Genomic DNA, 121,896 nt, shown 5'->3' on the forward strand with positions numbered 1-121,896 from the left:
GGTCCGAGCTGGCAGAGGAAGTGCCGAGCAGCGGTGATGTGGAGGTCGAAGTTTGACCATTGAGAGTCAACCCCGAGGCGGATGTTGACCAGCCACGTGTCGAGCTGTGATTGGCTATTCGGATCGATGTGGATTTTCCCACAAACATTGGTTTCCCAACATTCATTTGTATAATGCAGAGTTATAATTAGCCCCTGTTTCAAACTTTTATTAGTTTTAGCCCATCCGTATAATGCAAGGAGAGAATCTCACTCAAGCTTTGCCCGAAAGAAAAATGGAGAATCTCACTCAAGTGATGCAATTTGTTTGCACTCTAAATTTGCAGGAAGCAAAATACAGACAGAAAATAACTATAAATTTTAAAAGATTTTCTTTCATCATGTGTCTTCCACTTTTAATAGAGAAAGGTAAAAATAAAAGAGGTCATGAGCCCTCTCCAAGCGTCTTTATCTGCTCGAGCCTTGAGCCTAAAGAAAGAAGAAAATTGAAACATCCAAGGTTCTCTTAGTCTGGTGTTTTTGCTTTGCTTGCACTGAGATCACAAACTAAGGTCAAAACCCAGATACCAATAGGCAATAGCAAATGGTCTTTGTAGTTTGTATTTGTACAAACCATTGAAATAGTGGCACAGAAAAACAAAAGGGCAAAATTAGTGATCTTCCACGATTTATTGTTCACCACTTGAGGCATTAGATATGATATATTACTGGGACTTGATCCAAATTCAACCATTTACATGTTTTTTTTTTGGGCCAAGTTACCATCTAGACCCCATATGAGAATTGTCATTATCTCTAGGTTATGTGGTCATTATTGATATGGAGATCACAAATTACTCTTTCCATCAGTTGTTCATCCCTTCTGACTGAATCAATCAGATAAGTGCAATTTGTGAGAGGGAGAGAGGGAGAGAGAGGGAGAGAATAAAATTTAGAAAAAATGGTCAAATGGGTTTTTAACACCAAGATGAAAAAGTTATCTACTACATAAAATTTTCTATGGCATATATATTCATAACATCAATCAATCCAGCAACCCATTTTTATGCAAAACCCTTGATGGATCAGCAAAACAAGCCGAGAAAGACCGAGGCAAGTTATCAGGCTCCATCCATCCCATCCATCGATCAAGATTCTTTGAATATGTTTTGGGATCATAAGAATTAGAAGCCTGAGATGTTGCAACAGCAGCACTAGTACTAGAACTGAAATTTCTCTTCTTCTGATCCCTCTTGAATTTCTTCCAAAATGTTTGCTACCCTGCAGGTTGAGACTTCTTGTTGTAATTAGTGCTTGGCGTGTAGGGCTGTGTTGGTATCTCAGACCAATTAGAGTTGCTAGAAGAGGGATGTGTCAGCAAATTTAAACTTTGTTAAAGGGTCAAAGTGAGACCGCTGAAAGAGTCATTATTTGCAAGCCGCATGCCAACCTTTCTCTCTCTACTCCAACTGTAGATCTCGCTGCCTGGGAAACAGAAACAGAATGCGGTTTAATGTAGTTGATCCCAACAATCATGGAGACATACTCTGATCAAAAGTGGATAATAAACTTGTAATTGTCTCACTGCAAGTTCTAAATTGTGCTCAAAATGGTCCTCTGGCATTCAGTCCTTCAATGATCTTATGTATACATCATGAAAAAAGGGTCAAAAAAGGTGAACCTACCAGATTCTTAAATTGAATAATTTGGACATTCTCGCTTGATGCTTCCGAAGATATTCTCTAGATCTTATATCAGCCTGCATCAATATCAGAAAGAAAAAATGGAGCTTAAATATAACCTCTCCAACATTATACATTACATCAACTAAAGAAATAAAATAGTGATAATAAGTGGTTCTAACTCGAGAAATGTCAACATAGGCTAGATTACCAGCAAAACATTGTAGCAAACATTCTGAATAGAAAAGGCTATGATATCCAAACCTAGTTTCTACACTTGGGTTCAATAATAGGTCCAATATATTACTAAGGGCCATAGTGAATATGAAGACACTAAGCTTTTTAATAGTTCTGGTTTTCAGTTTTCACCTGCCGGATAGGCTCTGGGACACGATACTTGCTAGTCATTGTCACAATTCTGATGGCAGTATCAAGTGATATGCGGTGACCAATTGAAATAAATATAGGCTTCAATGAGCCACCTGTAGATCTCGCTGCCTGGGAAACAGAAACAGAATGCAGTCTCAACGTAGTTGATCCCAACAATCATGGACACATACTCTGATCAAAAGTGACACATAATAAACTTGTAATTGTCTTGCTGCAAGTTATAAATTGTGCTCAAAATAGTTAATTTAAACCTCCTTTAATGGAAACTAAAATCACAATAATCTCAGAGTAGCCTAAGTTGTATGAATCTTTATGTTCCTTATATTACATGCCAACCTTTTAAGATTCCTTTAAAAACCATTCCACATTGAGGTCTCAAAAGATTTAAACAGTTTGAAAGGAGAAATGAAACTTATAAAAATTCTTACTGCTCCCCATATACGCCCAGAGCATCCTGTCAAAGTAATAAAATCTTCAGCAGAATCAGCACAGTCTACTTTCGCTTTAAGAAGTTGCCTCACACCAGATAGCGTTAGACCATCGACATGATGAAGCTGAAATATGGTGGTTTGTCATGTCTTGAATATATATCAAGATCAATTTCTAAAAGTCAGACAAACAGAGAAAGCCCAAATCATGAAAGTTGATGGATGTATGCTGTCAGTATTTACATTTTTTCCAATCCCAATAGTAGGTAGATTTGCCAGAATGCCAAGATGACAAGCCAGGCCAAAACCTACAAAAGAAGCCCCACCTTTTTCAAATATTATCCAGTTGAGTAAGAAATCTAATTTCCTTTAATCAATCACAACTCAATTTAATGACAGAACTCTAAAAGAAGGTATCAACCAAATTATGCAAATTGAACAAACAGGTTCCAAAATGATCTCTTAAGAGTATAGAAGTCTTCCAGTTTGGAAGTGAGCCAAAGATTCAGTAGTCCCAAAAGATAACCAAACCATATTTTCAGCAACTCCAGACCTTCAGTCCAATCATAGACCTCAAATCATAATTAAAAGTAAAGCAAATAAATAAGAAAAAGCTGTATATGAGCTTCCTTTACAAAGGGAAAGCATATATTGCAACGGGATCTGTGTCAAAGGAGTTGCCTCGCGGATGAAGTATTCCATTGCCGTCCACCATTACCAGCTGTTAACATTAAAAATATCCATTGTTAGTTACCCAAGTTGTAAACTAATGGATAGTAGAAAATTCCAAAATACATAGAATAGTTTGTAAGGTACCAACTTTGCATAATATACCTTTCGTAAGTTAAATTTATGTATCTATATGTAAATCTGAAAAACCAAAATCATGTTAAAGCTTAGTAAAGTTTAAGCAATTCTCAATTAACCGTAAGCAGTTCAAATTTCTAACATTGTAACCAATTCATGTAGTAGGAAGTAGGAAGCAATGCAACGTAGATCACCTGTGGGTAGAAAGGAGTGGCATTGGTTTTCATTTTCTCCAAAAGCTCAAGAAGCACTGGGGCCTATATCAACATAGAACAATCAAATACATCAAACAGTTAATCATTTATACCATACACAACATTTGGCATGTAAAATTAGTGACATGAAATTATGGGTTCAAATTATTGGCATACAAAACACAAATACTTGTCTCTTACTTTTTCAGGTCCTGCGACAAAAACATTGCAGAAACATGAATAGATAAACAAAAGAAAAGAAATGGACCTCTCTGAAGGCAAGGAAGCCAGGAACATAAGGGACATGGAGGGTGACAAGAGAGAAATCTTCATAGACAACTTGGAGAGTATGGAGGTCCAAAACTACAAGAACCCCACATGCCATTGATGGGTCTTCCTTTGAATAGCTTATATCAACCCCACCCACATACTTCAACACCTCCTCTTTGTCCATGGCAGTATTAGATGTAGCTATTCTCCATGTGAATTCATTTTCTGCTATAAGTTTCTTCTTCAGCATCTCTTGGGCCCTGAAATTTTTTCATGATGATGTCAAAAATGGCATATAATTATGAAAATGTGTAGAGATTGTGATGGGTTTGCTGTGCTACTCTATCCAAGTTCTGTGTTCTGTTGAAGAAGAAGAAGGTGATGTCTCTGGTGAGGCTTGTTCCCTCTGGTCGTGGGATATGTTATCCATGTTGGGATTATGAATTTGCCTACAACCAAACGGTGGGCTTATGGCTCGCCTGGAGCCGTGCACTGATCAGCTGTGCATCCTGGAATCGAACACCGGTTGGGCATGGGAGTCGGAACATGTACGGAATCTTGGTGCTGACGTAGTAACTGGGCCAGGTGCGTTCTGGGCCTTATCACCTGAATTGAACCCACTTTAAAGATTGGGCCTTTATTACTTAAAGGGTTGTATGGCCCGTTCAAATTAGGCCAATTAGAAATCAGATTATCATAGTATTGATCTTCTCTTTTTTTTTCTTTTTTTTTTTTTCAAAATCATCAGGATTCCTCTAAAAAAAATCGTTTCAAATTCGTAAATGTTTTTTTTATCTATAAATTTTATTTTCATTCATCATTCATGATAAAAATATAAAAAGTCTCTTTTTTTTTTTTTTTATGAAATTACATTTTCTATTACTATTTGATGCAAAAATGGTGATAAGAAATTTCAAATTCCTCATTTTAAACTTATGTATTCAAAATGCCATCTTCTCAATTGAAAGATATACTAGATAGCATTCATAAACACTCAATAGATAGTCAATTTTTCAAAAAATAAATATATAGATCAAGATTTCATTTCTTATGCATTACAATAAGATATGACGTCAGACAACATTATTAATTGCATTTTGTTAAGTATTGTTTAAGAGTGATTTAAAGTTGAAAAAAATAAAGGTAAATTGCATTGTCAATGAAGTTATAAAGTCTCACGTTAATTTCACAAACGATTAGTCAAGGTCTTGTAATTTTTTTTTCTTGAGAGGTGAATATACTTTTTTTAATAAAGATATGATAATAATGCATTAGAGAGCCAAATCAGACATCTTCTATCCAAACTTAAAAAGAGTACCGGGTGCATGTGCAAATAGCAGCACTCCTTGAAAATTAAGATACATAACGGCGTGCTTAACAACTAGGTGTGTTACGTGATTATTTCTAAATACATGCTTTAAACACAATAAAATTAAAACAAGGAAATAGTAGTCAAGGACCAAGGTCTTGTAAATTTAGATAAATGTAATGCATAATTTTATAGCGGAGGCTATTCCGACCACTTTAACATATTTTAGATATATATTTTTTATTTTACCTTTTCTTGTAAAAAATTATGAAATTATCCAAATCCATTCGGCAACATGCTACTAAAATATACAAAGAAGTTTGGCAACTTACGGTCAAGGAATAAAATTTTGGGTTTCGAAGAAATTTCGATTTTTCTTAAATTTCGACAGAAATTAGATGGAAATGACGAAAATTGCTATCAAAATACAGAAATTTTGAATGAAACTTTATCATATGTTTATTTAACACATTATCTACTAAATTAAGAAAAAACATTGAAGAAATCAAATTATATAGTAGGTTTCATGTGATATAAGGTGAATATAATGCGCACTGGAGCAAATACTGTTAAATAAAATTAGTATAATGAATAAACAAAATTAGTATATTCTTTATACTGTATAATTTAATTATACACTAAAATCTAAACCCTAATACTCTATATACCCTAATACTCTTTATACTCTATAATTTATACAGTAAACCCTATATACTCTATATTTTTTAGGATATTAGGTTTTAAGCCATTTAGGATACTTTTAATTATTTTTTTATATAGAAATATATTAAAATTTAAGGTTTAAAATAACTAAAAGAAATTTCAAACTTTTTTTTTTCTTTCCAATTGCCCAAAGGCCCCAAACCCCCCTTATTTTTTTTTCTTTCCTTACTTTTTTTCCCCGTGCCTCTCTCTTCAGTTTTTTTATTTTTTTTTTCTTTCCTTCCTTTTTTCTCGTGTCTCTTATCTAACCAAGTTTTGTCTTCACTAAGTGTAACAACCCAAATTTTGGCTTATGGTAATTTTGTTACTTAAATTTTTCAAATTTGTTTTAAGGTTTGTTTGAAGGAATTAAAAATTTCTTTAAATTTATTTTAACTAACTTAGATCTTTGGTTGTAGTTCTAGAGTTTAGTTGAGTGGAAATAAATTTTAGAAAATGAAAATTCAAGAATTTGACGATTATTATTTTTTTCAAAATTAAATTATAAGAGTAGGATTTTTCATAATTTTTTTGAAAGCAATTTGACTATTTTGAGGTTATAGGAAATTAGTACTCATCAATATGAGTCCGTAGAATTTTTCAGTGAATTATTTGGAGTCTCGAGATATTTTTGGTGAATTTCTGAAGGTGGAGAAAATATAAAATATGAAAATTTCGATAAATTTCAGTAAATTTAGGTAAATTTTGATAAATTTCGGCGAAATCTTCCTAAAAAATTATTAAACATGTGTTTCGATTTCAATACTCAAAAAAATTGAAATTTTCGGCGAAACTTTCAAAATTTAATTCCTTACTTACGATTGAATATAATGATAATATTAAACAGAATATTGTCGAATGCCATTTTTTTATTTTCATACGATGTTTAAATAAATAAATATAAATATATATATGAGTCTAATTTTATTTCTTAAATAAATATATAAAGAAAGTGGTCCCAAAATCGTAAACGGGTCAAATCACGTCCGGTTCAACTAAACGCCGCGGTAGGGTTAGGGTTCCAAAGAGCCGGGTCGGGTATTTCCGGAACATTCCGAATCCACCTTTCTTTTTCGCACTCTTTCTCCTCCGCTATAAAGCCGAACGCACACTGCGCAAGAACGAGTTCGGTTCCCTCTATCATTTTTCTCGCTCTCTCTGCAAAACATCAAAAACCTATAAATACAAACCAATACGTACATACGTATATATAAATACTCGAATAATTCATTTCCAGTTGTAATTCTCTGCGCGATTCTATATATATATATATTTCTCTCTCTCTCTCTCTCTCTCTCTCTCTATCCGACATAGAGCATATGGAGGCAGCAGCCATGGACGACCAGCAAGGCCAAGGCCAAGCGGAGCTGCCAGCTCCTCCTCCACCGCCTCCGCCAGTGCCTGAATCGCAATCTCAAGGAGGCGAGGACGAAGAAGACGATGAGGAAGAAGAGGAGGTGAAGAATGAGGACGACGAATTGGTTGCCAAGGCTCAGAAGCTCATGGAGAAGATCACTTCCTCGCCTGATAACCCTAACCCCACTGTTCTTCACGCCCTTGCCTCCCTTCTTGAAACCCAAGAGTCACGGTACGAAGTGGGTTCTTGTTTCTTTTAAATTTGTTTGAAGCTTTATTGTTTTGTAAATTGATGCGGATTTATTTCAAGGTGTTGTTTGTAATGCTGGGCTCTCTGTTTTGCTCACTTGCATTTGCTTTTCTGAATATTGGGTTTTTTTTTTTTTTGTAAGTTGAGACACAATTAATGACGATAAATTTACAATTTTGAGGTGGTTTTAGATTAATCTATAGGCTGTGGGTTTCAACAACGTGTATAATTTTATATTTGCTGATTGCTGTGTTGAATTGGTGGATAATGTGAACGTTTTTTGGAATACCCGTCGTGAGGTTGTTAGAACTTGAGATGCTGTAATCTCAGTCATTTGCTTGAGTTTCTGTAAACCTCTAAGGCTCTAACTTGGCAGCCCGGGTTCTTACTTTCTGCTCGTGTCGATACTTGCTAATTTGGAAACCAGATATGGAATATGTAAAATAATGCTTCAAAATGTGATGTCATTGTTTAAGGACGGTATTGTTGTTATATCAAGAGGTTAGGGTTTTGCCTTGTCTTTAGGATGCCAATCTATGACATTAAATTATGCCTGGTTGTATGGGAATTGTTCTTTTTAGCGGAGGAAAGACAGTTGGAAATATGGTCATCAGATATATGAACTATCCACTTGGGAAGTAAATTAGGGGTGTTTGAGTGGTTAGCTATGAATTTTGGCGGAAGATGGTGGTAGCTATTTATAGCTGGGCAATAAAATTTCAAAATCAGAAGTTCTAGTATATTTTGGTTTGATTTAATGGATAGGTTATGCATCTGTCCTCATGAAGGGAATTAAGTTTGAAATCAGAGACTGGTATTGATTTTTTTTTTTTTAATAAATATGATAATTATGATATTATGATTATCCTTGTTTCCTTATAATATTTTGGCTAGTTATGTTTGCACTGTATGATGACTTTTCACTGTCTGTTTCATTGCACAAGTCTGCATATCATATATATGGCTATGTGGCTTGTTTTTTTTTTTTTTTTGGTTAATATAATTTCTGAACTTGTCTTTTTGGTAAATAAAATGTAACCTTTAATAAGAGAAAAACGATCATCATTTAACGCAGATACATGGAAGACAATGGTCATTCATCCAGCAGTGGTCGTGCTTCTCACAACATCGGACGACTAGGGAGCTTAGTCCGGGTAATTACTTTTGGCATGTGATTACCTTTGCATTTTTTTGTAAAAAATTATATTCTTGGGATGGGGGTCATCTGGGGAAGTTTTCTATAATAAGCCTTTGGTTATATTGTTTTGGAAAAGCTTTTTGTCCTAATTGTTTCTCTCTTTCTCAGGACAATGATGATTTCTTTGAATTAATATCTTCAAAGTATCTGTCAGAAGCGAGATACCCTGTCTCTGTCCGGGCAGCTGCTGGAAGAGTCCTTCTAAGCTGTTCACTAACTTGGACTGTAAGATTGTTGTTTCTTTCATATAATTGAGTTTCATTTTCTTTTCTTTTCTCATTAAAAAAATAAAAGAGACTTATTCTTGATCGCTATCAATCTGACTAAATGTGATACAGTATGCTCATGTTTTCGAAGAAGTTGTTTTGGAGAAAATAAAAGACTGTGTGATGGATGAGACTTCCAACTTTTCGGTTGAATACCAGAACTGGAAGCATGATTTGGGCGGAAAGGAGGTCTCAGATTTTGAAATGCTGAAGACGTATTCTACAGGACTTCTTGCTGTATGTTTGGCTGGGTATGCTCTTACTGTAGATCTTAATTTTCCCTTCCTCATTTTATTCTTATTGACTAGTTTGTTTCACATATCTTAATTTTTGTCAATGCCAGTGGTGGTCAAGTTGTGGAAGATGTGTTGACATCTGGATTGTCAGCCAAACTTATGCGGTATCTTCGTGTCCGTGTTTTGGGGGAGACGAGCATTAGTCAGAAGGATGCTGGTCATGTAACTGAGAGTAAAAATACCTCGGGTGCTATCTGTGTAAGAGGTAGAGATGAAGGTAGGGGTAGGGTTCGGCAGGTTTTGGAAACACCTCATTTTGATGATTTGAGGATAACAGATGAGAGATGCTTAGATGACCAGAGTGGTGAAGGGGATCAAGACAGAAGTATCAGTAGGCAAGCGTTTGGAGAAGAAGGTTGGGTTGATGATCAAAAACCACCTGATAGCTTGGATGAAGGGGTTGAGATCTATGATGTCGATGCCAGTGATGCTCGTGATTTACGTGATGGAAAGATAAAATCTGGGGATGTGGATGAAAATGGGAGAGATGACTCCTCAAGGCGCAGACCCAACCGTGGATGGGGAAGATCTAGAGGGAAGGGAAGGTCCAATGAAGGGGCTGTGGATAATGAGCAGTTGTTGACCTCACCAGGATCTGGAAGTCGGTTGGGACAGGGGAGGAGCTTAAGAGACAGGAGTTCATTAAAAAGTTCCGATGTGAAAAAAGTACCAGATTTCAGGAAGTGTTTGGGCAGGAATACTTCTGATGTTTTCTCCTCAGAAAGAGAGGATAATGATGACTGCTTCCAGGATTGCAGAGTTGGATGTAAAGATTTTTCAGATCTAGTGAAGAAAGCAGTTAGAGCTGCTGAAGCTGAAGCTAGAGCAGCCAATGCACCTGCAGAAGCCATCAAAGCTGCTGGTGATGCTGCTGCTGAAGTTGTCAAAAGTGCTGCTTTAGAGGTATGAAAAGCTCTCGCTCTCACTCTCTCTAACTACTTTTGTTTAATTTCTCACTACTTAGTTGTATGCCACTTAATTGTGCAGGAATTCAGAACTACAAATAATGAAGAAGCTGCAGTTTTGGCTGCTTCAAGAGCAGCATCTACTGTCATTGATGCTGCCAATTCAATTGAAGTTTCAAGGTAGGTATTTTTGCTTTTTAAATCAACTGACTTCTGTGCGATAAAAAAAAGTATTTAATACAGATACTTGATAAGTGTTCTCAACTTGTAGTTTTTGCTGACTGGTGGAGGGATAGTATGTACTTCTGTAAGTGTAGGTAATAATACTTTCCATGGCTTGGTGGCAGGAGCTCCAGTAGCATCAATGCTGAATCAATGACTTCAAGTAGCACAGAACCGGAAAGCCATGCAGATGTTGAAGAATACTTCAATCTCGATGCTGAATCCCTTGCACAGTTGAGAGAAAAATACTGTATTCAGTGTCTTGAGACTCTTGGAGAATATGTTGAAGTTCTTGGACCTGTACTGCATGAAAAGGGGGTGGATGTATGTCTTGCATTATTGCAACGAAATTCCAGACATAAGGAGGCATCAAAGGTTGCAATGCTTTTGCCTGATGTAATGAAGCTCATCTGTGCTTTGGCTGCTCACAGGAAATTTGCTGCATTGTTTGTGGATAGGGGTGGCATGCAGAAACTGCTTGCTGTTCCTAGAGTTGCTCAAACCTTCTTTGGCCTTTCTTCTTGCCTATTTACTATTGGTTCTCTCCAGGTAATGATATGTATGTGAAGGTTACCTGTTAGAAGTTCTAATTTCACGCGTGCTTTCATCATATGATAATAATATCCATCAAGTCTGTTTATCATCTCGTTTGTGATAACCATAAATATTTTTTGTTTTAGGGAATAATGGAGCGTGTTTGTGCTCTTCCTTCAGACGTGGTCTACCAGGTGGTTGAGTTAGCTCTTCAACTTCTCGAGTGCTCACAGGATCAAGCCAGAAAAAATGCAGCCTTATTTTTTGCTGCTGCATTTGTATTCAGGGCAGTTCTTGATGCTTTTGATGCTCAGGATGGCTTACAGAAATTACTGGGCCTTTTAAATGATGCTGCATCAGTAAGATCTGGAGTAAATTCTGGGGCATTAGGACTCTCTAGTTCAGGATCACTTCGAAATGATAGGTCACCTGCAGAAGTACTGACATCATCAGAGAAACAGATAGCTTATCACACTTGTGTTGCTTTACGGCAGTACTTCAGAGCCCATCTTCTTTTGCTTGTGGATTCTATTCGCCCAAATAAAAACACTCGTAGTGCGGCTCGGAATCTTCCAAGTGTAAGGGCAGCTTACAAGCCACTTGACATCAGTAATGAAGCTATGGATGCAGTATTTCTGCAGTTACAGAAGGATCGGAAGCTGGGTCCTGCATTTGTGAGAACTCGTTGGCTTGCAGTCGAAAAGTTTTTGGCTTCTAATGGACATATTACTATGTTGGAGTTATGCCAGGTATAATACATAAGGTTTAGGTCTCTCTTTCTTTGTGTGTGTGCGTGGAAAGATTCGGGCAAAGGTTATAGTGAATTCCCCCACCCTTGCCGCATGAACTTTCACATATGCTCTCTTGTTTTCACTTGCTGCCTTCTCGAGTCAAACTGAATTTTTCTTTCTGCAGGCCCCACCTGTCGAGCGGTATTTACATGATTTACTTCAATATGCATTGGGTGTGCTGCATATTGTTACATTGGTACCTAGCAGCCGCAAGATGATTGTCAATTCAACATTAAGCAATAATCGTGTTGGTATAGCAGTCATTTTGGATGCAGCAAGTGTTACTGGTAGTTATGTGGACCCTGAGGTAAAGGCATTCTTTCTGGCCTTTATTTCTAACCTTGATGCCGGTCTTGCTTTTCTGATATCGATGCAGTGATTCTAATTATGTATCTGTATCTTTTCAGATCATTCAGCCAGCACTAAATGTGTTAGTCAATCTCGTTTGTCCTCCACCTTCAATCAGCAATAAACCACCTTTACTTGCACAAGGTCAGCAGTCTGTTTCTGCCCAAACCTCAAATGGTCCTGCTTTGGAGACTAGAGATAGAAACACAGAACGTAATGTCTCAGATCGAGCTGGGGAGTCAGCTGGGGTAGGTAGCAATGCACAGACTCCTGCCCCAACAGCAACTTCAGGATTGGTGGGGGACCGCCGAATATCTTTAGGAGCTGGGGCAGGTTGTGCCGGCCTTGCTGCACAATTAGAGCAAGGTTATCGTCAAGCACGAGAGGCTGTTCGTGCCAATAACGGTATAAAGGTTCTCCTGCATCTCCTCCAACCACGCATATATTCACCTCCTGCTGCACTTGACTGTCTACGTGCCCTTGCTTGCCGAGTCCTTCTGGGTTTAGCCAGAGATGATACTATTGCACACATTTTGACAAAGCTCCAGGTAAATGATTTTTATATACAAACTACTGATTGCTTTACATGCATTGAATTTTTATTTTGTATATTCCTCCCTTGGATGTGGACTCTTGTGTCTGTTAGACCTGAAGATAAACCAAGAATCATATATTTGAAAAATGAGTTTCCATCCAAATGCATAATGAATGGGAAGCAGTTCTGACCCCTATCTTTTCTGCTTCGGCTCATTTGGTTTAAATGCTGGTGCAAAGCACCAGATTTATAAAATTAAAGGAAAAAAAAAAAAGAATTGAGTAGTATGAGTACATTCCCCTCCAAAACTTTAAAGATTTTAGAGTGTAATACTTCAAAAGTAAAGCTTTAATATCATTCTGAAATTTAGTAGTCCTAGAGAAGGTGGATTTATCTCTTTGTTTACACAGGTGGGGATATAGTATCAGTTGCAGAGAAGACTGAGAAGTGTTACACTGTATTCTTTTATTTTCTTCCACTGGTTCAATTATAAGGTTGTTTGAACAACTATACTGTTTGCCATAAATGGATCTGTTCCTCAGATATACTTTTGTGTCTTGCTATTTTTTTCTATATTCTGCTTTAGATTTTGCTTTGAACATAGTTTACTGCCTTCTTTTTCACTCTATCCACCAGGTTATTTGCCTTTAAGTTTTTAATCATGGTTTTGTTCTGTCATTTTTTAAAATTAGGACCTTATGTCAGATAAGTAAAATTTTTCCTGTTTACTAAGTGCAACTTGGTGTTCTAGGTTGGAAAGAAACTATCAGAACTAATTCGAGATTCAGGGAGCCAGACAAATGGAACTGAGCAAGGCAGGTGGCAAGCGGAACTTTCACAGGCAGCAATTGAACTAATTGCGGTAAGCATTTCTATTCTTTTAATGTTCCAATAAGGGGTTGCTTATAGATGTTAGTTTATATATCAAAGTCTGTATTAAAAGGATATAGGGATGTGCATCACATTATGATAGCTTTACTTTTTATGGCAAGGATATATTGTTAATCCATACTCTTTTGCCCCCTCCCTCCCTCCCACCCGTTTTTTACTTTTTAGTAATTTATGCCACATTTTTTTTTTGTAGATTGTGACGAATTCAGGACGTGCTAGTACGTTGGCTGCCACTGATGCTGCTATGCCAACTTTGAGGCGCATTGAAAGGGCAGCTATAGCTGCTGCCACTCCTATCACTTACCATTCCAGGTATTGTGTGATTTCTGGTATAATGCCATTATAAGTGTTGATTATGTACTCATTTGAATGGATTGCTTTTGATTTTTTTTTTTTTTTGTAACCTTTATGTGTACATGTGTGCTTGAAATTTCAGGGAACTTTTGCTCCTAATACATGAACACCTACAGGCATCTGGTTTGTCCGCTACAGCTGCTTCACTGCTAAAAGAGGCTCAGTTGATGCCTTTGCCATCCTTGGCTGCCCCCTCATCTCTTGTTCATCAAGCCACACAAGAAGCCCCCTCTGTGCAACTTCAATGGCCCTCCTCTGGTCGCACCCTTAGTGGATTTCTTACCAATAAATCAAAAATTACTGCAAGGGATGAGGAAGCAAGCTTGAAATCTGATTCTACTATGTCTTATTCAAAGAAAAAACCTTTGCTTTTCTCTCCTAATTTTGCTCTGCAGTCGAGGAATACCTCTCAGTCCCATGATTCTCACCCAGCAGCAGCCAGGAAAGTCTTCAGTGCATCGAAACAGTTATCTGCATCTGCAAATGAAACTTCATCAGAATCCTTGCTGAAACCTAATTTTGATACAGAGTCCCAATGTAAGACGCCCATTGTGTTGCCAATGAAAAGAAAATTAACCGAGTTAAAGGATCCTGGGTGTTTGTCATCATCGAAACGTCTCCACACTGGTGACCAAGGACTCCGTTCTCCGGTTTGCCCAACACCCAATAGTGTGCGGAAGAGCGGTCTACTATCTGATGCTGTTGGATTATCTACTCCAATTACTAACCTGAGGGATGAACATGGTCGATCAACACCAGCTTGTTTGCCATCAGATTACCCGGATGATAATCAGTATGGTAATTCTAGTATGGGCCTGGCAACACCATCCTCCCGACTTGGGCTTCAAAGTGACCCTCAACCAAGCAACTCAGAGCGGTTAACCCTAGACTCTGTGGTGGTTCAGTATTTGAAGCACCAGCATCGCCAGTGTCCTGCCCCTATAACAACTCTTCCACCACTCTCTCTGTTACACCCTCATGTTTGTCCTGAACCAAGACGAAGCCTTGATGCCCCATCAAATGTAACAGCGCGGCTTGGTACTCGTGAATTCAAAAGTATATATGGTGGGGTCCACGGAAATCGCAGAGATCGTCAGTTTGTTTACAGTAGATTCCGACCTTGGAGAACTTGTCGGGATGATTCTGGTGCTCCTTTGACATGCATCTCTTTTCTCAGTGATTCCTCTCATATTGCAGTAGGTAGCCATGGTGGAGAGCTCAAAATTTTTGACTCCAACAGCAGCAATGTACTGGAAAGTTGCGCAAGCCACCAGTCTCCTATTACGCTTGTTAAGTCTTATCTTTCTGGTGAGACCCAGCTTGTGCTTTCTTCAAGCTCTCACGACGTGAGGTTGTGGGAAGCATCTTCAGTCTCTGGTGGGCCCATGCATTCATATGAAGGGTGTAAAGCTGCACGATTTAGCAATTCTGGGGATATTTTTGCAGCTCTATCATCAGAGCTGGCCCAGCGAGAAATTCTCCTGTATGATATACAAACTTGCCAGTTGGAATCGAAACTGTCAGATTCATCTGCTAGCTCTACAGGTCGGGGACATGCTTATTCTCTTATACACTTCAACCCTTCAGACACGATGCTGCTTTGGAATGGGGTCCTGTGGGACAGGCGAGTTTCTAGCCCTGTACATCGTTTTGATCAGTTTACGGATTATGGGGGTGGCGGCTTCCATCCTGCTGGGAATGAGGTATGTAGAACCCTATGCCTACCATGATAGGCTCTAATTATATTGTTATTTTTTCTTGTATAAAATTGATTGGTTGTTCATGGCCTCTTACTCTACACCAGTATTTTGCTCAGGCAGGATTAGCAATATTAAAATAAAATATGTTATAGAACTCGTAAAGTATAATCTGGAAAAGGTTACCGTAGTGTTTAAATAGGTGGCTTTTTTCATGATATGTCCATATTTTCTAAGGAGAGAAACCTTTATAAATGATATTCATCATATTCTAACCTTCGAACAAGGGATCTAATTGATAGAACAAGGGAATAAATCAATCCTGTGTAAATGCTTGGCGTGCTTTTGTTGTGTAAAGCAGCTTTTCCTGGATTGCACTTTGATGTCAATTTATTGTGTTCTTATTTCCAAGATGACAGTCATCTGTGTTGTCTCACAAGCTTGTATTCTTCCCCTTGTTTGTTTTGATTATTTTTTCAATAGGTGATTATAAACTCTGAGGTCTGGGATCTCCGGAAATTTAGACTCCTTCGAAGTGTACCTTCACTAGACCAAACAACAATAACTTTTAATGCACACGGTGATGTAATTTATGCAATCCTCCGGAGGAATCTTGAGGATGTAATGTCAGCGGTTCACACCCGTCGTATAAAGCATCCCCTCTTTGCTGCTTTCCGCACGGTGGATGCAGTTAACTACTCTGACATTGCCACTATTCCAGTTGATCGTCGTGTCCTTGACTTTGCAACAGAGCCAACTGATTCTTTTCTTGGGTTGATTACAATGGATGACCAAGATGAGATGTTTGCTTCGGCTAGAATTTATGAAATTGGTCGCCGAAGGCCAACCGATGATGATTCTGATCCTGATGATGCTGAGAGTGAAGAGGATGAGGATGATGATGATGACGATGACGATGCAGATGTGGATCCTATACTGGGTCCGGATCTTGATGGGGATGATGATAGTGACGGTGATGATATGAGCAATGATGATGATGATGATGATAGTGTGAGCGACCTTGATGACGATGATGATGGAGACTTTAATATGGATGATGTAGGAGGTGGAATACTGGAGATTTTAACAGAGGGTGACGAGGATGAAGATGATAGTCAAGTGCTTGAAGATTTTAGCAGTGGTGATGAAGATTTTGCGGGCAATGGTTTTGGTTATTAACTGTAACATAATTTTTTTCTAAATGATTAGATTGTTATTAGTAGTTGACCAGATAATGTAATTAGTGTCTTTGGGTTTTCCCCATGATTTCTTTACCAATGAGAAAGGGCTAGTTTCATAAATTCATACGCAGATTTTGACCCACACCTTTTTTATATGCTTTTTGTGATCACACCATATAATTGTTCTAAAACCTAATGGGAAGGTTAAAATCTGGAGATTTCTTACTCAATGCCATGTGAGTATTTATTTAATAATGTATTTATTCATGATAAAAACTATCTGGGATCACCATTATCAATTGAAAAAAAAAAAAAAAAAAAATTAACAATGTGAAGGAGGGAAAGAAACTAGCCATCATTTTCCTCCATTTGTGATTTGCCCTCCGTTGAACCAAAACGAAAGAAATGGAAGTGCAAATAGAAAGAAGGAAACGGAAGTACTCGTCATGTTAAAGTTCGAACATTTCCTCCATTTAGGGCCCGTCTCCTTTGAAAGAGAGAGAGAGAGAGAGAGAGAGAGAGAGAGAGAGAGAGAATGCTGAGAATATTGAGGTACGACGCACCAAACTAGCACTCGTCAGACCAAAAAAAAAAAACAAAAGCGAGCACTCGTTCATAAGATCCAAAGAACGTGGTACAGGTGGAGCTGATAGCATAGGATTCGTCCAAAAGAAAAAGACATCGTGGCTTGCATTTGTTCTATTATTTTTGCAATTGGTTCATTTGTTGTGCTTGGATCAGGTCTTTCAGCTTGTTCAGTTGTTCGGGAATTAAAAAATACTTGATAAATAATCATATACACATATAAAAAGAAAATCAAAGTGTCTAATAGTAAACAGTTTCGTAGTGCACTTCGTTTATGCCACTCACTTGATCGAAAGAGAAGAAAAAAGTGAGAGACATTCAGGTCTTTCGCTGAACATAAAGCTGCAATGTCCATGAGATGAGCACACTGCTTGCCATATAGATAGGTCGATACATACAATCTTTCCATTCACATCATGAAATGAAACATCAATAGGACCTATCATTAAATCAAAAAGGATTTGCTGCTTGATTTGTAAGTTGTAACATCATTCCAGAAAATCAAGAAACGCTTAGTACCAAATACATATAAGCACCAAGGGAATGACAATGCTAAATCTGAATGTATATGTCTACAGAGCATGGAGGAAACGTATCAAAAATTAAGTATGTTTTCACAATCTCTAAACAAAAAATTCCCCCAAACTGCAATGTAAAAAGTGTGCATTGCTGTTTGACCATATTAAGGGGCAAGCCTAAGTGGATCACGAGGGAACAAAGAAGTCTTGCGTATGTTATTCAACCCGCAGAAGAGCATCACAACACGCTCGAGCCCTACTCCAAATCCGCCATGTGGAGGTGCACCGTATCTGCAAGAGGCATCATAAGATTTATTAAAAGTCTGGGGCAAAGGAACCTAGGTAGCTAAACAAGATTGAGCAGCATAATTCAAGGAATTTCAAGAATCATGTATCCAAGGAAAAGAAGAATGCATGGTGCATAAAAGGATTCTGATCCAGATTAGAGGGAATGCTTCAATTTCAATAATTGCATTACTTTATTCATCAGTGGATTTGGTTATCTGGTTAACCAACTGATGTCACTCGAGGAAATTTTTAAGTGCATACATTAAACTCCATGTCCCTAGGAATCAGCATAAATCATCTGACATAAACTATCCATTATGCTGCCTTCACTGGTTCTAAAAGAAAACTGTTAGGTGAATAATGAAAATTCATGACACAGAAAGTTTACAGATAACAAAAGTGTCTGAGATGCTAACAAATGCATTTGAGATAAATTGTCCAATCGTACATTGAGATTTGAGCATATCTTTCAAAACAGATATTTATGAAAATATGTGTTCGTTTACCAAAGATGCCTATTTTCACCTTCCAATTACTGTACAATTGATGTGTTTTCAGTTGGACATAGCTTTGGTAGGAAGTCAATTTGTACGCCATAATCAACATGTAGGGGAAGTGGCTGCTTTTAACTAGAACATTCTGAAAAAATAACATAGGGAACAAAACATAAGAATACCTGAAAGAATCAATATATGTTGATATTGTCTTCACATCAATTCCACATGCCTGTGCACGTTCCACCAAGAATTCTGGTACATGGACACGTTGTGCTCCTGAAATTATCTCTTCACCTGAGGGATGGAAAATACATAATTAGTTTCAAATTAAGTGCATGATCATCCAGAAAGTTCACTCACAAAAAATTGTCTAGTGTATAATGGAGTCCCCAAATATACATAGCATAACCAGCTCACATAATATGTTATCCATAACATATGTTATTCTTTTATGAAAGGGAGTACCAGCCTAGGTATCAAAATCAAACTAGCAAATTCATACAAGATATAAAAGCAACAATAATACTGATAAAACCATTGATGATTTACCTCGAATAAAAACGTCAAATGAATTACTGTAAGCAGGACTATCATAGCAAGGCATTGTATAGAATGGCCTGACAGCCAAAGGATAGCGGTGGAGTATGTAGAACTCGGTGCCATACCTATGATCAAGTAAAACCTAGTTCAAACATTTATGATAACTACAGAATTTAATTAATAAGAAAGCAAACTAAAAGGGAAGTACAATATAATTAATATAAATAGATGCAAAACAAAAAAAATTAAGATTACTTTTCCAAAACCAGTTGGCCCAATTTCCTTTCAGACTCGGTGTTTAGGTCCCCCATAGGATCTACTTCAACACCAGCATCCTGGACAAGCAAGTCAAACTTAAAATAAAAATAAAGAAAATTCTGCAATTGAAAGCAGGCAGGTCATGCATGTTTTACCATTACTATACATAAGAACCATACATGCTAAAAAAATCCATAGACTAGTTAAAAAAAGAAATAAATATTCAGCTTAATTAATAAAATGCCAAGGAAAATCCTCCACTCCCTCAACCACCACACTGGCCTAGACGAACAAAGCAGTTGCACATCCACTTTCGTGATTTTCATATGTTGCCCAACGTGCAACATACCTCCACACTACCTAGTTTGTTGATTGTTTCCAACAACTCATGGCCCCAGGTTTCTGACTTGGCAGAAATGCCTCCATGATGCTAATGACTCCATCTAAAACCCTCCTAATCCTGACTACAAAATAACTACACCAAATGAAAGATCAAGATGGTATGAATATCCTATCCCCTCTTTAACTTCAAGGCTTCTTAGTAATGATACTGCATCCACAACCATGTGAGACAGCTCTATCAGAGTTTACAACCATCCATACAATTTTCTACTTAATTCAATAGCAAAACAAGAACAAATAGAAAATAAGAAATAAATAAAAATTGCATATTATTCCTAACCTTGAGCATTTTAACACCTTCTTCAAATGTAAGTCGCAGAGTCTCTGGCAAGTACTGCAGATTTAAGAAATGCCAAAAATCAGATTCCAAAAACTATATAAACACAGGACATTTTTATTATATAACTAACAAGAATAGAGATAATTAGTTTAGGCACATGACCATGCAGAACCGAACACGTCACATTCCAAATATTATGTCAATAAAAAATAAATAAGAATCATGACCTTCAATGGTTGGAATGGATATTGTCTCCCAACAGCTTCAAGTTCCTTCTCACAATTCTTGTTCAAACTGTTGAACATTGTAACAAATAAACGGCCAACAATATCCATCACCTGTTCAAACAAGCATATGACTGCTCAGTAAATCACATCCATCATCATAATCGGGTGCTAAGGGAAAAAGGCCTCAAACATTCAAATTCTACCTCAGAATAGTGCTTCTTGATCTCCATTTCAACATCAAGACCAGTAAATTCGCACAAATGTCTATGAGTATAGGAGTCCTCGGCTCTAAAAACAGGACCAATCTCAAAAACACGGCCAAAGTCACCACAGATAGCCATCTGCTTGTGAAGCTGAGGTGACTGGGCAAGGCAGGCAGGTTGCCCCTTGTAGTCGAGTCTAAAAACAGCAGCGCCTCCTTCACTTGAACCAGCAATCAATTTTGGCGTGTGGATTTCAAAAAAATCTTCAGATAACAAGAACTGCCTAAAGATCTGCACAACAACACAAGCAATTTCATACACAATTAAACATTAACAACAAACTTTCACAAACTTTAGAGAGAGAATAAATACAATAAATACACATATGGTACAAAACTTACATTTCCAACTCGACTCTGGATGCGGAATATCCCTTGATTAGCCGGTGTACGAATGTCAAGTACTCTATAATTCAAGCGGGTATCCTGATTAACACGAACAAGTCTTTCTCCAGCCTACACCCAACAAATGGTCCAATAAATATACACATAAAAACCCAAATACTTGACAAAGCTTCTTCAGTAACACAATTCATAAAAGCTCTCATATTACTCTATTAATGGTCATTGTACCTGCAAAGCTTGTTCAATTTCGACTTCACTTCGAGCAGCATCCTCAATGTTGATAGGTAGGACGGAGGCCTTATCTACACAATACAATTTTCTCACCTGAACCTCCACCTGCAACAATTAATTACAACAGCCCAAATTACAATCATTCACTAATTAATCAGTTAGCTCAGGTTTTAACTGAACATTCAAATTTAAAAAAAAAAATTTAAAAATAAATAACCTGTTGTGTAGTGCCTTTTACTGCAACCTCAGGAACAGACACAATGCCTTGAATGTCGACGATGGACTCGCGGCTCAAGCCCGCGACGTACTTCACCATCTGCCGGCTCACCACATCGGGCTGCACCGTAGCAACGCACTGCACAGTGAACCCCGTCTGTCTCACAACCACAAACGCCATGTTCTTTCCCACGGCTCGGATCGTCTGAGCTCGCCCTCGTACTAGCACCGTCTGGTCCTTCAACGCCTCCGTCAGCGCGCCGACCTCCGTCCATAGGCTGACGTCAGAGGCCTCCTTGGATTGGAGCTCATTGAGCGGAACGTCGCCGTAGTTGGCTTTGAGTGGGTCCTCTTCCTCCATGGCGAGGTTGCGAGCCGCGGCAGCTAAGGCTTCTTGCTCTTGGCGGCGGCGGAGCTTCTCTTGCTTGGCGGCTTCTTTCTTCGCGGCCTTCTTGCTCACGGAGGAGTTCGAGTCTTCGCCGCCGTGTGGCGGCTCGGAAGGGGTTTGAGATGCGGACGACATCGTTTGGTTCAGAATCGGAGTGAGAAATAAGAATGCGTTGGTTTTGTGATTTAGGTTTTTGTGAGTTGGACACTTGGACTTTATACACGCTTAAGAAGATAGAGAGTGAGAGTGAAGAGTTTTTTTTGGGTCAGGGAGAAACAGAGAGATAGTATTCGCCTATTCGGTGAGCTTTTCTTGTTGGGCAAGTCTAAAACCAGCAGCTATTGATAAACATAAGCCCAGGTCCATGTTCCAGAATCAGTTAAGGTTGCTGTACCCACAAGTCACCCGTGATTTACTCTCCCAAAACTTACCATAGGTGTGTTTTCTAATACTAAGAGAGAAGATGAATCAAATACTCAAATAGTAAGTGGTATTTGTGTTTATACAATTGGAGAGTTCCCAAATTTAAATGTCAAAAACAAAGGAAGTATAATGAGAGTTCGAAGCTGCCATATCATCTGTTGCATTATTTGGTAATTAAAAATTGGAAGAAAAATTGGCTCTAGTATTACCATTTTCTAAAGAGTATGTCTTAGAACTTATGGACTCAATGAATGGAGTATGATTCGTGAAATTATGGACCACTTTAAAAAGAGGTAGATGAGAAAAAAATTGGAAAAATGATTCTATTGTTATTTCAGAATTACGGCTTGGAATCAATTAACATATGCCATATTTTATCAATCTGCCAAATATCATCAGCAGCCAGATAAGGTGAGTTGAATGAATAACAAGGGGGTAACTTGAGGTTTAGGTGTGTTGCCACTTGCTGACTTGACTCGCTTCACCAAAACATAAATATTGAGTTTGTGTCCATGATATTTGGCTGAAACCAACACTTGCATAAACAAGCATCACTACATCAATTTCTGGAACTGAGACATGATACCATGGTAAAAATACCAAGTTCACATTTTGCATATACAAACACAAGTGTTCCAAAAATTTCCTCTGTAATACAAAATTTGAGGAAAGTCATCTCATGCTGCTTACTGACTTGTACATTACGTTTTTCTTCAGAAGACTTTTAGCTTTCACTGACCTCTTTTGGATCAGTAACTGGAGATGGGTTTTCATGCCCCGACATCCCACTGTTTGCATGTCCCACTGAGTCTTCATCATCAGAGTCTTGTACTACAACAGAATCGAGGGCAGAGTTACGTATGGGTCTTTGTCTCGACCTATTCTTTGAGCTCAAGTCTCTGTTTTCCACAGCTTGATGGCTAGTGCCGCGAGCTAGTCTTGTACTCCAGCGCACACCCATAGGCTTCTGGGCAATACTATCAGTCTGAGCATGGTTCTTGTCTATTTCAGAATTGCCCGAGTCACTATGATCACAGTTATCTTCATCCTTTGTGCCACCCCAATTGTTATCATCATCGTCACTAGGAACTTCTTGGAGCATGTCAGTGTCAGTGTCACTACTCATGGAGTCATCCTTCTTACCAGAATGGTTGGTGTCACTGTTCATGGAATCACTTGTTTTATCCGAGTAGCCTTCTGAGTTTGTGTCTCTCTCTGAGGCATCATTGGTGGCAATGTCATTTCTTCTTCTATGCTTCCCTTCTTGCTTTTTGTCTTCAGTAGTTTTCCTGTTACTGAACCACAAGTAAAATTTACAAATCGGTAAAAGGATTTATATAATGTGGAAAGAAACTAGCAGGCAAAGTCACAAACAGGATCCTATCAACATCAAGAATAAGTTTTGGGGTCACAAGAAGACAAGGAAATTATGAAAAAAAAAATCCTTGCAGGGGGGGGGGGGGGTATCCTTCATATGCTGATGAAAGTCATTTTTCAAGAAAGAAAAATTTACTTGAAACCATGCAATATGCAAATAGGGTCACAAAATCAGAAAATAATGTCTACTAGGACACTTTCGCAATTGGTGCATGCCTGTGCCATTTTCTTTTTTATGGGAAGACAATACAACTTAACAACCTCTCTCTTTATATCCCTTCCTTTCCCTTCCAGTACACCCAACCAGCCCACAAGTCACAAGTCTCACATTCACACAAGTATTTTCATGTGGAGTTAGAAGTAATAACCAACTGCTAATCACAAAAACAACCCCTAAGTGTGTTGAGCTCTGTTCCAGTACAGCTAGCATGAGAACTCAAGTAACCAAATGCTATAAAGCTAAAACACAATCACAAATTGACCAAAGAAATTGTCACCAATACCATCCAACTTATTGGAATAAGTGTCCCAGTTCTGCATCATTCATCAATTATCAGAGGTCTTTCACCCAGTGGGGCATTAAACAACTCCTGATTCAGCAACCATGTGGTCTATATGTGATAATGGGGTGGACCATGAAACATAGAAAATCAAATATAGCATCAAAGAAAGTTATGCTTCTCTTATTCATGTATGTGTTTATGGCGCACCAATTAAATAATACTTAAGGATTATCACAACACATCCTACAGCAGCCATTGAGCAAGAAGGATAATCAAGTATTAATAAGTAAAGGTAGGCATATAGTCAGATAACATAAATCTTACTTTGTTACTTTTATAGCCTCATGAATGGCCCGGTCATACTCATCTGCACATATTTCAAAACAAACCTATATTAGAATGTAAAGGTAAAAAATAAAGAATAAGGAAGTAAGGAGTGGTAGGTACCGGGATACATCCAGAATAAACTTATCATCATTGCTTTTAACATAAAGAAATTAAAATAGTTGTTCTCAAGTTCATAGCTTACCCTGGAACTTCTCTAATTTCCCACACATCATATTAGAAAACGGAGTAGAAAAGTGATCTAATTACTGAATTTTCACATAAATTGCAACTTTACCACTTATGAAGCATTAAGAGACCTTAAACTTCCCAAGAGAAGTGTTTGATGCAATCAGTATTACTGGAACATTTAGATTTATAAGGAGCTTACTAAATTTCAATCATGACCTATGTCACATACTGAGAAGAAGCTAACCAAAAAAAATTTGCATCATACCAAATGTGTAGCTGACAGGCCTACGGTTGCGACAGGAACGAGTAGTTCCTGCACCATAAGAATTTCTAAAATCATTCAGTTGCCTCTCTTGCCTTTGTTTCTTTTTCAGTGCCCTTTCCTTCTTCTGTAGAATACAACAGCTTTTAGTATGAACAACAAACAAACTACGCAAGCATAAGACTGTTACATAAGGTTCACTGCTAACAGTGATGCCCCCAGTCTCAAAATTGGAAGCCACAAAAGCATTGCAAACATTGACCTTCTGAAGATTCTCAAGAACAGGAATAGCATCAGTTTCAACAGTCTTAGCAACCGCAACTTCTGCTCCAACTTTGCTTGATGAGAGTTCATCCTGCAATTACATCAAGGAATAATTAACTATGGATTTTAGTCTCAGGATAAACAAAAATTTTGACTTACAACAACTGTACGAAATTCTTCAAGATTGGTTGCTAGTGTTTCCCACTGGAAACTGATAGTTGGTAGGTTTTGACGTCCTTTTCCCCTAGCTTTTGCCTTTGACTCAAGGACAGTTACTTCCTTGTATAATCTATGACCAGTAATTGTATTTCCATCATACCTGGCATGAATGAGGTAAGTGGTGTAGAAACTGATTGTGCCATCAAAGATATAAAACTCATTGCATATCAAAAGATTACCAATAGGAAGTTCCATTTCCATCTCCTCCTATCTTATCTTTTCGGAAGGAAGAAACTTGAGTTCCTTGTTTCAGAGCATCATTAATATAAGCCACTGTATCATCTTGCTGGAAACAAAAGGAATGTGTTATTTACATCAAAAAAATCACAAACAAGGGAAATAAAAAAAACAGACTCCCGCATATACTTTGAACATATAGTGGCATGTTCAGGTAAAATGACAATGGGTCACAATTGGTAACATACAGTTAGAACATCTGATGGCTAAAAAGCATGCAAACACATGGACATAGAACATAAACTACATGAAAAAAGAAGCAGGACTTCATACATCAGCTCGGAGTTCACAAAGTGCTTTTAAGAGTAGTAAACGTTTTGTTGGATCAAGTCCTTTGTAATGAGATATCTCCTCTCTGCACAAACAGCAGAAATGGCCTAAGTTGATTTCAAAAATGAAATCAGATTAGATACAGTCAAACTAACTCATTGTCAATACCCTTTAGCTGCCTTTAGTGGAATCTCCCCCTCAGCAACCTGCATTAAAGAGAAAATATATCGATGCAGGTTATGCACACACCATATACAAGAAGGGGGTAAAAGGACTCACCCATGGCCACCACATGTCAAGTTTCTTACAAAGCACAGTCACCCATGCATCAGAACCATCCAATGATTTACTTACAGGTGGTATTCCCTGCCAAAAACGCAGGTCACAGAGTTGTGAGACGAAGATGATCATATGCATAAAATGAAAGAAGATAATCATGGTAACATTTTGTCTATATGGATTTCAGAACCAGCTGAAAACAAATCAAATTGTTTCCTTTCTTGACACTTGAAATCAATCTATTCCTACCTAGTCTATGAAGACCATTCTGTTTGTTTCTTAATCCGGAAAAAATCTACACAACTTGTTATAAAAACAGAAGTACAACTCTGTCTTCACTGAAACTGACTATTCAGTGAACCATATATCATAATAAAATAGAGAAAGAATCATCTAAGATTTTTAAACTTAGGTAAACAAAATCAATCAGAACTTTTTTAAACAAATAAAAAATAAAATGGCACAGTTCAACTATTAAATTCTTGGTTCATTTAAGCTTTAGGTAAAACAACATTACTAGACTGAACATATGTAGAAAAATATCAAGTTACTAATTAAATCATATATATATATATATATATTCCATATGGGTATCACATTATACTAATCCATGAATGAATACAAGCCATTGAATGCACAATTTAATCAAACGCACAAATCTTTTTGGACAAATATTATGTAGTAAACAAAGAAAAAGAAACCAATAGACACCATTTCTCACCCTTGTCTTCATATAACACAGTTAACACTATCCAATATATAAGCGGTTATCAAAATGCTCGTTATATGAAAAGACCAAACACCAAACCCGAGGTTCATTCGGTGCCAATGAGCAGTACAAAACAATAAAGTACTTCACCAATAACGCATTAACGTTTACATTAATGCACCAACAATGAACAACTTAAGAAGCAAATAGTGAGATCAAACTAGTAAATACACATATAGTAAAAGAATCACAAACATGCAAAAGGGCAATGTGAATCTGAGCAAGTGAACTGTTGGGGGTTATCAAACCCATCTCTATCTCTTCCGCTGATATTTTTGCAACCTTCCCAATAACCGGCTCAAATACCTACCAAAAAATAATAATAATATTAAGAAATGAAAATAAAAATCAAATTTTTTTTCTCTGAAACCAACAAATTAGGATTTATACCGTCAAGAAGTTGATGACGGAGGCCAGTTCCCATCGTTCACGTAGCTTCGCAACCTCGGCTTTTAGAGGATCTTTTTCTTCTTCTCCTCCTTCCAAAACCACTACTTCATCGTCTTCCTTCACCGACCGCTTTTCTTCTCCGACGACCTCGCTCGCCGCCTGTGCCTCATGTGCTGTACGTGTCCGACGACCTCCGGCCATACCTCAAGGACAAGACAATCTTAGAGAGAGAGAGAGAGAGAGAGGGTACAGGAAACGAAAGGAAAGCTGAAATTCAGTGAGAAATGGAGGGAGTTGCGGGAAATGAAGTTGGGAGTGAATTCTTATTTTGGGGATTTTCCCGCCTAAATCTTTTACCACAGATCGTGGTTAAGGACCTAAGGTTAGATTTCTAGGGTTAATTTCAGGTTCGTCTTATCGACTCTCCCTCTCTCTGTGTCAGGTCTCTGCCTGAGTCGAAACGCTGCGTTTTCAAACTTTTAGATTTTTTCTTAGATCTGTGGAATTTTGAGATTACACTTTGTTATGCTTTCCCAATAAATTTTTTTGCTGAGATAATAATACTGTTATATAGTGTTACTAATTTAGATAATATAATAATGAATAATAGGTTTATTCTTTAGATACAATATAAATTAATAAATATATACATGTTATTATTATAGGGAGAGGCTCTAATAGTGGATTAATTGAGGACACCGCTGAATATTTACAAGGTTAATGTGGATGTGGCAGTTCCGATGGGCAGTGATTTCGTAGAGCTGGTGTCATTGTACGGGACAGTGCGGGTGAGGTTCTTGGCTCCCTTTCGAAGCCTATGACTGGTGTCCATTGGCTCTGCTTGCTGAAGTGAGATTTGCAACTGACCTTGGAATGACAATGTGTGTGTTTTAATCTGATGACCAAGAAGGCAAAAAGTGGTGTTCATTCCATAATTTGGAGCATTCGACATCGAAATATACGATTGTAGAGGAGGTTTAAGCTCTCTTGCATCACTTTAGTTTTGTTTCATTTCAATTTTGGCCTAGGACTAATTATAGGTAGTTCATAAGCTTGCACAATTTTCTTTATTTGTGTGTGATGAACATATATATATGGGTCGAGGAGACTCCCCCTGGATGTATGATGTCCGAGGACAACTCTTTTTATGCTTAAATAAGAGAGCTCAATTCTACTAAAAAAAAAGGTGGATTAGTTATGCCTTCAAATTTGTAAATAAGGATATCTATCTCAAGTTATGTCTTGACCATTCTCAAATCGTATTTTAGATTTTCTTAAGTTGTGCTTTAATACATCTTATACATCAGGCTAAGCAAGCCCAAGTCCGACACGAGCACCACTCTTTTAAAGTCAACTGGGCCTGTCATTAAGTGGGCTAGGACTTGGCTCATACTTATGGGCCAAGTTAGGTTAAGGTTTTATATCATGTTGGGCCGGGCTGGCCCGGCACGAGCTCATTATAAATTGAGCCAGCTCGAAATGAGCCTGTCATGGGTTGGGTCGACTCATTTATATTAATTTCTCAATTATTTTTTAAAAATTTAAAGACTAATATTTAGTTTCATAAATAAAAATATTTCCAAAAAATTAGAATACAATTATATATTCAATTACAAACTTATTTCCTATTAATTGTTTTTTTTTTTTAATTTATATTGACATTATTGATAAATTTTAAAAATTAAGTCTTTGATTTATTAAATAATAATAATAACTTAAAATAATTACAATAATTAATTGCCCTAGCCCGACATGACCCGTCATGGGTTGGGCTGGGTTTAAGATTTAAAATAATTGGATTGATTCAACCTGATTATTAAATGGGCCGGCCCGAACATGGTACGAAGCACAAATGAGTCGCTTTTAAATGGGTTGGCCCAACCCGTTGTACACCTCTACTTAGGACATTATAAGTTGTACATTGAAATATTCAGTTTGTAACTTGAGACGTTTTAATTGTTTAGAGCAAATTATAAGTACCTCAATTATACACTGATTTTCAATTTAGTACCCCAACTTTAAAAATTTGACAAAAAAATACCTTAACTTTCATTTTGTGTCAAAATAATACCTCCGTTAGTTTTTCTGTCAAATAAACCGTTATATACTGACATAGCAGGGGCATTTTCGTCTTTTTACCCACATTTAATAAAAAAATAATATTTTTAAAAACTTTTGAATACAAAAATTCTTTAAAAAATTAAAACTTTTAAAATAAACATTAAAAAAATTAAAACTTTTAATTTTTAATTATTATTTCTTAAAACAAATTAAAATAAAAAATTATTTTTCGCCCTTCCTCTTCCCCAGCCCGCCCCCATTCCTCCCTCATCTCGCAGCCCGACGTCGCACCCCCCCACCCCCAGCCCTATCGCCCCCCCGCCCAGCCCTTCCTCTCCCTCTTCCTTTCCCTCGCCTGCCCCCTTATCCTCCCCCTCTCCCTGCCCGACCACTCTCTTCCCCCCCACTCCAGTCCCGTCGCACCCGGTCCCTCCCCCACCCCTGTCACACCCCCTCCCCTTCCCAGCCATGCCCCACCCCCCACCCAGCCTCAGCCACCCAATCCCAGCCCCGTCCCTTCCCTTTCCCGCCCCCACCTAGCCCACCCCTCCCACCCCATCGTTCCGACCCGCCCCCTCCCACCCATCGTTTCGACCCACCCTCATTCCTCTCCCTGCCCGACCACCTCCCCCTTGTCCCTGCCCGACCCCATCTCCCCCACACCCCAGCCTCGGCGCACCCCCTTCCCCCATCCCCAGCCCCAGCCCCGTCACACCCCCTCCCCCCTCTCCCTGCCGACTCACCCCCTCCCCCCAGCCACCTTACCCAACCCCCCTTCACCCTTCCCCCACCTTTACCCAAAACCCCAACCTAGCCTCCTCACCCCACCAACCCGACCCTCCCAAATTTTTTTTATTTTTAATAGTTTTTTATTTTTTTAAATTAAGTTTATCTGTAAGTTTTTAAGAATTTTTTTTATTCAAAATTTTTAAAAAATATTATTATATTTTAAATGTGGGTAAAAAGATGAAAGTACCTTTGTCACGTCAGCATATAACGGTTATTTGACAGAAAAACTAATAGAGGTACTATTTTGACACAAAATGAAAGTTAAGGTACTTTTTGTCAAAATTTTAAAGTTGGGGTACTAAATTGAAAATCAGTGTATAATTGAGGTACTTACAAATAATTTACTCAATTGTTTATAACTTGATGCAATCCAAATTATTTATAGTTATGAACAATTTCAATCGGGTCTGTACAAAAAAAACAAGACACGCTAGCACTCGCCAACGATGTCGAGTGCTTGGCTATAAAACATGTTTGGTATGTGAATTGATTTATCACAATAAAATAAAACTAAGTAGACATTTTTAACATATCAACTGAATCATTTAAATAAATCTCTTAAAAAATATATACATTAACTGAATTATTTTATTAGTAAATTACTATAAAGTATATTTTATAGCCTTTAATGATAAACAAACCTACTTAAAAGGTTGCAATGAGAAATAGACTCATTTTTTATAAATAAAACTCCAGTTATAACTCTTCTTTGTTTTTTGCATTTTTATGTTATAACACGGGTGGATATAATTTCATAAGCTTGAATTTTGTGTGTTTATGTTAGTTTCATTAGTTTTTACATGTTTATGTAAGAAAAGACACGAGAGATATCAACAAGTATCATTTTTATACAGTGGCAATTGCCAAAAGCTCAGTGAGATTTTTATCGCATTCATTTTATTAAAATAGTCTGGGTTGAGATTTATTGTAGCAAGTGGGCTGGGTTGTCAGCCTTATTGGCGAACCAGATTTTTTTTTTTAAACCCTTATTTTATTAAACCAATATTTATTGTGGAGTGTGGACACATTAATTTTTGACTAATTTATTTAAATGTTTTCTCCTACTAAAATTTACTTGTCAAGTTTCACCCAACGGTAGCATAACCGTAGAAAGACGACGGCGCCCAATTGTTGTCTTGGCGGTTTCTCGTTCTAATTCCTGATTTCCCTTTCTTCATAGCTCGTCAGTTCCAGCCCAGTCAAACATAACCTCGATGTACATTTTCTGTCATTCCTCCGATCTATTTTCCCAAGAAACAAAACAGGCCTATTCAGGTATAGCGTTTTCCATACGCAACCAAATCACCAGTTTCTGACCACTTTCCCGGGAACCAAACACTTGAGCAAGCCTCAGCTACACCGAATCCCCACTCACTGAAATCCAAAATCTCAGGGCAATGGACAAAGAAACCGAAATCCTCTCGCGCCTAGCTGCAAACCACCTGTATCTAGCCCAATTCGAGCCCCTCCGAGCGATTATCATCGCTCTCCGCGCCCGAAACCCAGAGCTCGCTCTCGCTGTGCTCCAAACCATTGTCGCTCAGTCCGGTCGGTTCGAGAACGTTCTCTGGTCGCAATCGTGCCCATCCCCGGCTCTCCTTACTTACTTATCCACCGTCGAACTCTTACAATTCGATAACGCATCGTCCGCATGGAGCTTCGATCCCGAAACCCTGCGATTGCGCGCCGAGTTCTTGTTGTTAGTTCAGAATTTGATCGACCGCGTCTCCGAGAGTATGCGAAAGAGTTTCGATTTAGAGAGCATAGAAAAAGAGAAGGAGAAAGACGGTTTGGTTGAGAGCGAGAGCGAGAGTTTCGAAGAGCGAGCAGAGCTATTGGATAAGAGTGAGGATACAAGCAAGGATTTGAGAGATGCCAGTGGTGAAATGGATAGCTGTGTGAGAGTTTTGGATAGGGTGTTAGAATTGGGGGTGAAGAGGTTGAAGCCAGACTCAGTGGCAGTAGGTACTACTGGTAATGATGATGGGAGTGAAAACCAGGCTGCATCCATTGCTTCAATTGAGGAAGGCGAATTGATTTGTTTGAGGAGCGTGGTTTGGGATTACGCTGATGTTTTTGACTCATTGTGTTGGAATATACAGAGGCAAGTGCGGGGATGGGAGGGATATGATTCTTCGGGTTTAGCGATAACGGTGAGGAGGGATGAAATTGCGAGGGAAATGTCCAAGGAGGAGGATTTGGAGGTTCTTGGTTTGATACAAAAGAGTGTTCAGTTAGCTCACTTGGATGCTATGAAAGAGTGTATCAAGGATTGTGATGTGGATGGAGTGGTCTCGCGTATTCGTTTTCTTCACCTTGATTATGGAGTGGAGGAGACTGAGTATCGGTATGTTTATAAAATTGGAACGAATTATTGTTTGTACCACTTTTGTAGTATTTTATAGATTATTGTTTGTACTTATTTCAATGTCACTTTTGTAGCATTTTATAGATTAATGGTTTGTGGTTGTGTTAAATAGTTCTGGAATTTTTTGCAGATATTAGGGATGCATAAAATTGACATGTATTTCAGGGTTTTAGCTACTGGTTGTTGTTTGGTTTGTTTTGAAAAGAAGAGTACAAGCACCCTGTCAATCCCAAACGGCTTATTTCCTTCTAAACATTTATTTGCATTTACTGTTGATGTTCCTTACAGCATGGTTTTGCAAGATCTCCTTGAGATGGTGTCAATTGGAAAGGAGGGATATGGAGATTCTTGGCGTGATATGCGAGAAAAACTACTGTTAATTTATAGTGCAGCTCTTGCATCAAACTGTGGACATCTTGTCGAAGTGATACAAGTAATGTTTGTCATTTTACTTATAACAGGTTTGAATGGCATAACTCATTGTCAGCAAATTGTTTTCATTATACCAATAGTCTCGCAATTTAATTTCTTATTAGATGATTTCGCTGAAGGATCCTGGTTAGGTCCTTACATGATTGATATCATACCTTGTTAAAGCTAGCTGGGCCAGGATGTTTGGAAAGCTAGAATTCCCAGTTAGAAAGGATATTTGGCTTATTATTATTATTATTATTATTATTATTATTTTTCTCTGTGCGTGGTAGAAGTTGGAAAGCTTTTCTCATATTCAAGTGTTGCTTCAAAACATCTTGAGTTGGAAAACTTACATCAATTTATGTATATGTATGCATAAACTGGTTCAGCCTGAAGTAGGAAGATCAGTTCAGCCAGTTTCACAAGGTTCATTGGCTTTGTGGGATGGAGTTCAATTTTGGCCATCCTTGTGGGATTCGATTTCTTCAAAAAAATTTAATTTAATTTTTTCTTTACTTGCAATTTAAATGTCTTCTTGCTAACTGCTTAGCTTCGCGGTTAGTGGACTCCTTGTCATCTGCAACTTTTTTGTAATTTCAGTAAAAAAATTGTTTATTATACAAAAAAAGTCCGTAGGCTTTCGATCTGAGTATGGTGGCTATTCTGATGTAAGAAGCTAATGGTCTATAATAAATAGAAAATTACTAAACCAATGCTCAATTGCTTCTTTTTTTTTTGTTTAAAAATCCAGAGGTGCATATTTCTTCCTGTGCTGTCCACGTTTAAGTGAGCAAGCCCATCCTTTTCTTTGTCACTGACAACATTGTTACTGTCACTCTGTGACACTACTGTAGTTGAGTGACAAACACATCACAAAATTGGAGTGCTTGTGAATGTTTTTTATTGGACCTGTGTGCATTAATTTCTAGTATTAGTGTATAAATTGTTCACATTCAACAAGTAATAAAAACACATTTGTATAACTATCATATTAACATGAATGCGGGATGTGACTGAGTAATAGCTATAACTCTGTTACTAACTGACAGTAACAATACTGTTAGTGAAGCAAAAAAACAAAAAAAATGCTGCCACTTAAAAGTGTACTGCAAGTAAAAAATTTTAGTGTGCTGGGCTGTCTGGTCTTTGGACATTGTCTTTTGTCCTTACTGAAAAAGCCCTACAATGAATGGCAGGTTATTTTATTTTTAATTTATATAATTGTCACCGGTATTTTTTTCTTTAGAATAATTCTCTTACCATTATATGGAGATAAGTAGTTTGCACATTACCTTTCAGTTGCCTTATATTTTGATCATCCTTTGGCTATTCAATATTGATTACTTTTAAGCAGTGCATATATATTCTTGGAGGGGTATATTGACTGTATAGGTGGCTTTCTGCAGGTTCTTCAAGATGAGTTACTATCAAAAGAGATTGACATGTCCAGATCTCTTGATAACAACCAGCTTCCACCACCTCTTGAACGTCTTCAAAGATATCTTGTAGAATTGCAACCTGATACAGATGTATATGATAAAACTTCTCCCTTAAATTCTGCAGTCGCATTTTGCATGAGAGACATGTACCATTATGCTCGTGTTTCTGGTTTACATGTTCTTGAATGTGTCATCAATACTGCTTTGGCTGCGGTGAAGAGGGAGCAGCTTCAAGAAGCTAGCAATGTATGTGTTGAGTTTTATGTTTAAGTTGAATATGTGAGTATGAAAATGATATTATTGTTATTTTTCTCTGGGACCCGCTTTTCATTATTCGAATTTGGGTTGTAGTTAATACTTTAATTACAAGCCTTCCCATCTATGTGCAGATTCTTTTATTGTTTCCCCGCCTTCAGCCCCTGGTAGCCACCATGGGTTGGGATTTATTATCTGGCAAAACTACGGCACGAAGGAAATTAATGCAACTGCTTTGGAGAAGTAAGTCACAAGTATTACAGCTGGAAGAATCTTCTCTTTATAGTAATCAATCAGATGAGGTACTTGCCCTTAAAGTCTTTTTTCTGTGATCCTTTCTGGTGTGATATCAATATTAATAGTCAAAGGAAATATGTAACTGTATGTGTTATTCATTGGCAGATATCTTGCGTGGAATATCTTTGTGATTCTCTATGTTATCAGCTTGATCTTGCTTCTTTTGTTGCCTGCGTCAATTCTGGGAAATCATGGAATTCAAAATTATCATTGATGTTGTCTGCAAAAGAACAAATTCCATTTAGTAGTGAAGATGCCCAGTTAGACCCTTTTGTTGAAAACTTCGTATTGGAAAGGCTTTCAGTTCAAAGTCCTCTTCGGGTAAGATTGCTTGTATATTTTTGACTTAGAATAAGCTAGGCATTGCAATCCCTCTACCTGAACTGCATTTTTACTTTGGTTGGGTAACCATGTGGTGATTTATTTGTTTATTATATGGGAAATGTAACTTTGTTCTTAAAAAAAGGAAACATAACTTTTATTAAAAAGAAAGATAGAAAAACTACAAGAAGGATGATGGACAAATGGTCCATAAAAATCTGACCTACAATTATGTCATACAAAAATCAGATTACATTCAGTACAAAACCCTCCCAAATCAAGATGAATTACACTAAAAGGAGTAAATTTAAAATGCTTTAGCAACGACGCCCAAAGTGAAGCTAAAATCTAATTATATTGCAAATGAAATCCACTTCCTCTACCTTATCATGAAAAAAACCTATTATTTCTTTACAATCAAAACAATCCACACCATGTGGTGATTTATGAAAATGTCTATGCTAGCATCTTTTTTAAATTAATTTTTATGTGCTATTATGTGAATTTGAATGGACTTACAGTTCTGTTAGCGTTGATACATACTGCATCTGACTATAGTCGTAAGTTCCTTGCAGATTTTGTTGGGATATAAGCTATTGTCTTTAGACCAAAAAAAAGAAAGCTATTGTCTTTTGTTCTCTGAACATATTCATGTTGCCCCTGCCTGAGATGTAGTTTTCACCTTCATTTATGATTTATGTTTAGGGGTTTGCTCAATTGGGTGTTTTCTTTTCCCCTATCAGATAAATATTGATTCATTTCCTTTCATATGAAAAAGGAAAATATATGTTGACTCATAGCTTATCAAAGATTAAATAAAATTTAGAAATTATCCCATAGTATGTTGATGGTTGTGCTGACATTATAAACACTAAATATTGTCTGTATCTGAAGAACAGACAATTAGGTTGGTATTCTAAAAGGTTTTTTTTTTTTGTTTTTTTTTCTAAATAAGAAACAAAATTTATGAAACAACATTATTGTACAATAGACAGAGAAAAAGTTATTGCTAAAAAAGGAAAAAGTAGCGATCACAAAATCTTATGGTGGTACACAAATCTTCCATGACTTGTCCAATTGGTTGGTATTTTAGAAAGCTCCATTAAAAAATCATTGCCCCCCCTTTTTTTCTAATTTTATATCTTTGCAAGTATAAGGATATATTTAGCATTGTAGTAGTACCCTTTTTGAACACTTTTGTTATCCTTGAATATTGGAGTGTGACAGGATGCATTTTCTGTAGGTATTGTTTGATGTTGTTCCAGGCATAAAATATCAGGATGCTATTGAATTGATCAGCATGCAGCCCATTGCTTCTACCTTAGAAGCCTGGAAGAGGTGTGTATTCATATCCTAGCTAATTGGGTACTGATGTTACTTCTTTATGCGTGATTTATTTTGTTGTTATGTAGTATTGGACATACAAATAAAAGGACAAAACAAATCATCTTGTGAATGGGATGTCATTTAAAGTCCATTGATGTTAACAGATTATGACTGCTTGATGTTTGTTGCTGATTGTGTGTGCTTGCTTTCCCCTGTATGTCATGCAAGAATGAAATTTTCCTCCATCAACCATGGTTACATATATGAAGTGTTTCCTGATTCTATGAGTTGGGGTTGTCAACTAACTGGGGGAGGGGTGGGTTGGGGGAACCCCGTGCAAACCAGATGTATACAAAAATTGAGAACTGTAAAGAAACAATACAAGTCTAGAAAAGCAAAAATAAAATGGAAGAAGACCTATTCATCCAAGAGAGAGTCATGGCCTGACCTCAAAAATAGAATGCTCCAGCTGTTAAATTAGATCTTCAAATAATTTATGTACTTCAGTCTGTGTATCTTATATCTTTGTTATTCATTTTTGTTTTCTTTGTTGGGATTTGATATGATTTTCTCTTAATATGTTGATGTTTTCGCCTTTCTCTGTTTGATTTATTATATGGTAGGATGCAGGATATTGAACTTATGCACATGCGGTATGCCCTAGATTCGGCTGTTCTTGCGCTTGGAGTGATGGAAAGGAGTGTGACTGGTGAAAGAGAAAGTCATCAAGTTGCACTTTGCCATTTGAAAGATCTGCAAAACCATTTGGAGGCTGTAAATACTATCCCTCGCAAGGTAGTCTGATTGTGGTTTTCTTTTAGTCTAATAAATTGAAGGGAGACTTAGACTCCAGTCCATTTTATGAGTCTTTCTTAGACTAAGACCAGTAGTGATTTAGAGTTTTTAATCAAGTCCTTTTATTTTTCTTCTTTGATGGCTTTATGTTAGGTTTAAACTCAGGAATTTTGGGCTCCCTCAAAATTCCGGAGTTTAAACCTAACATGTAGCCTTTACAAAGCTCACTCTACACCTCCGCCCAAAATTCCGGAGTTTAAATCTAACATGCAACCTCTACAAAGCCCACTCTACACCCTAAGAGGGAAAATACCGTTCAAATCGGGGGAAATACCCTTCAAATCGGGAGAGGACTTTATTATGAATTAAAAGGATTTTCTTATAAATTAAAAGGACTTTATTATGAATTAAAAAAAATTTCTTATAAATTAAAGGACTTTATTATGAATTAAAATGATTTTCTTATAAATTTTAAAACACCTCCGATTTTCATTTAAAAACTGTTTGTCTAAAGGACCCAAGTCTAATTATCTCTATATTGAATTGTACCTTTCTGTGGTTGTTAAAACTGTTATTTTCTTATGTTTATGCATGACAAGTTCAATTTGCAAGCACATGTCACATATTTCCTTGGAAAATCTGTTGTATGTTTTCTTTGGAAGTTGTTTTCCACAAAATAAAAATCACGGAAAAATGCATGGAAAACAATACTTTATTCATCATGTTCTGACGCTAGAGAATTAGCAATTGCTAAATGGATTTTATTTGGTATTCTGTTCAAATTCACTTGAACCTTCGTGTTTTCTTTGAATTTAAATGCTCTTAATTTGTTTGTATTGTCATCAATTTTCTTATTTTGTTGCATATCTTTTCCTGTTATTCATTTTCATTATTTTCTAATGGTTCTGTCAATGATGCAGATCATGATGGTGAATGTCATAATTTCGCTTTTACATATGGATGATCTTTCTCTCAATTTGGCTCATTGTGCCTCACCAGGGAACAATTCTGAATCACACTACACTTGTGGTTCAGAACAAACCGATCTAACTACATGTGAAGGGGGAAACGAAATGGTTATATCTTTCACAGGAAAACTACGTGATATATTACATCACTGTCTTCCTTCAACTATAACTGAACTAGATCATGCTTTGAGTGATGCCATAAGTAGTGGTGGAAGGCAAGCATTGGAGTGGAGAGTGTCAATTGCTAAGCATTTCATTGAAGAGTGGGAATGGCGGTTGTCAATTTTACAGCGTCTTCTTCCATTATCTGAACGTCAGTGGAGATGGAAGGAGGCATTAACTGTATTACGTGCTGCACCATCCAAGCTACTTAACCTGTGAGTTCTACGAGCTTTTCTTCCCTTCCTTTTTTTTTTTTGTGAATTTATACGGTGATCAATTGATTCTTGTGCATAAATTGCTTTTTGGATTTTGGGTAATAAATCACTGGTTTTCAAATGGTAGTTTATGAAAATACCTATAAAATGATGGTGGCTTATGTCAATTATAAACTATGATGAAAGATCATCGCATTATTCCAAATGATAGAAATCAATGGTGATAGTAAATACTCAGTTAATAGTTTGTAATGTGAGATTGTTGACACCTTATTTTGTAAAGGTGAATATATTTCTGTTCCTTTATTATGCAGTTGCATGCAAAGAGCAAAGTATGACATTGGGGAAGAAGCAGTTCATCGATTTTCATTGTCTGCTGAAGATAAAGCTACCCTTGAATTAGCTGAGTGGGTAGATAGTGCTGTCAGAAGACAATCTGTATGATTCAGATCAAATACCTTGTAACTGCTTATTTTATGCTTTCAACTTGACAATTTTTACCCAATGCATGCTACAATTATATTCCTGAATCATCATTATCTTTGGTTTTGGTTTACTTTCCTTTCTATGTTGACTTTGTATTTGTGTGCTTTTGTTTAGTCTTGGGGAGCCTTCAGCAGTAGTCTCTGACAAGATGGCCTCACTTTTCTGGCTTTTCTAGGTAGAAGATGTAGTCTCTCGTGCTGCAGATGATGGAACTTCTACAGTATATGATCTGGATTTTTCTTCTTTACGCTCCCAGTTAGGTCCTTTGGCTACAGTAAGTGCTTAGAATTTTAAGTCTCTATTCCCCACTGTCTTCAGGTGAGGGAAAATATTTAATTAATTTCCAAGGTTTAGGCTGATATTTTATGTATTTCCTGTCAGATTCTTCTTTGTATGGACGTTGCAGCTACTTCTGCGCGGTCTGCAAAGATGTCCCAGCAGCTTTTGGATCAGGCAATGCTCAAATATACTTGAACTTGAAGATCCTAATTGTGCAGAACCATATAAATTGATATTGTATCTTCTTAAATATGACTGTCTTAGGTTATTTTGTAATTTCCAAATTGTCTAGTTTCCAGAAATAAAGAGGTTCTTTATTTACTGTCTTCTTGATGATATTGATATGGTCTAAATTACCTTGAATTCTAAATATCTTTTAGGATAAATTAATGCAAGAATATTCTGAAAGTTTAATCTTCAGTTTATCTTTTCCTATTTTTCCTGTTTTTTTTTTTTTTTTTTTTTTTTTTTTTGCTTTTGTATACTTTTAATGCCAAACCAACATTGTATTTACTAATAGCGTTAGTGTGGTTGTTATAAACAAAGGCCACCCAATGGTCTTTTTCATGTTCGAGTATTAGTTTGTAAACCTTCTTTTCAAAAAAAAGTATTAGTTTGTAAAACTGGATTTCATGTGCAAGAAATATTATGAGTTCAGAAGAAAGCAAACCTTGCCTTGATTGCTATAATTCACTTCTGGAGAAAAACTGGTTCTGGATGTATCCCAACACCTAGAGCCTTTTTTGTGTTCCTCATATTTGGAAATTCTCTTCTTTTCCTGCATTTTCTTTTTGTTTTTTATAGGTTTAGCTGTAATTATTTTTTTAAGCCACGCATATGGTCTCCAGTAGTTTAGTTTGACAGTAAGCATTGATTTGTTATGTATGCAGGCTCACGTTATGCTGTCTGAGATATATCCAGGAGTTTCTCCAAAGACAGGCTCCAGTTACTGGGATCAGATCCTTGAAGTGGGAGTTATTTTTGTTTTAAAACGAATCCTTAAGCGTTTACATGAGTTCTTGGATCAGGTGAGATGCTGACATTCCTTTGTTGGATTAACAGTTCTTATTGGCCATTAAAAGATGGCACTAATTTATTGTGAAGACTGTGGAGGGTGCACATGTTTTCTCAACTTTGTCTTGTTGGCATTGCAGTTGCTAAGCATTTAAAAAATGCTTTTGTCCAGGGTATTTTCATGTATTGTTTTCTTTCTCTGGTAAAGAATCCAGACAACCTTGTTTTTGTATCCTATAAGATTATTTGGAAGACTGGTGTATCTACTAAAGTACAAATTCTTGCATGGTTATTGTATTGATTTTTAAGCCGATCTTTGTTCTTTGATGTAAATTAGACCTAGAACTAGAGATGACTTGCAACAATTGAAAACAGAAAACCAATCACACGCAGCATACACAAACACAAGAGATTTATACTAGTTCGGCAATAAACTTGTGCCTATCTCCTGAGAGATTCACTGCACTATAGAATAAATTCAGAGATTACAAGGACTTTTTGGAACCCTAGAATCTAAATCCCCTTCTGCAGAATACCCTGAAAAACTCTCAATCACTCGGCTCTCTCTTTGCTGGTGCTTGTGTCGAAGACATTAACTAAAACCTAGGGCTGCTGCAACCTATTTATAACTCATAGGTTGCAGCTAACACTTATGTTTCAGCTGGGATTCCTAATCCTAGTAGAACTAGGTAATTGGCCTAATTAGCTAATTCTAATTCCTTGTACAATTAGAAATACTCAGAACTTCTACCTTAACTAGGAAGACCTTGCACAAGTCTTCTCAGCATTCCTAAAATCTATACCCTACTAGGAATAAACCAAACTGCTACTTTCCAGACTTTTGATGAGCCAAACACAACATATTGGTTGGTGACACATGTGCAAAATACTTGTGATAGAGGCTTCAAAAAAGGAGACCCCATATCTAATTGGAAAAATTTGGGGGAGGGGGCATATCTATGAGATTTAGATCGATGTGCTCGCTGTCCTAAGAAATAAATCCAGGCTTTCTTTTTTATAAAACTAAACAATAAAAACATGAAATTTTAGACAACCACTAGACCCCAAAAGTTTAATCTGTTAAGGAATGAACTAACAATGTATATCAAACTAAGACCACAGCCTCATCCTGCATGTGGAGGGGCAGAGAAATGCAGACAGAGAGAAATAGCCTCACCCTGCACATTACAAACCAACAAAGAAGTGGGGAATTGGAATTAGAGATTTTGAACCTGGGTCCTTATGCAACCAAGGTTCTAATACCATATTAGACAACCACTAGACCTCAAAAACTTAAGTTGTTAGGGATGAGCCAAAAATGTATTAATCAAGTTAACAAGTAGAAGGGGGAAGAAAATGGCTTTTGAAGTACTTCAAAGTAGTTGATTCGCCCTTGTGTGCTAAAGAGTTCTTTTAAATACATGGATTCGCTGACTGGGGCCTCTTCCTCTTTCCGAGAGATGAAAAAAGAACAAAACGCGCTTGAAGCAATTGAAGAAGCTTCAAGCTTCAACTGAATCAAGAACTGAAACAGCCATTATGGGTGATCCTGCAACTTCCAATTCAATGGTGGATAAAGAAACTGCTTCTTGATGTATACTCACTGAGTTTCAAGATATAAACAAACTAATCAGTTTATATTTTATTGTTCTTCAATTGTATACTTGGTTTATGATCTGGCCCTAATACCTTCACTATTCAAAGTGCATGTTTTAAAGCATTATGTAGGAGTTTACTTAGTTATTGATCCTTGCTTCTTGATCTACTGATCCAGGATAATCCTGCAGCCCTTCAGGCCACTTTGTCTGGGGAGATTATGATTTCTTCACCAAAAGAATCCCACCGATTGGGACAACGGGAACGTGCTCTTGCTATGCTACATCATATGATTGAAGATGCTCACAAGGGCAAGCGGCAGTTCCTCAGTGGTATGTTTTTCTGTTTTCCCCCAACCTTTTTTTTGTGGGTGTGGAGGGATGGGGAAATATGTTCTATGGTTGCTCTACTTCATATGGCTTCAACACATCTTTAATCTGTGAAATTATAGGTAAGCTCCATAACCTTGCAAGAGCTGTAGCTGATGAAGAAACAGAGCTAAATTTTTCTAAAGGAGAAGGCCCGTCTGCTGACCAAAAGGTTCTTTCCGATTTTGACAAGGATGGGGTTCTTGGACTTGGGCTAAGAGTTGCCAAACAGATGCCTTCAAGTTCCATAATCCGAGAAACTAGTGTGCAGCCTGTTGGCTATGATGTAAAGGACAGTGGCAAGAGATTGTTTGGTCCATTAAGTACCAAACCCATGACATATCTTTCACAATTTATTCTCCATATTGCTGCAATTGGTGACATAGTTGATGGAACTGATACAACTCATGATTTCAACTTTTTCTCACTCGTGTATGAGTGGCCCAAAGATGTAAGATTATTTTCTTTCTTTTATTGAAGTATCTGTAGGATGTTATTGATGTTCTGTTTCCAATATCATTTTGGTTTTGTTTCAAAGAATGGGATACTCTTGGAAGCATTTAATGTCTTAAATGGAACCATGCAAAATCTTAGAATAAATTTAAAAAGATAACTTGAAACTGTACGATTACAATTATTATATAAAGTATTATGGTATAGTGATTTTTAGGCCTGCACATGCACATGATGGAAATAAATGAGGAACTGATGAATATTTGTCATTGTTTTTGGCTGATGGAATTTATGCAATATTTACTATAATTGTTGCATATGCATGCAATACATGTTTGCTAATGAAGAAGAGGAGAAAATGCAATACAAATGACAGATTTTTTTATCACTCATATTTCTAAAAGTTCAAAATATGCCTACTTGAACAGAATTTTTTTATCAGAACTTACTTAAGTATAATACTTTTCATTTCAATATTTCATGAAGAGCTGATAAGACTTCATAACAGATTTCATTGCCAGAAAATGCATAGTTTTATTGGATGATTAATGTGATGGTAATGGTGATATATGAAGGGTTATTAATATCTCTCTTAGATGCAGACATTGGCCAGACTGTTTATTTTGTTTAATTTGTTACCATTGAAATCCTTGTTGAAGGTCTCTTGGTGCTCCATTATTTGACTTAACTTGAAAGCTAACAAGTTATTGATTTTATGAGTTGGCATATTTTTATATCTTCTGAATAGTGGATATATTAATGTGGCTATTGCATTTTGCAGCTTTTAACTCGTCTTGTCTTTGATCGAGGCAGCACTGATGCAGCTGGTAAGGTAGCTGAGATTATGTGTGCAGATTTTGTTCATGAAGTAATTTCAGCATGTGTACCTCCAGTTTATCCCCCCCGATCTGGTCATGGATGGGCCTGCATTCCGGTCATTCCCACCTTCCCTAAAAGTGGCTCAGAAAATAAAGTATTGTCCCCCTCTTTCAAAGAAGCTAAGCCTAATTGTTACTGCCGTTCCTCATCATTGCCTGGAATCCCTCTATACCCTTTACAGTTAGATATAGTAAAACACTTGGTTAAACTATCCCCAGTGAGGGCGGTCTTAGCATGCGTTTTTGGGAGTAGCATTTTGTACAACAGCAGTGATTCTTCTATATCTAGCTCCTTGGATGGTGGATTGCTGCAGGCACCTGATGTTGATCGGTTGTTTTATGAGTTTGCTCTTGATCAATCTGAGAGGTTACTTCCATACCTGGAAATTATTTCTCTGTATCTCATTACATTATTATTGCCTTGTTTTACTTGTTATTTTGACATACAGGTTCCCAACTTTAAACCGATGGATACAAATGCAAACTAACCTTCATCGAGTTTCAGAGTTTGCTGTAACAGTTAAGCAAACTCCTGATGATGGGGAGGCTAGAGCTGAAGCAAGGGCTGCTATTAAGAGACTACGTGAGCATGACAGTGATACTGAGTCAGAAGTTGATGACATTGTTGGTAGCAGTAATGCTTCAACAGCTTTACCAGACCTCAGTGGCCAAGGTGGTGCAACTCCTGACCCTTGGCATGATTCTTCAAAATCTGATGTTTCTGAGCTTGACACTTCAGTTTTCCTTTCTTTTGATTGGGAAAATGAAGAACCTTATGAGAAAGCTGTACAACGGTATTATAGTTCTTTCTTGTTTCAGCATTTCTTCATATGCACAATTACTTGTTTACTTCTTCAGTTGACTTATATTGTTATCTTCTTCTTGTGTTCTATATAAAATAATGTTTACTACATCCTGGCATGTTCACTTTGAATTCTAAGGTGGGACTGGCATTGCTAAATCAATTTTCAAATAGTATGACCTACTAAAATAGATATCAGAGATCTTCCAGTACAAAGATAGCATGATAAGATGACTGATTCTGGTGCTGGAAAAGCAAAGGACTGAAAAAAAGACTTCTCAAAGATAAAGAAATTATGAGAAATATATGTACATATGTTGGAATAGCATCTTTAGTTTCCTTGAAATTATGCATAAATTATCTGGTTTTAGGGAGCAAATTAATCTGGAACTGCCTTTTTTCCTTGGAGGGAGGGGGTTCTTTTTGGGGGCGATTTGATTGGTTTCAGGACAGTAATGTCAATATACTGACAATTGAAGTTGACATACTATTCCACTCATTGATTGCCTTCATGTAACAGATTGATAGATGAAGGGAAACACATGGATGCTCTTGCACTATCTGATCGGTTTTTACGTAATGGAGCTTCAGATCAATTACTTCAGCTACTCATTGAACGTGGGGAAGAAACCCCGTCAGTCTCTGGACACTCTCAGGGTTATGGAGGCAATAGCATTTGGAGCAATAGTTGGCAGTATTGCCTGCGGTTGAAGGATAAACAAGTGGCTGCTAGACTTGCTCTCAAGTATGTAATGTCCTGGGTGTATAAGTTACCCTGGTGATTGCTAGCTTATATGAATTATACTCTGATAACTCTTTATGGCAGCTATTATCTCTGATCAGATTTCTTGCATTTGTGGAGCAGTGCTTTGTTCTAGTAAAAAAAATTTCCTATTGGATATTTCAGACTTATATATGTGGTCTTTTATTAATATTTCCATAGTCTTTCTCAAGCATCACAAATTTTGTTCCAGGTATATGCATAGATGGGAACTGGATGCTGCTTTGGATGTTCTCACCATGTGCAGCTGTCACCTACCTCAAAGTGATCCCATTAGGAAGGAGGTACTGCTTTTTATTTGGAAATGCTTCATTATATTCTATTAATGTTAAATTCCGACTTGATATTTTACCTGAAGCTTGATGAAGGTCCACTCTGTTGCATTACTTTTACTGGTTGAACTTTCGTTGTCTGATGATGATGTAATCTTTCTGGATGCATAGGTCATGCATGTCAGACAAGCTTTGCAGAGGTACAGCCACGTTCTAAGTGCAGATGAGAATTATAGCAGCTGGCAAGAGGTTATAATTCTGGCCTCTGTAGACTAAAATGAAAAGTAAAAACTGATAGAAATGCCACGGCTTATTTTTGCTTGTTTATGTAGCCTGCATTATCACAGTACTTAGGGTTCTTATTTTTTATTACCCTTGAATTAATTCTTCTCTTTTCCCTCCGTCAATGTCAGGTTGAAGCAGAGTGTAAGGAAGATCCTGAGGGGTTGGCACTTAGATTAGCTGGAAAAGGAGCTGTTTCTGCTGCTTTAGAAGTGGCTGAAAGCGCAGGCTTATCCATAGATTTGCGTAGAGAACTACAGGGCCGGCAACTTGTGAAGCTTTTGACTGCGGATCCTCTCAATGGTGGAGGTCCAGCAGAAGCTTCACGGTTTCTATCTTCACTAAGTGACTCAGATGATGCTCTACCAGTTGCCATGGGTGCAATGCAGCTTTTACCTGATTTGCGATCAAAACAGCTTTTGGTAATCAATTGTCTTTTTGGCAGTTTTGTTCCTAGAAATCTATAATATTAATTTGATCTGATAAACATTTATCCCTTCGTGTGATTTTCTTTTATTTACTTTTGTAAAGGTTCATTTCTTCCTAAAGCAAAGAGAAGGGAATCTTCCGGATGTTGAGGTGTCTCGGCTAAACTCATGGGCCTTAGGTCTTCGTGTTCTGGCTGCCTTGCCATTGCCATGGCAGCAAAGATGTTCTTCCTTGCATGAGCACCCTCATTTGATACTTGAGGTTCTTCTGATGAGGAAACAACTACAGTCTGCTGCTTTGGTTAGATATTCTTAAATGCCTTAAATCACACACGACTGTTTTACATATTTTGTATTCCCACAGATATAAATACCATATGGTCATTTGTTATAACTTAGGACATGAAAGACATAAAATTTGGATTATGGTTCCCCATCCATTGTGGTTTTCAGTGTGTTTGTGCTTCTTTCATGCTATTACTTATTCACATTTGTTATTTGGCAGATCCTCAAAGAATTTCCTTTGTTGAGAGACAATAATCTCATTATTTCCTATGCTGCTAGAGCAATTGCTATCAGTATTAGCTCTCCCCCAAGAGAACATCGAGTATCTGTTTCAGGGACAAGATTAAAGCAGAAAACAAAAACAGGTGCACCTGTGAGGTCTTCTTTCACTAGCAGTCTAAGTAACTTGCAAAAAGAGGCCCGCAGAGCTTTCTCTTGGGCTCCACGAAATACTGGAGACCGGGCCGCTCCCAAAGATGTTTACCGTAAGAGAAAGAGTTCTGGATTGACACCATCAGAAAAAGTAGCTTGGGAGGCCATGGCTGGAATCCAGGAGGATCGTGCTTCAACATATTCTGTTGATGGGCAAGAACGGCTTCCTTCTATTTCAATTTCTGAAGAATGGATGCTAACGGGTGATGCATTGAAGGATGAAGCTGTTCGTGCATCTCACCGATATGAAAGTGCCCCAGACATTACCCTTTTCAAGGTATGCTAGTGAAATACGCATCTTTTGGTTTTTAATTTACTAAACCGCCTGTAGATACATAATAAAGACAGTAAAGCTAAATACGCTTCATGCTTCTATTTGCCTATTCCATATGTAGAATTCATATGCAGTGATTTTGTTTAGGCATGCTGCTGCTGTCTGTTGAAAGTTTATGTTTTCTGTTTGCAGGCACTGCTTTCTCTATGTTCTGATGACTCTGTCTCTGCAAAAAGTGCATTGGATTTGTGTGTTAGTCAGATGAAGAATGTGTTGAGCTCCCAACAATTGCCTGAGAATGCATCTATGGAAACAATTGGTCGAGCATATCGTGCCACAGAGACATTTGTACAGGTATACCTTCACCAAGCATTTAGAAAGCATATAATACAAGTCCATCATAAATTACTTCATGGTTAAAATTCCATAACCAACAAAGGGAATAACATGCATTTTTGCCTTGTAAAGACAGGGTTACGGCATTGTTATCCAATCACCTTTAGGTGCAATTTTGTTTGTGATGCGGATTGGAATATTAGTTTTCATGACATGCTTTTGCAGGGGCTACTTTATGCTAAATCCCTGCTGAGAAAGCTTGTGGGTGGTAGTGATTTTTCGAGTAATTCTGAAAGAGGTAGGGAGGCTGATGATACATCCTCTGATGCTGGTAGCTCTAGTGTGGGTAGTCAGTCCACAGATGAGCTATCTGAAGTTCTATTGCAAGCAGACATTTGGCTAGGACGTGCCGAGCTGCTTCAGAGCCTTCTGGGATCAGGAATTGCTGCTTCTCTAGATGATATTGCCGATAAAGAGTCATCCGCCTGTCTCCGTGATAGGCTGATTGTGGAGGAACGGTACAGCATGGCTGTATATACGTGCAAAAAGTGCAAGGTAATTTTGTAGCTTGAAGTTGTAGTTAATATTGCTGTATTTGGTTAAACTATGTTGAGCTTATGTTTATTTGGGGTTTCTATCAGATTGATGTTTTCCCTGTTTGGAATGCATGGGGACATGCTTTGATTCGGATGGAGCACTATGCGCAAGCTCGTGTGAAGTTCAAGTATGTTAAGTTTATATTTGGTGTAAAAATGTTATGGCTTTATCGGTCAATAAAAATTTTTTTTTTTTCCTTTTTCTAAAACCTCTCTCTCTATCTGGCTCTGGCTCTGGCTCTCTCTCTTGCTCTCTCCCTCTTTATGTTATCTCTCATTGCCCCTGTTTCTTTGCGAGGTACAATACAGGTGCTTAGTAATGTTTTTTTCCCCCTTCTGATATTGTAGGCAAGCTCTTCAACTTTACCAGGGTGATTCCGCACCTGTCATTCTCGAGATCATCAATACAATCGAAGGAGGCCCGCCAGTTGATGTTTCAGCTGTTCGTTCCATGTAAGATGCCATACAGCTTTGAAGTCACTATTTTTATATTTATCTTGTGTCAAATTCTTCTTGGGTTGCTGTGTGATTTTGAGGGTGAGACAACTTTGTTCCAAGATCCCAAGCAGGGAAGGTTTTAGATGGTTTCTATAGGAGTTTAAAAGCTTGTTCTTTTTTCTAAAGGAAATATTTTCCTAGTATGTGCTGCATCACTAATATTTTTTTAAAAAATGTTTAATCAGTACAGGAAAAGTTGTTATCACTAATTACTGGGTTATTTTATCTGAAAAATGACGTAGAGGCACAGACAGAGCTGCTTCTGTATGCTAACATTGTGTACATGGACTTTTAAATCATTAAAGGAAGATACCACTGAAGGTTCTAGAATTTGGTTCCTGGATGGGGATTTGACAACAAGCATGGTAGTTTTCTGTTTCTGTAATCATGATAGAAGTGAGAAGTTACAAGAAACTCAACTCTATTCACAAAAGCCTTAATCAAAACTAACAGTAATAGGCTCCAAGAATCTTTACTCACTTTTGAGCCTGCTTGCCAATGTTTAGAAACATTGGCTGTTTGTTAAACCTCAGAAGAGGTATCTCTTTGTACCCATTTTGGATCATAAATCAATCTTGAGAGGACTTGAATTTTTCCATTCCAGTAAGGGCTAGGATGCGGTAAAACCTCATGTTCTATATTGTTCATGCATGATGCTAATAGGCTTTTTCCTGGAGTGGGAGAAGACATTATTTGGTGCACTTGACACATACATTATATATATGTAATATTCAATCTATTAGTGTATCCCTAGGCTGGAATGAGAGGCACTATAGTGATGCTCGTGTATCAGGTCATAGTTATGTTAGTTGAGTTTCTGAACAAGATACCATCTGACATGCTACTCTAAGGAATTTTAAAATTTATTCTTAATAAATAAATATATGCTCAGAAGACTTTTTCTCCTGTAATGAATGAGGGTATGAGAAAAACAATGCTTTCAGATGCTGGGCCTTACATATATATACTGAAAATGCAACTTATACCGCAGGTATGAACATTTGGCTAAAAGTGCACCGACAATCTTGGATGACTCTCTTTCTGCTGATTCATATCTCAATGTGCTGTACATGCCATCCACATTTCCTCGTTCCGAGAGATCCAGGCGTTCTCAAGAATCTGCAAATAATAATTCCACATATATTTCAGACTTTGAAGATGGACCCCGCAGCAACTTAGACAGTGTTCGGTATGTTGAGTGTGTCAACTATTTACAAGAAGTAAGTTGCAACATTCTTCTATGCTCAAGTTAAGCTTTTAAGTTTTCTACATTGATGGCTAGCATATCTGTTTACAGATTATGAAAGGCAAGAATCTATATATTTAAACTGTGCATGTTGACATTTCATTTCCACTCACATACATCTCAAGTATGAGCTAAGGAATCTTATCACGAGCTAGTTAGTTTTACTCCTCTTAATTATATTTTGTTGGATTTCTCTTTTGTCGGTCCTAACATTGGACTTAATAATCTAAGCTCGCACATTTACCAAATTTCAACTTGATTCGTCATCAGTACCATCCAGTGCATATATCAATTTTCTTTTTTTTCGTATAAAATTTATATCAGATATTGAATCTTCTTGATCGGATGGTTGCCTATAATGGGTTGACTTTAAATTTGGTAAGTATTATGTTCATGATCAGAGCATTTAATCCACCAGTATGATTGACAAAAAATAATTGCTGTGGTGAAAAATTGACTACTTTTCACTTGTATCAATTGATCTTACCATAAACACAGACACAGACACACACATATACATGTACATATACACAAGTGTGTATATTCTCATAAGAAACTTTGTGTTAGTTGTTTTTGTTTGGCAGCAGAGTTATTACCACTTATTGAGGTGGTTTTCTGCATTTTTTTTGTGTCCTAGTGTTATTAATGGCTGTATTCTAGCAATTCCCCTCTCCTATTTATAGATTTTATATTTTTGTTCATACAATCAGTTTCTTGATATGTAACTAGCTTCCAATCCTTTGCAGTATGCACGACAGCATTTGCTCAATTTCATGTTTAGGCATGGTCACTACAATGATGCTTGCATGTTGTACTTTCCTCTAAATGCTGTTCCGCCTCCTTCTCAACCATCATTAGTGGGGGTGGCATCCTCATCTTCATCACCTCAAAGATCAGATCCTTTGGCAACTGATTATGGGACCATTGATGATTTGTGCGATTTGTGTATTGGTTATAGTGCAATGCCTGTTTTGGAAGAAGTGATTTCAACAAGAATGTCATCTACAAACCCACAAGATGTAGCAGTGAACCAGTATACAGCTGCAGCCCTTGCCCGTATTTGCATCTACTGTGAAACTCATAGGCATTTCAACTATTTATACAAGTTTCAGGTAAAGTTTTCACTTGATGGGTTTCACATGTACATGAAATAGGGTAGTATAAGAAAATATGTTGTGTCTTCAGCATATTAATTGTATTTGTTGCATGACGTAAATAGATGTAAATAGAATATACTACAACCCCTCTTACAAAGTAAGTAAAGGACTGATGATACTCCAAACACTATCAGAGCCTATATTTATTAAGGGAAACCTAGGAAAACCCTAAGAAAGGACACAACAATTGGTAAAAGACAACATAATCCTCAAAAGTTGTTATAGCAGAATAGGTGCTAGCCTAAATAATACAAACATTAATGACCCTTAAACAACTCCTTTAGTTACTTTGTAGAATTTCTAGAATATTTAGTAACTCGTTTATATTGTCCCAGACAACTCATTAATTACTTTTGCAACTACCCAAGGCTTCCTTAGACAGTGCTCCCTCAAGTTGACATTTGAATTCATAGGCCTTACTTAAGTACCCTAGATCTCCCCAGCATATAGCCGATGTGTGACTCAGGTGTATCACAGCCTTAGACCATAATTACTACTCATGGGAAGTAGAAAACACTCTTGTACTCCAACTAATTTCCAGACCTTCCTTCTGCATCATTAAATATTTTTTTGTATGATTCTTTCCTCCATGAAGCAAACCCATCCCTAAGGTTTACTACTACTGGTAACTTCTTCACTTCTTGTCCTTGATAATTTTTGAGATTATAAAATCTCAAATTGAGTATTCCGAGCGTTGCTGCAATACATAAGATCCTGGGCCTCTCCCCTCGGTGCCAATTGATTTTGGGTTGGGTGTTGTATTCCAATCCTTACATCACAATATATAAAATTCTGGGCCCCTCCACCATTTATTACCAATTGGTTTTGAGTAGGATGCTATGATCCAAGCCTTGCATCACAATATATAAGTTCTTAGGCCTCTCCACCTATTGCAAATTGGTTTTGGGTTGGATGTTCTAACTTTAAAAATAAGGATACATGTCTCAAACATTGCATGTTCAGTCAATGGCCAAATGTTTTGGAAAGCATACTTCATATGCATTTGTTCCAATCTTCTGGCCCAATTTTCCCCTTGTAACCAATCCCAACCCAAATGCTTGCATCCTTCCATGGTGCGCTATAGGAACAAACAGTGGATTATAAATTCTAGTGTTTTGCAGCTTTCCTTTAGATTCTTGGTCATGTTCTTTCATAAATAGCACATGTGCAACCCCATTAGCTTCAAACTTATTTAAAGTCTTGAGCACCAAAGTAAGTGAGTCCCTCCAATCCGGATTGGGGAAAATCTTCATCCTTCATTTGGTCAAGAACCTCTGTAACTCCACCTTTATAAGAGATGAAGACGTCCTTTTCTACAAGGTGGGCAATCTTGTTATCAAACTGCGATGGTCTTCCTGAAAATAGAGGGCAAGCTTCCAGGTCCACGCATCACACAAGACTGTTGAATTAATTTTCGGAAAAAGGAACAAGGCATTGTTGTATTACCTGACCAACCATATTGATCAGTGTTCTCACTTTAATTTTATCTATTTATTTAATTTGCACTTCAAATTCATCATTGGGAAGTTTTAATCTTACAATAATCCCTGTTAGAAGGCTGCATCTTTCTATTGCTTGAAAGTTCATCATATTGTATTTTTTGTTTTCTTTTAGATGAAATCATAGATTTACTTCATTATTCAGGTTATTAAGAAGGACCATGTTGCTGCTGGACTTTGCTGCATCCAATTGTTTATGAACTCTTCTTTGCAAGAGGAAGCTATAAATAATTTGGAGAATGCCAAGGTATGCTTTTATTTGTTGCTCTTGGACCACCTTAATACTGTATTGAACTATTTGCAAGATGGCTCTTATGCTTTCTGATGGATAATGGTTGGGGAATTTTTGCCTTAAAGTTTGGGATTAGGTTTAAGGTTTACACTTGATTGGGTGAGGGTAAACCATAAGTCCTTGTTTCAATTTTATTGTTCCCATCAAGCCTCACAAAATTATGATGGCATCATACATTCCCTATCAAACTAGGCATTTCCCTAGAAAAGTGGCTTGAGAATTAGATTTAAGTGGTTTGAGAATGTTAAAGATAATGTGAGTCAGTTTGGTTGGATATCCAAAAACGAGTTTTAAAAACTAGGATACAATCCAAATCTAGGTTGTATTTTCAGTATTTTTAATATTCAAAAGCATGTTTGATATTAAACTCACAAACTTTTCGAATTTAAAAACTACAAAAATGCATTTGGCACTAGGAGCTGGTGTCCGAGACTTGAGGATCAGGGTCTGGGCTTGGGGCCTTGTGTTCAAGGCTCGGCATGGCTGTTTTACTCTTTTTCTATAATCAGTGGCGTTGTGAAGAACGAAGAACCGGTTTACTAAGTTACAGTTCTGGCTTGAAGTCCAGGGCTTAGGGCCTGGGGTCTGAGTCCGAGGTCTGAGTCTCCAAGCTTTGAGTTTGGGATAAAGGTTTGAGGCTCGGGGCCTGGGGTTGAGGTCCTAGGGTCAGAGGTTGGGGATTGTGGTCAGGGGCAGTCTCTAGTTCGGGGTTTGGGGATTGAGATTGGGGGTTTGGTTTTTTGCGAGTTTTCGAATACAATCGTGATAATCCCTTTGTGTGTGTGCGCGCCCACACATGTTAGTTACCTAAACATGTTAGTGTTTCAAATTTACTGAATTTGTAGTAGTTGCCTGTATATGTCTCTTTCATGATTTTCATTTATCTTCCTCTTGGTTGTAGATGCACTTTGATGAAGCATTATCGGCACGATACAAAGGTGGGGATTCTACTAAGCTTGTGATGAAGGGTGTTAGGGGAAAAAGTGCTTCTGAAAAGCTCACTGAAGAAGGACTTGTCAAGTTTTCTGCTCGGGTATCAATTCAGGTAATTGAATCAATGAAGTTCATAAATATATTATCTCTTAAAATATTGTGAGAAAATCAATTTTTTGAAAACATATTAAGGTTTAAATGTGAACTAATGTGTCACGGGCTGCCCTTCTTGACTCTTTTGATTAATCCATAGGGGAACCAAATTTCTTAAGATAGACGGTTCCCTTGCTTTTGAAAAACAGAGAGAGATAGAAGGCTTCCTAACTTGAAACTGTATGCATGTTATTTTTCGAGTGAGTGTAAGGAAATGATTAATATTTCGTACACCAGCATTGGATTTTTAAAATGCACAGACCAGTGGGTGTCTAATTGTCATGTGCAATCTCAAAAGCAAAATGGAAACAATATAAAATCAGATTGGATTGGAGTACAATCAACAATTAATGCATCACTAAATGCATTGACCTATGCTTGAGGGCATGCTTCACGTAAACGGACATTTGACCAAGACTTGCATACTACCAAATCTTAGAGGGCTTGTTGTCAAATAGCTGTCCATCTGCTTCTCAACATGCTAGCAAGCAATTGAAATACTGTGAAGTCTCTATCTTATCCTCGTGCACTGAGGTACTGGCCCTGCCTGAGCTATCTAGTGTTATGACAAAAATCCACAGTAATTTAGTACTCTGTTGAACTAAATGGATAGCTGATTTATAAATATGTTTTTATCTATTTGAAACTGAAATCCAAAATCCAAGTTTAATCCTGTGAACATCTTCATTTTTAGTCTCACATATTTCTTGTGGGTTTTATTGTATGGTAGGTCGAAGTTGTGAGATCCTATAATGATTCGGATGGACCTCAGTGGAAACATTCACTTTTTGGAAATCCAAATGACCCTGAAACATTCAGGTTCGAGTCATTTGAATCAATGCTTAGTTTATTATGAGCATCTTTAGGTTTTCTGTTTAATGATATTGAGGAAACGAATTACTTCAATGTCCAATAGCAATATCTTTTGCCTTGTAATTTTCATATATTTGTATTTCTTGCACCGGAAACTTGCATGACTAGAATTCCAAGTTATAAAGAGATGACGTCTTTTGTTTCTACAAGGGTTCATGTTTTAAACACTTTTGTTTTCTGAAATTGCTATTACTGATTGTTAATATTTGTTCCTGTTAACATGTTATTATAATAATTAGAGTAAGAAAAAAATCTTGAGCAGTGTATTGTCAGTCCTTGCCATGCATTCCCTCTTTTAATATTAGTGATCCTTAATGTGAATGTGCACAAATTTGATCCCATCACTACTATACTTCTATTGTGAATGAAGACATTTCGTAATTTTCTGATTTTTTGAAAAATGTTCCTCTTTGTATCGTACCTTTTTTTGGGTCTATCACCATTTCTGGGTGTCATGTGCTTTAAAAATATTCTTCTTCCATGGCATGTAGTACTTTGTGAAATATTTTGATTTGGTGGTGAGGGAATTCATGCCTTTTCCCCTCTTTTTGTAGGAGAAGGTGTAAAATTGCTGAGTCGCTTGTGGAAAAGAATTTTGATTTGGCTTTCCAAGTGATTTATGAATTCAATCTTCCAGGTAGCCATTACATTAATGATTTTATGTTCAATCCTGAATTTCTCGCATGCAGTAATTAGCTTCTGGATTTAATTCATTGTGCTACTTACATTCTATCTTCTCACAACTTTCAGCTGTGGATATATATGCTGGTGTAGCTGCATCACTTGCTGAGAGAAAAAAAGGTAGTCAGCTGACAGAGTTCTTCAGAAACATAAAAGGGACTATTGATGATGATGATTGGGACCAGGTAATGTGATTTATATCTCTTATATATTGTACGTACTGTTTGTGAAATGACAAGAAAATTTATGGTTTAATTGTTTCATGGGTTAGTTTTAGACTTTTAGTTGGCTTAAGAGTTGAAATGATTGTAAAACAGATTGCATTTCAACTTATCAAATTTTTTCATAAACAGAAAAGTATGCAAATTGGAGATCTGAAAAAGAATGTCTCAAAAATTGAAATTGAATGTTTTTATAGTTTGGACAAGTTGTAGTTTATATTTTTTTTTCAATCAAGTTTGATCGTGTGTTGAGGTTTTGAAATGAAAAAGAAAACAGGTGTGATTGTTGGTCACATACTTCGTTTCCTTTCAGTGTTGTAATTGTTATGTCACTCAAGAAAGCCATCCCAACCCAAAGGTAACATGTGACTATTAATCACCACAGTAAATCACAGAAAATGATGAGAATCTCAGCATTTTCACTATTGTTTTAATAACAGGAGAGGAAAAATTTAATGCTAACTGAAATACTTCCCATTTAATTTAACCATTGGCCAAGTTATAATTATACTGATGCTCCATTGAGATACTGGAAGAGGCAGTTCATAGCTGTTTTGATGTTTTTAGCCTAAGATTTATATTCTGCAACTTTCTAGTTGTGAATTAGTTTTAGATTTGGTTTTCTTTGCATCCCAAACACTTCACTCTTCCTGGAAGTTGGATATTTGTTGTATTTTCTGTCTTTGTTTTTAAATCCAATAAATAGGTGTATTTCTCGATTGTTGTAGGTCTTGGGAGCTGCAGTTAATGTATATGCTAACAAACACAAAGAACGCCCTGACCGTCTCATAGACATGTTGACCAGTAGCCACAGGTAATGGTTTATTTCAGTACTCTTAACACTTAAGGTCATTTTTCATTAATATATACAAGTTCTGTGTAGTTTTAAATAGTTTTAAGGACATAAGATTATTACTTTTGGTTAAATTTTATGTGTATTTTTAAATTTATGATCTGTTTATATAAGGAATTTCATAGTATTTGTGGCATGACCTGTCATTAGCCCATTTATTCCCGAGACCTGCTTTTTTTACCTATTAGTCTGTAAAAGTTGCGTGTTAACAAGTGCACATGCACATGCGCACACAAACAGGGAGAGATGACTCCATATCTATGTGACTATGTCACATGCAGTTCTCCATATTGGTGATGTCTAAAAGTTGCTTGGTAGATGAGCATATATGCCTACCCCCTCTTTTGTCGGCTTCTACTCTTGTGCATACTTAAATATGTCCTTTTTTTTACTGCACTCAATAATTACTTTAGTACAAATGTAAAAAATAATTAATACTGTTGTTTTGTGGTATCAGTTTTTGCAAACAATTAATAACGGTATTCTTGAATTAGCTTCTTTAGTTTCACACCATTAGAATATTGGTAACTTGACTTAAGTGAACTTTAGTATTAAATATTTTGTTCCATTATGTCTTTCCTTTTGATACTTACACTCCTTTATAATATTTTTGACTTGTCTCTGCTATGCAGGAAGGTTCTGGCTTGTGTGGTTTGTGGTCGTCTAAAAAGTGCATTCCAAATTGCTTCTCGTAGTGGAAGTGTAGCTGATGTTCAATATGTAGCTCATCAGGTTACCTTCCTTTCCCAAGCAACTTTCCCATACCATCGATCATTTTTATAATGTTTGCATTAACAATTATATATGGTTAGGCCCTTTTTATAGCATTTGCTACTAGATTATTAGATGGAGCAAATTATTCAAAATGATCTAATAATCTCATTTGATTTTATGTCTATCATTCTGGTGATGTCAGCCCAATTCTCATATGTTATGTTCATATCTTTATACCAACATTTTTGCAGGCATTGCATGCAAATGCACTTCCTGTGCTCGATATGTGTAAACAATGGTTGGCCCAGTACATGTGATTTGTTGCTTGAGGAAAATACAGCTGATGCAAATTATCCTTGGCCTGTTTACTTTTAATGCAACTTTGCTGCACTCAGAAAGTTTGAATGGCATGTGAGCCTCATCACAGCTAGCAGTGGCAAAGACATGGTGGGGGCCATTGGGTCTTTCTGAAGAAAGCTCTAGTCAAGCCCATGATAAATTAATAAGTCTCATGCAGAAGATTATGAACATCACAGCAATTAACCATACTTAGAGTTAATCAACTATAGTTAATGTACAGTTATGTGGTTAGGAGTTTGTTAGCCAGCCCGTCATACCTGTTGCGGTTAATGAGAAATCAGAGCACTTTATTTCATTTCGTTATTTTCCTCAATACTACCAATCTCTATAGCTTTTTGGGTTTTTTTTCAAACCCCAAAATGAAAAAAGTCCTGATAGGGCGGACCACTTTTTAAGTGAGCCGAGCATTTGGTTTGGCTCAACGCTTTTTTTTTTTTTTTTTTCCTTTCATATTTTACAATATAGTTACTACCGAATAGTAAAGTACGTGTTTTCCATTTTTTTTCTTTTGTGAAGAGGAGAGATGTAGGGTTGCCGTCTCTTTTGCTAGACTTGAAAATTATCATGTGAAAGTGGTATTATGTACGGAAAGATGTTATTTGTCTCCACTCTGTCTCAATTATTCCTTACCAACTTACATGGTTTTTATATATTATACAAATTATGTCAAATGAATTAATACTGCATAAGTTGGAAAATAGAAATTAGGAAAAAACAGTTGTGAGGAAGCATTTTCCATTATGTACGAGGCTGTTATATGCGTCTAGTTTTCGTAAAGTCATTTATGAAAAACTAATACTCTTGTACTTGGTGAAAAATTAACTTCTCAAAATTTAAAGGTATAAAATTGATCGTATTTCATATTGAATCCAATTTTTAAAATCGTAATTCATTATGTGTTTGACAATTGTTGTGTTGTCTTTATCCGATTTTTATTACGAGATGATAACTCGATAGTCGATACAAATCAGATACAAAATCAATGAATTTGGGTTGGACCATCTTTTTTCGGAATTTGGGTTGGACCATCACTTATCATCAACCCACACATATGAGACAACTATTATTAAATGGATTCCGAAGAATATGTAGACGAATTGGCCATGCATGACATCCCGTCCACGTCCATGCGTTGAAAAAGTAATAGATATCTTAATATTTAGGGAGGGGCTATGCACACCACCCTAATCCACTAAGTTGACCACCCTACTTAAATTTTTACCCCTTTGTGCCCATTTTGCCCCTGCATTAAAAAAAAAAAAACTCAGCCCCTCCAATTTGGCCGGCCACCCCTCCCAGCCCTCTCCGCCGCCGGTGCGACCCACCCAGCCCTCCCCGCCGCCGGCGCGACCCAGCCCTCCCCTTCGCCGGTCGACCCCGCCCACACCCAGCCCTCCCCGCCGCCCGATCTCCCTTCTCTCTCTCTCCCTTCTCTCTCTCTCCCCTCTCTATGCCATCTTCTCTCTCTCCCCTCTGTCTACCATCTTCTCTCTCCAGATCGGGGGTCGCGGCGGGGCTTGAGGTGAGGGGGGGTGCGGGCGGGCTAGGGATGGGTGCGACGGGGGTGCGGGCGGGCTGGGGATGGGTGCGACGGGGGCTGGGCTTGGGTGAGGGGGTGCGACGGCGGCTGGGGATGGGTGCGACGGCGGCGGGGTTTGAGGTGAGGGGGTGCGGGCTGGCTGGGTAGGGGTGGGCTGGCTGGGGGCGGGCTGGGGAGGGGAGGGGATCGGTGGGGGAGTGGTGGCTGGGTGGGGGAGGAGGAGAGGAGGGCAAAATGGGCAAAAATGGGCAAAAAATTAGGGGGGTGGTCAACTCAGCAGAATGGGGTGGTGCGCATAGCCCCCCCCTAATATTTATCCTGTCAAAAAAGTGTTACGAGAGGATCAATGGTTCGTTTGTCGGTGTTATAAAAAAACTTAAATACACTTTCAAATAGTCAAAAATATTTCTATTTGCGTTAGCAAGAGAAATTAAAGTGCTTTTGAAATTCAAAAGTACTTGAAAGCGCTTTTAATAAATATGTTATTAAGTAAAAATACTCTTAATTAAACAGGTCCAAAATCTAAAAAGAAAAGAAACCGAAACTAAAATAACAATAATGCTAGTTGTCCCACATTTTTTTTCCCACATTTGTATCTCACATGATGTGTCATTACTTTACTGGAAGGGTATTTCTTTTTTCTTTTTTAAGTTTTATTTTTTAATTTTTAGTGTCCAATGTATTAATGTCATGTAAGATAGTATGAAATTGTGGTATAAAAATGTGGTAAGTGTAGCATTACTGCTAAAATAATGACCACAAAGGTAATGGTAAAACTATTAATCGCAATACTGATGAGAAAGAGTGAGAAAATAGATTAAGGGGGGTGTCCCTAACTTAGATTTCATTGGATTTTAAAAGTCCAATGAAATCTAGATGTCCTCAACTTAGATTTTAATAGATTCCAATGAACTTTAGGTGTCCCCAACTCAGATTTTTGTGGATTCCAATGAAATCCAAGTGTCCTCAAAAAGTTATGGATTTCATTAAGTGATGGATTTAGATGGATTTAGATGGATTTGAATGCATTTTTTACACATAACAAATTCCATGAGAATTCCACTCAATTCCTTTAGATTTTGATAGATTCTATGAATTTTAAAATCTATTAAACTCCTTTAAAATCTGAGTTGGGGACACCCCCTAAGATTAAGTATGACCAATAATTCGACCTCTAATCAGACTACTAAATTCATACAGATCGAGGTAGTGGGAGAAAACGACTTCAGTGATATCCAAAGATGCACAATATCCATATTCCATAATCTATGGCAAGGTTATAAAGACAGTGCTAATTACCAAATTTTTCATTCAGAAAGATTTGACTTATTTATCAAAAAAAGAAAGATATATTTGACTTAATTGAGGAATGTGATACAATTAATTCCCTGAATCGTCTACAAAACTATTATCAATGTTATCTCTGCGTGATTTGTGCTACCAAACCAAATAATATAAGATATTCTATGAAAGCTCTCTACCACCTTTCCCATATTATTTTAATTACCTCACAGACTTTGCATAAACAATCGGAAGCTACCCTATTATTCTAATCCTAATTAATGAGACCAAATATTCAAATCTAGACTTTGCATATATAAACAAGAGGCAAGACCCTCTCTCTCTCTCTTGAAACTCTTGAACTCTGGTGGTAAACAGTAATGTCGTCGTTTCTGTCCACGGCGTCCCCCCTGCCTCTGCTGTTCCGAAGGCGTTCGAGTGGCGAAATTCGGAACTTGGCCTCAGTCTCAAGCAGCATGTTACCAGCTTTTGGAACTGTAGTGGATGAAAGTCACTTGCAGCTCAAGAAATTTGTCATTGCTCCTTATGATAGAAGATACCGGTGAGTAATTTTTTCTCGTGAACCCGACAATAGTCTCGTGATATTATGTTGTCAAATTGTGAATCAAAATACATATATAAAATATATAGTTCCTTAATTAATTATAAAACATGAGTGAATCGCTAATATTAATTAATAATATTGATGCAGGTGGTGGCAGACGTTTCTAGTGGTATTGGTGGTGTACTCAGCGTGGGCATCACCGTTCGAACTGGCCTTCAGAAAAGTGGCAACAGGGTCTCTCATGCCCCTTGACTTGGTAGTCGATGCCTTCTTCGCCGTTGACATAGTCCTAACTTTCTTTGTGGCTTACTTGGATAAATCAACCTATCTCTTAGTACTTGATCACAACAAAATTGCTTTGAGGTATGATTAATTTCCAAAATTGTTGTTAATTTTTTATTATAATTCACTCCGTCCGTTTCATGTCTCCCGAATTAAGGTTCATGGGCAAAATTGTTGTTCAAGGTAAGACGTTCTTAATAAGAAATAAAAATTAAATCAAGGAAACAATATTTGAACCATTTATATAGAACATGCTATATAAGTTGTCATCTTGAACTTTCATCATTTTAACCGTTTGAATTTTTTTTTTTTGGTATAAAACTTTTGTACTATTTAATTAAAGGAATCAAATATCGGACCTATTCTAATTTTAACTCTTTACCTTATTCGTCTTCATCACTTCAACTGAGCTCCATAACTTCATCTAATAATAGAGCATAATAATCCTGATGAAAAAAATAATAGTGCATAATATTTGTCTTATTAAATATTTGACGTTATTTATTTAAATTATACATGGTAGGCTGAGTTGACATAATAAGGGATAAGGGATTCTTATCAATGTTAGATTGAAATAAAAATATATATATAATAAGGCCAACATTTTTCTTATATAATATTAGTTAAACATTTTTGTTATATCAAAATCTAATTGCTTTAATATCAAATCCTGTCATTTTTAAATTGGTGATAATCTATTGTCAAATATAATTAACCTGCTATTTTCATATTGGAAATAGAATTCCTAACCTAATACTTACTATATATATTATATATTTGTCAGCCTATAGTCTAATACCCATTATTCTTTCATAGACATAGCCGAGCTAAGATTCGATTACATGTGGTCCCATAAGAATCCAAGCAATATTATTGACCTAACGTGTACTATTGCCTTTGATACAATTATTGTGTACAATCATATTTAATGGTGAAAAATGTATATTCTAATAGTGGAAAAGTAAATTTATCAATATTAATTAAGAATGGTGTGAGTTAATTATTTATATCATGCATATATAATTTTTCTTTTTTCATGTTGTGAATGAATGTGGTTTTGACTTTTTGTTGGCCAGGTATGTTACAAGAATATATTTCCCAATGGACATAGCCTCTACTCTACCATTTCAGCTCATATACAGACTCTTCACTGGCGAAATGCACCATGGCGCAGTCTTTGGCTTCCTCAATTTGCTACGCTTGTGGCGTCTTAGGCGCGTTAGTGAACTCTTTAAAAGGTAGAGTCTCACTTCATTAAGAAATTTGATTCAGAAATATAATCCCTCTAACATTATGCACTTTATATATTCTCATGTGTTTCCTTGTGCTACAATAACCGATCATTATCGACCTAATCAAGAGTAATTGATGTCTTCCTGCAGGCTAGAGAAAGACACACGTTTTAGTTACTTTTGGACAAGATACATCAAACTAATTTGTGTAAGTCATTATTCCACTTTCTTAAATATTATATTAATCAAAATTAACAGTCTAACAACATAATAAAATCGTGCTTATATGACAACATATGACTGCAGGTTACATTATTTGCAGTGCACTCGGCAGGTTGCTTCTACTACTGGATGGCCACCCATCACAAAACGGCGTCGGAAACATGGATTGGAGCGCAGATGAATGATTTTGAGAAGAGAAGCATCTGGTTGGGTTACACCTATGCCATTTACTGGGCCACTGTCACTCTCACCACTGTTGGCTATGGAGACTTGCATGCTGTCAACTTTGGGGAGAAGGTTTTTACCTTCTTCTATATGCTCTTCAACATTGGCCTCGTTGCTTATTTGATTGGAAACATGACCAATCTCATCGTCCATAGCGCTGTCCGAACCTTATTCATGGTAACTTCCCCTCCTCTTCTCTTTTAAACAATATAATATGTTATATTTGGAAATCGAATCTTAAACCTATCCCATTACCCCACCTGAAACAACCATTTCCCATGATTAACAGAGGAAATCAAAAAGGAATTTCACCTCGGAAAATCTTTTTCTTGCTTGAGGAGAAGCTTCTGGGAAGCATAAACAACAAAGCCCGACCATTCAGACCACATCACAACTCATTACCTCACTTACCTTCATCACTTGGACTAACCCCAAAGACTTAATAAAGTATGTCCCATTGTCATACAACTAATATAAATTATTGATCATGTAAAATCTTGTTTAGATATATGATTTAAATTGATGAAAAATTATGAACTAGCTTGTGGTCTAGTGGTATTTCTATTCCCAATCTTGAAAGAGTCCCAAGTTCGAATATCCCTCTCACAAAATCAAAAATTGATGAAAAATTATTACATATAATGATTACATATGACGCTCTCATGAGAAGTTCTTCCATGGGGATGTCCTATGGGGCCTCCTCTCACATTCTAAGGGAACTTGCTACAACTTCATTTCATCTTTTACTTTCTATTGTTGGATAATAAATACAGGGCAAAAATTAAAAGACAAGTAGTAATAAATAGATAAAGAAAAAAGTAGAGGATCTAAATCTCCCCATAAGACATAGTCCATACAAAAGTTTTCCCCACTCATATATATGTGGGATCAATATTCATGTTGTTAATGGGATATATAATTCCTTCGTATTGACAATCTGGTAAAAAAATATTATATAATAATATCTATAGAAATATATTTATTGGTTCCAACCGTTGATGTTTATGGGACCCATACCCATCAACAACTGTAAATCATCCACATGAGTGTGGACGACATATTGCTCTAAAATAAATCAAATACAGGGGAAATTACTTAATAACAAGCTAATTTTAGTGATTAAATTTAAGTATATATATGTATATATATTTTGTTGAACTATGGTGTTATATATATATAGAGGGATGCCATCAATGAGATATTCAGATATGCAAGTAAGAATAGACTTCCAGAAGGGTTGAAAGAGCAAATGCTGGCCCACATGCAACTCAAGTTCAAGACAGCAGAGTTACAGCAAGAAGAAGTGCTACAAGACCTTCCCAAAGCAATACGATCCAGCATTGCCCAGCAGCTTTTCCGTAAAACTGTCGAGAAAACCTACCTATTCAAAGGAGTCTCTGAACACCTTACTGTCCAATTGGTATTACAGTATTTTTCTTTCCTCTAAAAATATTCAAAATTCATAGTATGATTTTCTCATCTTTTATTTTTTTCTAGTTTATAAAAGAGCATTGTTGTTACATTACAGGTGTCAGAGATGAAAGCAGAATATTTTCCACCCAAAGTTGATATTGTCTTACAAAACGAAGTTCCAACAGATTTCTACATTTTAGTAACTGGTGCATTGGTACTCTCTCTCTCTCTCTCTCTCTCTCTCTCTCTCTCTCTCTCTCTCTCTCTCTCTCTCCCTCTCTCTCAGCCCAGCCAAAGAATTCTTGCATACAACGGGTCGGGTAGACAATGTCCACTCTCACCAAAACGTGTTAAGTGAGACTAATTGTTGTGAGAAAGACATTGTATACACCAAAGCCGTAGTATTGTATGCAAGAATTTCCCCTCTCTGCATGTTCATCCTATTATTTGCAACGGTAGAAACATAATGGCACGACATATTTGAAACTGCAGGACGTGCTGAAATACAAGAACGGCACAGAACAGGTATCTTTTTAGAAGTGCAGTGTATGTTCCTACGTGGTACTTAACTATGAATTTCTAAACAGGAAGAAGCAATCACTTCTTCTTCAGGTAAACATGAAAGGCTCAAGAGTCGAGAATTATAGTCATACAGTAAAACATGCAAGATAATGGCTATTTTACAGCAAAACAGTACGAGTGGCCAGCTGTGAGTATGAGTGAACAGTAAGGAATATAAGTAAAAATAAAAAAGTGCACCTCTTGGCATTGTAGGATGTCCAAACCAAGAATCAGATTAGCGAGAATCGATAGTCAGATGGCATAAGCATGTACTGAACTAAATTCACAAAAGTAGCATCTCAGACTGCTAACAGCTCCTACTTTATGTCTCTCTCTCTCTCTATACACAAGATGATCATCCTACCCTCAATGAAGAAACCTAACAGCTCCTACTGTAAGCTCCCAACAACAACCTGCAGATCAACGAAAAATTTCAAAAATCAAATGTAAACCATGTCCAGAAAGGGAGAGACTAGTCATAAAAAATGGTTCATCTCAGACTACAGTCATGAATATCAAACAGATGTTATGTAGTCTGGAAATAAGTATAAAGAATTGATATGGGGATGAAATACAGTTATAGTAAAGCAGAAACCATATAATAGGAGACTCCTGACATGCTAAATCAACTAACTGATGACACATGAATCCACTATTATAACAATGTTGTCAGTGAGAAGCAGATGCCCAGAATTCATATCTACATCATGGAACCCAAATTTCAATGTATACTGTTCTGATTGAACTAGCTTGTATTTGTCAGTTTTTTTCAAAACTAGGATCTGCAGACATGGTAGGAGAGATTGGAGTATTTTTCAATACCCCACAACCTTTTACGGTGAGAACAAAAAGGCTTTCTCAGGTTATCCGGATCAGTCATCAACATTTCAAGCAAATGGTACAGCCACAGAATGAAGATGCAAAGATAATTATCAAAAACTTCATTGAGGTCTGTAACATTTATATCTCATTACCTGTCCTCATTATTATTGATACACATCTGAAGATATAGCACTTATCCAAAGAATATAGCATGTGTTGTAACCTGAAGATCCATTGTTTGTAATTCTTTAAGATTTATAACTCGGCCTATCATGTAGGAGGCTTTTCTTTATGCTGACTCTGAATTCCTTCTCAGCACTTCAAGGATTTAAAACAAGAGGTGCTACAAGAAATACCATTTCTAACAGAATTGATGGATGGCCTAAATATAGAGGTACACATCTTCAATTTTAATTGAACACTTTGAATAGAAATCCAAGTCTACTTAACTGGCTTTTAAAGAGAAAGACTTGAATTTTCCATCTTGCAGGTGTATGATATTGAATAGATTGTAAAATTTGTTTGTCATAGTATGCTATATGTTTGATTTTAGACACGTCATATTCCCAACTTTATCCTGATTTGGACTTCTAGTTTCAATATTGTGTAGTTTCAGTTCATTCTAATGATGAATGCATGTTCTTTGCAGCATATAGAATCAAATGAGAATACACCTAATCATGAACCAGTGAATTACCATAGAGATGCAAATATGGCAGGTAAACTCATCCCTCAGTTGAATAAAAAATGTGAAATTAAAATTGAAATTTGTGCACTGGAGCCAGAGAGTTAACATTTTCAAATGAGGATAAGCTAACTGACTAACTATATGGATAAGCTATTGTGCTTTACTAATCATCAACTGAACTCCATTGGCCGAGATTGTCTCTACTAGAGATATCGGCATGTGGCATCTTTCATCAACGTAATTAAATTAATGCCATTTGAGACTGCTATCATTTTATCTTAGTTTGAGATATCGGCATGTGGCATCTTTCATCAAATATTTTTCATCTTAGTTTAAGACTGCTATCATTTTACAGAAACGGACAGAACTTCTACTCTGGGGTCAATCACCATCAGAGTGATAATTCATGGACATCATCCAAATGAAGATGACACAAAAGGAAAACTCATTCATCTGCCTGAGTCGATGGAAGACCTCTTGAAATTAGCAGGTATAACCATATTTAAGGCTTATACCTCCAAAAGATTCTACAACACTAATGCTTCTTTTCTAAAACAACACCAAAAGATTTTCCAAAGTACTAAACTAACTAATTCCAAAATACTGTAAGACGGTCTTGGCAAATAATTAACTAATACAAATTTGAACTAATGAGAATCTAAAATCAGTCAAAGAAGGCCAGGGAGTTCAATGATATGGACAACAATATAGAATATGAGAATCATCTAAGTAATACTAATTGAGTTACCAAACAAAACCATAATTTTCAAACTCGCTCACACTTCAGTCACAAGTTGATAACATATTGGAACTTTTTTTTGTTTTTTTTGTTTTTTTTTTGTGAATGCAGAGAGAAAGTTGGGAAAAAGAGGAAACAGAATCGTCATGGCAGACGGCTCACAGGTCGAAGAATTAAATGCCTTAAGAGACAACGATCACTTGTTTATCTTCTGAAACAAGCACATCATGAATAACACTAAGTTACTCACTAATTGGATTCGGTCATCCTATAAATATAATCTATAATGTAATTCATCGAAAGGATCGAGATTGGAGAGCTTACAGCAAGGCATCTTATAGATTCTAGGCTCTATTGTTGAGCATCTGTAAAACGGCATATGCGGCCTTCTCAACTTGTTCTTTGGATTCCTCTATGCTTCTCTTCTTATCAAGAGCAGCGTCCTTGCACTTCTCTATCTCTTCCGTTATTCCAGCAGAGTTTTCATCAATTTCGCTGAAAACGAATCGTTATTATGCATTCGAACAGTTCCTTCGGCATCTAACCTAACCTAACCTCATCATCTTAAGCATTTGAAAACTCACCTGATCATCTTAAGCATGTTCTCCATTGCTCCTTGGACCTGTTGCGAAATCTCTGCACGATTAAATCAAATTTGCTTTCAGATCAAACAGTTTTTTTCTCGGCGCTCAAAGTTGAATCGGAGTTGATTATTTGGAATCGAAATTTTTTCGATCAGTGAATGCAAATGATAAACGAAGAGAGAGAGCGAGAGAGAGAGAGAGAGAGAGAGAGAGAGAGAGAGAGAGAGAGAGATCATGCGCGATGTAAGAGACGAGTGAGCTGACCGTAGACGAGAGATGAGATCTGAGACTCGGATTCGGGTGGAGGATGGAGTTGAGCATCGGACTGAGATGGTGAAGCCGCCATTCGCAAATTAAAGATTGAATTTGAGCTTTCGCAAGCAAAAATAGGAGAACTGTTATGTTTGTTTGTTCCACACTTCCACTTGAAAGTTGAAACTGAGTGCAAGCGAAATGAAGAGGAAAATTGTTTTCCAAAAATTGAAAAGGAGGGAAAACCGAGAGCTCTGGGCCTAGATAGGCCCAATATTGTTGGGATACATAATCGTTCTTGGGCTTGCAAAAGCTAAGCCCAGAATGGGCTAAGAAATGTGCATTACAGACTAAACCCACCTTAATAATATAATTATTATCGTTAAGATTAGGATGGATATGACTTCATAAACTTGAATTTTAATTTTTATGAGTTTTTTACATATTTATGTAAGAAAAAGATAAAATGTATATTTAAAAATATCATTTATATGAGATTTTTTATAGTCTTACAGTAACAATGTCATTGTTACGGTTAGATAATAACAACCATTGTTATTGCCAGATAATAACAAATAATAATATCAATCATTGTTACTGCTTGACAATAACAAATAATAATATCATTATTATCGTTGAGATTAGGGTGAATATGACTTCATAAACTTGAATTTTAATTTTTATGTTGGTTTTATGAGTTTTTGACATGTTTATGTAAGAAATAAAATAAAATATATATTTAAATATATCATTTATATGAGATTTTGTATAGTTACTGTTGACAATGGTTGTTATTGTCCAATAATAACTATATGGTAAAATAAAAAAATAAAAAATATCAGCTCGCTCATTAAAGTAGACCCTAAGTTAATTGATATAAATTGATTTGTTGTTTTCTAAGTTTGAGAATTGAGTCGGATTCATTATTATTATCACTTGGAATCATGCCATTCAGGAATAGTAGCAAAATCAATAACAATGATTGTTATTGTTAAAATGCGTACCAATCTATTACTATGTTTTGGAAGTGGCCCGACCGATAGACGCTTTTTTATTTTGGCTTAAAAAAAACCCCTTTCATTTAATGTTAAACAAACATATAGGATTCGTAATTGGGCTTAAGTAAGATAATTAGATTAGTACTATTGAGAATATAACTCAACTAAAAGTCATGCACATGGCTAATAAATTAATCAAATAAGTCATAGTCATGCGTTGGTTCCAGAAGTGGAGGATTTTGATTGGCCTTAAGAAATGAAGGATGTTGTAGTATGTATTGAAGAGGCATTGGAAGTTGGACTTTTTTAATTTTTTGTTTGTTGTTGTTTTATGAGCTTTTTAACTTTTATGTCCGTTGTATTATTTGCGCTGATGTGGATTTTATACATTTGGGCCGAATAAGGAAGTAACTTGAACCATTCTAGTCCACCTAATATGCGGTAGCATAGATGTAATAAACCTGATTTTAGGGCCACTTGGTTCACGAAGTTGATTCTTAGAAAATCAATTACTTTTCATTTTCTAAGGGAAAGGAAATGTTAAATTTTATTTCCTATATTTGGTAAGCTTGGAAAAGTAAAATAGAAATTAGAAATGAAAAATGAAAAATGTCAATTATATCCTCATCTATTATTTATTTTGAAATAAATGTTTCCTCAAGAAGGGAAAAACAAAACCCAAACTGTAGCAAAAGTTTTATTTACCCCACAATAAGGGCATCAAATTCTTTTGGATCATGAATTGATTTCCCTACCATATACTTACCAAATATGAAAATGAAATTAATTTTTTATTCTCAGGACTCTAAAACTTAAACCAAACGGACCGTTAATATCTTTTATTTCAATTGTTGATGGTGTTTTAAAAAGTGGACTTGGTTAACATTAACTGCCACACCCAGATTATCAGTCTATTGTTTGTTCTTGCCACAAGAAAAAAAATGCATCTTTTCTTATTGATCTATTAGTTATCTCTCTCTTTTCTTTTTTTACTAAAATTCTAAACTAATGTTTGGTGTTTGTAGATGCGAAGCATGAGATTGCTGATCATATCAACTTTCATTATGTTCTATGCTTTTCTCGTTGATGGCCCAGCTAATTATTCCAAGCAAGGGATCCGGTGGCACTATCATTGGCGGTATTATGGCCCAATGGACAGTGTACGAGAACGTCTAAATCACAAAAATGTGCCAAATCAGTATCTCAACGTTGTACCATCCACGATATATAGCCTTAAGTAAAGGGTGGAAGAACAAAATGGGCCGATTACACAAAAAGCAAAAATGGTCTGGCCCGGCCCCCTCTAAAATATGACTGATATGAGAAAGTAACATCTTTCAAACTCACATGTCAAATAGTAAATGAGTATGATAACTCAATATACATTGGAATTTGAAAAGCAAGAGTATGTATTAACTTTAAAGGATTTTTGGCAGCTGGATGCTAGCTTGAAGGAGGATTTATTGAAGTTCTGGTCATCTTTCGACGCAACAAGAGAGGCAAAAGCATTATGGGAAAACAAATGGTTCAACGACTCCATGAGTAAACCATTCAGTTTTCCCATAATGTTGTTGTCTCTCTTGTTGCGTCGAAAGATGGCCAGAACTTCAATAAATCCTCCTTCAAACTAGCATCCAGCCGCCAAAAATCATTTAAAGTTTATACATACTCTTACTTTTCAACTTATCATACTCATTTACCATTTGACATGTCAATTTGGAAGATATTACCTTCTTATGCCAATCACGTTCTAGAAGGGGCTGAACCGGGTTGTTTTTGCTTTTTGTGTAACTGGCCCTCTTTGTTCTTCCACCCTCTACTCGAGGCCTTGACACATTTTTGTGATTTTGACGATCTCGCACACTATCTATTAGGCCAGAATACCGTGAATGATAGTGTCACTGGATCCCCTTGCTTTGAATAATTAGTCGTGCCTTCAACGAGAAAAGCAGAGAGCATTATCAAAGTTGATATGATCAGCAATCTCATGCTTCCATCTACAAACACCAAACATTAGTTTAGAATTTTAGTAAAAAAAAAAGAGATAACTAATAGATCAAAAAATTTCTTTTCTTTTGGCAAGAACAAACAAAGGATGCATTAATTGCTGAGAAGATGACAAGGCCGATCTGGGCATCACAGAGCTTATGAGTCTTCTTGAACAGCACAGATCTGCCTTTCACAAAGGTCACTTGCCTTGTGGTTTGGTACGTGCTTTCTCGAGAAGAAATGGTATTCTGCCGTTTTCAATGCTCAAATTCCTGATTGGGATCAGAATGAAAAAAACCCCAATAACAATTACTTCTAAGGATAATATATACTACAAATTACACAAAAAGCTAGCATAAAATGGACAAACAAAGTTAGCATAATGAAGTATGCTTGGTTTCTGAGAAAATGGCAAACAAAAACAAGGTCCAAATATTCCTCCACTTTCTCAGCTACCAAACAAATGAAACATGCAGAAAGAGGAAAAGCAAAATTACCCAAAGTCTTTGCGTTTGTTAATTAGTATTTCAACAGCTACTTGAAAGCAAAAATGTCTAAATGGAACCCAAAAAAACAAACCGCAAAGCAAATGTGTGTATGTTTTTTGACAAAAAAAAAAAGCAAATGTGTTCAGCGTCACAGCTACAGAGAGAGTGAGAGAGGAAGGGAGACTGAACGTTCTCTCGCATTTTCTCCCCCTTAAATTTCCCAGCAAACCAAAAGACCCAATTTTTCCGTCCCTTTTTCTCACCAACCAAACACCGTACAACAAAATGCAAGCAAGTCAGAGTAAAACTCACCACAAATTTTCACTTCCTCCGTACTCTGACACTGTGGGTTTGAGCCCAAAACCCTCTTAAGCCCAGCAAAACGAAACAAAGAAAAAATGGGTTTTTCAACGGAGAGAGAGCTCCGCTCAGCAAAGCTTTTCAAAGCAAAATGTCAGTTTTTTTCCAGTGACACAAAAACAAAAATTGGCCTACCGCTTCACTCACTGTGAAAAACTACAAAAACTGATCGTCACTTTCACTCTCCCCCTCTCTCTTCGGAGACTCTGATCAGAGAGTGTGAGATGGTGAGAGTGAGAAATGAGCTTTGCATGAAGATTGAAGAGCAGAAAAGGTGATTGTTTTTTAGGGCTGCTATTTGCACACCCTTTTGCACACCCTTTTTAAAAAAAAAAAAAAAAAAAAAAACTCAAAAGAAAAGACCTTGTACCTCATCCATTTTTCTTTTTGCACACCATTCTTAAACAGAAAAAAAAAACACACACACACCCAAAAATCACACACCTCATCCCTATCTCCCCCCCCCTACACACCCCCTCCCCACCTCTCCTCTCTCCGGCACACACCCATCCCCGAGCAGCCTACCACCACCCTACCCTCTCTTCTTTTTCTTCCCCTTACCCCGACCACCTCCCTTCCTCCAACAAGCTCACCGTCGTGCACCGGAGAAGAAAACTTAAAAAAAAAAATTGGATCAGGTTCGATGGACCAGTACCGAATCCGATGGTTTCGTTCGGTAGATACCCACCGAACAATCCTATTTTATTTGGCGGGTACCTGTCGAACGAAACCACCGGGTTCGACACTGGTCCGCCCCGCTGCAATTTTTTTTTTTTTTATTTGTTTGGCTGTCTGCTTGGGTGAGAGGAGAGAGGGAAGGAAAGATAGAGAGAGAGAGAGAGGAGAAAGGGAGGAGTCGAGGAGGGGCTGCCGGGCTGGTTATGGTGGTTGTTTTGGGTGGTGCTGCGTGCGGTGGTGGTGCTGCGAGGAAGGTGGTGGCGCGCGGTGGTGCTGGTGCGAGGAAGGTGGTGGTGCTGCTGGTGCGAGGAATGTGGTGGTGCTGCTGGTGCGAGGGAAAAAAAATAGAGCAAGGGGGTGTGTACGGGGGGGAGATGGGGATGGGGGTGTGTGGGTGTGGGTGAGGGAAGGGCCAAATGGTCTTTTCTCTTGAATTTTTTTTTTTTTTTTCAAAAAAGGTGTGCAAAAAGAAATTTAGGGGTGTGCAAATAGTAGCCCTCTTGTTTTTTAACTCCTTGAGCCGTATGTGGTTTTGAAATGACCGAAATGAACTCATTGTCCTTTTTTTTTTTTTATGGCAAAAAAAAAAAAAAACAAACCTAAGGACAAAAATGAGAGTTCACAAACACAAATCGATTATGTGTGTCTTTTGCTTAGAATTCAGTGGGGGCATATCCATAATTTCAATAAAAGGGACAAAGTATTGATTTTTCTTTTCTTTGGGTCAATATCGACCTGCGACTCTTAACCATCCTGCCAATTGTCTGCCAAGCCAGCAATTTTGGCATTTCAATACTTGGTCACCTTGGGCCTCGGGGTACCTCACTCCACCCCCATCCCCCCCACTCCCCGCGCGACTAAAATAATTTTGGCAATATTAATATATACTTTTTAAATAACGTATTAAATATTATTTTTGTAAAAAATTAAATTAATTAAAAATTATTTGATTATATAACTGTTATTAATTAAATAAAATAAATAAATAATTTTCAATTGAAAAGTGATTTTTTACTAAATCATTAATTTTTTTTATTTAATCGACAATAATTATATAACCAAATAATTTTCGATTTAGTTAATTTTTTATAGAGAATATCTATAATAGGTGATCTAAAAAGTGAACGATTCCGATCATACGTTGATATTGCCGAAATTAAAATTTGAAAAAGTGGGATGACCTTGAGATTTTCCCAAACGGTGACCCAAATATTGTTCCTTTCGAAATAGAAAAAGCTTTTAGAGTCACGAGCCAAGCATGCTTTCCCAAAACATAAGGAAATCATTAATCACCATTAGATTTTTGAGTCGTATAGCTAGGAGGGCCATTGGCATTGAATTGGATGTCAAACACCATTAGAAACTTAGTTGCCTCCTTTGTTGCACTTGCAGCATATAATTTTCCATCAATTATTTCTAAATCGCAAAAATGGAGTCCTAAAGCCTCCCCTTCTTCTTTGGAATGTTTTTGTTTTTGCCTCCTTAATCCAATCATAGTGAGCTTGCGATCAATGAAATCGAGAGTGAGAAACAACAAGGCTGTAAATATTATTACTTGAAAGATTGTCTTGACCCGGAGTTCTTTTAATCCTAGTCTCCCTTGTAGTCACAACAGTCTTCATATCCCACAACAGTGTATAGTGTCTATGGTCAAAATTATAGACACAACTGCATCCCACTCCATGTTTAATTGTCTGCACACAAATATTAATTCCTTGTCCAATCACCGAATAATCCTCATCATTTGGAGTTTAACAAAAATTAATAAGTGAAAATATATGACATATTTAACACGCTACTATCATTTGGCTAAAAGCCTAAAACAAATGCAGTCCGGGGGTCCTCTAGCCTACAAAGCCCAAATCTAATTCGTGTCCCAAGTAAGCAATATTAGTAGTTGCAAAAGAAATGGGCTTTATGGGCTAGGAGCCATAAAGCCTCGCTTCTAGCCCCTAAAGCAATATTAGCAGGATTATCATTGAGTTGTTTCATTTTCAGGTTTGGGGCCCCATTGTATCCAAAAAAAAAAAAAAAAAAGGATCATTACCCTAACTTTCATTCCCAAACCTAGAGTAAGTGAAGGGGTGAGACTATTTGGACTAAATTAATAGGCTAGTTAAGTTCGGGTACTAGTATAATTTTTGTTATGAAGGGAGACTTACATTTAGATTCTTTAATTTTATAATTTATTGACTAAAGTATTTGACTTTTAAAATTCTAACTAAAGTCCAATAATATTATAATAATTCCATATTACATAATATTGGTCCATTATTTTTTATTTTTTTCATATATACCAAGCACCGAGCAGTCTGCGGCTATTTTCGAGTGTTCGGCAGTGCATTTTTACTTTTTCGTCAAGCTTGTCCGCCCAAAATCTCAGAGTTAAAACCTAACATGCAGTCTTGACAAACCTCATTTTATACCCTAGAAAAGTATGAGGTTAACATGTACCTTATACCCTCAAAAAATAAAAAAATAGTAATATATTTTTTTGACAAAACAATGGTTAAAAAACTTTATTCAGAAAAAATAAGAACTTTATTTAAAAGAAAAAAAAGTCATAAAATTTTTTTCTAAATACAAAATATTAAAAAGATTAAACTGTAATTTTTCCTTTTATATGCTTCCACCTCATTTCATTTGTAGTTCGTTTAAGATTTAGACCCCGTTTGAGATTGCGGTGGAGAACTCAAAAACTGCTGTGGATGACAATTCTCAATCACCTACAGCAGTTTTGGTGTTTGGTAAAAAAATAAAAAATTGCTTTCCCCCACAATTCTAGGAGCTAGTTTGGTATTGCTGTGAGAAAAAACAGCTGTAAAGTAAAACAGCTGTGAAGTAAAGTCAGCTGTAAAGTAAAGCAGTTGAGTGTTTGGTAAATTATGTTTTCAAAAGTGTTGTGAATGCAAAAAACAGTATCAAAGTATTTGGTAAATGTTAATATAAAAATGTTGTGACTGTGTATAATTACTAAAATGGACATGATTCTAAAAATGCATTTCACTTATTTGTTTGGTAAAAATAATATGTTTTTTTTTTGTTTTTGAAATTTTTGAAATTTTTTACTACAAATTTTTATTAGCATTAATTTTTCTAAAAACAACATTATTAAATAAGTATGCCTATTATTTTTTTAGGTATATTATAATTTTAATCCTATAAATAAAATATCATAATTAATTAAAATATAACTAACAATGGACATATTTTTTAATTTAAAATAAACAAATAAAAATCATAGAAATCAATGAGGATATTATGGGTAAAATAAAATACTCATTGTTGCTGTGAGTCACTGCAGCTTTCACAAACATCTAGAAACCTGCTTTCTGTTTTTGTTGTGGGGAGTTGAGAATTATGAGGAAAAACAATTTTTTATTTTTTTACCAAACACCAAAACTGCTGTAGGTAATTGAGAATTGTCATCCACAGCAGCTTTTGGGTCCTTCACCGCAATCCCAAACAGGGCCTAGGTGCTTTTGAAAGCTGCAGTGAATCACAACAACAATGAATATTTTATTTTACCCATAATACACTTATTGATTTCTATAATTTTTATTTATTTATTTTAAATTAAAAAATATGTTCATTGTTAGTTATATTTTATATTGTGATAATTAATTATAATACTTTATTTGTATGATTAAAATTATAATATACCTAAAAAAATAATATGCATACTTATTTAATAATGTTGTTCTTAAAAAAATTAATGCTAATAAAAATTTGTAGCCACAAATTTAAAAATAAGTAAAAAAACATTTTTGTTTTACCAAACAAATAAGTGAAAGGCACTTTCAGCATCATGTTCATTTTAGTAATTATACACAGTTACAATACTTTTACATTAACATTTACCAAACATTTTAATACTGTTTTTTGCACTCAGCACTTTTGAAAACATAGTTTACTAAACACTCAACTGCTTTACTTTACAACTGACTTTACTTCACAGCAATACCAAACTGACCCTTAGTGTTAACATTATTACGATAATCATGAACAAAAATTACCAAAAAGGTCACATGGCCCACGCCAACTAGAGTGCCGACTCACGATGAATTTAGCAAGGTCCGGGCTGGGCCGGGTCAGAAAATCAAGCTTCAAGGCCTGTGGCTCGCTCCATTCTAGCAACATTTGGCCTTTTGGGCACTTTCGCCATTAACAATTTAACATCATAAGAACACCCTCACAAAGTCCACTTAATAGAAAAGATGCCATTCACTTTAAAAGACATGGCGTCCTTCCATTGGCTGTGTTGCTAGTTCATCTCTCAGCGTGATTCCATTGAGCACTGTCACGAAGGCAAATCTGGACCCCCTACACCACGTGGCGCAATAACCTTAGCCATGTGGATCCCACACCGAATCTTTTAAATTGTTAACTAAGAACCCTTTCGGTTGAAAAATTATAAGATATAATAATATATCGTCATGTGATATAACCAATCTAAAGTATAAAAGTATTATTAGACAATGTGTTTATATTAATATGCTATAATATTAATAACATCCGCTCATATTATAATAAATACACTAGTTATACTACATATCAATATATCGGTTATACAGAATAATTTCTCCTTTAAATTTTACCTTGAAAAGATGAAATATCATTGTTTTTCTTTGATTTGTTTTTTTTTTTTAAAGTTTGATAAAGATTATATTATCCGCCAATTTATTTTCAGACATTTTCTTGTGCAATTTTGGTGCCTTTTTTTTGAACCTATTTACATAATTAATTTTACTCTATGTTTTGTCATTTTTCCTTTTATGATCAAATAGAGGTCGGAGATTTTGTCCGCCTTCATAACACAGTGGAAAGATTTAAATTTAAAACCTCTCCTAACATTAATGTTAGGGAGAAATACTACTTTACTAACAATTAGTTGGCAATTCATATATAGTTGGCATGACTTTTTTTTTATGTAAATTCCAAAAATGTTCAGTATCAACGGGCTCATCAAGTATTCAAGTCATGATTTCTCTCACACCCCAATATCCCCTCACTCAATAACAAAATATTAAGTTTAGCTTGTCGATCATATTATACCTGCAAATCTTTAAAGGAGTGATTAATTTGTCTACCAAAAGCATGTCATATATATTATTATAAAAGATTTGCTTTATACTATATATCGCTTTACTATGTACATGGTGTTTGATTTTTTTTTATTTTTTTATACCATGTTTATTACATGTGCGAAATTTACTTCTTTCTTTTTTGTTATTAAAATGAGGTTCAGGTTTGTTGAATGGGGAACACATGGGGTATAATAATCTGATATGGTCACATTAGAGTAACAATTATATACATTTGGTCTTACTTTTTCCAAAATGGCCTTTGATCCTTTGATGTTGGTCCAAGGTAGAAATGTAGAATGCAGTTTATTGTATATATGACTTTTTCAAAGTGCATATATTTGACCCTGAAAGTATATGATTAATCAAAGGAAAATAATATTACCCATAAAAAGATATTTAGATGACATTATTTATTTACATGGCATTAGTTGTTGAGATACTCTAAAATTGATCACTCTTTAATGGAGAAATAATTTTTTGTTCTTGTTCATTTTTTTTTTATTTTTTAATTCATCTTATTCACATAAATTCATGTAAATCACGTGATTCAATTTCAAATGAATTTATTAATAGATGGGATTGATTTAATCTAAATCCAAATTCATTTAGAATCGAATGATTCGAATTGGACTTTCTTTAAATATTAAATTTAATTTATATCCATTTTCTTGTTTGTATAAACTACACTTTTTTTATTTTGGGGGGAAGGTGGTTAAATGTTTTTACTAGGTAAAAAATTCCATAATAAGAACTAGTAAAACAACTTGGTTAACTCGTAGTAAATGACCAATAAATGTCTTGGATCGACTAATTTGTTGTTACGTTCCATTCAAGTGGTTTAGAGCTCTATATTCTTTTCCAGGGCTATATATTCTTTTTCTGAGCTATATATTCTTAGAGCATCTCTAAGAGAAGAAACAAAATTGGCTCTTCAAATTGGACTTTGCTAACCTATGTAACAATTTGAAGAATAATATTTGCTACCTAAAATTTTTTCACTCCAACGGACTCTAAGAACTTCATTATTTTATTAATTTATTGTATATTATACATTTTATTATCAATGTTTTTAATTGTTCCAAGGCAGCACCTTTAATATTTTAATAGCAAAATAATATTTAAAGAGTGAAGTTCACTCGGCAAATTTGACAAATTGACTTTGGGTCCCTATTTTGAAGAGCTCATTAGGAGAGACTGTTAGAGATGATTTATCTAACGTGGCACAGCTAATTGAGCAGTCAAAGACTTTCACTGAATCTGTTGGAGATGCTCTTAAAACAAATTAAGAACAAAAGACAAAAATAATGTGGTTTAGAGCTATTTTTCTTTTTTATTTAACACCATATATATGTGGCATCATTTCAAGAGGTTATTAAAAAAAAAAGAATTACATGCATGTTTGCTACGTATACAATGGAACTTTTTTTTTGGAGAAATATATACAATAGACTTTAAAAAGAGGTAGTTTAATAAAGAAATGCTTGGGTACTCAACTTTGAGTATCAACCTTGTACTTATCACTAATCACATGAGCTTATGATGTGGTTCACCATGAGAGAAAAGATGATAGACCCTATCATATATTCATGTGATTGGTGATGAGTACAAACTGTAGTTGTAGACAATATTACTTATGTTGCTTACCAACTGCATTGCATATATATATATATATATTAGATTATATTTCAGTACGTGTTTATAAATTTTATATTAATACGAAAATATTATTTTGTCAAAGAACTTGGTGCCATGATATGTTTATGTGACCATAATATATATGAACCTAGACAATTGATCAGATTGATTTTGTCTCGCAGGGCCGGTTTTGAAGATTGGCAAACTGAGTAATTGTTTTGAACCCCAAATTTTATAGAACATTTATATCCTTATATATTATATTAAATTTTAATAATGTACGTAAGAAGTCGAATACTTTATTTTTATAATTCACTTTAGGTTTTCAAAATTTTAAAGTTGGCTCTTTATTTAAATGTGTGGTATAAATTTATAATTTATCAATATAAACATTTTATATTATCAAACTATCTAATAAGGATCATAGGTTAATTAAAATTCAAACAATTCCACATGTAGTAACTATCTTCAATATGTGAATGTTTATATATATATATATTTATATATAGAGAAAATTACAGATTTGGTCTATTTATTTTATACCTAGTTCAATTTTGGTCCACGATCTTTTTTAAGTTCTGTTTTGGTCCACTAATTGTTTCATTTGTTCAATAAAGGTCCAGATTTGTGACTTTAAATCTTTTGGGTTGTGTTTTTTTCAATTATAATTGAAGTATAAGTTATATTTCATCATTCCTTAGTCATAAAAACAAATTTGGAGAATTATAATCTAAGAGAATTGAGATTAGGTGAAATTTGAAAAATTGGCAGTTTCGGATACCCTACTTTGGGGTCAATTATCTTGAGTTTTAGAACTTCAATTTGAATGATCTTTATATGTTTGTAAAGAAGAAATGCATAGCTTTAAAATAAGTATATATTTGCTGAATTTGAGTGAGATTTGATAGGATAAAAGACAGACCAAATTTGAGAAAACAAATCTGGACCTTTATTGAACAAGTGAAATAATTAGTGGATCAAAACAGAACTTAAAAAAGATTGTGGACCAAAATTGAACTAGGTATAAAATAACTGGACTAAATCTGCAATTTCCTCTAATATATATTTTGAAGCTAGCACAAAAGTACTACCTTGGACAATGACTTGTCTAGTTGTCTTTGCCATTCTTATTTTTTAGTGTATATCAATGGAGTTAGCTAGATTCTTATTTTGTAATACAAGTGTGTGTCACTGTGTGAATGAGCCTAGCTAGCTAGCTTTACTACTAAAAAACATGACAATTGTATGGGATTGAGACCACAACAAATGCAAGTACCTATTCACAAAAAAATTATGTAATTTGCATTCATAACTCTATGAAAAAGTTAAAAACCAAAGCATGCACCTTTGAATGTTTGGTGGAGCCATTGCCTTTTTTATCATTACTTTTTGGGATGTGAATATTGGAGCCATTGTCCTTGCCCCTTCCTCTCCATACCCATACTATTGATTGTAAAAAAATTAATATATATATATCTCACTTAGCATTGTTAATTAAAAATTCGACAATAGATCAAAATGTAATATTTTTATAAAAATTGATAATGCTAAATATAAATTATATATATACATTTCAACAAATACAAATTTTGAAGGAAAATAATTTTTTTATATGAGACTTTATTCAATTTTTATTTTCTATCAAAATTAAATTCTTAGTACTAAATTTAGAACATTGTACATTTCCAATGCTATTTCACTTTTTGCATGCATTAAAGAATTATTTGTAATAAGTGTCTATTTCACTCGATTGTGGTGGTTACTATTTACAGGTTACAAAAGGAGAAGCATTGCCTCATTCATAGAGCTAGCTAGTAATTAATAAAAATGTTTATTCACATCTCAAACAAAATTTAAATTTTTAATACAATGTTTTGCCTCTTCAAATTAGTATAAAAATACTATATTATCTTCACTTTTGTTAATTTTCTTAAACTTCATAACTATCATGGCAACCTTGCTGTTGAAGTTGTAATACCATGGCTCCGGTCATGGAGAAATTATTCTGTGTGATTGTAACACCACGTGACATGATGACGCAGTGTTACTAATTCACTTAATTATAACATGTGTATAATAATTAATTTATAAAACCATAAAATATATGAAATACCCTTAAAATTGTATATGTGTTATAATCTAAGTGAATTGGTAACACCACGTCATTATGTCATGTGATGTTACAATCATATACAATAATTTTCTCAGGCCATAAGTGATGGTAGAGAGTAAAATAAAAAATCTATCTTTTTTGAAAAATAAAGAAAATGATTATTTTAACTTACCATTGGTTCTAAACAAACCCCAACAAACAATAGAAACCAAAAAAAAAAAAAAAAGAAGTAAAGTTCTAAACTCCTTTTTTTAATGAAAAGTATTTTGGAAATACCCTAAAATGTGTTGAGGAAAAGTTTAAATTTAAATTTGGGTATGCATGTGGTGAACATTAAGGATTAAGCAATAGCTTAAAATAAAAGGTCCTTTGATTTTAATAACTTTTTAGTTTAGGTACCAAAATTAAATAGCATTTTAGATTAGGTACTAGTTGGAAAGTTAAACAAATTAATAAAATAAAAAGTATTAGAATTTACAAATATTACATTACATGCCACTACAATAAAAAAATAAAAATAATATTACATCACAAATATTACATTAATTTATACTATATTGTATTATCAAAAATAAAAAAATCAATCGAGTCACAACCTAATTGTGACTGTTTTGGTAAATTGAAAGAGACAACTCACACCACTATACTATATATTATTTTGTGTAAAAGTATTGTTTTGACCTCTATTTATACTATATTGTAATATAATTTCTCTAAAAAAAATTCAATTTAGTCACAACTTAATTGTGAATGTCTCACAACTTAGATGTGACTGTCGTTTAGTCACAACTAAATGTGAAGTTGAGATTATATTAGCAAATTTTCAAAATAATATATAAGCCTCAAGGACAATTTTGTCAAAACCTTATAAATTTTAACTAACACTCATCATATGTGGGCCAAAGGATAAAAATGTCAAATGAAAAAGACTCAAATCAAAGGGGCTAATATATTTGTGACCTAATCTAAAAACTACATTTAAATTTAGTAGTTCAATTAAAATATTATATGGTCTTCATGCTATACCAAAAAATTATTGAAATTTGATATTTAATCATAATTTTTTATAAAATAAAACATTGTGCGTGATTGTAGGTATTAAGCCTTAAATCGAGGAAGTTTCCTAGTAACACAACAAAATTAAAAAAATAAAAATATTGTCTTACACATTTTTTGTTTATATGATTACATCATGCAGTGCTTGCTACCTCCACAAGTTCCAAAAAATTCCTGATGTAAGGAATTAACAAATATTTTATTTTATTTTAGTCTGAAAAGGAATTAAAAAATATATAATTTCTATTTGTTCATAACAATAAATATATATTTTTTCTATCTTAAAATATATAATTTAAAATTGGTCTTTGTTTTTATCGTTCTCGGTAAACGCTATGGGAAGTTACGTCACGCGTATACAGTGTTGACTACTTGACTGTGTTGGGCTAAATTGATAAATTTGATTTGACAAAAAAAATTTGATAATTTGATATTCAATTTCAAGGATTATTATTTTCTGATTAATATTCAATTTCAAAGATTAAGAATCAAGTTTAGAATCAAATTAATAATAAAAAATAAAGCCAACAAAATAATTAATAATAGAAATTTTTTTTAGCATCTAATTGCTTCAATTACGGATGTCATAAGGTGAAGTGTATATTAGAGAAGTCCATTTTGCTGTGTTTTGAACCTAACATGATTCATGAACATTGGACTTTTCATATTAAGAATTTAATTTGATTCCTGTCCATGCATTTTTTTCTTCTCTTAAAGTTGTTTCATCATGACTTGGCTGATTTGATTTACGTTTTTATTATATACATTTTATTCAAACTCTATGCACATGGGTCAAAAAGTGTAATATGATCGGTATGTATAAAGAAAAGTCTAATATTATATTAAATTTTTGTCAAAAGACTTATTTCACGATTTATTATTCAAAATTATTTTTTATTCTCACATTGTCATCTAAAAATTGTTTTATCACAGATTACAATATGTAATTTATATTCGTGTATTATTTTATTTTGATTCGTTAACAATTTCGTCAAAAATGTTGACATAGCGAGCTAGATGTGCACCACTTGTCACATCTTTACTTTTATTTTTAGATTTTTTCTATTTTATTATTTTTATAAATTTTGAAAATTAATTAAAAAAAATAGCTTTAGACTCAGAAAAATACACGAACAATTTCTACAGACTCTTCTTGACTAGTACTAATTTACTCGTTTTCCCTTCTTTTCAATTTTTGGAAAACAATTTCCCTCTTCATTTCGCTTGCACTCAGTTTCAAGTGGAACAAACAAACATAACAGTTCTCCTATTTTTGCTTGCGAAAGCTCAAATTCAATCTTTAACTTGCGAATGGCGGCTTCACCATCTCAGTCCGAAGCTCAACTCCATCGTCCACTCGAGTCCGAGTCTCAGATCTCATCTCTTGTCTACGGTCATCTCATTCGTCTCTTACATAGCGTACAATCTCTTTTTTTTTTTTTTTTTCTCTCTCTCTCTTAGTTTATCATCTGCAAATAATCAACTCCGATTCAATTTTGAGCACCGAGAGAAAATTGTTTGGTCTGAAAGAAAATTTGATTTAATCGTGCAGAGATTTCACAACAGGTCCAAGGAGCAATGGAGAACATGCTTAAGATGATCAGGTGATTTTCAATTTCAAATGTTGTTTCAGATTTAATTTGAATGAACTAGGTTATGTTAGGTTCGATGCCGAAGAAACTGTTTGATCGCTCGTAATGCATCATATGAAGTTGTATAAGAACTTGTTGTTTTCAGCAAAATTGATGAAAACTTTGCTAGAATAACGGAAGAGATAGAGAAGTGCAAGGACACTGCTCTTGTTAAGAAGATAAGCATAGAGGAATCCAAAGAACAAGTTGAGAAGGTCACTGTTTGTGGATAAATCCACATGAATTCAACAACCAACCATGTGCTTACACGTGGCATTACAGATCCTACATGGCACATTGACCAATCAATGGTTGACCTGGTCAACCACCCCAGCCACCTCATCACTCCAGCTCAGCAATATACGATCTCGACTTCATCATCCTTGCTTGGCGGAACTGGATCCCCTGCCTTGCTTCCCTGCAAGGCAGAGGATCTTCTTCCTTGCTTGGCATATGTCACCCTGTCCGAGCCGATCACAACTCAACCACCAAACATTCTATTAGAACCCGGAGCATCACCTCCAAGTCTTCACCTCGACTCAGCTTGGCTTGGCCAGACAAAATAATGATTGTATTTCTTGGCTCAGCATGGACCAGACAAGGTGCTGATTGTACGGCTCGGCTCAAACCATATCACCATTCTGTTGATCAGACCAAACAAGATGATCCATTAAGCACTTGAGATATTTACAAAGTCATATTTTTGGCTCGGCTCAGATGCTCTAGTCCACCGCCATTCTAGAAAAGACAAAGTCATATATTTGGCTCGGCTCGGATGCTCTTGTCCACATCTATTCTAGAAAGGACAAAGTTATATGTTTGGCTCGGCGCAGATGCTCTAGTCCACCGCCATTCTAGAAAGGACAAAGTCATATGTTTTGCTCAACTCAGATGCTCTAGTCCACCGCTATTTTAGAAGGGACAAAGTCATATGTTTGGCTCGGCTTAGATGCTCTTGTCCACCTCTATATTATAAAGGACAAAGTCATATGTTTGGCTCGGCTCAGATGCTGGTACCATACCAGTGCTACTTCCTTTGATCCTTGTTCATGTAGGTTATCTTTGTTTGAGTTCATCACCAATTACCCATGTTCATCCTCCAAAAGGGCAGAATCAGCATCCACATCATCCCTTCTAAGTTGTTGGATCATCTTTCAAATTTTTGCATCAACAGCTGCATATGTCATTTCACAGATGCTCAATAATAGAGCCTAGAATCTATAAGATGCATTGCTGTAAGCTCTTCAATCTTGATCCTTTCAATGAATTACGTTATAGATTATATTTATACGATGACTGAAACCAATTAGTGAGTAATTTAGTGTTATACATGATGTGCTTGTTTCAGAAGATAAACAAGTGATCGTTGTCTCTAAGGCATTTAATTCTTCGACCTATGAGCCATCGGTCATGACGATTTTGTTTCCTCTTTTTCCCAATTTTCTCTTTGCATTCACACAGAAAAAAAAAATTTCCAATATGTCATGAACTTGTGACTGAAGTGTTAGCAAGGTCGAAATTTAGGTTTTGTTTGGTAACTCAATTAGTATTACTTAGAAAATTCCTATATTCTATATATATATATATATATATTATTGTCCATATCATTGAACTTCTTGGCCTTCTATGACTGATTTTAGATTCTCTTTAGTTCAAATTTGAGAGGTAGAAGCCTTAAACATGGTAAATTGATAATATATACCTGCTAATCTCAAGAGGTCTTCCATTGACTCAGGCAGATGAATGAGTTTTCCTTTTGTGTCACCTTAATTTGGATGATGTCCATGAATTATCACTCTGATGGTGATTGACCCATGGCCCGGCGTAGAAGTTCTGAATTTGATTACTTTGATGAAAGATGCCACATGGCAGTATCCCTCGTAGAGACAATGTCAGCCAATGGAGTTCAGTTGGTGATTAGTAAAGCACAGTAACTTATCCATATAGTTTGTCAGTTAGCTTATATATCCTCATATGAACATGTACAAATTTCAATTTTTGTTTCACAGTTTTGATTCAACTGAGGCACGAGTTTACCTTCCATATTTGCATTTCCATGGTAATTCGATCACTGGTTCATGATTAGGCGTATTCTCATTTGATTCTATATTCTGCAAACAACATGCAATCATCATCATTAGAATGAAGTCCAAATCAGAATAAATTGGGAATATGACATGTCTAAAATCAAACATATGCTATGACAAACAACTTTTACAATCTGTTCAATATCGTACAGTACTCGCTATAAAATTGCATGTGTTTTGTCGAGGGATTTCCTTTTCTAATTTTGGAAGGTTATCGAATCACTTGCATCATGGAAAATTCAAGTCTTTCTCTTTAAAAGCCAGTTAATTAAGTAGACTCAAATTTAGGGGTGGGCGTTTAAACCGGAAATCGGATGCACCGAATCAAACCGGGGGGAAAAAAACCGTAAAAAACCGCTTTGACCAAAACTGGTCAACACCGGGTCAAAACTGGACTGGACCGGTCCAATTCAGTTCCGGTTCCAGTTTTGCACTTCATAGAACTGGACTGGACTGGACTGGACTGGACCGTTTAATTAATATGTATTTTTAATTTTTATACAATTTTTATAAACTTTTTAAACATTTTTACACACATTTTTACATACATTTTTACACACATTTTACACATTTTAGATAATAAAATTAATATTAACCTAACTATATTTTAGACCCTAAAATATATTTTATATAACTATATGGCCTATATTCTATATATATAGTAATGTTTTAGTATATAATTTTAGTTATACCTTTTATAATAAAATTAGTATATTTTTTATACTCTATAATCTATACACTAAATCATATATCCTAGAATTATTATAGTTTTAGGGTATAGTATATAATTATAAACTTCTAATAGGAGAAATTATGTATTAGGGTTTAGGGTTTAAAGTTTAAACGAAACCCTATACCCTAAACTCTAAAAGTAATAAGTATATAACATATATAACTAATAACTATATAAGTATATAACCCCAATTGAAACCCCAATTAGACTCATAGTCAACTATAACTCTATACCCTAATACAATTACAACCATATACCCTAAACTATATTAATTACTCTATACATATATAAATAATAAGTATATAAACATATATAACTATATAAGTATATAACCCCAATTGAAACCCCAATTAGACTCATAGTCAACAATAACCCTATACCCTAATACAATTATAATCATATACCCTAAACTATATTAATTACTCTATACATATATAAGTAATAAGTATATAACACATAGAACTATATAAGTATATATTATATAACCCCAATTAGACTCATAATCAACTATAACCCTATACCCTAATACAATTATAATCATATACCCTAAATTATATTAATTACTCTATACATATATAAGTAATAAGTATATAACATATATAAGTATATAACCCCAATCAACCCTAAACCATTTTTGTTCTTTTGTTTTATTTCCAATTGCCCAAAGGCACTAAACCCCAATCAACCCTAATTGAAACCCCAATTACTCCTAAATTAGTCAATTACCTAATTGAAACCCCAATAAGACTAATTAGTAATTTAGTACCTAATTGAAACCCTAAATTACCCAAAACCCAATTACTCCTAAATTAATCAATTACCCAATTAAAAGTTTGAAACCCCAATTACTCAATTAGACTAATTTAGTCAATTGATCAAATATTACCCCAATACCCCCAAATGAAACAACCACTCACGCACTCATCTAGTCAATTTAGTCAATCTCCAATATAACAAAACTCATTCACTCATTCAGACAGTCACTCACTCAATTCCAAACCCTAAGCTCGCGTCGCGCCGCCCTCTTTCGATCTCCAATCTCATCAGCTCTCAGCCTCTCACGGTCTCACCTCTCAGTCTCTGGGTCTCTCACCTCTCAGTCTCGCAGCTCGCCTCTCATCCTTCATCTATCACTCTCAGTCTCGCAGCTCGCCTCTCGCCCTCGCCATCTTCCTCTCTTCCCGTCGCCGTCGCCGTCGCCAACTCGCAGTCACTCTCTCACGTCTCAGTGTCTCAGTCAGTCACTCTCCCCTCTCACTCTCACATCTCAGTGTCTCAAACCCACGATCGTCTCAGTGTGTCGTCATCGCCGTCGCGATCTTCCTCTCGTGATCAGTCCATCGCGATCTTCCTCTCGCCGTCGCCTCTCGACTCGGCTCTTGATCTCGCCTCTCAACCCGACTGTAAGTTCTCTCATCTCTCATCTCTCATATCTCAGTATCTCACTCTGTCTAATTTACTAAATTAGGGTTTGATTTTGGGTTAGGTTTAGGGTTTGATTTGGGGATTTAGGGTTTGATTTTCTGATTTACTTGAATTTGGGTTTGATAATTTTGATTGACTAATTTACTTGTTGTTTGGGAAAATTGGAACTTGCATGCTGGGTTTATTGATTTACTGATTTACTTGTTGGGTTTGATAATTTTGATTGTTAATCTGTCTGTTAAATTGTTAGGAGAGATGGAGCCCCAATTTGTTAAGTTGAATTCTATTGTTTAGTTGCTTAGTTGCTTAGTTGCTTAGTTATTTATTTATAGTGTTTGATGACAATTGGTTGTTGATAGGAGTTATTTGAAGACAATTGATTTTTGACAGGAGTTATTTGAAGACAATTGGCTGGTGGCAGGGGGTTGATGATTGGCTAGGGTATTTTCATTTGTGTTATTTTTAGTTATGTAACTCAATTTGTATTTAATTGGTTTGTACTTTGTAATTTGTATTAGGTTGGTTTGTAATTTGTATTTGGTTTGTACTTCTTTAGCTTTGGTTGGTTTTTATTTTTTAATTTACTTGCATTTGCACTTGGACAATGGTGTATGGTTAGTAAGTTATTAGGTTATTTTTTAATTTACTTGCACTTGCACTTGATGAGTGATGAAATGGTTTGTCACTTTGAGTCTTTAAGGTTGTGAAATGGTTAGTGGTTGATATCTTGTAGGTTGTGGAATGGTACAAAAAATGTAATGGTTGAATGTTGATGACTTGATTTCTTATATGTTAATTGTTAAATGTTGAATTGTTGTGATTTGTTGTGAATTGTGATTTAAACAAATGGTTGATTTGTTGTTAAAAAAAATGTTTTGATTTGTTGTTAAAAAAAAATATTGTGATTTGTTATTAAAAACTAAAAAAAATATGTTTTAAAATTATTTTGGCCCAAAAATTTAATTGGGCTAAGGCCCAAATAGTGAGGCCCAGTTCCAAACAGTGAACTGGACTGAACTGGAACTGTTCCAGTTCAGTTTGGTCCAGTTCTGAGCCAAAATTTTCAGTTCTCTGGTACCGGACTGGACTGGATTAGCTCCACAGTTCAGTTTACAGTTTGGGGTGAGCACTAGACTGTACTGGACCGTGCCCACCCCTACTCAAATTTCTATTCAAAGTGTTCAATGAAAATTGAAGATGTGTACCTCTATATATATTCAGGCCATCCAGCAATTCTGTTAGAAATGGTATTTCTTGTACCACTTCTTGTTTCAAGTCCTTCAAGTGCTGAGAAGGAATTCAGAGTCAGCTTAAACAAATACCTCTACATGATAGGCCAGCTATAAAAAATAAAAGAATTACAAACAATGGATCTTCAGGTTACAACACATGCTATAACTTTTGGATCAATAATGCTAATTGTTTCACATTTTTTTCTTCGTATTTGTATCTTATTCTATGTGTTATTATTTTACTGGATAGAGTATTTCTTTTTTTTTTTTAGATTTTATTTTTTTATTTTTTAATATTCAATATATGAATATAATATAAGGTGATATAAAATGATGGTATAAAAATATAATAAATTAAGCATTACTATTTTAGATATATGCTATATCTTCATATGTGTATCAATAATAACGAGGGAAGGTAATGAGATATAAATGTTACAGACCTCAATGAAGTTTTTGATAATTATCTTTGCGTCTTCATTCTGTGGCTGTGCCATTTGCTTGAAATGATCGATGATGACTTGAGACAATCTTTTGGGTACCACAAGATACCTCGAGACCTGCCCTCTTATGTCTCAACCCTAAAAATATTTAGGGTAACTCTTAGAAATGCAAAAACACAAATTATTAAAAAAAATCTTGAAGCCCTTAGGATTGGTTCAAGTAGTGGGGGTAAGTACTAGGATTATGCTAGATCTAAGATTCGATTCTCTTCAATTTTTTTTTTAAAATCTTGAATATATATATATATATTCAATCAAAGTTAAAATATTCAAAGTGTGAGTGTTTTAATTTGAGTAGTGAAAACATTAACTTTATTATTTAACATTTTTTTTTTTAGTTGGAAGAAGAAGGTATCGAACTTAGGTGCATCGTGAGCAATTCTAGTGCACTTTCAACTAAGCTACTCAAATATTTTTTTTAAGTTGGTATGGAGAATTAAAGTTTCATAAAATTTTATAACAAAAAAAAAATGATTTAGGAGATGTCACATTCCTAGGATTTATGAGAGAAACCCAAAAGTGAGGGCATGCCGCATGCATAAGGAAAAGTCATAATCTTTTTGGAATGGAAATGGTCCTACTTATCTTTCCATTATATTTTGTTTCATTCATTTGCTTCCATCTAAATCTGCAGCTAGCTTTCACTGAAGTACTAGATGAACATCTCCTTGCATAGCCAATTCTTAATTTTCAATTTAAGTAGTTCATTGTGAATCCTAAGAGGATTGAGATGTAAAAAAAAAAAAAAAAAGATGTAAATTCTAAGAGTTTTTCTATATTTTTTAGGGTTTAATTATAAAACCCAAAAAATTATAATAAATAACTTAGATTAAAAATTAAAAAATAGTTAGGATTGTAAGAGAGTTTAAATCCTACGCACGTACAAACACTGAAACACCTCACATCAAATGAATGCATTGCCCTCTCGGAGAACGATACAGAAGGATAAATAATTAATAAATGCACCAATAATGTTTTTGCAGCTTGTCTGTTTTTTTTTTCCAAAAATTTACAGAAATATTAAAATAAGAGACTTGAAGAGTACATCAAATATGAATTGACCCCGTTAAATCATTCAAACGGCGATGTGTTGAGAGCCGTGACCGTTTGTCAGTCATAATGAAAATCCAGAGTCCGCAGGTCATTTTTGTCGTCTTGTGATGACTCAGCTTCAAAAGGGGTAAAGAGGAAAGTAAGAAACTGTACCTTTTTTAATTGCTGTTGCAGTTCCTCTCCAGAACTTTACCCTCCAATTATGCCAGTTGCCAAGGCACCACCCGGTACTGTGCTATTTCAATCTACCCATTCACGGTTCCCCACTTTAAGAAAATATCTAATTCACCCTTCTTGACAAAAGATCATTACTCTAGCTTTAACTATAAATATTTGTTTCTTAATTTCACTCTTCAAATTTGTTACTCTTTTGGAACTTCATTAAAATAGAGTAATAATTTTCACACTTTAATTTTCATTTTAAATTAGGAATTATTTCTTGCTTCGTGTCGTGCTAGTGTTAGTTAATTTAATAATTGTGTTGCGTTTGTGTTAATCCACAAAGCTAAGACTTAAATATGATACAATCGGTGACCTACAACTCATTTATGCTTGTGCTTTATTCATGCTTAGTTCAGTCTCATTTTGTGTTCATGCTTGTACTATACTTGACCAGTTTCGTACTCGTGTTGTATTTAATGGGCCAAAGACTTCAACCCTACCTTTATTTGTGTCGTGCTCAAACCGGTCTGACCCGTTTGACAATCTACACTATAATTTTGTATATATACACTTATTTTATTTTTTTTATACTTTTGAAATTGAATAAATAAAAAGAAAATGAATTCATAAAACAAAAAATTTGACATTTTTCTTCATCAAAACAGTAGTGAACAAAATTAAATACCAAATAAATTATGCACGATAAAAGAGGAGTGTAAATAAAGTCTTTAGAGTTAGCCTAAGTGATGATGGTGGTAAGGTAAGAGTTAGAATTAGACTAGGTCTAAGGTCGATTCCCTCTAATATAAAATAAATAAATAAAGGTACACGTATAAATAGAAGTGTAAAAATCATTACTCTTAAATATATTTAATATATTATAAAATGTATGATTATCATTATTAGTCTACTAAGACTCTAAGAGATAGTGTAAATTAAGTTTTGTGTAAGTAGTAAGTAATTTAATGTGAAAAGCTTACTTACATGTGGAACAATGCATTTTTCTCTCACAAAAAGTGGATCCATAAATAATAATGAATTTCGTATCCACTATTGTGAGAGTTTGGTGCAAAGGATTTATAACTTGATAGCATATATTACTATTTATACATATGTGATAGCGTATGTTATTGTTTTAACACATATAGTGCATGACGTAAGAATGTTCGACTTTCACAAATATATGAAAGTTTTATTTTCTTCTAAGTATTCACTATTGGAAGAGTCGGGTGTATAAGATTTAAATCTTTATAATATATGTTGTTGTTTTATATATGTGTGACACGAAGTAAAGATATTAAACTCTCATAAAAAGCATAAAATTCATAAATAATAATAAATTTTATATCCATTGTTGTAAGAGTCCATCCAGCATTATTGCATTTACCAAGCTGAAAATGCAATTCCATCTTAAAACAATAAAACTAGGAGTGTGGAAGATTGTTATAAATCAAAGGATTTAAGTTCCAAACAATTCGCGGCCAAAAAAAAAAGTTCCATACAATTCATTCGGTTACTACTTACTAAGTTACTAGCATGCACTTTTAGAAATTTGTTTCAATTTTATGAAAATGTGGCCTGAAACCATTTGCCATTTGCCATTTGCCATTTGGCGCTGAGGTGTCAATAGAACAAGAGGAAGGATGTATGTAGGAGAGAAAGCTGGTAAAATACGTACGAAAAAGTTTTTCTGTGGACAAAATACATTATTGCATACAGACATTGTTTTATTCTAGAGAGAGATGACAGAGAGAGGGGGAGAGAGAGACTGAGGAGTATTTCAGAAGCTCACTACTTCGCTGATTTTGAGGCATGAAATATAGAGAGAGTGAGAAAAAAGAGAGAGAGGAGTGCAGCACAAGTTTCACACATACAGACACCTTGTGAAAAAACAAAAGCTCATTATTTTTACTGCATTTGGGTCTCTTCCCTCAAAATCACCATCTCTCTGAAGTTTCCAGAGCTGAAAGAGAGAGAACCCAGGTGGGTTTTTCTTCTTTGAAGCCATTCTAATCCCTCTCTCTCTGTGACTCTTTCTTTTGAATCCAATGTTGGGTTTCTTATGTTTCATCCTTTTGCTGTTATGTACTATTTTCTCTGGGTTTTGCGGGATTGAGCTAAAATATTCAAGCTTCTACCTTTTTCTGGGCGTTGATCGCTTTCTTGTGCATGTATAATCTACTTTGAAGGGTTTCTTTGTACGTTCTTGGGGTTTCCTATCTGGGTTTTCTTTGTTGTATGATTAAGTGGATTTGTTTGCTAATGCTTTAATGATTTCCAGGGATTCAACCCCCCTTTTCTCCCTACATTGGATTTTTTTACCAAGCAAGCTATTTTCTACCTTACATTTGATTAGACATTTCTCTGTCCTTCCAGACACCCTTTAATGCTTTAATTAAACCCAAATAAAAAAATCTTATATGAAATCTTTTTTGATGATCCAAAATCCACTGGTCAAATACTTCTTTCATCTCACTTTATGTATGTGATAGAGGTTTAATCATGTTTCATATATTTCTTTGGTGCAATGCAGTTCATGAATTAAGGCGATGATACTTTTTTCTTGATGACTGTTAGCTGTTGATTCTTGATTATAGAAGAATGTACTAATTTCATCCAAACCCTTGTTGATTTTTTGGAACAGAAAGAGGGGGGCTTTTGGTTCCCAAAAGGGGGATTTCTGAGATAATGCTGAGGAAGAGAAGCAGGTCAATTCAGAAGGATCAAGACCAAATGGGTCATCTGCCAATTTCTGATGCTGGGTCTGAGTCACATTTCCGGTCTGATGTTCTGGGACACAACAACAACAACAACCCCAAAAGCAACTCTTTTTTCAGTGTCCCTGGTCTGTTTGTGGGGCTGAGCTCTAAGGGTTTACCAGATTCTGATTCAGTTAGGAGCCCAACTTCTCCTCTAGATTTTAGGGTGTTTTCAAATCTAGGCAACCCCTTTAGGTCCGCAAGGTCAACAACCCATGATGGGCACCAGAGGACCTGGGGTACCAGCAAAGTAGGCCTAAGCATCATAGATTCTCTTGATGATGATGTGAAAAAATTTTCCGGGAAAGTTCCCAGATCATCAGAGAGCAAGAACATTCTTTTTGGACCTGGGATGAGGATTAAGACCCCATATTCTCAATCCAATACCAATTCTTTTGGGTCACCTAAATCTCTGCCTAAGAATTATGCAATCTTCCCTCACTCCAAAATCAAATCTCCATTACAAGAGGGCAGCTCTGATGTCCTTTTCGAAATCGGAGAAACCCCATCAGAGTCATTTGGGAAGATCCGGTCCTGTTCTTTGGATTCTAGTAGGACATTTTCAACCCTATCGGGTTTAAGCAACCTTAACCCCAATCCCAATTCTGAGAAATTTTGTTTGGAAAATTTAACCAGTAGTACCCAACAATTTATTGGAGGAAGCCCAAACTTAAGCACCCAAATGAATGCTGGATCCATTGGGTCCGGCACTGGGTTTGTTGGGTCTCTCTCAGCAAGTGAGATTGAGCTTTCTGAGGATTACACTTGTGTAATTTCTCATGGTGCCAATCCCAAAACAATTCATATCTTTGGTGACTGCATTTTGGGATGTCACTCTAAAGATTTGAGCAATTTTGGTAAGAATGACCAGGAGAAGGAAATCGTATCCCCTGGGCTGGTGACTGAGAATTTTGTTCAGTACCCCTCAAATGATTTCCTGAGCTTCTGCTACTATTGTAACAAGAAATTGGAAGAGGGGAAAGACATTTACATGTACAGGTATACAAAAGACACATGTACTACTAGCCTTTTTATGATGTGCAAAGCTCTGCTGAATAACTTTGAATTTTAGTACTCATATATATCATTTGATTTCTTGCAGGGGTGAGAAGGCATTTTGCAGTTTGAGTTGCCGTTCCGAGGAGATTTTGATTGATGAGGAATTGGAAAAATGCAATGCTAAGTCTTCTGAAAAACCTCCTGAGTCAGATGATGATGCCAAGGAACTTTTTGGAACCGGCATCATTGCCGATATATAAGAGACGGTGCTCTTCCGCAGCCACCATGCCCATGATTGATGAGTCCATCACAGACGCCACTGATCATCTGTTTACAAAGAGCTGTTTATGTGCATCGCTTGGCAGCAGCCATGGATGATCGTTTTGTACATTGTTGCGTTTGCTAGTTGTGTTTCAGCTTTCATGGTCTTGGTGGGTGGATGAGGGGTTAAAAACTCAACTAGTTTTGCTTTCCATAAATCAGACATTTGATGTATGTTATCAAAGTACTGTTTCCTTATAATTCATGTAGAAGGGTGATAGCCTACTTTTTTGGCTCCCCCATTTTTACTACTTCGACCTTAGTCTCTGTTGTGACCAGAGTTGATGTGTAATCCCGAACCAGTTTTTGACTGAATATATAAAGTACTATTACAATACAACCTGTTGTCCTTCCCTTGTTCTTTCAAATTTTGATTAGTCTTGGAGTTTGGATGGAGATGAGAAATTTCTGAGCATAGGATGCAAATTATGATCTGGGTTCACCAATAATCTTTACAAGAGCAATTTCCATCTACAAACCTATGGAATCTGTAATTATCCCTGATAACAATTTCTCTGTTATACGCCTGAGATATTAGTTTCATGGCTGAGTGACAATCTCCACAAATCTGCAGATTATTAACAACACGGATAGGAGTTCTTGCAGGGCTGTTTATAAGACCAAAAGCAACAGCCAATCTTTCACTATGGTGAGATGATGTTTCTTCAAGCTTTAGCTTTTGTAAGCTACCCTTCATCTCATCCAACATAGCATAAATTTCTACAGATTGAGGGTTTGAGAAATCCCAAGCTGTAAATTCATGTACAATTCCTTTTTGTTCTGTTAGACTACATCCTGGTTGCTTCTTCATTCCCAGTTCATGCAGCTTCTTTCTTGCCCAGCTCACATCATCCCATCTACCAGCTTTTGCGTATATGTTTGAAAGAAGAGCATAAGCAGCATCATTTAGAGGGTCTATCTCAATGAGTTGTTGAAATGCTTTCTCTGCTAATTTTATATTCTGATGGCTTCCACATGCTCTCATCAAGGAACTCCAAATTGAGATATCTGGTTTGATAGGCATGAGTTCGATAAATTTAACTGCCTCACCTAAGTGTCCCACTCTACCTAGGAGATCAACCATACACCCATAGTGCTGGATCTTAGGAACAATACTGTAGACACTACTCATCTTGTTGAAGTACATATACCCTTCATTGACTAACCCTCCATGGCTACAAGCAGATAGTAGAGCTACGAAAGTGACATGATCCGGCTTTATTGCTAGCGCTTCCATTTCCGAGTAAAGATCAATAGCTTTCCTGGCTTGCCCTTCCATGGCATGTGCTGCTATCATAGCAGTCCACACAAACACATTTTTCTCAGTCATCTCACAGAAGACCTCATAGGCTTCTTCAATGCTTCCGCACTTTCCATACATGTCAATCAGAGCAGTTCCCAGCATGTTATCCAACTGAATGTGATTCTTTTTGATGTAAACATGGACCCAAATGCCATGATTCAAGGCTGCAACACTAGCACAGGAAGATAGCACACTGACTAAAGTGATCTTGTCTGGCTGCACATTCGAACTCTGCATCTCATGGAATAACTCAAACACTTCCCCGACTCGATGAGACATGGTATAGCAGTTTATCATAGTGTTCCAAGAAATCACATCCTTCTCAGGAATCTCATTAAAGAAAAATCTTGCCTTCTCAATATCTCCACTTCTGCAGAACCCATCCAACATTGAATTCCATGAAACAACACTCTTGCAAGGTAAGTGCTCAAAAATTAAGCACGCCTCAGCCAGAAGTTCGCATTTTGCATACAAGTCTATCAGAGCATTCCCAAGAAATCCTTCAACAATGACTCCATATTTGACAATCAGACTGTGAATGGATCTGCCAAATTCACTATCTCCCACATGAGCACAAGCTGAAAGTGCAGTAACAATAAGAACCTCATCTGCGATTAAATGTTCTTCCCTCATTTTCCTAAATAACTCCAGACTTTCATAATAGTAGCCTCCTTGAACATAACCCGAAATCATTGTCATCCACGAAATCAAGTTCCTCTCTGTCATCTGGTCAAACAGGCACTTAGCAGCATACATTTCATTAGATTTTACATACCCACCAACCAATATAGTCCCCAAAACAACATCAATTTCAGACTCGCATCTACGCACAAGCTCAAATGCTTTCTCCATGTTCCCACATTTGGCATACATGTCTACCAGACAATTCAACAAATTCCCACTAATCTCCAATTCATTCTCCCTAATATACTGGTGCAACTTCTCCCCTATTTCCAAATCCTTAAGCTTTGCACACGCAGAAACTAAGCTAAGCATCGTAATTTCGTCGGGTTCAACTCCATCAGCCTGCATTTCCTGAAATAAATTCAAAGCCTCACAATGCATTCCCATATGGACATGGCATGATATCATTGTATTCCAACTAACCACATCTCTCTCAGGTAATATCCCAAACAATTGACACACTTCATCCAATTTTCCACACTTTGAATACAAACCCATCAAATTCTTCACCAAAGACCTATTACCCCCCAACCCAATTTTCAAAATCCTGCTTTGGACCTCACTTCCCTGTTGAAAGGCCAAAAGTCTAGAACAAGCATTTATCAAGAAGTGGAAAGTGGATGCATCCAAAGGCACTCCTTGAGTGACCATGTTAAAGTAAGCTAAAATCACATCTCCAAAAGAACCCATTTTGAGCTTGTTTTCCATAAGGGTGTTCCAAACAGTGGTCTCTGGCTCATGGGTTTGACTGAAAACAAGATGAGCATAGTCAAGGTCTTTGATGGTGATGAAGAACCAAAGAACATGGCTAGCTGTAAAGGAGTCATGGAGGAGGTTTGTGGTGATCAACTGGGCATGAATTGGTGCAAATTCTCTAAGGTTTGAGCAAGATTTCGACAAGGAGATGATGCAGTTTGTTCTTGGAACTTGAATAGAGGTGTGGTTTTGATTTTTAGTTCGTTTTTCTGTGGGGAGAGACACAGTTGGGAGAATAGCAGGAGAGGCTGTGGCCATCTTGGAATTTTGGCCGTTGGTTCCCTCCAAGTTTCATTTTGTTGTAGCTTGTAAGTTATAGATAAGATTGGATTAGACTAGCCAAGTGGGATAAATGATTCGTGGATTCAGTTGTATACCAGTGCCTTTATTGCATTTGTGAGAAAATTGGAAAACTAACCAAAATGTAGACATACTTTTAGGCTTTTAGCCTTTTGTAATCTTTAAATAAAAGGAAAAAATTCAAAATGCTGATTAATATAGGACAATGCTATTTGCACTCTCACAATTTGTCATCTTACACTCTTTCTGTGTTTATTGTAAAATAATAAAATATTAAATTTAGAATGTAAAATGACAAAATGACAAAATGAATAGTAGCTGCCTAAATATGTAATGATTCTCTGTTTCTGTTTTCTGCCATGAAACAGGGGATGTGGAGTTATGCTATTGGTTCTTTGTGTCGGTTGTTAGTACTCCAATATTTACTTCCAACTTGACCATAAGTTAGCTGGGCTAGACATATCTATCCTTTTCTTGTGGCAGGTTCAATAGATGAGAAAAGAAAATTAAACGATTATAAGCTTATAACCTACTTTTTATCACACAATTTGACATCACTAACAATTGGCTCTTTGTATAATACCGAATTCTTTTAACATTAATTTTGATTTATACTTAATTATTGATTTAGCTATAATGTTCATAAAAAAAAAAAAAAGAATATAAGGATAAGAAAACATAGAAATGACAGACTTGATTTCTTAAGAAGAAAATAAAAACACTGTATACAAGTTATATATTTTTCTCAAAAGTTTGCAGAAACCATGGCCCCTCATAGTCCCTTGTATGTTCTGCCGCTGATATGGGCAGGTGATGAGGTGGGGTCAGGTCCATGGAGCCCTTTGTAGTGACACATGCAGGTACGCAGTGATAAGCAATGTCTTTATCGAGTGTGGTGCAACCATTGCCACTTGCTCAGCCTCTTGTTTGGCGAGTGTTGTAAGATTTGCAGTTCAAGCATTTCTGGGCCACAACATGGTACTGCACTTGTGAGCTTTTCCCGCAGTCGTTGCAGAGGATCCAAACCTGTTGAATGAACAGAATCGCCAAACAAGAATGAGAGCTAATCACACAATATGCACTAGGAAGTGTGTAGGATATAGTTTCTGGTTAGAGAGAGAGAGAGAGAGAGAGAGTACCAATCTGTTTTGATATGATTCAGGCATTGGCGTAGCTGCAATCTCCATGTCATATTTCTCCCAAACCTTGGACATATCACAAACTGACTTGGAGCAAAGGGGGCAAGCATATCTGTCATTGAATTTGAACATCCGAGTGAATTAGAAAATTCTGGTTATAATACTCAACTAGGTAAATAAAAGAAATCAAAAGAGTGTTTCCAGAGACTTACTGATAATGGTCCCTCATCTCTTTTAAGCAATTCTTGTGAATAGTGTGTCCACACGGCATCACAGAAACATCATTTCTTGATTCAAATAAGAACTGCAAATCACCGAGTGTTTTGTACTTCAGCAAGGCATCAATAACACTAGCCAAAAGACTAATATTCGTCGTAAGGATTTTCAACTGCTAAAGTCTTACCTCGAAGCAAATAGGGCAGTCGTGATGCATTGCTCGTTCCACACACGGATGGCTGTTTTTCAACAGAGTTGAGTAGCAGCAGCCTAATAATTAAGATGATGATAACATCAGTAATGCCATTATAACCCACCATGCCCAACTTCTTTAAATATAATTTTTCAAGTATTGCTTACCACACTTGTAGCAGTGAAAGAAATTTTCACGCCCCCCAATTCTGTGACAAAAAGCACATGGGTAAACACAACTGCATGAGTGAGCCAGTAGTGCTAAGGCATCGAAGAATATTGACTGTCTCTACTGATTAAAACAATGGGGAGTCCCCATCATATTCAGGTACCAAAAAATAAAATTGTCCACACACTTTACTCTATAGGTGTTGTTTAAAACCTTTATCTAAAGTCTAAAACACCATATTTCATGGCAGTTCACTGATGAGGCTTAAAAAAAAAAAAAACAGAACAAATATGAAGAATTCTACCTGCAGATTCCACAGCCATTGCAATGGTACTGTTTCTTAGATATCTGCAAAGAAAACAAACAGCATTATTGGCCTGCACAATAGTTACGTACGAGAAATCATCATGAGCCAAAAATATAAAACCTAAATTATGTTGATATGGATTCACATATCAACATAAAACCATTCCGTACAGAAATTCAGAAGTAGTGTAAGAGTGTATCAGAAACTTGAATACATGCACAAAAGAAATTGCATCAATATCCTTATTACAAAACATGTAAAACAGCTTTAAGAAAAGTTAGGCACTCACATCGTCATCGAATAGCTTGCAAATCTCACAGAAGTATTTCCCCATACATACACCACAGTTTTCACAAACTTGTTGAACCTGGTAATGGCAGCAACCAACATAAGAGACTTCACAAAAATGAAAATAGTGCTCTAAACAATGAAGAATTGTTTCGATTGTAGAATCGAGCAAACATCTTTATTTTACAAACATAAAAAATTACCAAAATCCTAACAAGGCAAAACCCAAAAGAAAAAAATCAAAATATGCAGCAAAAGAATTCACCTCTTGCTCAGTGCCGCAAAGTGAACATATCACCTGGAATAACATGCATGTACTTTGTCAGCTCATGAAGCAGAACAATAGAAATGAATTTACAAAAATAAAACTAAAATAAGGAAAAATACTAACTCACAAAAGGATTTACCTGCTTGACTTGATGACGTGGTATGTCATGTCTATGCTTCTGATCGACAATAATATTGTTCTGTACACCAATATGAAATTGAATACAAATTAATACAAGTCACAAAGGATTATCAACAAAAACATAAAAAGGACACATCTATTTATATTTGCATATACTATAAACTCATGTAAAATGAATACTCACCTTTGCTTCATTATGACAATGACGACAATCGAAAACCTCATTGCAACAAGGAGCTCTAATGCGGCACCTTCGCCTATAATGTGGGCATCTGCAAAAGAAAGATATGATAATGAGTAAGAAACAGAAAAAAGAAAAAAAGAGAAAAAAGAAAGAAAAATTAATCAGCAGAGAAATGAGTAAGGACATTACCCATACTGCATGAGCCCTTTCTCTAGAAATTCAGTGGCCTTTCCAGTATCCGTCGGTTCTACTGTGAGCATGCACTCCCCATTCAATATAGAGTAGGCCTCCTCCATTCTGTTCTGTATAACCATTATATTTGGCAAATCTCCAAACGGATAAGATAATATTTAGGAGCTGGCAATATGCCTAAAGCACCTGCACGTACAAACATTTTTAGCAACACTTGTTAAACTTCAGAGGCATATTAGTCACCCGATCAAGCCAGGTAAACACCCCATGACACTCTGCTTTCTTCTACACTGCTGCAGACAATTGAAATCAGCAACAACAAAATCCAAGCAAGGTTGAACAGCTCCAATCAGCATTTGTCCAAGAGGAGGATCATCAAAACAAGTAGATCTATAAGAATCCCAAATAATAACTATAATGCAGTGCTGGGGAACTCCAGAGCTTCCATCTGTGGAAAGTAAGCAATAATATTGCATCACTTGATTCCTTGAAGAAGTCCCGGAACCAAATCCAACTATACTGGGCACGACGAATTGACGCCCCAACCTATGGTAAAAGCAATATATCACACAATCAAATGCATTCTAAAAAGTTGTAAGAAAATAGGGGAGAGAGTGTGAGAGATGGAGAAATGTGTTGTGTTGATTGTCCATAAAGGACAGGCCTACCTCAATTGGGAATTTTGCACCATGTCTGCTTCGAGTACTGAACTTACCCAATAGGCAAAAACTTAAGACTCTATACCATCAGACTATGGGTTTTATAGGGTTCTCTCATTCTATAAATACTTGATTTGTGAGCTACAAAAGAATCATAACTTCATCTCCTGATTGCCATAATAGAAAACTCTCCTTCAAGGATCACAACCCCCTCATTCACCCTAACCAGAAGAGTGGAGCAATATTTTTTGTGTCTACTAAGAGTAGTTGCAACTTGATGCATCCAGAAACAATTTAGGGGATGGAAGGATATAAAAATCAAGGAATACTGTACTCTGAGTATGAGAATTCAAACTCATAACCAAGAGCAAACCAATGAGACACCTGCCAAGCATTCATTCTCTTCTAATGCTCCAGCTTGTTGTTGTAACGGAAACAACTGGACAGATTCTAGTGCTCAGCTTTGCATAAGGGTTCAGATGAGACAACCCAGAAAATGTTGTTTCCAGAAGGAGTTTCAGGTCTGGTAATTTCAAGGAGAGGTTTTAAAGAGTTATGTGTGCAACAAAGAAGAGACGACAAAGACCAAGCCAGAACATGTTGGGATAGAGATGGTGAAGAACCATTTCAATTCCAAGACGTTCAAACCCCTTGATCAGAACCATGAGGAACAAACATATACTCCCAGAGTTAGCAATTTCACCTCTGGTGATTAACAGAACTGACATCCTTAAAGATTCCACTTCCACAGGTGATTAACAGCCCCACAGACAAAAGTCCCAAACTTCAGAGGCCTTAATTATGAATGATGATCCACATTGAGCTTCTACACCTCAATACCTGAAACCAAGGTCCAGAGGAAGGCCTAACAACATTGGTCTCGTGTTCTATACAACAATATGTACATTATGACCAAAGACTGTTTCAGAAACAAGAGGTTGAGGTACCAGCTAAATAGGGGCCGACACCTACCAGAAATTCTCACATTTCACATCGATTTTCAGAAGCATATATGGAACAATCACAGAAAAAGGGCCAAACGACTGAAAAAATCCCTCATTTCAATGGAAACACAGTCAACACTACCTCCTTCCTGCCTCGCATGATTCACCCCACGAGCTTGAAATCTTTGCCACCTCAAAATTTCCATAAATCCTTGTCCAACTCAATAAAGACCTACAAAATCTCCATAATATCTTCTTTTTTGCAAAATACATAATAATCCAATTGCATCACTCCTTGTTCAATTGGCTGTTTTTATCAGTTCTTTCATCAGACATCTAGCTGAAATAAGGTATACAAGTAATACAGAAGAGATTTTACCACTCCAACTGAATTTTTTCTTTTTTCTTTTTTCAACCAGAATGAGTCGTTAACACATAAGGTGCTTGACACAAATCCATAAATAATACGAGCTACTAACAAGAAATATATAAATTTTGACACCAGAAGCGATAATGTACGAGGAAAATGATTTTTCCCCCTCCTTAACATGGTATTGTATGATTTAAAAATAAGGACATCCTAATCTTAAATTTCAAGTACATAACAAATATGAGTCGACTTGGATGGGATACAATGAGTAAACAAATCAGGTTAGTGTCAAACTCGAACTGACACGACGAGAACACCAAATATACGAACTCCTCACTTACCCCCCCAACTTCAGTTAAGTCCTAAATTAGCATTTCCATTAAATGTAAAGTCCTAAATCCAGCATAAATAAATGGACAGTCGAACAAAAATGATATCAGTTACTGGCGAACAACAGCTAGCCTACACATAGCCGGCGTGGGGAGGGAGCTAACCTACTAAAATCCGCGTAATGACTTCCAATGAGAAAAAAGGTTCCAGCTCCAAGGAAACAAGAAAATTAATCGAATACAGCTCTGGACCATCACTGGACGTACATTTCATGTACGGACAAGATTCTCTACCACAGGCATCACATCATTTCAATTATTACAAAAACAAAACGCATTCATCATCACCAACAACCAAATTACATTACAATCAAGCAGCCAAAAGATACAAGGAAAGCAGAGACACAAGTGCAAACAACAAGTTCAATCCAATAAATCGCATCCACAGCACTGCGCAATGCATGAAGAATCTACACCGTAAATTAAACGTTTCAAATTTCACACAATTCATATACCACACAGTGCAGATTAAAACTAAATTAAAATAAAAAGTCAGCGTCAATGCTATATTTTCTAAGATACCAAACAGACCTAACCTCCTAGAAAACACACAGCACACAGATTTTGCACGTTGTACAGCCAAAATTACCTACGATGTGAACAAGTCAATGCAAAACTAAAGCCATTCAAATCAAATCAAACTACGAATTATATGCGAATACTTAAAGAATAACGAACTTTCAATCGGGTGCGACAAAAAGCGATCTAATCGCCGATCCGAATCCGATAATAAACGGCGGGAACCGATTGAAGATCCGGAGCTCCGATTCTCCTTTAGACACTTTGTGCGTTGTGCGTGGTGTGTGAGAGAGAGAGAGAGAGAGAGAGAGAGAGAGAGAGAGAGAGAGAGAGAACGATGTGGATGACAGAGAATTCGAACGATAGCTCAATTTATAGGCAGAGATATGATCTTCCTTCGAGAGCCTTCGAAATTGGCTCCAAAACGAAAGCTGTGAGGTCCACGGGTTGCTTCCGTTCTTTGACAACTGACAGGTTGTACAATAATTGTCTGAAAATATCTCCTTCTTTCGAATTAAATAATGGAGCTTTCATTCACTGCAAGCGCGTCCACCGTATGAATATGCGCAATCGTAAATCTAGCAGTGATGATAGCGTTACTGTAAATCTAACGGATAAGAAAAGAGAGACTACGGTAATTAGTTTGTACGCGCGTGTATCTTATAGGCTTCCACCTGAAATGTCGGTGTAGAATGATGTGTTTGACTGTTTGCAGCTGGAATTTTGATTAAGATCTAGTAAAACGACGACGCGTGTTAATTAAATTAGTCAAAACATTGATTGCGTGCCACGTGTCGAGGGACTTGGCAAAGCTTGGTGAGATTTGGGGGTAATATGACGTGGATGGATTTGAATGATATTTAAAAATATCTAAGTGGGCATCGATTGTGATATAGCTGTGCCTTGTTATCCACCCTATTTAATTATTTATGATAATAAAAAATAGGTCATCTGGAGATATCATATTATCAATCAATTGAAGAGTGAAAGCACCAATGATAGAGTGCCATATTAGTGGAAATGTAGAATAGAAAACGTGTTAATTGATAGTAGCAACAAATAGAAACGTGTTAGTTTATTTTGTGAATAATATAAGTTAGAGTAGTGCATTAGATTATGAACAAGTAGAGACGTGGAGTAGAGTTATACAATTATTGTAATAGTTAGATAACAATCCAATAGTTAAACTCTTATGCGTATACTAACACTCAAATTTTGTATATATGTGAGCGTTGGATGCGAACAAATGATGTGGAATTATAGTAGAAACATGCTAGACAAAGGACAAATATGTGATTCTAAATTGTTGGGTGAAGTGAATCCTATATAAGTGTATTCGCAGCTTACAGTCATCCGTACATGTGGCAAAACTCTTCTCATTCATTATTAATTTTTTTCTTTTGTTATATTCGAGGAAATCAAACCATTGATCTTTATAATCTTAATTTATTACCCAACCTTTGGCCGGATCAACTTGAACTCGTCCGAACCCAACCTAGTGTTTGAACTCGTGTGGGAGGGTTTCAAAAAGTAAAACCCAACCTCAACTCTAACGTTTTGGGTTGGGCTTGGGTAGAGGTCATGCCTACTTAAGCCTGAACCCGAGCTCGAATTCCAACTAAAATATATTATATGTTAGTTTAAATTAGTAATATAATAGTTACTTTATATCATGTTAATTTATATTTTAGTTTATATGTTACCTTATATTAAGTTAAAATATGAACCATTAAATGATGGTCCACAGCCACACATTGAAGTTAAGGAAGGCAAAAAAAACTGTGGGTTTGGGTACCCGTGGGTACCCAAACCAAATATGACAGATATGGAGAGAAAATTTAGGTATGAATATGGATTTGGGGATGATCTGAAAATAGCCGTCGGGTATGGGGCAGGGATGGTATTGCAATCTCCATCCCCAAACCCGCCAACAATTAAATATATATTTTAATTTAATTTTATGATATAATTAATATAAAAAAATATGTATTATAATATTTTATTATTAATATATATAAATATATTTAACTAGTTTTGGACTGTCTTGTCCTTTTGGTCAAAAATGAATTTTTTTAGCTATATTATGTGTCTTTAAAGTAAAATTGGTTTGTTAAAAATTTAAAAAATAATATAAAATTATTTTAACTAATGGTGAGGATTCGGGGATGGGGATGAGGATAGGTATCTCATTCCCCGCGGAAATGGGTACGGGGAATTTCCGAATTGAACAATACAGAGATTGGGCGGATATGGGGGTAAAAAACAAATTCGGTTATGGGTATAGATGTGGCATATCCAACCCTACCCATCCCCATTGCCATCCCTAAATTTGAAGTGAACCCTAAGTTCATTTCCAATTTGTATAAACCTGCACTACAAAAAAACTGCACTCATCTACTGCGTTATTATCATATATATGGGCATGCTAGCTGGTTCTAACCCTCAAAAACGGTTGATGCCTTTGAATATCTATTATGTGATTTTGTTCTTAAATTATAGGATGCATATACGCAGCCTGTGGTTGTGTATATTCCAACCTGTATGTGACTTGAAGACTTAAAAGTAATGTTTGTTGGCTTGCTGCAGATCTAGTTTGGTGCTTCTACAGATTTGGAGTTTTATCATTTATTTGTTTATGTGGTTTTTATATTTTTGTTGAAGCCTTGAAGGCATTGTTGTATTTTATTTCTCATTTAATGTTGAAAACTTGAAAGGATTGTTGTGTTTTATTTGAGACTAGTTGATATTTGAATTTTAAAGTTTTGAACTATGGTACTTTATTATTGGCAGATTGTCTTGTTACTTTTATCAAGATTTGTGGGTTGAGCCCAATACAAGGAAATTGAGCAACTGAAGCAAAACCCAAATTAAGATTGGATTGTGTTAGATTCACTTATTTGCAACCCCTTAAATCCGAACACAAAACATAAAGCATGAATTAAGCTTGGGTTGAGTTGCACCCCTACCCTTTATTGGGCTAACCTTGAGACTACTCAAAACTCATATTGAGTACATAGAAAACGTGTTTATTGATGTACCAAAAAAAAGAAAAGTGTTAATTCATCATATTCGTGAATAATGTTTATATTAGAGTAGTGTTGTATTATACGACAAACTTTGTGCTAACTGCAAGTGTATGACAAACAAGAGTGGAGTGAAACTATACAATTACTGAAGCTAGATAACAACCCAATGGTCGAACTCTTATGGTGCACACTAACGATCAAATTTTGCATAACTATGAGCTTTGGGTTATCAACAAGTGGAGTGGAACTATACAATTACTAAAGTAATGCTATTGGCCATGAGTAATGGGATACGAACAAGTGGAATGGAGCTGTATGATTAACGAAGTTAGATAACGACTCAATATTAAATTCTTATGGTATAGATGATGCTGAAATTTTGTGTAAAAGTGAGACTTGGATCACGACCAAATGGCATGGAGCTATATAATTACTAATGCTAAAATGCAACCCAAATAATTGAATTCTTATAGTGGCATACGGACTATAGAAGAAAGATGCATTATGTTAATCTCTCACAATTGTACAAAAAGACTTGGCCAAAACATGAGTGGAGGACTGACTTGCAAAACTATTCTCACCCCCATCACATGTTGAATACTTTTAACACTTTTTTATTATTATAAGGATGAGTTTCTTTTTTTTGGCCAATAAGGATGAGTTTATTCCTTAAAAAGAAAAAACGATGAGTTTATAATGTAGTATGTGATTTTACAAATTAGCCCATAGATGTCAAAAACTTGATCAAGTCCTATGATGAGAGAGAGTTGGAAGCGGGAACTGCCCCAAAAAAGAGGTATTTCTGTTTCAGTTATACACAGATGCAATAATCTTGCATTCATCAGTTCCAGCAATCTCAGCATCCCATAACTGTTACTCGTTGACATAACAACCTCATTTATTTCTAACACATAAGGCTCTGTATATTATTACTCCATTATTTGATAATTAAAATTTGAAAAAAAAAAAAACATTGGTGACTCATTATCATTGTTTTACAATATCAGTGGCACTGTGTCATGAATATTTCCAGCTCCAAAATATTCACTCCCAGCACTGCACCTCTCTCTTCCTTAACATCTTGAGCAAAGCAAAGAAAACCCCCCATAGCTGTTCTTTTGTATGTGATCTTAACATCTTGAACAAAGCAAAGAAACTCCATAGATGTTCTTTTGTATGTGATGAAGAGAAAAATTCACATTCACATCCACATTCACATTCTTCTACCCTCCACCTTTGCCATACTCTTTTTTTGCCTTGGCACTGCCCAAGAACCCCCTACTTCCCACAATGCAGGCTTGAGAGACTCACAATCTTCACACACCAAGCAAAGGCAGCTCTTGTTTTACACTGACCAAGATGGGTCAAGAGGTGAGCTTGTGGATATCTCACCCTCCCTTGTCTTTCCCAACCCAAGAATCAGAAACGCCTACATTGCCCTCCAAGCATGGAAAAAAGCCATCATCTCAGACCCTCTGCACCAAACATCCAACTGGGTTGGATCCCATGTGTGCAACTACACTGGAGTCTTCTGCTCCGAGGCTCTCGATGACCCCTCGGTCGAAACTGTCGCCGGCATTGATTTAAACCACGGGGACATTGCTGGGTACCTCCCGGAAGAGCTTGGACTTCTCTCAGATATTGCATTGTTTCACATAAACTCCAATCGCTTTTGTGGCACCGTCCCAAAGAGTTTCTACAACTTGAGGCTTCTGTTTGAGCTTGATCTAAGCAACAACCGCTTTGCTGGGACATTCCCCAATGTTGTTCTTAAACTTCCATCTCTTAAATACCTCGACCTTCGATTCAACGAATTCGAAGGTCGAGTCCCCAAGCAACTGTTTGATAAAGATCTCGACGCAATCTTCATCAACCACAACAGATTCGCCTTCGAATTGCCAGACAACATCGGAAACTCCCCGGTCTCAGTCCTTGTTCTTGCAAACAACAACTTCCAGGGATGTTTACCAGCCAGCATTGGCAACATGTCGAAGACTTTAAACCAAGTGGTGCTCAGAAATAATGGGTTACACTCTTGTTTGCCTAAGGAAATAGGGATGCTCAAGAATGTGACACTGTTTGATGTGAGCTCTAATAGAATTGTGGGTGAGTTGCCAGAGGAAGTGGGTGAGATGGTGAGCTTGGAGGAGCTGAATGTGGGTCATAACATGCTCAGAGGGAGCATACCAGAGAGTGTTTGTGGGCTTCCGAATCTGAGGAATTTTAGCTTTGAGTACAACTTTTTCACGAGTGAGCCACCAATGTGTTTGAGATTTGAGGAGTTTGATGACAGCAGGAATTGTTTGAGGGGTAGACCAAAGCAGAGATCCATGTTGCAATGTAAATTGTTTTTGCACAGGCCTGTCAATTGTAGTTCTCATGGATGTCATCCTTCTGTTCCTTCATTGCCACCACCTAGACCACCACTGTTGCCATCACCACCGCCACCTTCTCCTCCTCCACCTTCACCACTTCCTTCACCACCACCACCACCACCACCACTGCCGCCATCCCCACCGCGGTTGCCATCACCACCACCGCCATCTCCTCCACCACCACCATCACTACCGCCACCTTCTCCTCCTCCACCTTCACCACTTCCTTCACCACCACCATCCCCACCGCGGTTGCCACCACCATCACCACCGCCACCATCTCCTCCACCACCTTCACCACTTCCTTCACCACCACCACCATCACCGCCACCACCACTGCATTCTCCTCCTCCACCGGCTTCGCCTCCACCACCTTCACCACCACCACCAACACCCCCTCGGCCTTGCATTCGCCCTCCACCACCACCACCCCCACAGCCCTGCATTCACCCTCCACCACCGCCTCCAAATTCTCCACCACCCCCTCCACCAAGTCCTCTCTACAATTCACCACCACCACCACCTCCACAAAACTCTCCCCCACCACCACATCCACCAAATTCTCCCCCACCACCACCCACTTACTCTTATCCATCACCACCTCCACCATCCCCTTTACCTCCTTGTGAAGAAACTCCTCCACCTCCATCTCCACCACCATGTGTGGAATATTCTCCACCTCCACCTTCACCTCCACCACCTACCCCAGCATATGATGGCCCGTTGCCACCAATTGTTGGTGTCCCCTACGCTTCACCACCACCACCACCCTTTTATTACTAGTGATTCCTTTGATTTCTTTTCAACCTTCTAGACAGCTTAGAAACTGATGTACTTCACTGAGTTCATTTCCATGACTTGGAAAAGCATTTCCACATTTAAAATAATTGCCATGAATTCTTCATATCTACAACTGCAACAAGAGGCACAGGGAACAAGGGATTAATTATTTTGTCATATGGTGAAGGTGAACAGAATGGGAATGCGGAGACGATGCATAGGGACGGTTTTTTATCATTTCTTTTTATTTTTCTATATTTGTGTCAGTTGTTATGGATTATTTTTTTTTTTTTTTGAGTAGTTAATAAGTTGGCAGATATAGAGAGTAATAGGCTGCTCGGAATGTAATTACAGAGATTTCTAGATTCTTGAATTTCTGTTACATGAAGATGCTATAGAACCCAATCTTATTTTCTCAACTTTCTTACATAGATCCCACAATATCAAGAGTACCTCAAAGGTGAGGAAAAAATTTGGAAAAAAGTTAATAGGTCCTAAAGCATTTCCCTTTTGTTATATTAGAGTTGCTTTTGTTTTTCAATTGGCAATTCCATTCCGGTTGCTTATTTAGAGAGCTGAATGCTACACTGATGCCATAAGAGTAATAAAAGCACACTCCCAAGTACATTGGATATAATGCGCAATTATGGTATTCTGTCGAGTTGGCCAATTTAGGCCTCAAGCAATTCACATCAATCCCAGTAGCTACATGATATTAACCCAATTTCTAACCTCGTCTTTAAAGCGGTTCTCTTTATACCAATTTGTCTTATCTGCTTGCTGTGAGAGATAATCAACGGAACACCTAACAAAAAAACAGAACAAGGATTTTCTAGTTACTGATATTCTACCGGGAAAGTTTTTCTTACCTTCCACAGGGTCGTCAAATGAGTCAAATTTACAAATCACCCCTTTACACCTCAAATGCTTTCTGCAACCTGCACAGAGTTCAAAACTCGTGGCTAAATAAAGGTCTGGCAGTCCAAACATTAAGCATTTGATGTTTTAGGAACTAACTTCATTTAAAGATTTCTTAAAAAGTCTAATTTAAAGAGCCTCTCAGAGGAGGGCAGAGAAGAAATTCCTTTTGTGGCCATAGGTGGGTTCTGGATTACTGGATGGTGCACAATTTAGAAAAAGTTAGGCCTCAATATTACCTTCTATGGTGTTCTGCTTGATTATTTGAGAAATAAGTGAGCATAGAACCTGTATTCCATCTTTGCTGCAGGCATAAAGTCAAGAATCTTCGTTACAATTGATAAAGGAAAGATACAATGCATAATCTAAAATAAAATATAAAAAAATCGATCTACCAAACTCAGTTGAAATAGGCTCAATACTTGAAAAGCTGAATTTGATTAAAAATTTTGATCTTTTCCTAGTCCTTATTCTCAAAAAGAAAATGACAACGAAGAAAATTGTTAGAAGTAATCAGAAGCTTGAAAGCAATAAAAACATAAACATACCTCCATAGTGTGTGCTAGACAGAGAGAAAGATAGATGAATGCCAACGCATTTCAAATTAAGCTCGTAGAGGTGAAGTCTTAACCGTACATCAAGTCTTAACTATGAGCAGATCAAAGACCATAACTTCACAGCCTCACTGAAAACCTGGGCATATAAGCTTCTTTTTTTGGTTGGCCTAATCAATGGAAATGAGGAAAAAGTATATTGTCTGCTACATGAGAATTAATATCTGACACCAAAGGCTGAAGCAACCCATTATTAGATAATTCTTCCAAGCCTTTGATGTCCTGTTGCATGCGGGTTGCATGTAAAATGGCATGATCAAGAACTAGAGGATCATCGGGGGGATTTTGAAGAAGGGTGAGCAAGGCTTGCCGATAAACTTGAGCAGCCAATAATGGTCTTGCAATCTGTCGATTTTTACATGAGATTGCCACCTTGATGACATGCTCACAGAGATTTCCCAGCCTTGACCAAGAGCAATCACACAAAGAGAATTCTGAACCAGGGTTCCAAATAGTGTATGCCAGGCTTCTGTCTGCTTGTGAGATGACTTTTGCATACTGGAGATTTTGCTCATCCAGTATGACATCAACATCTAGGATATGCAAAGCCTGATACCAAGCATTGGTTGAGAAAGACTTGTCTCTCAGGTTTTCAAAATACCCAGTCTCTGTGCTATATTGGTCTAACCAGTATGAAGATTGAAATTCAGTTGTAAGTGTGTGGATTAACCAGTCAACTCTGGACCAGGAGTTAGCAAATTGTTCATTGAAAAGTTTGAATTTCAACCTTAAATGATAGGACTCAATTGCTGCATTCAGCTCTGGACTAGCCACAGGAAGAGACCTTATACCATTGACCCACAACTCTGCATGACAAAGCCATGTGCTAATATCAATATTTGAAACATATTAATAGCTTGCAATGTCTGAAATGACCATTGTAATGGTTACAGCAGCCATCATTATATCTATCACATCAATTATATTTTGTTGCGTTGGTGTTTGAATACTAAGAATATCAATATATCATGTTTTGGGATCATGGTCGTAAGTTAAGACTACATAGTTCACATGATCTACCCACCAGGCTACCATAGCCCTCCTGTCAATAGGCTTGGGACCAGCTATATAAAATGTAAGGCACTAAAAATGATATCAAACAGAGTTGAAATACAAAAATCAACAGTCTCATGAAGATAAGGCATTGGTCCTTTGACAGAAAACATGTATTCTGCCCTGGGAAGCAAATACATTTTCTATGATGCATTAAAAGGCCAAGCATAAATGGGAAAATACCTATATTTGGTAACCATCGCCTCTTAAAATAATCCATAAAGGCACACTGATCAACAAATACTTGCATAAACTCATCAACTGCATCCATAGCAAATGGCCCGCTTCTTGTGCAATATAGAAGCCAGCCTAAGTGCTTAGACATCTCTTGCTGCACATCAAAGTTGCTGCATGTCTTTAAAAGGCTTCTTATCCAACCACGCCGAACATGCCAGATGCATAATAATACCCGGCACTGGAAAGCCTCTCTGCAAATAAAGAAAGAACCACATAGTACATTCAGTTCAATTTAAAACCAAAACTCTATGAGAAAACTGCATAGCCACACTAATAATATTACCTTATTATAGAAATCTCAAAGGAAGGATCATCCACTAAAAAGGCATTGAGCCTCCATCTCGGGTCCTTGGTTCGGATCCTTTCAGCCAGTAGCCCAATCCATTTATGGATATCTTGACTGGCCAAAGAGGAGGTAATGACCCAAGCAACTGGTATTGCATTCTGGGATGGGTCGAAAACAAGTAATGTACACAAGGGATACTGTTAAGAGTGGCCAAAAATCACAATAAGGATATGACATCCAGTCATCTAAAAGTACAGCTAAAAATCAGGTACAATGTCATTATCTATATGCATGAAGTAGCAGGCTAGCTGTTTATAAATCAAAAATGGCAAACTCCTTTCTTTACCAACTTCTGGCCAAAAATACTTCCACTGAAAGATGTATGGTTGTACCAGATGATCTGAAGTCCAAACCCATCTAGTTGCACCACTTTGTTAAGGCATGAATTAGGAAAGAATCTCCGAAATGCATATGCCACCACCTCACCATACGGATAAATTTTTCTGAACCCTTGATGAGATGGGACCATTATATGTCACTTCTTAATTATTGCAGTGGGATCATGAATAAATTAACAGTTTCTGATTCCATTATAGTGCACGCTTCTGACTTACATAGTTAGATTACATACATTCTTTCCTCTCAACTCCTAAAGTATCTTCAGTATTATTCTAGAAATTATTCCCCCTTTTTTTGGGTTCCAAGGTGCCAACCTCATAACACCAAAAGGTTTGTTTTTTATTTATTTATTTTAAATCATTTCAACATCTTAGATAATGATATCTTCTGGCAATTATTCTAAAACCATGATCCTGGCCTGACAGTATGACGCTGCTGGTGGTGTTTCTAACATGGACAACAAACAACATGAAAAGCATGAAGTATCACTTGCAAGTAACTAGAAAAAACAATCACGATACCTTAAGTTTCTTTAAGCCAAATGTTGAATGGGAAGCTATGTAACCATTATGTCCATATTGGAGCATCTGTTGCAGCTGCCAATCTGTCTGAATCCCCAAAACAAATGGTTCTGAACCAGAGCTATCTTGAAAGTAGAAAACATGTTTAGGATGGCGTTGAACCCACATCTTTATGCTGCATTCATCATCTGCATGTAACTCATGAGAAGAATTACGAATCACCCTTTCCATGTTACGAACGTCATTACGACTTAGAAAATCATCACGGTTCTGGGGTCCACCATGCCCTTGGACCACCTCCATGTGATGCTGAATTATATTGTCCAAAGGTATTCCTGCATAAAGCATAGACATCACTTTCTGGCGTTGCTCCTCCGAAATTCTTGGAGCATACATAGCTCTTGTTCCCAGAGCATCCTGATCAAGTATACCATGACATGGGGCTCCGGATTTATCTACATGCTTTCTCTGGTTATAGATGATGAGAGCAAGGAGTGGCCGGGTATATAAGCGTTTAACAGTAAAGTGGCAGAGACAGCCTCTCATCATGTGACGCCTCCCAGGCCTGCTCCCCTTTCCTGATGCAGGCTTCAGACTAGAACCATCCACTACACCAGATTCGCTTTCTCTGTAATCTTCAGGACCATAAGAACACCAGTATCTGATGAATCACCATATTTTTTTACAGGAACCACATGTAAAAATATGTTACTTATATTTAAGTTGAAGATCATTCAAATGCATTTAATTTAAGTGTATCTGGGAACATATTACAGTTGCCTAAATTTTCAAGTGTATTTTAATAGTTAAGTATTCCCTCAATATTTATCTTTAAGTTATGATTAATGAGCTTAAATGCGAAATGAATTTCTAATTTTGCAAGTGTCGACTAAAGGATTATTCTTTTATTAAAAAAGAAAAAAGAAAAAAGAAGAAAAAGGTCAAAAAGTGCTATTCAACACCACCACCGGAATGCAAAGAACCCCAGCATACACACATGCACACAAAAGAAAAGAAGAAAGAAGAAACACCTACAAAATTCTGAAGTACAGAGACAACGTACAGTGTATATTCAAGATAACCATCAACCCTTGGCTTGCTGATGCTCCCCTCAGGTCTCTTCCTTCTTGACTCAACGCGGAAGCTAGCAGGGCATTCTGCATTTAAAGATTCTCCTTTTACAAAATCATCCACTCTAGCAAATGGGATCAGGGCAATATCATCACCACCTTGGCGACCACCTTCTACTTTTACCCATTCGATATGAGCGGCAGAAAACTCTGCACATGGAGGATCTTGTACTGGAAGGTTAAGAATGTCCTCCATTCTAGGCATCTGTGTAATAAAATGGAAATCAAATCATAACCCTTCTAATTTTCGTAGCAGAAAAATTGAAAGATTTTCTAATAATTAGTCTGTGCTAGTTTGAGTCTCACCAATGCAAGTGGTGGGGCAGGCACAAAAGAGGAGAAACCCAATCTCATGTTACCTTTTTGCTTTACATAATTACATAAGGTTTACCATTACATAACACCAACCCATTAGATCCTTCAAACCTCTAACTCAACGTAAACCACCAAAAAGCAAAGCCATAAAATTTCAGAGCTATTTGAGATTACCAACTACGTTCTTAACATTTTAAGACGAAAACACAATAAGGACTTGATAGATTGCTGAGGTACAAGCAAAAAACAAAATTTACCTTGTGTTCATGCCCCTTCATGCTTGTCCAACTAGCTCAAAATGTAAATTCCGGAACTTTTATTCTGCAAGTAAATTAATGTCTAAGAATTTACTAAATCCTAAAAGGGAATTAAAAAAAATTGCAGAACCCTAGAAAGAGGAAAACCAAATAGCAGCTGAGAAGAATGCAAAAATGCAAAAAAAAAAAAAAAAACCATTAGAGGATAAAAGTAATAAACGTAAGCGAAGCTAAGGAAAAATAGTAAATAGTAAAATTCAAAATGGAAATTTACCTCTAGAGTCTGCAATTTGAATGGGAAGCCATGGGAGAGTGATACGAGGTCTTCGAACTTTCAGTGGAGCTCTTGCCTTCAGTGATCAGTGACTCAGTGTCAGTAGCTCAGTGATCAGACAAAGGTGTTGATTTACGAAAACGACCTCCCGTTTTGTTTTCTTTCGTTACTTTTTGGGTTTGCAAAATGAGTCCAGCCCACGGCAATGAAGAAGGTCACGCTTGGACTAGATATATGGGGACGTATTGGAGGACTTTTGGGCCCATTTAGACCTTGATAGATTATTAGCCTGTTTGACAGTGCTTATGTAAGAAAGCACATAGATTATTCGCACATTTACTTTTTGAAATTATAATTTTGTATCATTTCATCTCCTAAAAGTTTAATGTCTTAACTAACTCCCTAAAAATTGATAGCATGTTCTACATTATCCAAAATTATCAAGTCTATCAATACCACCGTTTGAATTGATGACGAAATTAACCCGCCATGTTATCGATTTACTTGACCCATTCTTCTTGGTGACCAACAATTTAGGCTGGCCAACTTGTATTTCTTTTTACCTCCTTTTAAAAAAAGATGTTAACCAAGAAAATGACATCAAATTCTTTCTATGCCTCAAGTGAACCATTCAATGACTCTGTATTGGTTTTCTTTTGGCCTGTAGACACAATATTGGTTATCGTGCAAGCAACAAAGCAAGAGTAATTATCATATAAGAAACATTAAAAATAAATTAAAAATAAATCTATTATTTATTTGATATGTTACTTAATTAGGAGCAACCTCAATTAATTTTAAACAAAACACCCCATTTTTTTCCCAAGAAAATGAAACAAAAGAGATAAGTTTTAAAACAAAAAGAACATTAGAGAAAAGGGAAAGGTGGATAAATTATGTCCTTACTCCTTGTTGTACTAGCAAATAGTCAAACATTCAAAAAGCGGTTTTTCTTTAAGGTAAATTGCTCTTAAAGGACAAAAAATGCCATGTACGGCTAGTTGACTATATCACCAAACTATTTGAAAGGGCTTTTAAACATTATAAAAACACTGTAACATGCTCTATATCATGTCCAAGACCACTGTTTACAGAAAAATATCCCAGCATTTTTCTAAAATTAATAAGAGTTTAATATAATTAAGGGCCAATTACAAAAAGATTAATAGATATTTTTCAATATTACAAATTAGTCAATTAATTTTTTCAAAATACCATGATAGTCACTATTGACCAAAATCAAATTAAGAGAAATTATGTGAATTAACAACTGAACAAAAAACAAAAAGTAATTTACAGCTCCTATCACTGTGCTGACATATTGTTGACATCAACAATGTCCAATTTTAAAAAATTATATATAAGTTAATAACAACTACATACTTTTTTTATTGGTAATTATCACACAGTTACTGTTTTTTAATTAGTAATTATGTGACATACCATTTTTAATTGATAATTATGTGATAAGTACCTTTTTTAATTGGTCACTGAGCGACAGTTACTGTTTTTTAATTAGTAACTGTCACACGATTATCCTTTTTTAATTGATAACTATCACACTGTTACCGCATTTTAATCGATAACTATTACAAAGTTACCGTTTTTTATAGGTAACTGTCACACAGTTACTATTTTTAAACTTGGTGACTCCTTTTTTAAGTTTGAATCAAACTATTTTTGAAGTGCAGGATAGTAATTAACATAAGGAATAATATAGGGCCGCCCAAATTGGGCTGGGCCCATTGACTATTATGTAAGTAACAAATAGGGAGACTTAGAGTCCAGTTTATTTTATGAGTCTTTTTTAGATTAACACCGGTAGTGATTTAGGGTTTTTAACCAAGTTTTTTTTTTTTTTTTTTTTTTACAGCTTTATGTTAGGTTTTAACTCCGGAATTTTGAGTGGAGACTCTACAAAACCCACTCTACACCCTAGGTGGGGAAATACCCTTCAAATTAGGAAATGACTTTATTATAAATTAAAATGATTTTCTTATAAATTAAAAGACTTTATTATGAATTAAAATGATTTTTTTATAAATTTTAAAACACCCTCGGTCTCCATCTAAAAATTATTTTTCTAAATGAGCCAAACCTAATTATCTCTAACAAATATTTGTAGGTGACCATTATGGGAACCCAAATTGTATTTGACTAGTATAAAATTTTCAAATGTTTTATTGATTATTTGTAATTTGCTATATTATTAAACATTTGCCTCATAGCATGTATTTATGATTTTTATTATCTCATCAAGTCCTTAGTTAGAGAAGTGTGTTTATGTATGGAAGGAGGCAGATGTGCATACATATTTTTTAAGGTAAATTACTGCTAAGGACCAAAAATGAAAGCTTCTAACCATAAATACACCTAAAAAAAATAAGTTAAAGGACATTCTTTGCACATATGTGCATCCGTTAGTGTAAAAAACATTGATGAGCGCTCAGAATTCCTGACGAGGGCTCGATAGATGTAGATGCATACTCCATCTGCAGGTTTTAGATTACATATGCATGTTTTTTATTATAGATGCATGCTGCATATGCAGCTTTTAGGTTGCAGATACAATTGTATCTACAGTTGCCAAGCGCTTGATAGAAATTACCGAATGCTTGACACTAATTTGTTTATATTAATTATTGGGATTAGCCTAAAATTTCCCTTTAAACTCTAATATGTTGTTTTTTATTTCAAGAATACATTGATTGAAATCTTATTTTATGCTTAAGTAAGAGGTTAGGTACTATGATTGGTATGCTAATAGCAAGCTCCCTTATTTTATATAACTATGACCTGATGCTTTTCTAAACTTGATCATACCTATTCCCTAATTAACATAGTTGCTTTTTGCTAAGTTGGGAGTTGTGTTCTGTTCTAAAGATTTTACACCTCACATTTAGGACGTTAATCAATACTTAGTCTGAACTTTTATCCATTTGTCAAGTTTGATTCTGCCATCTCCCTTTTATTATTCCAAAATTGACAAGTTTGATTGCATAATTTTGGGTCGGTTGGACTGTGAATTAAGTTTTTTTTTTATTTTAGCCTGCTAAGACTTTATTGTTTAAGAAATTATTATATATAACCGATATATTAACACGTAGTATAATCAGTTTATATGTTATAATATGAGTGGATGTTATTAATACTATATTCTACTAATATAAACATATCGTCCAATAATACCTTTACACGTTAAATTAGTTATATCATTTGACGATATATCGGTTATACCCTATAATTTTTTTTATTCTTTAACCTTCTATCTCTTTCATTTTTATATACTTTAAAATTCTTCTTTCTCTTTCATTGTTATTAATTAGGGTTTTTTTTAATTATTATGTAATTACCTACAATTATTCAACCATAACGAGATTATTGTACTTAAAAGCAATCATCATTAATAAATTAAGAAGATTATTCGAGTTAACCCAACTAGCCAAGTACTTTCTTGCCTTGACTTTTCTGTTTGATAAGCTATTTTAATTAAACAATACAAGTAGCTCATGGCTGAGCATTGATCGCTTCGGTTTTCACCAATAGTCGCCTCCATGACCACATGATTTTAAATTAGATTATTAGAAGCAAACAATTCTATACATACTAATACATATATATATATATATACACACACAAAGGAAGGCTCCATTGTAGGATCCTACATGTAAAATTATTTGTAGGATATCTCATGGGGCACACTCTCATATATTTTCAACAATTCGAATCGTTATTTTTTAGATTTCTATTCATAGATCATTCTTACAAAAAATTAGTTAAATCAGAAATCATTTGTCTATTTAACTTTGATCAAACAATTAGATGAACAAAAAATTTTCAATAAAACCGTCTATTTGTTTGATCAAAATTAGATAAGCAAATAATTTTTAATTTAGTTAATTTTTTGTAAGAATAATTTATGAACAGAGGTCTGAAAAATAGATAGTTCAGATTATTGAAAAACTATATGGGAGTAAACCCCATGAGATATCCTACAAATCATTTTATTTGCAGAATTCTACAATAAAGCCTTTCATATATATATATATATATATATATATATATATATGAAATGAGACTATGTATATATAGGATCTATGAAATGAGACTGCGTGTGTATATATGTATATATATATATTTTTTAAGAATCTCTAAAACATCCTGTGATACTCAATACCTATTGAAGCAAACAATTACTCGAATGTTTATAATGATAATCAAGATTTTCAACATAAATCTATTCAAAAACTTAAAAGTGAATCGAGTTGATTTATTTATAGAATGTCGACATGTTTTGTGCATGAATACTCTCATTTGTTTATATTAATTAATGGGATTAGCCTAAAATTTTCCTTTAAGCCCTAATATGTTGTTTTTTATTTCAAGAATAGCTATGATTGAAATCTTATTTTCTGCTTAATTAAGAGGTCAGGGACTATGATTGGTATGCTAAATTGCTAATAGTACAAGCTCCCTTATTTTATATATCTATGACCTGATGCTTTTCTAAACTTGATCATTCCTTGGATGGAAGATGTCCCACCTATTTTGTACTCTATCCTCCTCTAGATAGCTCTACTACTCAATACTCATTAATAAAAGCTAAGGCACCACTTATCAAAAAAAAAAAAAGAGAAAAAACTTGATCATGCCTATTCCCTAATTAACAAAGTTGCTTTTTGCTAAGTTGGGAGTTGTGTTCTGTTCTAAAGATCTTACACTTCACATTTAGGACGTTAATCAATACTTAGTCAGTTAGTCTGAACTTTTTATCCCAATTTGTCATGTTTGATTCTGCCACCCCCCTTTTATTATTCCAAAATTGACAGGTTTGATTGCATCACCCACACAAGACTAGTGGTGCTTTGGGTGATGGGACATATGACGGGTCATAGTCATAATTATGATGACTACAATTGTATAATAATTAATCATTACTAAATTTCGGTGGTCTTGGACCTCTTGGTTGAACTTGATGGATGGTTATGTTGAGGAGAGAGAGGGAGGAGGTTTGTAGTGGTACTGTGGTAGTGGGAGATAATAAATTAATAATGGTGGTAAAGAGAGGGGATGGATTGAGGAGCAATGAGGGTTTAATTAGGGCCGGGTCGGGTTGACCGAAAAATCGAGGCCGAGCTTGAAATTGGTCCAACCGATACTGAAAAAAATCGTACCGAAATAAAATCGTACCGGAAGTTCGGTTTGACTACCGAACCGGGAGGTTCGGACTCAGTCCCGGTTTTCACATCCTTAAATCGTCGATAAACCGAACCGAACCGAATATATTTAACAAATCATTTACATAATTCATTTTTATACATTTCTAATACATTTCTTATACATTTCTAATAAATAATTTATAATTTTATATAATACATTTCTATAATTTATATA

General features: G+C 36.0%; 11 protein-coding genes, 1 long non-coding RNA gene and 2 pseudogenes across 19 annotated transcripts; 7 read left to right on the forward strand and 7 right to left on the reverse strand.

The window, feature by feature from the left end:
• Positions 1 to 1,005: 1,005 nt before the first annotated feature.
• On the reverse strand, positions 1,006 to 4,246 carry LOC147279018 (endonuclease V family protein). Its single transcript, XM_086251019.1, has 9 exons — positions 4,091 to 4,246; positions 3,748 to 4,009; positions 3,480 to 3,542; positions 3,160 to 3,199; positions 2,722 to 2,786; positions 2,479 to 2,604; positions 2,030 to 2,158; positions 1,664 to 1,737; positions 1,006 to 1,463 (listed from the first exon to the last, which is right to left on the reverse strand). Exons 1-9 carry the CDS (start codon positions 4,177 to 4,179, stop codon positions 1,439 to 1,441), a joined length of 873 nt encoding a protein of 290 aa, XP_086107145.1. The 5' UTR covers positions 4,180 to 4,246; the 3' UTR covers positions 1,006 to 1,438.
• Positions 4,247 to 6,904: 2,658 nt separating this feature from the next.
• On the forward strand, positions 6,905 to 16,709 carry DCAF1 (DDB1-CUL4 associated factor 1). Of its 2 annotated transcripts, none has more exons than XM_086250698.1 (14): positions 6,905 to 7,348; positions 8,442 to 8,520; positions 8,673 to 8,789; positions 8,903 to 9,081; positions 9,168 to 10,029; positions 10,114 to 10,211; positions 10,379 to 10,802; positions 10,934 to 11,536; positions 11,703 to 11,885; positions 11,986 to 12,474; positions 13,213 to 13,323; positions 13,546 to 13,664; positions 13,789 to 15,409; positions 15,887 to 16,709. In XM_086250698.1, exons 1-14 carry the CDS (start codon positions 7,080 to 7,082, stop codon positions 16,580 to 16,582), a joined length of 5,850 nt encoding a protein of 1,949 aa, XP_086106824.1. In that variant the 5' UTR covers positions 6,905 to 7,079; the 3' UTR covers positions 16,583 to 16,709. The 2 variants fall into 2 exon arrangements, with proteins under 2 accessions (XP_086106824.1, XP_086106825.1); XM_086250699.1 differs by having other exon boundaries at positions 9,174 to 10,029.
• Positions 16,710 to 17,586: 877 nt separating this feature from the next.
• Positions 17,587 to 22,080, reverse strand: LOC147279020 (Class II aminoacyl-tRNA and biotin synthetases superfamily protein). Its single transcript, XM_086250560.1, has 10 exons — positions 21,235 to 22,080; positions 21,015 to 21,122; positions 20,784 to 20,897; positions 20,383 to 20,673; positions 20,180 to 20,290; positions 19,953 to 20,006; positions 19,268 to 19,347; positions 19,022 to 19,137; positions 18,652 to 18,766; positions 17,587 to 17,978 (listed from the first exon to the last, which is right to left on the reverse strand). Exons 1-10 carry the CDS (start codon positions 21,754 to 21,756, stop codon positions 17,852 to 17,854), a joined length of 1,638 nt encoding a protein of 545 aa, XP_086106686.1. The 5' UTR covers positions 21,757 to 22,080; the 3' UTR covers positions 17,587 to 17,851.
• Positions 22,081 to 22,575: 495 nt separating this feature from the next.
• LOC147279021 (DDT domain-containing protein DDR4) lies at positions 22,576 to 27,634 on the reverse strand. Of its 2 annotated transcripts, none has more exons than XM_086251795.1 (11): positions 27,131 to 27,634; positions 26,936 to 27,046; positions 25,972 to 26,058; positions 25,861 to 25,898; positions 25,696 to 25,777; positions 25,365 to 25,471; positions 25,126 to 25,285; positions 24,965 to 25,057; positions 24,706 to 24,829; positions 24,249 to 24,291; positions 22,576 to 23,333 (listed from the first exon to the last, which is right to left on the reverse strand). In XM_086251795.1, exons 1-11 carry the CDS (start codon positions 27,329 to 27,331, stop codon positions 22,769 to 22,771), a joined length of 1,611 nt encoding a protein of 536 aa, XP_086107921.1. In that variant the 5' UTR covers positions 27,332 to 27,634; the 3' UTR covers positions 22,576 to 22,768. The 2 variants fall into 2 exon arrangements, with proteins under 2 accessions (XP_086107921.1, XP_086107920.1); XM_086251794.1 differs by having other exon boundaries at positions 22,576 to 23,339.
• A 3,469-nt stretch (positions 27,635 to 31,103) lies between these two features.
• Positions 31,104 to 57,877, forward strand: LOC147279022 (zinc finger FYVE domain protein). 3 transcript variants are annotated; one of them, XM_086249828.1, is made up of 36 exons: positions 31,104 to 32,327; positions 32,637 to 32,781; positions 34,169 to 34,447; positions 34,591 to 34,758; positions 34,859 to 35,074; positions 36,318 to 36,412; positions 37,024 to 37,195; positions 38,116 to 38,540; positions 38,855 to 38,978; positions 39,202 to 39,300; positions 39,408 to 39,479; positions 40,196 to 40,333; positions 42,094 to 42,247; positions 42,367 to 42,734; positions 43,518 to 43,981; positions 44,064 to 44,408; positions 44,937 to 45,161; positions 45,391 to 45,481; positions 45,641 to 45,718; positions 45,883 to 46,173; positions 46,283 to 46,480; positions 46,685 to 47,173; positions 47,363 to 47,524; positions 47,732 to 48,061; positions 48,148 to 48,230; positions 48,451 to 48,555; positions 49,592 to 49,820; positions 50,593 to 50,958; positions 52,648 to 52,749; positions 53,696 to 53,839; positions 54,611 to 54,699; positions 55,308 to 55,390; positions 55,504 to 55,619; positions 56,384 to 56,469; positions 57,141 to 57,240; positions 57,474 to 57,877. In XM_086249828.1, exons 1-36 carry the CDS (start codon positions 31,378 to 31,380, stop codon positions 57,537 to 57,539), a joined length of 7,647 nt encoding a protein of 2,548 aa, XP_086105954.1. In that variant the 5' UTR covers positions 31,104 to 31,377; the 3' UTR covers positions 57,540 to 57,877. The 3 variants fall into 3 exon arrangements, with proteins under 3 accessions (XP_086105954.1, XP_086105955.1, XP_086105956.1); XM_086249829.1 differs by lacking the exon at positions 31,104 to 32,327 and having other exon boundaries at positions 32,681 to 32,809; XM_086249830.1 differs by lacking the exons at positions 31,104 to 32,327; positions 32,637 to 32,781 and having other exon boundaries at positions 34,378 to 34,480.
• Positions 57,878 to 60,744: 2,867 nt separating this feature from the next.
• KAT3 (potassium channel protein) lies at positions 60,745 to 67,508 on the forward strand. The gene is made up of 13 exons (XM_086250197.1): positions 60,745 to 60,965; positions 61,116 to 61,331; positions 62,327 to 62,488; positions 62,633 to 62,690; positions 62,789 to 63,106; positions 64,110 to 64,349; positions 64,458 to 64,556; positions 64,835 to 64,867; positions 65,667 to 65,852; positions 66,042 to 66,119; positions 66,375 to 66,444; positions 66,769 to 66,903; positions 67,264 to 67,508. The coding sequence occupies exons 1-13, from the start codon at positions 60,784 to 60,786 to the stop codon at positions 67,365 to 67,367; spliced, it is 1,881 nt and encodes a 626-aa protein (XP_086106323.1). The 5' UTR covers positions 60,745 to 60,783; the 3' UTR covers positions 67,368 to 67,508.
• Positions 67,497 to 68,082, reverse strand: LOC147279024 (polyamine-modulated factor 1-binding protein). Its single transcript, XM_086250198.1, has 3 exons — positions 68,001 to 68,082; positions 67,737 to 67,788; positions 67,497 to 67,647 (listed from the first exon to the last, which is right to left on the reverse strand). The coding sequence occupies exons 1-3, from the start codon at positions 68,080 to 68,082 to the stop codon at positions 67,497 to 67,499; spliced, it is 285 nt and encodes a 94-aa protein (XP_086106324.1).
• Positions 68,083 to 83,703: 15,621 nt separating this feature from the next.
• LOC147279025 (uncharacterized) lies at positions 83,704 to 85,238 on the forward strand. The gene is made up of 4 exons (XM_086250305.1): positions 83,704 to 83,785; positions 83,945 to 83,996; positions 84,130 to 84,248; positions 85,198 to 85,238. Exons 1-4 carry the CDS (start codon positions 83,704 to 83,706, stop codon positions 85,236 to 85,238), a joined length of 294 nt encoding a protein of 97 aa, XP_086106431.1.
• A 2,569-nt stretch (positions 85,239 to 87,807) lies between these two features.
• LOC147279026 (uncharacterized) lies at positions 87,808 to 89,044 on the forward strand. The gene is made up of 2 exons (XR_015123566.1): positions 87,808 to 88,246; positions 88,659 to 89,044. It is a non-coding gene; the product is annotated as an uncharacterized LOC147279026 (long non-coding RNA).
• A 3,966-nt stretch (positions 89,045 to 93,010) lies between these two features.
• Positions 93,011 to 95,249, forward strand: LOC147279027 (DUF581 family protein, putative (DUF581)). The gene is made up of 3 exons (XM_086252421.1): positions 93,011 to 93,201; positions 93,863 to 94,976; positions 95,080 to 95,249. The coding sequence occupies exons 2-3, from the start codon at positions 93,907 to 93,909 to the stop codon at positions 95,234 to 95,236; spliced, it is 1,227 nt and encodes a 408-aa protein (XP_086108547.1). The 5' UTR covers positions 93,011 to 93,201; positions 93,863 to 93,906; the 3' UTR covers positions 95,237 to 95,249.
• Positions 95,250 to 95,701: 452 nt separating this feature from the next.
• Positions 95,702 to 98,304, reverse strand: LOC147279028 (pentatricopeptide repeat-containing protein At3g62890 pseudogene; annotated as a pseudogene).
• A 715-nt stretch (positions 98,305 to 99,019) lies between these two features.
• On the reverse strand, positions 99,020 to 104,657 carry LOC147279029 (CHY-type/CTCHY-type/RING-type Zinc finger protein). The gene is made up of 13 exons (XM_086249788.1): positions 104,477 to 104,657; positions 102,105 to 104,028; positions 101,434 to 101,982; positions 101,245 to 101,332; positions 101,059 to 101,118; positions 100,917 to 100,949; positions 100,653 to 100,730; positions 100,361 to 100,404; positions 100,056 to 100,096; positions 99,883 to 99,965; positions 99,692 to 99,783; positions 99,480 to 99,591; positions 99,020 to 99,366 (listed from the first exon to the last, which is right to left on the reverse strand). The coding sequence occupies exons 3-13, from the start codon at positions 101,556 to 101,558 to the stop codon at positions 99,256 to 99,258; spliced, it is 867 nt and encodes a 288-aa protein (XP_086105914.1). The 5' UTR covers positions 101,559 to 101,982; positions 102,105 to 104,028; positions 104,477 to 104,657; the 3' UTR covers positions 99,020 to 99,255.
• Positions 104,658 to 108,203: 3,546 nt separating this feature from the next.
• Positions 108,204 to 110,501, forward strand: LOC147279030 (leucine-rich repeat extensin-like protein 4 pseudogene; annotated as a pseudogene).
• On the reverse strand, positions 110,495 to 116,593 carry LOC147279031 (uncharacterized). 4 transcript variants are annotated; one of them, XM_086251796.1, is made up of 10 exons: positions 116,503 to 116,593; positions 116,229 to 116,292; positions 115,590 to 115,861; positions 114,527 to 115,187; positions 113,604 to 113,803; positions 113,267 to 113,511; positions 111,965 to 112,836; positions 111,656 to 111,720; positions 111,231 to 111,436; positions 110,495 to 110,631 (listed from the first exon to the last, which is right to left on the reverse strand). In XM_086251796.1, exons 2-7 carry the CDS (start codon positions 116,247 to 116,249, stop codon positions 112,145 to 112,147), a joined length of 2,091 nt encoding a protein of 696 aa, XP_086107922.1. In that variant the 5' UTR covers positions 116,250 to 116,292; positions 116,503 to 116,593; the 3' UTR covers positions 110,495 to 110,631; positions 111,231 to 111,436; positions 111,656 to 111,720; positions 111,965 to 112,144. The 4 variants fall into 4 exon arrangements, with proteins under 4 accessions (XP_086107922.1, XP_086107923.1, XP_086107925.1 ...); XM_086251797.1 differs by having other exon boundaries at positions 116,229 to 116,385; positions 116,503 to 116,551; XM_086251798.1 differs by having other exon boundaries at positions 110,506 to 110,631; positions 111,368 to 111,436.
• Between the last annotated feature and the right edge of the window lie 5,303 nt (positions 116,594 to 121,896).

Source organism: Dryas octopetala, chromosome 7, assembly GCF_963921425.1.
Source record: "Dryas octopetala chromosome 7, drDryOcto1.1, whole genome shotgun sequence".
Taxonomy (NCBI): Eukaryota; Viridiplantae; Streptophyta; class Magnoliopsida; order Rosales; family Rosaceae; genus Dryas; species Dryas octopetala.

Bases quoted from the DNA above. Each gene is read 5' to 3' on its own strand.
- LOC147279024 (XM_086250198.1), bottom strand. From the start codon at position 68,082: ATGGCGGCTTCACCATCTCAGTCCGATGCTCAACTCCATCCTCCACCC. The intron at 67,789-68,000 runs GTCAGCTCACTC...TTAATCGTGCAG, and splicing joins GATCTCATCTCTCGTCTACG to AGATTTCGCAACAGGTCCAA. The intron at 67,648-67,736 runs GTGAGTTTTCAA...ATTCGTTTTCAG, and splicing joins AACATGCTTAAGATGATCAG to CGAAATTGATGAAAACTCTG.
- LOC147279031 (XM_086251796.1), bottom strand. From the start codon at position 116,249: ATGAAGGGGCATGAACACAAG. The intron at 113,804-114,526 runs GTATCGTGATTG...CACTCTTAACAG, and splicing joins TTGGCTTAAAGAAACTTAAG to TATCCCTTGTGTACATTACT. The intron at 113,512-113,603 runs GTAATATTATTA...CTTTATTTGCAG, and splicing joins TTTGAGATTTCTATAATAAG to AGAGGCTTTCCAGTGCCGGG.
- LOC147279025 (XM_086250305.1), top strand. From the start codon at position 83,704: ATGGCGGCTTCACCATCTCAGTCCGAAGCTCAACTCCATCGTCCACTC. The intron at 83,786-83,944 runs GTCATCTCATTC...TTAATCGTGCAG, and splicing joins GATCTCATCTCTTGTCTACG to AGATTTCACAACAGGTCCAA. The intron at 83,997-84,129 runs GTGATTTTCAAT...TGTTGTTTTCAG, and splicing joins AACATGCTTAAGATGATCAG to CAAAATTGATGAAAACTTTG.
- LOC147279020 (XM_086250560.1), bottom strand. From the start codon at position 21,756: ATGTCGTCCGCATCTCAAACCCCTTCCGAGCCGCCACACGGCGGCGAA. The intron at 20,898-21,014 runs GTACAATGACCA...TGTTGGGTGTAG, and splicing joins AAATTGAACAAGCTTTGCAG to GCTGGAGAAAGACTTGTTCG. The intron at 20,674-20,783 runs GTAAGTTTTGTA...GTTGTTGTGCAG, and splicing joins TCCAGAGTCGAGTTGGAAAT to ATCTTTAGGCAGTTCTTGTT.
- DCAF1 (XM_086250698.1), top strand. From the start codon at position 7,080: ATGGAGGCAGCAGCCATGGACGACCAGCAAGGCCAAGGCCAAGCGGAG. The intron at 11,886-11,985 runs GTAAAGGCATTC...GTATCTTTTCAG, and splicing joins GTAGTTATGTGGACCCTGAG to ATCATTCAGCCAGCACTAAA. The intron at 12,475-13,212 runs GTAAATGATTTT...TTGGTGTTCTAG, and splicing joins ACATTTTGACAAAGCTCCAG to GTTGGAAAGAAACTATCAGA.
- LOC147279022 (XM_086249828.1), top strand. From the start codon at position 31,378: ATGGACAAAGAAACCGAAATCCTCTCGCGCCTAGCTGCAAACCACCTG. The intron at 34,759-34,858 runs GTACTTGCCCTT...ATTCATTGGCAG, and splicing joins ATAGTAATCAATCAGATGAG to ATATCTTGCGTGGAATATCT. The intron at 48,556-49,591 runs GTAAGATGCCAT...CTTATACCGCAG, and splicing joins GTTTCAGCTGTTCGTTCCAT to GTATGAACATTTGGCTAAAA.
- LOC147279018 (XM_086251019.1), bottom strand. From the start codon at position 4,179: ATGGATAACATATCCCACGACCAGAGGGAACAAGCCTCACCAGAGACA. The intron at 3,200-3,479 runs GTGATCTACGTT...TAATGTTAACAG, and splicing joins CCACTCCTTTCTACCCACAG to CTGGTAATGGTGGACGGCAA. The intron at 1,738-2,029 runs GTGAAAACTGAA...ATATTGATGCAG, and splicing joins TCCCAGAGCCTATCCGGCAG to GCTGATATAAGATCTAGAGA.
- LOC147279021 (XM_086251794.1), bottom strand. From the start codon at position 27,331: ATGGCCGGAGGTCGTCGGACACGTACAGCACATGAGGCACAGGCGGCG. The intron at 26,059-26,935 runs GTTTGTGATTCT...CGTTTTTGGCAG, and splicing joins TTCACATTGCCCTTTTGCAT to GGAATACCACCTGTAAGTAA. The intron at 25,899-25,971 runs GTGAGTCCTTTT...TCTTTAATGCAG, and splicing joins TTGACATGTGGTGGCCATGG to GTTGCTGAGGGGGAGATTCC.
- KAT3 (XM_086250197.1), top strand. From the start codon at position 60,784: ATGTCGTCGTTTCTGTCCACGGCGTCCCCCCTGCCTCTGCTGTTCCGA. The intron at 64,868-65,666 runs GTATCTTTTTAG...TGTATTTGTCAG, and splicing joins ACAAGAACGGCACAGAACAG to TTTTTTTCAAAACTAGGATC. The intron at 66,120-66,374 runs GTACACATCTTC...TGTTCTTTGCAG, and splicing joins TGGATGGCCTAAATATAGAG to CATATAGAATCAAATGAGAA.
- LOC147279027 (XM_086252421.1), top strand. From the start codon at position 93,907: ATGCTGAGGAAGAGAAGCAGGTCAATTCAGAAGGATCAAGACCAAATG. The intron at 94,977-95,079 runs GTATACAAAAGA...GATTTCTTGCAG, and splicing joins AAAGACATTTACATGTACAG to GGGTGAGAAGGCATTTTGCA.
- LOC147279029 (XM_086249788.1), bottom strand. From the start codon at position 101,558: ATGGTTATACAGAACAGAATGGAGGAGGCCTACTCTATATTGAATGGG. The intron at 100,950-101,058 runs GTAAATCCTTTT...ATGTTATTCCAG, and splicing joins CACGTCATCAAGTCAAGCAG to GTGATATGTTCACTTTGCGG. The intron at 100,097-100,360 runs GTAGAATTCTTC...TTTTTGTCACAG, and splicing joins AATGGCTGTGGAATCTGCAG to AATTGGGGGGCGTGAAAATT.